Source organism: Lethenteron reissneri, chromosome 23 (assembly GCF_015708825.2).
Source record: "Lethenteron reissneri isolate LAM-NWPU_2019-01 chromosome 23, ASM1570882v1, whole genome shotgun sequence".
In the NCBI taxonomy this organism is placed as follows: Eukaryota; Metazoa; Chordata; class Hyperoartia; order Petromyzontiformes; family Petromyzontidae; genus Lethenteron; species Lethenteron reissneri.
Genome location: NC_083801.1, coordinates 21,601,204 through 21,745,382, shown reverse-complemented (window position 1 = coordinate 21,745,382; position 144,179 = coordinate 21,601,204). Strand labels below are relative to the sequence as shown.

At 52.4% G+C, this 144,179-nt stretch overlaps 1 protein-coding gene and 1 long non-coding RNA gene across 5 annotated transcripts; one reads left to right on the top strand and one right to left on the bottom strand.

Annotated features, from left to right (window-relative positions):
- Window positions 1–32,487: 32,487 nt before the first annotated feature.
- On the bottom strand, window positions 32,488–101,776 carry LOC133346187 (filaggrin-like). 4 transcript variants are annotated; one of them, XM_061557679.1, is made up of 3 exons: window positions 40,475–40,688; window positions 34,672–38,575; window positions 32,488–34,596 (listed from the first exon to the last, which is right to left on the bottom strand). In XM_061557679.1, exons 1-3 carry the CDS (start codon window positions 40,484–40,486, stop codon window positions 33,509–33,511), a joined length of 5,004 nt encoding a protein of 1,667 aa, XP_061413663.1. In that variant the 5' UTR covers window positions 40,487–40,688; the 3' UTR covers window positions 32,488–33,508. The 4 variants fall into 4 exon arrangements, with proteins under 4 accessions (XP_061413663.1, XP_061413662.1, XP_061413661.1 ...); XM_061557678.1 differs by lacking the exon at window positions 40,475–40,688 and adding an exon at window positions 101,711–101,776 and having other exon boundaries at window positions 32,488–38,575; XM_061557677.1 differs by lacking the exon at window positions 40,475–40,688 and adding an exon at window positions 95,789–95,900 and having other exon boundaries at window positions 32,488–38,575.
- An 8,600-nt stretch (window positions 101,777–110,376) lies between these two features.
- LOC133346198 (uncharacterized) lies at window positions 110,377–134,353 on the top strand. The gene is made up of 3 exons (XR_009755506.1): window positions 110,377–111,287; window positions 123,656–123,811; window positions 134,192–134,353. It is a non-coding gene; the product is annotated as an uncharacterized LOC133346198 (long non-coding RNA).
- The last annotated feature ends 9,826 nt before the right edge of the window (window positions 134,354–144,179 follow it).

Below are 144,179 nucleotides of genomic sequence, written 5' to 3'. Positions count from 1 at the left end.
AACGATAATAATAGTTTCATTTCAGTCGCCGCAGTCGAGGAGCGGGGAAGGCAGCATCAGCAACAGCCACGCGGTGGTGAGCCGGCGCTCCCAACACTTGCCCAAGCTCTGCAGTCCTCTATATATGAAGGTGCTATCGTACAATTGACGAGTGTGTATACACGTGGAAGGGAACCTGAGCACACGGAGAAAACCCACGCGTGCGAGGGGATAACGCTCTACCCCGCGCAGATGGAACAGGTGGAGTCCACACTCCGCTGTACCGCCGTCTCCTGGCAAGCGAGGGCACGGTTCGTCATCGATGTCCACGGGGGAGGGAGGTTCACGGCATCTGTGCGTGATCCACCAACCCTCGCTGCTGCCTCCAGCGCTGGACTAGAGGCAGCCGCGTGCAGCAGCGTAGCCACCACTACCGCCAACGATCACACACATCATCATTTTCGAGGGAAATGCAAATACAGTGGCAACATCTCAAACAAAGGGTCCTTTGTCGAAAAACATCTGACAGGTCACCGCCATTGATTCAAGCAGAGCCTGGCTCTGCTGATGAGACACTGCGTGTCGAAACCCTGTCCCTGCCTATACAGATCTGGGCAGTTCATCAGCATTGATCTATTTAAGCAAGCTTGACTCTGCTGATGAGACACTGCGTGTTGAAACCCACCCAGCCAGACAGTTGCTTGTAGCGAACAAATTCTCCTGAAATTGTGCACTCCCAGAAGGCCGTGCGTGCGGTATACGCGAAGGGCACAGCAAAGACAAAGATCCCCCGTGTAGCCTTGACAGAGTGTTGGGGCAAGTTCTGTTCGCGAGTAGCACCTATGGACACGTGGAGAGACACATGCGAGGGAGATCAATCGCGTCTGCTTATTTTTAACGTGGACACCGTGTCTGCTGATGTATCGTTTGCTTTGTGATGTTTGTCCACAACATTCCCAACATGTTACGTCGTTGCGTCTCATTTGAATTGCGTTGTTCGCTTTGTATTGTGCATCTCGTGTGATCCGTCTCTTGTCTGGACTCTCCGGTTCATGTTGTCTGTATCGCTAATCGTGTCGTGTTGCTCGATACGATAACTTGCATGGAACATCATCATCACATTCGCATGCGAACTGCGGTGGGAGTAACGAATGAATAATCACGCCGACGATTGGACGCTTGCAGTATGAGCCGAAGGTTTGAATTTAACCGATGAAATGACGCAATAACCGTGTGGGTGTTATTTCGTGTGAACGTCACGTTCACGCAACACCACCACGACACCGTTGTACCCTGTCGTGGAGAAGGGCGCGGGTGTTAGCGATGACCTATTAAAGCCAGAAGGAGCTCAGCGAGCCAGCCGTGTGCACAATCACCACGCTCGGCCGACTTCTCCTCCCCATCTCTAGTGTCGATCACAAAGGGCATTGGGGGAATTATTGAAGACTGAGTCCACCTTGGGGTTCTGGCAAGGCCGTAATTATAATATATATTGGGGAGACACATCCCCCCAATAGTCAAATATGCTCAAAATGTCCCCCCCAATATATTGCTATAAAATAGATTTCTGTTTATATGCTTGTGGTTATGGTTGTACTTTATGAATCCATAATCTTTGCCATTACATACAATGAAACAACAGAGCAATGTAATACAATACACTATTAGACATTGTAAAAAAGAAAAATCCATCCCGTGTTAGTGCATTTTTTTTATATTTTAGGCAGGAAATTCGTTTTCAAATTTATTTATTTTCTGGGGGGGGGGGGGACCCCCAGATTCCCTGGAAGATTTGGTCCCCCCCCCCCAATTTTGACTCTATGGCTACGGCCTTGGGTTTAGGTACAACTTGCTACTGATGTTCGCCGTGGCCCGACATCGAACCCATCTGACTGAGTTGATAGGAAGTGAACGCGCAAATCAAGGACAAAGCCAAAGAACCCGTGTAGCCTTTAGCAGAATGTTGGGGCAAGTGCTGTTAGGAGCGATTAGCAGTACCCTACGAAAGCCGGCACTGTGACACATGAGGGGGTGGGTGGCCAGCACCACACCCGGCTGCCAGTGATGATGTTTTAAATACTGCACCAGGTGCTCATTTTAAGCTGAGTCGCCCTAGGGGATGCCCAATACCGGTTCAGATAATTGTCATTGGTGTTGGTCGAGAGCGGGAATCGAACCCTGGTTGCCTGGGGTTCGTAATGCAGTGAGCTAACCACTGCACCACCGCTCCCCGGGTGTGTGTGTATATATACACACACTCACGTTTGCGTAACAAATGAATGAATTCGAATGCATTTATTTAAATCATCAATAATGTAAATAATTAACTCGTGATATTGAGCGTCGGATTCGCATATATTTTGAACTTCATTCGCACCGTACGTAGCCGACCGCGCTAATCGGAGGTGCGAGGGAAGGACAACAGACTGAACACAAAAAGCAGTTCGAATTAAATGAGTTTTCCATCTAGAGGATTTAAAAGTGCGAAACTTCGGTGGCTGAGAGCGCTCAAGAGGGCCGTCGAGGCGCGCCTACCAGTGCGTGATGCGGTGGCGACGATGACCGGAGTGTCGCGTGATTGGTGGTTTCTGCTCCTTGACGGAGATTAGCGAGGTATTTCCGTTTGTTTTATGGCAAATAATAATAATGATAATTGCTTAAATGTTCAGGAAAGCCACGCTGAGTCATGACTCTTTTTCACGAGGGTCCTGCCAATTAATGATGAGCGTGACAAATATTGACAACACAGCCGAAAGACATCATCATGATCACCATCATCATCATCGTCGTCATCATCATCACCGCCGCCACCTCGGTCGAATCGCCCCATTCATTGGTGGCGATGACAGAGACACGGAGAGGTCGTTTTCGCCCGACAATTGAACCTCATGGCGGGACCTCGGGGTCCCATAAGCCCCCGGCTCTCGCATCAACTGCGTTGCCACGTCGTTTTATGTCTGTTGAAGGCAAACGGTACGGCGATCTGTCCCTCTCGACGAGCTCTACACGATGCGCTAATCAAAGTTTTGTTTCTTCTGCGCATTCGTCCTCGCTGCTGCGCTTGGACACGACACGACAACAGAACGATCCGCGCCAGGCGGGTCGCGGCGTTCATGTGCGCGGTGGGACGGAGTCGACAAAAATACATTAATTACGATTTTGACTTCCGTATATTCGGGACCCCGGGGTCCCGCCATCAGGTTCAAATCTGGGCGAGATTAATGAACGGTGACGAATATTCACCACCGACAGCCGCATCCATCGTCCACTCAAAACTCAACCAAACTCTTTTAGTATTGTGCCAGGTAAAAGCCCTACTGAACTCTATCGCTCTTTTTCAGAAGCGACCTCGCAATCACAAATGATAACTCAACGAAGTGGCTTATCGCCTGAAAATGTACAGCAGCCAAATATTCCAAACACGTGATTTTAAATCTAAATGTGGAGGGGAAAATCGGGAGAAAAATCCACGCGACCACAGGAAGAGAGACACGCAAACTCTAAATGGACAGCAGGCGTCAGAGTGGGGATCCAACCGACGATCTCCTGTATAGCATTTTTGTTCATGTAAAAGAAAATTAACTAAAGACGAACAAGTTTAATGACACAACTGAACCAAGAACCCCGAATGAAGAGGCAACACACAACTGATGAGACAATCGAGATAACGCACAATTTATATGACAATAGAGAGAACACAATTCATGAATGTTCAAAGTTTAATCTTTAAAAAAAATATGACGTCTTAAATTAATTCACACGTCCTGCATCAACGTTAATATAAGTCAGTTTGAACATGCGGTAAAATAAATAAAATCACCCGTTGTGATTTGTAGAACAAAATTACAATCACCCTACGTGCCCTGACTTTTGGGCGACCTTACATCGATGCAAGAGAGACAAAGGCGGCTGGGAGTAGGGCTGACCACATCAGCTGGCCCCCACCAACCCACGTGCACCGCGATCGCCTTAATAGTGTGTTGGAAGTGGAGTGGGGGCGCGTACTCTGTAATTGTGTGTTCAGTATATACACGGCGATCCACTTATAGATACCCCACTGTTCCAAACACCCTCTTACTGGACCCGCACCGGCCGCGTTGGCTGTTTGTAAAGGCGACGGCTCCGTTGTCTGACAGCCAAGAGCGTGAACGCGTCTCTTAACGCGTCTGTTGATATCGCTGGGAGACGCGTAGAGGGTTTAAGAATAAAATGTTGTTCTCTCTATAATCCCAACCGGGTATCATAGTGGGGTATCTATAAACGGATCACGTTTTGTGTGCGTGTGTATATACACATACACATACCACACGTATGGAGCGGTGGCGCAGCGGTTAGCGTTTCGCTGCGCTACGAACCCGACGAGCCGAGTTTGATTCCCGCTCACGGCCCACACCGGTGACGACTATCTTAACCGGTCCTGGGCCTCCCCTAGGTCGGCTCAGTCTCTAATGAGTACCTGGTGCGGTGTGTAGTAAACATCGCCACTGGGGAGACAGTCGGCCGGGCGTGGTGCTGGCCACCCACCCCCTCGTGTGCCGTGGCGGCCTTCACGATCGGTGCTACTCGCTCACAGCACTTGCCCCAACAGTCCGTTCTGACCACAGGGGTATTTTTGCCTTTACACACACGTGGTTTATTTTTTTGGTAAACCATGCCATGAGCGCTAAGGAAACCGGTAACCTAAGTTCGATTCCCCAGGCACGGCTGTCATCAGTGACGAATGGACATATGGAAACTAATCTGGGCACACCCAGCAACGACCAGCCGGGGTGAAGTATGGTCAAACAAGCAAGGGGTGAGAGTCCAGGTTCGAGTCTGGGTCGGGAGTTGAGTTTGTCTTGAGCTGAGCATCGTGTGAGCCTTTAGCGGTAGGGAGAACGAGGAGTTGTTACGGTGACAATTAGGCTTGCCATGTAAGTTGGTGCTCGAGTTTATAGTTCTGGCTATAGCAGTGAGGTAGGGTTAGGGGTAACACAGGTAAGCAGGCAATGTTATATATATATGTAATCGGTATTTTCCCTATTCGCGTGAAAGTGATATCTTGCTGTCAAATCCACTCACGTGCCCTGCAAGGTATTCCTCATATTTTAAACTCAACTATTTTGTTTATTTCACCAGGTAATGCCCCCTAAGCTACACAACTCTTCTTCACCAACGACATGGCTATCACAAACGAAGGCTCTGTGAGCATCACCGCACGGGATGAAATTAATTTCACCGTGATTAGCAACCCACCGTCACCATCACCGTCGTCGTCGTCGTCGTCACTGTAAGGGTCAATTGCTGACCCGCACCTACTGGACATCTGCGATAAAGAGCTTCATAGCTCATCCGATTCCTCCCCCCTCCGGTCTAATTACAGATGCTGATTGTGATGCTTCCACTCCCTCCTTCCCAGCCGCATCTCGTTCATCGTCCACGGCGCGGGGGTACGAACATATCTCTCGGCTCGCTTGCTCGCTTGCCCTCCCTCCCTCGATGATTCCTTTTCCAGGATCCAGCTCGTCCCTTCTGACTCCGTGCTCCGACTGGACATCTGTGACAAAGAGCTTGAAAGCTCATCGGATTCCTGAGTGTATTTACATCTTCTGATTGTAAACGTCCTGTGCGGCATACTCCGCATCTCCCCTCCTTACACTCGCCAATCGTCTCCGCTCCTCCGATCCGTTACCTCTTCCTTTCGTCTCTGTGGCATTAGACAATACACAACAACAACAACAATCACAACAACAGTAACAACATGATTCACAGAAACCTTATCAGGTCACTGCTGGATGATAGCCTCCTTTACGCGGTTTGTTTTTTGACCATACTTCACCACAAATTGCATTCTCAAGACATTTGTGCAACTGACCAGACCATCGCGTGAACGTGATACTCGCGTGATGTGATGTAAAATACGTGCCAGGGTACGTGTGGATTTGACTCTCGCCTCTTGAACGGTTTGTCTGTCACCCAATAGCTACTGCTCTTCTTACTATTCACGTGCCAATGTAAATAAAAAACTGGTAATGGAAGAACATCTTTTAGATGTCCTTCTCAGCGGAGCCCTCTCCTCATGTTGTAACCAAGTGCAGTCTCCAACTCTTACAATCCACACCTCTCTCTTTCTCTCTTTGTTGATGTTGCTCTCAAGTACGGCCATTTCCCAATGTGTCACCTACATATATTTTTTACTTTTTTCCCAAAAGTATTTTGCTACCAAAACGATTCAGGTACACACCACATAGGATATTAAACGGGGTTAACACCGGCACAACCTGCACTTTTCAATCAACTGTTTGAATAAACTGTTTCAATAAACTGATACCCCTGTCGGAAAATATGCTTCCTTGTAAATGAAGACATTAATATTGAGTGTGTTTAATTTATTTTGTGGTGTGGCTGCTACTGTACTGTGGGATAGTTTTAGGGGTATTTTTTGTACAAACCGATTGAAGAAATAAATCTTCGTTTGAGTGGAGCCCCTGCAAGAGATGACAACTGCATGACGCAATCGATATCTCATCGATAACAACCTCACTCGCTCTACGTAAGGTCATTTCTTGATTTTATTTTCAAATGCGTGACTCACCAAATATAATACATCAGGTGGGGGTCACTACTTTGCCAGTGGTAGCACAAGGACAAACAACAACAACAACCGCATCAGCACACAATGCTCGGAAGGGTCATTGCCCGAAACGTCGCCTATTAAATAGAATGCCAAGGCTAACTGGTTATTGACGATTTCGTTGAATCGTGTAGGTGTTTTCTGTCTCTCTCTCTCTCTCTCTCGTGCGATGTAAGTGGGTTTGTAAACTCTGGCTAACACGACTGGGTTCACGCTAACTTCAAGCCCAACAAAGGACGTGCACTCAAAGACGTGGCACATCCTTGATGAACTCCACGCGAGCCTCATGCGCACACCATTCACGCGCCTCCCTTCCCCCCCGCGCCTGCGATCGCCACGGCTGGCTACGTACGCCGCGAAAGAAGTTCAACGTGCACAACGTGAGCGTCCTTTGTTTGGGAATGATCTACGGACGCACGTGGTTCACGTGAAACAAAGCACGTGGACGCCGTGCGTAAACGACGGACGTGCACGCGTGAAATGCTGCGCACGATGTACGCGTGAACGTCGCGTGCGATGACGATAGGACGTGCACGCGTACACGTCGACTGCGTGAATGAAAGGATCACATTGCGTGCGTACCCCGTGCGAATTGCATAAATACATCAATAATGCTCACGCGTGAACTCGGTGTGCCAGACGAACGTGTTCACGCGACGAGTTCACGCTCGAACGAGCCGTGCGGTGCCTGGGTCAGTGGCGGAAATTCCACGTTCACATGTGCGAGGAGTCAATAAGCCAAAGTGTAGCACGCCACGATATGGAAACGTGCGTTGGATATTTAAAACGCACGTGTTGTACACTTACACTGAGGTACACACAAACAGACTTGGTGCGCAGTATATAATCATCTTTGTATAAGTATCCTAGTGTAAGGGTGATTGTAGCTATATATTCTACGTATTTTTCCATTCAATTTAACATGCACGCTGTCTATACGTACGTTGTGTGTAACCTTTGTGAGTTCCTGTCCAAGTTATTCGGCACTTTGGAAGTATACGAAGACAAAGATCCCGCGTGTAACCTGTAACACACTGTTGGAGGCAAACGCTGATAGAGAGTAGCACTCTATGAAGGCCAGAACGGCACACGAGGGGGTGGGTGGCCATCACCACGCCCGACCGCCTTTGTCTCCCAAATACTGCTTTTGTTTTTATACACCACCACGCCGGGTAGTCATTTAATGCTGAGCCGACCTAAATGACACACACACATATTGAAAAAATGGTCAACTGCACAGCAACGAATTACCATTAGGGACACTCAAGGGTTCGTAGTTGTGTACTTTACAAATGTTTTGTGGTTAACATATTTAGACATCTAATTGCTGTCTCTTATATATAATTGTGTGTGTGTAGCTGTTGTAATTTAGTTTCCGTGGATTAAACCCCACGCATGCATAAACCTTTTTGAACATTCGTCAATAGCACTTTGTTTGGCGTTAAAGAGGAAAAACACATGTAATAGCCGACGTTTCGGCTGATGGGCAATCTTCAGAGCAGATAGATGGAGAGGCTGGAGAGATATTGAGTGGATACTTGGAGTTGGAGGCTGGACTTATTTTACATCTCATTAACGATTCGTGGTGACCAGCAATTAAAGATGTACATACATAGTTGCACTAATAGTCGTCATTGAATAACAGACAAACCATTAAATAATAAAAATGGATTACTAAATAATACTTTTAGATTTTTGAAGGGTTTACATATATACATACATACGTACTCACCCACCAGGAAACACAAACATTTCACATTTATCCGTGTAGATTACTAAAACGAGTGATGTTATGGGAAACCTATGAACACTACATACATACATAAGTACGTACTGTGCGTATGTACGTACATACACACAGTATGCATATGCACACAATTAATACCAGTGTGCAAGTAAGATCACAAATTTTTATCTTTGCCATCAGCACGACCCTGATAACAAACTAAATAGTGAGGCGACGTTTCGGGCAACGGCCCTCCTTTAGAGGAGGAAAAGAATACGCAATCTGTGCTTTCCTGAAAAAGGGCAATTGTCTGAAGCGTTAGCCAACTGCATATGTGTATACCCAATCTGTGCGTCCCTGAAAAAGGGCACTTGCCTGAAACGTTAGCCAACTGCATATACGTGTGTCTGACAAGATCGCAGTGTTAATAATGGAGGTGAATGTTCTTGAAGATCGTTTAATGTCAAATGTTTGTCTGAATCGACCCCCATCACGAACCCGCAATGACCAGGGTGGTGAAGTATGACCAGGGTGGTGAAGTATAGCCAAACAATGGCCATCACCAGTACGGACGGCTTGGTGGTGGGGGCCCTCATCCAGCAGTAGATCTGCAGCCCGGTCGGCTACGTATGGTGCGAAAGAAGTCCATCGCACATAAATGCATTATGAGTATGTCTCCATGATCGTAAACACAATCAAACAATATAAAGCAACAGACAATTGTTTTTTTTCAATCAGTGTTGTATATTTATTGTATGTATATACACACACGCACACACTTAACCGCTATACTACCACGTGTAAGGAAACACGGAACATCAACAGGGCCATGTGGTTGGAACGGAACCTGGGGAGGCGCGCGCATGTGGAGGCGCGAGGGGACGAGGGGTCTGGGGGGCCACCTCGTGCCGCGCGCGAGTCGCGAAGTGCTCGCGGTCGAGGCCGAGGACGGAGTGGCAGCTAAAGGCGGGGAAACACGGGCCGGGCGGTGCGAGGAGATGGAGCGGACGAGTTCATCTCGCGCGCAGGGGCCGCGTTTATATCGCCCGTGGATCCGGCAGTGGATTGATCATGGCTGTTGATGAACGGTGGTGGTGGTGGTGGTCGTGATGTGTATCTATATATATAGCTATCTGTATGCGTGTAATTGAGCAGCTGACACAGGAAGACACGGGGGTCGGATTCAAAGGTGGCTGATGAATTTGCTGAACACATTCACGCCGTCGTCATGATTCACACCCGTGGTGGTGGTGGTTGTGGCGGGTGGTGGTTGTTGTGGCGGGTGGTGGTTGTTGTGGCGGGTGGTGGTTGTGGTGGCGGGTGGTGGTTGTGGTGGTGGTGATGGTGCGATTTCAAACGGAAAGGAAGATAATTGGACAGCAAAGCGCGAATTCGATCCACCCGTGTTTACATTAATTTGCCCTTTGAATAAAGCACGCGGCTTCGAATTGTATCGAAACGTGCGCAAATGAGACATTCGTCTACAATAATATTATACCATAATTTAAAGACACAAGCCACCGTGTCGTGCGACTGTGGCCACGCAACCCAAACAATGGAGCCGTAATAGTGACACCAGCGTCGTCTGCGCTCCTTCCACGGAGGAGGAAGAGCCAAACGACGCGAAATATCTCTCTCTCTCTGCTGAAGCCCTCTCCTTTCGTGGCCAGCAGCAGCTGCAGACCTCGACAACGGCATCGAGTGGCGGCATACGTAAGAACAGAATCGCGTGCCGCCTGTTGATTCAAGCTGCTCTGGCCGCGGTCGCCATTGATACAAACGTCGCGTCTGCGCTCGTCAACGTGGCCCGACTCCAAAACTAAACTCACCGACTCATCTCACCCCCCCGTGCAACGATTTGGTTTGCAATCCGTTTGTGGTCAATGCCCGCGTCTCTGGCCCGTGAAGGGCACGGCGGGTAAATTGTGTGAGAGATGTAGATCGGAAATAGTCGGTGCGATGCCGCGTCGCTTCGGTCCGTGTGTTCACGTTACGTATATACGTGCACACTCGGGAAGACTGCAGCGGCATGACGAGGCCTTCGTCCAGCAGTGGATCGACCGTGGCTGATGATCACGATGATTGATTACTGCTGCACTACGAACCCGGCGACCCGATTACTGCTGCACTACGAACACGGCGACCCGACTTTGATCGCCTCTCACAGCCACCACCCAGCGGTGACGATTATCTGAACCGGTCCAGGGCCTCCACCAGGTCGACTCAGCCTCAAATCAGTGCCTGGTGCGGTGTAGTAAACATCGTCACTGGAGAGACAAAGGCGTCCGGGCGTGGTACTGGCCACCCACCCGCTCGTGTGCCGTGCCGGCCTTCATAGGTGCTACTCGTTAATATCACTTGCCCTAACAGTCTGTGAAGGCTATATGGGGGATCTTTGTCTTTATACATTTGCCCTCTAATTTATGCCCCCCCCCCCCCGCCTCATAATTCCCGTTGGGAGTATTTTTGTGCAAAAAAATTTGAAATAATTCTTGTTGATGTGATAAACACGTGTACCTCAGCATTAGTAGCGATGATAAATCCATTGCTTGATGAATAATACCGAAGGCCTACGCAAGCCATTGTTATATATATATACATAGTACATGTATTCTATATTGTACGTAAATATGTACTATATATTCCACGTATATACATATGTGCGTCATGTATATGTACTCTTCTCCACGTCGTGCCGTGCGCGAGCGAGTTAGTGGCGAGAGAAGAGGGCGCAGTCCGATCCAAACGCCTTCGGTCCACGGAACGGGCCCCCTCCCCCAACTCAACAATCGCACTGGCGATGATTCCCACGATCTAAACCAGAGAAAAAGAGAGAGACAGACATCGACAACGCCCGCCCCCCCCCCCCCCCAAAAGTAAAATCCGATGGTAGGGTGTGTATCTTTTTTTTTGCCTCTTTTTTCCCTTCCAGCAAAAACGATGGGAAACATTCGGGCGCGCCAAACGTCGCTCCGTTTTGTTTGTTGGCGATTCCGCGTGATTGCTGCCAAGTTGAAGCGACATTCGCCTTCAACCACAACCCGCGAGTCGCGCGCCAAGCAGCAACCTGTTTACGCCGCAATTATCGAGTGTGGATTTCTACTTTGGAAGGGCTCCCGGCTCCATTGTCCGGGAGGGTTGTACGCATTGTTAGAATGATCTGTTACGGAGATCCATCGAGAAAGATACGTATATATATAAACCTACCAGAGCACCCCGCGTGCGCAACGCGATCGTGCATCAACCGCACGACGGCCACACCAGGAGCACAGCGACCCGCACGCTGTCGGAGATGGCACACAACAGCGGACACACCAACACCACCACCACAACAACAGCGGACACACCAACACCACCACAACAACAGCGGACACACCACCACCACCACAACAACAGCGGACACAGCACCACCACCACAACAACAGCGGATACACCACCACACGACGCCAGCCACGCGACGTGGACAGAGAACCCAGCGGCGCGACACGCGCGCTCCGCGAGCCCGGCTCGACCTCGACTCGTTCTGCGCGCACAGAGCCGGGGCTGCTGCTGCTGCCTCATCCTCAACGCGTTACACAACCCACCCTGGTCCGCGCACAATGTGTGTACGCACACGCGCACACGCGGCAACCCGCTACACAAAGTTGACAGGCGCCGATCCGAAGCGAGGTTTGCGTCTCGATAACCACAATGTTTGCGTCGCCATTTTGAGCGCAACCCCACGCTTTATCGCAACGTTAGCGCACACGCACACGGGCACCACACGCGCGCACGCGTTGCGCCGTGTACACGAGAAGAACACAATCACAGCTGTGTAGCAACAGCAGCGAGCGCGCACAAGGCTGTCGTGCGCTGTGCGCAGCGGCGGTGTTTGTGCACGGAGAGCCACGCAGCGCGCGCCTGTGCTCGGCTCATTCCATCTCCTCCTCCTCCCTCTCCTCCTCTTCCTCCCCTCGCGAATCTCTCTCCCAGTTTCCCCTCCCCCACCCACGTTCACCCCCCACCCCTCGCTCTGTACCCCTCCCCCACCCCCTTCCACCCCCCCCCCCCATGCGACCCACCCCCTTCCACCCCCCACCCCGCGAGCGATCCGAGACGAGAGTCCGGCTTAAGCGAAAATGGCTGCTCGCTCTCCCCTCCCTCTCCCCTCCCTCTCTCTTTCTCTCTCCCTGCCTCTCTCTTTCTCTCGAAATCCTCCCACCAATTCCTCCCCTCTTCCTCCTCCCTCCTTCGCATTTCTCCTCCCCCCTCCTCCTCCACCCCCCTGCTCCTCCTACCCCCCATCTCTACCCAGCCACACACACGCGCACGCATCCAAAGACAAAGATTCCCCATATAGCCTTGACAGACTGTTGGGGCAAGTGCTGTCAGCGAGCACCTATGAAGGATGGCACGGGCACACGGTGGGTGGGTGGCCAGCGCCACGCCCGGCCGCCTTTGTCTCCCCAGTACAATGTCTACACACCGCATTAGGTACTCATTTTGGGCTGAGTCGACATAGGGGAGGCCCAGGACCGGTGTATATAACCGTCACTGCTTTTAACCGTGAGTGGGAAGCGAACCCGGGTCGTAGCGCAGCTGCACATACCCACAGTAAGACACACACACATCTATAGCTACTCACACCCACACGCATTAACTTTGAATCAATCATTTATCATCGTTTCAGCTCTTGACACATCAACAACAGCACGTTCTATAACTTCCGTTACCAAAAATAATCATTATAATCATCATCCCTCGGTCAATGTCCACTCGTAAGATGATGGAAGCTATCCCCCATGCCGTGGTGTTTCACGGGGGGTTGTTTGACCATACTTCACCGCGTGGGTCGGTGCGAGTTGACGAAGGGAGCCACTGACAACGGGCGAGGCCGTGAAAACGACACTCACGAATGGAATACTTGGACCATCAGCGACATCTTTGCAACGGTTTCTTAAACATATATGTATATGTGTTTTTATATTTGTATTGTTTTTTTTTTCAAAACACCACGATACAGAGGGGGGTCCTCTTGCCAATAACAACAGATCACCCCCGTAGTCGGTTACATTTTAATTTTTAAAAAGCCTTACAGCTACCGATGAGACCCAGAATGTGGGAAACGGGGCGACGCTTTGCTTTGTTTAAACAAAACACCGCTGGATGCGGCCGATGTTCGGGACCGATCGGCCGGCAATTTATTTATTATTTTCTATATATGGGGCTTCATGTATCCCCGTGCAATGTCACGCTGCAGTGTGCGTGTATGCATGTGTATGTGTGTATGCATGTGTGTGTATGTGTGTGTATGTATAGACATTGGTACTCGAACTTGCCCCAAAAAAGTATCTTAAAGGCCATATGCGGGATCTTTGTCTTTGCTGTATAAACAATATGGGGAGCGGTGGAGCAGTGGTTGGCGCACTGCGGATACGCGACTCGAGTTCCATTCCCGCTCCCGGCCAACATCGGTGGTAAATATCTAAACCGGTCCTGAGCCTCATTTAGGTTGACTCAGCCCTTAAATGAGTACCTGATGCGGCGTGTAAACACCCAGCACTGGGGAGACAAAGGCGGCCGTGCTTGGTGTTGGCCACCCACTCCCTCGTGTGCCGTGTCGGCCTTCGTGTGTGCTGGCTAAGGGCACTTGCCCCGACAATCTGCTGAAGGCTATACGCGGGAGCTTTGTACAGGGAATGCACTTAGCCTGGCACAAGCACGGCAGAGACGAGACCGCGGCTCGGTGACGAATGGCGGCTCCTGTCGTGTGCAGCGTGATGATCCGCTCACCAAGGGTCCGACTCCCAGTCCGCCAGCAACCAAACACAGCGGGGCCGGCACGCTGCCCTAACCTGCGCTGTGCCTCCGCTAGGGCGACTCGGCCCGCACACGAGCACCTCGTGCCCACGTGGGCAGAGCCGTGGGGGGACAAAAGGTGAGCAGGCGTGGCTGCTGGGCTCGCTGCCGTCGTTCGACCTTAATAGGTGCTCGCTAACAGCACTTGCCACTTGGGTCTGTGCGGGTCATACACAGGAATCGCTGCTGCTGCACACGCACGGACACCCACAGGCCTACTACGGTGGGCGAACGAAACGCAGAGAGCCACGTCCGCTCCCTTTGCTGCCGCGAAGCGTTACACTCGTGTGCAACGCGGCTGCCGACGTTTCGAGCGAGGGCCCCTGCTTCAGCTGCCTCGTGGGGCAGTTCATGTGTGTGTGTGTCTGTGTGAACCACGGTTCAGTCCCGCTGCACTATGATGATTCCAGCCCTCCAGTCCGAGGTCGATTCCCGACCACGGATAATCACGAACAGACATCAGCGGCTCGCGTCGTTCGTTTATTTTATATCCCAAACGGTACCGGGGCAACTTCTCTCTCTCTCCCTCTCTCCCTGTCTCCACTTCTGGCAGGAGGTGGAGGCCTTCATCCAGCGGTGGATCATGTAAATAGCTTGTAGATAAACACGTTGTGTTTTTATTTGAAGGAGAGAGAGAGACACACAGAGAAGGGGCTTTGCGTTGTTTATGATGTGACAGCTCGCTCGAGTCACGGCGCCCTATCGGCCACGAACGCGTAACGCGAAGAACGCATCGGACTTCGCATTTCCCCTCGTCAATTAATCAATTAACGAGCGCGATCATCGCTCGCACGCTAATTATTACCGTTCGTTAATTGGCAATGCTTCACACCCATCCGCCTCGCTGTGGACGCGAATCAACAACTGTGGAGTTAAAACGCGAGGCGCACGTGGGAGCTGTGATGCTGATGCTGCTGCTGCTTGCGGTGTCGTATACGGGCAGCCGGCCCTGATCGCAAAGCGTGAAGCAATGCTCTGTACAGCAGTATGCACTGTAGACTTTAGTGTGTGTGTTGTGTGTGTGTGGTGTGTGTTGGGTGTGTGTTGGGAGCAGGGGAGGTGTGCTGATTGACACGCGGCGCGGTGTGCGTTGCAGGGCGACTATTAGAGTCGATATTCCACGAGATATTCGCGTTTGACTTGAGCTCAACTTTCAACAACGTTCCCTTTTCAATCTATCGACGGTTTACATCGATGCTGTATTTAGCATCGTTCAGGCCCCTCCTACGAAACTGTGTACACTCGCTCGAGTGTGTGTATGAGTGGGGAGCGGCGGTGCAACGGTTAGCGCGCTGCGCTACGGACCCCGTCAGACGAGCTGACAGCCACCACGAAATGAGTCCCCGGTGCGGTGGTGTGGAGTAAACATCGCCACTAGGGAGACAAAGGCGGCCGGGCGTGGTGCTGGCCACCCACCCCCTCGTGTGCCGTGCCGGCCTTCATAGGTGCTCGCTAACAGCACTCGCCCCAACATCCTGTTAAGGCTTTAGGTGTGAATGTAAGAGTAAGTGTCTTTGAATGTATTGTACGTCTGTTTAACTTCTTTCGCACCGTACGTAGCCAACCGTGCTAATCGGAGGTGCGTATATGAGTAGCTGTGTGTATCTGAGTAGTAAATACAAGACGACGTGGATGCACATCGCCTCCAAATACCCCTTTCATCTCAAGACTGCGTACCAATAACACCTCCGATTAGCACGGATGGCTACGTGCGGTGCGAAAGAAGTCCAACATGCATACGTCACTGTCATCCATCCTCGTCATCATCCCACGGTGGTCCGTCATCGGCAGAAGACGACGACCAGGAGGAGCCTGGGATTGAACAGGGAGTCGCCAGCACGGATGGAGGACGCATGGACTGTGTGTGTGTGAAATGAGTGTACGTGTGCATGTGAGAATACGTTGGTATAGGAGTGTGTGTGTGTGTGAAATGAGTGTACGTGTGCATGTGAGATTAAGTTGGTATAGGAGTGTGTGTGTGTGTGTGAAATGAGTGTACGTGTGCATGTGAGAATACGTTGGTATAGGTGTGTGTGTGTGAAATGAGTGTACGTGTACGTGTGAGATTAAGTTGGTATAGGAGTGTGTGTGTGTGTGAAATTAGTGTACGTGTGAGAATACGTTGGTATAGGAGTGTGTGTGTGAAATGAGTGTACGTGTGCATGTGAGATTAAGTTGGTATAGGAGAGTGTGTGTGCGTGTGCATTAGTATATGCGTGCACGCTGCCTTGTATACCTATGCGAGTACTATATATGTGTATGAGTTTCAGTAAATGGGTGCGTATGATTACTGCTTTTGTGTATGCGTGTCTGTGTAAATGCGTGTACGTGGACATATGAGTAGACGTTAATGTCCAGCATATGTACATTGGAGTATTCTATACGTGTGTGTGTGTGCATTTATTTTAACACAGTCGCTGACTAAAGAGCCCAATGGCCCAACGACGTCGATCGGCCAGCAACAATCAGCACTATTATGAAATGTTGTAATACAGAATACAGTAGTATAGATCAGTCTGGATCAGTAGGGTCGTCCATGGCGAAAATATGACATATGATGACACCGTGACTTCGAAGCGTGCCATCCCCCACCCCCTACAGCGCGGGGCCCGGGGCAGTCGTCCCGATGATTCGCAGTGTACCCGAGGGACGGCTCGACAAGAGCTTGGGGAGGGACAAGAGCCGATGATTTCGATGGGATGAGGGAATCACAAAGTGGAGCGGTAGCGAGGCAATAGGCGGAAAGATAAGTGGTGTGACCCCGCGGTGTGGTGAGTGAGCGAGTTGGTGAGTTGTTGTGACCTGCGTTGTGGTGAGTGGGTGAGTTGTTGTGACCTGCAGTGTGGTGAGTGGGTGGGTGAGTTATTGTGACCTGCAGTGTGGTGAGTGAGTGGGTGAGTTGTTGTGACCTGCAAGTGTGGTGAGTGAGTGGGTGAGTTGTTGTGACCTGCAGTGTGGTGAGTGGGTGAGTGTTGTTGTTGTGACCTGCAGTGTGGTGAGTGAGTGGGTGAGTTGTTGTGACCTGCAGTGTGGTGAGTGGGTGAGTGTTGTTGTTGTGACCTGCAGTGTGGTGAGTGAGTGTGTTGATGTGACCTGCAGTGTGGTGAGTGGGTGGGTGAGTTGTTGTGACCTGCAGTGTGGTGAGTGAGTAGGTGAGTTGTGACCTGCGGTGTGGTGAGTGAGTGGGTGGTTTAACGCAGTATGGATGATGAGATGGAACGGCCGGTGTGGTGATGATTGGGTTGTTGTTGGTGATGGTGGTGGTGATGAGGCTGTTGTGATGGTGATGGGGTTGTTGTGGTGGTGGTGATGAGGCTGTTGTGTTGGTGATGGTGATGGGGTTGTTGTGGTGGTGGTGATGAGGCTGTTGTGTTGGTGATGGTGATGGGGTTGTTGTGGTGGTGGTGATGAGGCTGTTGTGTTGGTGATGGTGATGGGGTTGTTGTGGTGGTGGTGATGGTTGAACGCAGTTTGGATGCGACGCCACAGCCAGTGAAGCTCATAGGAACAACACATTTTGTATCTTTGACGCACGAGTTCACTCACTGCCTCGCCCACGGGGGGATCCACACTCAGTGCTCTGTGCACTCACGTTGCGCACACGCACGTGCGAGACGTGAACACACGTGCACGTGGGATGTTGTGGGTATCCAGTCGACATACACGCGCCACGTACACCATTACATTTGCACGCACACCACATATATAAGCATGCACAATTGTGGTCTTGCATCAGTACGTTTGACGTTCGGTTGTGTATATACGCAAAGTATAATTGCGAGTGGACTACACTTCGTAATTGCACGTAATTAAAAGGTGAGTCCACAAGTTAAAAAGTAATTCAGACGATCAGTTATCTCCAGGTTCATCGAAGCTCAGCGCGCCAACCGCAGCGCCACCGCTCCACCCCCCCCCCTCCCCCCCCCCCCCAGTCTGCAGTTACGAGGAATGATTTTGAAATATGATTTTACAACAACAACAACAAAAAGTTTTGAGATCCAATCGAGTTTTTCCTCCGGTGGATCGAGAAGGCTTTGGCAATGTTGTTCTCACCATAAGGTGTATTCGTATTGTATTAAGATTCAGATTACTGACAAAATGTTTTGGCTTGTACATTTCAAATTTAACTCAACTGTTTTATTATTTTACCAGGTGAAGCCCACTGAGCTTTGAGCTATTTTTTCAGAGGCGACCCGCTCATCGAAGTCGCATATATAATCATCATCATCATCACACGTGGCAATGTATAGTTGCAGCATGTCGTCTAAATGCGCGTGGCTTGTGAATGTGGAGGGCAACACTGAGCGACCCAGAGAAATATCCGCGCGACCACCACGAGGAGAGAGAGAGAGAACACGTGGACTCCAAGTATACAACCACAGGCATGGCCAGGGTCTGAGATCAAACCCACGGCCCATAGCTCAGCTCTATCTGCTGTGTAGTATACATCGGGCAACGTGTCAAGAATAACACTGCCCTTAAAAGGAAAACAATGACATATCTAATCGATATTTCAAACACGGGCAGAATGGTTTTGTGGCGCTACTGCTGCTGCGTTGGCAGTGGTGCACAAACAACAACACAAACTGAATATATAATAGGCGACGTTTAGGGCAATGGCCATATTTATATATAGAGCACACGAAGTAGTGCCAAATAGACCAAAAGCTTAGAGATCGTTTGAAAGGGAATCTCTCTTTGGCCATGAAGATGGACCATTGCCCGAACCATCGCCTGTTATAGATTTAGTCATCTTCGGGAAGTTGTTTTTGTGTGTGGACAAATATGTTGAGTATCTGTGGTTGTTGTTGTTGTTGTGCACATGTGTGTTGAACTTCTTTCGCACCGCACGTAGCCAACCGTGCTAATCGGAGGTGCCAACGCAGCAGCGGCGTCGCGACATCCCCTTGGGCCGTGAGCTCCGCCTCCAGTCGGAGCGAGTGGCAATCGGCGACTCAATCCGTGCGGGGCAGCAATCTTCCCCGCAGTGGCAGCTATTGTTGTGTACGTACATGGCACACACAGCATGCACACACAGCACACACAGCATGCACACGCAGCATGCACACACAGCATACACAGCATGTACACACAGCATACAGCACTCAGCACACACAGCATGCACACACAGCACACACAGCATGTACACACAGCACACACAGCATGCACACACAGCACACACAGCATGCACACGCAGCATGCACACACAGCACACACAGCATGTACACACAGCATACACACGCAGCACACACAGCATGCACACACAGCATGTACACACAGCACACACAGCATGCACACACAGCACACACAGCATGCACACACAGCACACACAGCATGCACACGCAGCACACACAGCATGTATACACAGCACGCGCACACAGCATGTGCACACAACACACACAACACACACAGCACACACAGCATGCACACACAGCACACACAGCATGCACACACAGCATGCACACACAGCACACACAGCATGCACACACAGCATACATTACAGTACAGATAGCGTGTACACACCGTATGTGCACACACAGCACACACACCGCGTGCACACACATCACACACAGCACATACAGCATGCACACACAGCATGCACACACAGCATGCACACAGCACACACAGCACACACACAGCATGTACACACCGCGTGCACACACAGCACACTCAGCACACACAGCATGTACACACCGCGTGCACATACAGCACACACACACAGCATGTACACACAGCATGTACACACAGCACACACACAGCATGTACACACATCATGTACACACAGCATGTACACACAGCATGTACACACATCATGTACACACAGCATGCACACAGCACACACAGCACACACACAGCATGTACACACCGCGTGCACACACAGCATGTACACACCGCGTGCACACACAGCACACTGCTTTTCTCAGGCAGGGTCATGCTATGGACGTCTCTGTTCTTCTGTGCGGTGGACGGGTTTCTGTGCACGGGCTCTTGCTCGGCTGTGTTCGCCGTGTCATGCTACAATATGTAGCATAGCTGACCTAATTGCTTCATCTAGCTGTGGTTAGTGCTGTATATGGCGTGTTTATCGATGGGAATGTTGTGTACAGTTGTGGTTATGCTGCATATAGTTGTGGTTGAGCTGGTTATTGTTGTAGGTGTGCTGTATGTGGTTGTGGCTATGATATTTATTCCCATGATTATTCTATATACGCTTGTGGTTAAGCTGTAGATGGTTGTGATGTTGCAGTCTATGGCTGTGGTTAAGCTGTATATGGTTGTGATTCTGCAGTCTGTTGCTGTGGTTATGCTATAGATGACTGTGATGCTGCTCTCTATTCCTGTGGTTAAGCTATATTGTTTTGTATTTGGTGCAATTGTGAACAACAGCCATACCAGACATTAGTACATCTAATAGGCGGTCTGGAATCGCTGCCTATAATCGAGTTTTACGCTTTTCATGACGGTAGCTATGCTGCATGCACTGCATATGTTGCGCTGTGGATAGCTGCGTTTATGTTGTACGTACCGGGGTTGTGCTGTGCATTGCGGTCTGTGTGCTGTGCATCGTTGTGAGCAAGGTGTGTGCTGCATGTACCTGGGTCATGCTGTCTGCATCTGCGCTGTGTGTACTGCACTGCGGATGTTCTGTATCGCTCCACGTAAGTCGCGCATCTCGATTGCTTTGCTGCATGCTGAAACTCTTTCGCGCCGTACGTAGCCAACCGTGCGAGTTAGAGGTGCAGGAGGGGAAGGACGGCAAATAAAACGCAGACAGCAGTTCTAAAGAAATCCGTTGGTCAATCTAGTAGATTTAAAAGTGCGTGGCTCCGGTGGCTTCCTAATATCGGAGGGAAGAGCGTTCCAGACGGCTCAGAAAGCGTGGCGCGATGATGATGATGCGGTGACCGCCGCCTTCGTTTGCGTGATGGGTCATGCTCCTTGACGAGTTCAGCGAACGCGTTGCGGTTCATGTGTGGCGACAATGTGTGTGTAACGCGTGCGACCTCATAACAAAGTGTTCGTGCGGCAACCCGCAAGCCAACGCAGCTCGGTGTGCCCTGGACGCCGATGCCGTGTAGGCACAGGCGGACAGCATCGCCGTGGCTCCACTGTGGCTATGCTGTCTCGCCACGCAATTACTGTAGCCGGCACGTCGCCACGTGTCTAGATCGAGGTGATTAGGTCACGAGGTCTCGCTCTCTCTCTCTCTCTCTTCGGCTCTATGCAGTTCTCTCTCGCACTTTCTCTCCGATCTCTCGTTCTGTCTACGGAGGCCGCAGACAGACAAAGATCCCCCGTGTAGCCTGAACAGACTGTTGGGGCAAGTGCTGTCAGCGAGTAGCACCTATGAAGGCTGGCACGGCACACGAGGGGGTGGGTGGCAAGCACCACGTCCAGCCGCCTTTATCTCCCCAATGGCGATGTTTGCACACAGCACCAGCTATTCATTAGAGGCTGAGTCAACCTAGGGGAGGCCTAGGACCGGTTCAGAAATACGTCACTGGTGCTGGCCATGAGCGGGAATCTAACTCTGGTCACCGGGTTCGTAGCGCAGTGCGCGCTATGCCACCGCTCCCCACATCGCGCCAACATGTACACACACACTCTCACGGATGAATACGTACACACACACAAAGACATCTCGTATAACCCGTATACATATACCGAGGCGGTTCGGGCAAGAACTCGTGAGCCACCATATCGAGGCGAGAACGGCACACGAGGGAGCTTGTGTAGCGAGCTCCAGGCTCGGCTGACTTCGCCTTCGTCGCGTGCACAAGGCACGAGGGAGACTGAGAGAGTCGTCGAGGTACAGGATGTCTCTTGCAGCTGCCGTGAACCGACGTGGCCAGGTTCGGAGGGCAGTGCGTGAACCACTACGCACACACGTTCACACACACACGCGTGCACACATACACATACACGCATTCACGCACACACGTTCACACACACACACACACGCGTGCACACATACACACATTCACGCACACACGTTCACCCACGTTCACACACGTACACACATTAACACGTACACGTGTACACACACATTCACGCACGCACACACGTTCACACACATTCACACACACTTTCACGCACACACTGGCACATACGCACGGGTAAATTAAACCTCGAAACGCACTTTCCACGTCTGCTACAGCAGCCCAACAACAATAATAATACACGCAGCGCGCGCAGACACACAGCAGACTGACAATTCCTGCGCAGACACAGCGAGCAAACAGACACGTCGAGCACAGACAGACAGAGCGGGCGCGGACACAGCGAGCTTCAGACAGCCGGATCCCAATTACGTGTGCATCTCTTCCATGCCTCGCTGATCTGAGGACGGCAGCTCAGCTCCGCGACGAGAGCCGGGAGACATCGCGACACCGCGGTGTGCGCGCGCGCGCGCGCGTGCGCGTGCGTTCATTTGCGCGCGTGCGCGTGCGTTCATTTGCGCGCGTGCGTTCACGTGCGTTGTGTTTCCGTGTGTGCGTGGTCCTGGCTACCCAACCCCCTCGTGTGTGCCGTGCCGGACTTCATCATCATGGGTGCTTGCTCGCTAACAGCACTTGCCCCGACAGTCTGTGAAAGGCTATACGGGGGCGGGGTCTTTGTGATTGTGAGGAGCGGTGGCGCAGTGATTAGCGAGCTGCGCTACCACCCCGGCGACGCGAAATCCATGCCCACTCACAGCCAACACCAGTGACAATTATCTGAATCAGTCGTGGGCTTCCCCTAGGTCGATTCAGCCTCGAATGAGTACTTGGTGCGGTGTGTGAACATCGCCCACTGGGGAGTCAACAGCGGCCGTGTGTGGTGCTGGCTACCCACCTCCTCATGTGCCGTGCCGGCCCTCATCATCATAGGTGCTCGCTAACAGCACTTGCCCCAACAGTCTGTGAAAAGCCTATAAGGGGGATCTTTGATTGTGTCGAGCGTGTGTTTGTGGTGTGTGTGGAGTTTGTATGTGTGGTAGTGTGTGGAGTGTGTGTGTGGGGTGTATGTGTGGAGTGTGTATGTGTGGAGTGTGTGTGTGGAGTGTGTATGTGTGGAGTGTGTGTGTGGTGTGTATGTGTGGTGTATGTGTGGTGTATGTGTGGTGTGTGTGTGGTGTTTGTATGTGTGGAGTGCGTGTGGTGTGTATGTATGGTGTATGTGTGGTGTGTATGTGTGATGTGTGTGTGTGGTGTGTATGTGTGGTGTATGTGTGGTGTGTGTATGTGTGGAGTGTGTGTGTGGTGTGTATGTGTGGTGTGTATGTGTGGTGTGTATGTGTGTGTGGTGTGTATGTGTGGAGTGTGTAAGTGTGGAGTGTGTATGTGTGGAGTGTGTGTGGTGTGTATGTGTGGAGTGTGTGTGGTGTGTATATGTGGAGTGTGTGTGTGGTGTGTGGTGTGTGTGTGTGGTGTGTATGTGTGGAGTGTGTAAGCGTGGTGTGTGTATGTGTGGAGTGTGTGTGTGGGGTGTGTGTGTGGTGTGTATGTGTGGTGTATGTGTGGAGTGTGTGTGTGGTGTGTATGTGTGGTGTGTGTGTGGGGTGTATGTGTGGTGTGTATGTGTGGTATGTATGTGTGGAGTGTGTGTGGTGTGTGGTGTGTGTATGTGTGGTGTGTATGTGTGGTGTGTGTATGTGTGGTGTGTGTATGTGTGGTGTGTGTATGTGTGGTGTGTATGTGTGGTGTATATGTGGAGTATGTGTGGAGTGTGTATGCGTGGAGTGTGTGTCGTGTGTATGTGTGGTGTGTGTGTGGTGTGTATGTGTGGTGTGTGTGTGGTGTGTATGTGTGGTGTGTGTGTGTGGAGTGTATGTGTGGTGTGTATGTGTGGTATGTATGTGTGGAGTGTGTGTGGTGTGTGTATGGTATGTGTGGTGTGTGTGTGGTGTGTGGTGTGTGTGTGTGGTGTGTATGTGTGGTGTGTGTGTGGTGTGTATGTGTGGTGTGTGTATGGTGTGTATGTGTGGTGTGTGTATGGTGTGTATGCAGTGTGTATGTGTGTGTGTGTGTGGTGTGTGTGTGGTGTGTATGTGTGTGGTGTGTGTGTGGTGTGTATGTGGTGTGAGTGCATGTGTGGTATGTATGTGTGGTGTGTGTGTGGTGTGTATGTGTGGTGTGTGTGTGGTGTGTATGTGTGGTGTGTGTATGGTGTGTGTGTGGTGTGTATGTGTGGTGTGTGTATGGTGTGTGTGTGGTGTGTATGTGTGGTGTGTGTGTGGTGTGTATGTGTGGTGTGTGTATGGTGTGTGTGGTGTGTATGTGTGGTGTGTGTGTGTGGTGTGTATGTGTGGTGTGTATGTGTGGTGTGTGTGTGGTGTGTATGTGTGGTGTGTGTATGGTGTGTATGTGGTGTGTGTGTGTGGTGTGTGTGTGTGGTGTGTGTGTGTGTGGTGTGTGTGTGGTGTGTGTGTGTGGTGTGTATGTGGTGTGTATGTGTGGTATGTATGTGTGGTGTGTATGTGTGGTGTGTGTGTGTGGTGTGTATGTGTGGTGTGTATGTGTGGTGTGTGTGTGGTGTGTATGTGTGGTGTGTGTATGGTGTGTATGTGGTGTGTGTGGTGTGTGTGTGTGTGGTGTGTGTGTGTGTGTGTGGTGTGTGTGTGGTGTGTGTGTGTGGTGTGTATGTGGTGTGTATGTGTGGTATGTATGTGTGGTGTGTATGTGTGGTGTGTATGTGTGGTGTGTATGTGTGGTGTGTGTGTGGTGTGTATGTGTGGTGTGTATGTGTGGTGTGTGTGTGTGGTGTGTATGTGTGGTGTGTGTATGGTGTGTATGTGGTGTGTGTGTGTGGTGTGTGTGTGTGGTGTGTGTGTGTGGTGTGTGTGTGGTGTGTGTGTGTGGTGTGTATGTGGTGTGTATGTGTGGTATGTATGTGTGGTGTGTATGTGTGGTGTGTGTGTGTGGTGTGTGTGTGGTGTGTATGTGTGGTGTGTATGTGTGGTGTGTGTATGGTGTATATGTGGTGTGTGTGTGTGGTGTGTGTGTGTGTGGTGTGTGTGTGTGTGGTGTGTGTGTGGTGTGTGTGTGTGGTGTGTATGTGGTGTGTATGTGTGGTATGTATGTGTGGTGTGTATGTGTGGTGTGTGTGTGTGGTGTGTGTGTGGTGTGTATGTGTGGTGTGTGTGTGTGGTGTGTGTGTGGTGTGTATGTGATGCACAACGTGAGTGGCACTTTCAATTGAAGGCGGGTTCTGCTTGGGATGCGTGGTCCAATTACTTGAGTGAATTACGCACAACTCAAGCTTAACGTTGTCATAAGCTAATTAAAAATACACCGCGGGTTTACCATAGACAAAGATCCCCCGTATCGCCTTCATACACTGCTGGGGCAATTACCGTGAGCAAGCATCGACGAAATGCAGAACGGTAAGACGCGGGGGGGGGGGGGTGGCCAGCACCACACCCGACCGCCTTTGTCTCTCCAGTGGGCGATGTTTACTACACAGCCCCACGAGGCACTCGTTTGAGGCTGAGTCGACCTAGGTGGGGGGGGGGGGGTGGCCCAGCACCTTGGATTCAGATAATCGTCACTGATGTTGGTGGCCGTGAGCGGGCATCGAAGTCGGGTGGCAGAGGTTCGTAGCGCAGCGCCGCGCTCACCACGGACTCCAACCACACTCCCACACCCCCCCCCCCGTGACCCCAACCCCTAACCCCGAGGATGCCCTGCCCCGTACCCCCTTGCGTAGAGCGGCACGCATTGTCACATCGCAATCGGAATCATCCATCACCGCTTTTTTATCAGTAATCAACCACGGCCTTTCAAACGAGTCACGATTTGTCACGACGGCTGTCACGGAGCCGCGGGTGCGTAAGCCGTCACGGCGTCGAGTACCGGGGTCGGATAGGGTTCGAGTCGGGGTCAGGTCTCGCCTCCCTCCCCCACGTGCTTATAGCGCCACGTGCATCGTTGTTGTTTGAGTGTGTCCATTTATGTTATTGTTTCTCCTGTTGATGCCCTCTGTGCGATCGGCGGCACGTGGATTGTTTCTTTTTCTTTCTCTCCGCGTCCTCCTGGTTTTATTCCCCCCCCCCCCCTCCACATTTAGAAACACGCGGTCTGTATTCGTTTAGATTACTTTGCTGCTATATATTTTCACGTGGTGATGATGATGATGATAATAAGCCACTTCGGTGAGCTGTCAATTGTGGCCAGGTTGCTTCTGAAAGAGAGCTACTTAGCTCAGTGGGTCTTACCTGGTAAAATAAAGAAAATAGTTTAGTTTTATTTGTATATATATATTATTTACCTTTCCTATACTTTTCAGTGCTATTGTTTTTTTTGTAATGTTTGTTGTTGTAACGTTCTGACCTGTCTCTACTGGACACCTGTGAAAAAGAGCTTCATAGCTCATCGGATTCCTCCAGTATAAATAAAGATTCAGATTCTGACGAAGCACATGTGGTGGTGATGATGCTACTACATTGTGTGGTCTGAATAGAAAAACAAATATTAAAGGTGAAGATTCAGAAATGGTCCTTCTTGACAGCAGATTGATCTCTTCGTGTTAGGGGACAGCCCACTGAAGTGGATATCGAGGAGCTACCTGTGAGACCCTTTCAAGTGACATCTGGCCTACGCAGTACAGGGCAGGACTTTCACACCCGTTCTGCATCGGAGAATAACGTTCGTTTCATGAGCACGTTTGGCTACGTACGGTGCGAAAGAAGCTCAACACCCGTACGAAATGTTCTTCTGAGAGCTGGAATTTCAGCCACATTAATCGCCAAACCAAATGTAACGTGATGGTCGTTCGTGTGCGCAGTGATCATTGACAGGGCCGAGACCATCAGCTCGCCGTACCCGAGTACCCGGGCCTCAGCACGGGCAGCAGCGGCTCCAGCTGGATTGGAACCTCGAGGGCGCTGAGGCGAGCGAGGGAGATTGTGGCCGACTGCTCCCACCCTGGTCACTCTCTGTTCCAGCTACTCCTCTCCGGCAGAAGGCTGCGGGACCATCAGGATCAAAACCTCACGCCACAAACACAGTTTCTTCCCATCCGCTGCTGGCCTCTTCAACATGGCCAAGGGCTCATATTGACTTTAACACTCTGTCTGCACAATGACACCTTGCCATATTTGCAATATGTTACGCTATTTGTATTTTTGTATTTTTATATTGTATATTATAGCTATTTTATTTTTTATTTTATACAAGATTTTGACATACATTGGCCCCTTAGTATTAGTTAGATTTTGTACCTGTAGTATAGTTAGACTTGTACACCACTTATTTAAGATTTATAATTGCTATATGTTGCATGTATGCACCTTCCTGCCAAAGTAAATTCCTTGTCTGTGCGAACTTTCATGGCGAATAAAATCCTTTCTGATTCTGATTCTGAACCCGGACGCCGCAGCGTCTGTGACCTCTGCCACGTCCGCCGTTGTCATTTACAGCCTAGGGCCCCGACAGCCTCGACGTCGCCTATAGCACACGGTGTCCGTGTGTGCTTCTAGGTAGACTCAGCCTTTAAACGCGTTACCCGGTGCGGTGTGTAAACATCAGCAGTACCGGGGATACGAAGGCGATCGAGCGTGGTTCTGGCCACGCCGGAGGTCCACTCAGCCTTAAAGGAGCACCTGGTGCGGTGTGTAAACATCGGCTCAAGGCACTCGCGACTACAACTTGCCCAGGCGTACTTCGTACCCCACGTGTGTAGCAATGCGTGTAAGCACGTGTATGATATTAACATCGATTGCAGGCCGATCAGCGAACCACGTGGTAAATCAAACGCGTAATAATGATATGTTTATAGTTCTGCTAAGTTTTATTTTTACATGACTTCCTTTCTTGAGACGCGAGAGCTGTGTTTAGATGTGTGTATATATATAAGTCGATAATCACGTACAATAATGTGCATCCGTTTGTCTCTATAATGCACAGGGCTGTATCTGTGCCGTTCTTCTATGATATTGTAATAGGGTGCATGCGTGATGGTGCTTGTGATGGTGATGATTGGTGTTGGTTTGTCTTTTTAAACACAGTTGTTGAGCACAGAGGGCCGAACGTGTAAAACTGCAAGCAGCCAGCAACAAACAGCACCTTTATCAACGTTGCAACGTAAGTGCGAGTGTAACACGTGTAACACGTGCAACACGTGCGGTGAACTGATAAGAGCTTGGCATGAGAAACGATGATGGGATGTGGGAAGTCCAACGTGGAGCAGGCGACTGGATGAGTGAGTCAGTGGGTGGGTTAGTGAGTGGGTGAGTGAGTGGGTGGGTGAGTGAGTGAGTGGGTGAGTGAGTGGGTGGATTAGTGAGTGGGTGAGTGAGTGGGTGAGTGGATGGGTTAGTGAGTGGGTAGGTGGGTGAGTGAGTGAGTGGGTGGTTGAGTGAGTGGGTGAATGAGTGGGTAGGTGGGTGAGTGAGTGAGTGGGTGAGTGGGTGGGTAAGTGGGTGAGTGGGTGAGTGATTAGGTGAGTGAGTGAGTGGGTGAGTGAGTGGGTGATTTGGTGAGTCAGTGAGTGAGTGGGCGAGCGAGTGAGTCGGTGAGCGAGTGACTTGTTGTGACCTGCATTGTCATGAGTGCATGAGTGAGTGAGTTGTTGTGACCTGCAGTGTGGTGAGTGAGTTGCTGTGTTGTGAGTACTTAGTACATGTGATGTTTTTACAGGGCGCCTGGTTTATCCGCTGCTGAATGAAGACCTCCCCACGCTGTCAGCTGCTGCTGCCATCCATCTCACTCCTGGACATGAGCTGATCTGGTCGCTCCATCTCCGCGGCCATCGCCCTCTCAGGGCGGGTAGTGGGGGGTGGATTCTCTCCTTTGACTGCCATTCCATCTGCAAGTCTCGTCCACCTTCTGTCGAGCGAGGCGTCCATGCCCTCGGGCACCTCATTTTCCTCTTCTTCAAAATGACATCCCTGATTTGTGTGAGTTCCCTGGCCCACAGAGTCCATGTGCACACACGTGTGCATGGATATAGCTGATGCGTGCGTAGATGTTGTGGGATACTCACCAGGGCACGACAGCGCGTGTACACGCGTGTGTGTGAACTTAGAGATTCGTTTTTCGCACCGTACGTAGCCAACCGTGCTAATCGGAGGAGTGCATTGTGTTTGAGTGTAGTGGGGAGCGGTGGCACAGTGGTTAGCACGCTGCGCTTGGAACCCGGCGACATGAAATCCATTCCCACTCACGGTCACCAACATCAGTGACGATGATCTCAAACCTGTCCCGGGCCTCCCCTAGGTCGACTCCAATGAGTACCGAGTTGCGATGTGTTCACATCGCCACTAGGGAGACAAAGGCGGTCGGGCGTGGTGCTGTCCACCCAACCTCTCACGTGCCGTGACGACCTTTATAACAGCACTTACCCCTGCAGTCTGTTAAGGCTATACGGGGGGCCTTTGTCTTTGTGTGCTGACTACAACTGAGACGCTGCAGAGGCGGTTCGCGTTCCTGACGGTGGCACGTGCGCATTCAACGCGTGCCGCGATTATGGCCCGTGGACCGAAACGTCGTCTTCATGTTCTGTCGCTTTGAATTGGGAACTACTCTCGTCGTATTTTGTTTGTTTGTTTGAACCCCTGACCCGGTACGACTGGTGCAGTGCTTGGCGGCACTTCGCCGGCGTGAACCCCTCGTCCAGAGTCGGTGTCCTGGCCACGGCTGCCATCAGTGGCGATGTGGCATCGCCAAGTCGTCTCGGCTCTCCGTACCCTCTTCGTCACCAGTGCGGTGAAGTATGGTCAAACAACACCCCACTCCATACGCCCCCACAGCAGGCTGAACGTGATTTAATATGTAATGTTATGTTACCTGTTGGATAACGTGACTTGGAACCTGCACAATGCACACGATCTCTCGCGATGCACAATCGTTGATGCAATGGGATAGAGGTTGGTGTGTGTGTGTGTGTTGGACTTCCTTCGCACCGTACGTAGCCAACCGTGCTAATTGGAGGTGTCTGGGGGGGGGACAACAAACTGAACACAACAACAACAAGCAGTTCTAAAGTAAATTATTAAAAAGTACATCGAGTCGTGGGATCATTCAAATTGCCCCCGTTGAATAGTAATAATAGTAGTAGTAATACGGTCGTCGTTGTAATTGGGCGACCTCCGATGACAATGAGACCCCACGCCGCAGCAAGACACTCGACTCGTTTAAGGCTGAGTCGACCTAGAGGGGAGGCCCACGAACTCGGGGGGGGGGGGCGGGGGGGGTTGTCCTGGTTCCCAGTGCGCCGCCGCGCACCACAATCAACAAAGACAAAGATCCCCCGTGCAGCCTCAACACAGTGTTGGGGCAAGTGCTGTTAGCGAGTAGCACCGATGACGCTCGACACGGCGCGCGACCGCCTTTGTCATCGCAGTCGCGACGTCTGTACGCCGCACCAGGTGCTCTTTTTAAGGCTGAGTCGACCTAGGGGTGGCACACACACACAAGCACGCAGACGCGCGTTACTAATTTTTTTTCCAACTGCTTTTCGTGTTTAGTTTGTTGCCCTTCCCCCCGCACCGCCGATAGGCACGGTGAACTACGTACGGTGCGGAAGAAGTTCAACACACACACACGCGCGCGCGCGTCCATGGCACAACGGCGCTGTGCCGTAGGATGCAGACGACGACCTCGACGTCAACCAGGCGCGAGCACGTGGACGCGTTGCACGTACTCGACGCGTGGACGCGTTGCACGTACCCGACGCGTGGACGCGTTGCACGTACTCAATGTGTGGACGCGCTCGTGTGTTGCATCACAACGTCCGCCTTTGATCGGCGCGCAAACAGTGCGTGGATCTCTCTCTCTCGTGGATCTCTCTCTCCACCGCAGGGACCGCGCGGTGCGTGCGGCGGCCTCCGGCGGGCCTCCGTCGAGCAGTGGATAGATTGTGCCCCATTGATGACTCACGATGTCCGTGCGTGTCTGTGTGCTCGCCGGTGTGATGCTGTGTTCGCTTCACGCGCGCCCACAGCAACACGCAGGCAGATCGAGCTCGGATGACAGACGTGCACCAACACACGCCTTCACAGGCTGCTGCTGGGGCAAGTGCTGTTAGCGAGCAGCGAAGGTCTGCATGGAATACGAGAGGGGGGCAGCTCCACGCCCGGCCGCCTTTGTCTCCCCAGTGTTGATGTTTTACACACACACACCGTCACCGATGCTGTTGGCCGCGTGCGGGAATTGAACTCGGGTCACCCGATTTGTAGCGCATTGCGCTAACCACTACACCACCGCTCCCCCGACACACGCTAACTCACACCCCCAGATAAACACACACACACAACTCACTCGCTCACGCAAACACACACGCGCACACACTCTCATTCACACGCACTATCACACACACTCAGGCACACGCATACATACACACACTCGCACACACACAGGAAAAACACAAAGACACACACTGACACACGCTGACACACGCTGACACACACACACACTGGCACACACACTGGCACACACTGACACACACACACACTGGCACACACGCTGACACACGCTGACACACACTGACACACACACACACACTGGCACACACACCCTCGCTCACCGTTCGGGCCTCGATAGGCGCTCGTTGTGGTCACTTGTGCGTAACTCAAGCGTCGCTTACGCGTGACCATAACGTCGAGTTAAGTTCCAGGACAGGAGCGCGATCATGTTTCCCGTAAGTCAAAAGTCGTCGAGTGGCGGTGAGATTATTAGGGTTAGTGCGAGTGAGCTTTAAAGTATGTTAGTAAGAGTGTTGGTGAGTGTAAGAGTGCGGTTAGCACTACGCTGCGCTACGAACCCGGCGATCCGAGTTCGATTTCCGCTCACGGCCAACACCGGTGACGATTATCTGAAATGCTCCTGGGCCTCTCCTAGGTCGGCTCAGCATCAAATGAGTACCTGGTACGCTGTGTAAACATCGCCACTGGAGAGACAAAGGCGGCCGGGCGCGGTGCTGGCCACCCACCTCCTCGTGTGCTGTGCCGGCCTTCATAGGTGCTCGCTAACAGTACTTTCCGCAACAGCCTGTTAAGGCTATACGGGGTATCTTTGTCTTTGCCTTTGGCAGTTAGCGTGTGTTCGTACAAATGTTAGTGGGAACGTTCGTATGACTGTATGAGTGCGAGTGCTAATGTGGCGAGTGTTGGGTCTGTGAGTGTCTCATGAGTGTGTTAGTGACCGTGTCAGTATTAAATAGACTGTCATGTTTTAGTTGTTCGGCCTCATGTTAGTGCGGGCGTTAGTGAATATGTTAGCAAGAGTGTGAATTATTGTATTCGTGGAAGTGTCAGTGAGAGTGTGAGAGAGTGTGTCAATGGACGTGCCAGTGAAAGTGACTGAATGTGCCAGTGAGAGTGTGGATCCCAAATCAACCGACATCCGCGTCATAAAAAATAACCCATTCTCTTTAATTCAAATTTCTCGCGCAGAGAGGGGGGAAAAACAAACAAATAAACAAAACATAGTCAAGAATTGTAGCTTCTATCAAAACACCGAAATGAAACAATAACAACAAATAAATAACAAGGAGATCAATTGAATCGCTTTTAAAGTGTAAAAAAAAATTCAATATCGCAAGCACACCAAACACAATTGTCATTGGCATTAATAAATTACGTACAAAAAAATCATCATCATGATTATTACCATGATAATAATTATTATTACAATAAGAAAAAATCAAGCACGCTGTTCTCGATTCGACAAACACCAGTGACCCGAGTCTGCCCGAAAGCGTCGCGGCTCCGACGGGCCCACGTGGGGCATCGGACAGACCCAGTCGAGGCATCAATTGTAATGACGTAGGCACCGTGGATCAGTAGTTCATAGGTCAACCCTGATTTACACCGCAGTATGAAAACCCAAAAGGAAAGAAAACAGTCTCTGTGTTGCACTGTCATAACCACCACCACCACCACCTTCATCACCATCATCATCTTCACCATCACTATCATCATCACCATCATCATCTTCACCATCATCATCATCATCGACGGTCCTCTAGCCCTGGTGCTATTCAAATAGTCACACGACGTAGAAGAAGAGAAAGTGTCTTCCTGTTCAAGCGTTGGTGACCCAGAGGTCAGCAGTAAAGTGGAAATTCCACATTCGCATGGCGGGCGGCCAGTCTCTCCCACTCTCCCCGACCCTGCAGGGATGATTGGCCAAGCGACGCGAACCTCCCCCCCCACCCCCCACTCGCTCGCCGAGATGATTCACGTCAACAAACTCGCAACCTTCGCGATTGAGAGTCGAGCACCCAGACCACCGTGCAAATAATTACGCGCGGAGCCATTAATTAGTTCGTGTCGCACATACGTCCACACACACACACATATATAAACAAAGCACCACGGACGTAGAGATGCGCGCGGTTCTGGGGAGTCGCCGACGGCCACGGCGCCCCCCTCACGAGTCGAAGCGCCTGAATCTGTGGCTGGGGGGCAAAGGCAGCACAGCCCCCCCCAGGCGCCACCTCCACACGGGGTGGCCGCTGTGACCCTGAGAGCAGCTCACGGAGTAGGCGGGGCACAGGTCCCCGTCGGAGCCCACCACCAACGACGCCGGGGACGCGAAATTCCCCATCAAGTCGAAGGCCCTCTTGCCCAGCGCCGCCGCACTGGCCACCGCCGCGGTCGCCACGTCCGCCGCTGCCGCCGTCGCTTTGCGCTTCCTCGGCCCGGAGGAGCGCGCCGCTGGCGAAGAGGTCGCGGTGCACGGATCGGCCGCGTTCCCTGAGACGAGGCCGGCAGGGCCCGCCCTGTGCCTCGATGATCGCGTCTGCACCCGGTCTCCTCCTCTTCCTCTACTCCTCTCCACTCCATTCTTCTCTCCTTCACTACTCTCCCATCCACTCCTCTCTCCTCTACTCCTCTCCACTCCATTCTTCTCTCCTTCACTACTCTCCCATCCACTCCTCTCTCCTCTACTCCTCTCCACTCCATTCTTCTCTCCTTCACTACTCTCCCATCCACTCCTCTCTGCTTCAATTCTCTCCGCTTTAATCATCTCTCCTCCACTCCGCTCTGCTCCACTCCGCTTTGCTCCACTCTTCTCCGCTCCACTCCTGACTTTGTGAGTGTTGTCTTCTCCAGCCCCGTCTTGGTGGTTCCTGTGCTCACGGTTCCGATCTCCCCGAGTCCTCTCTTTATCACGAACCGCTTCACGAGCGCCGCCTTCACGAGCCCCGTCTCCTCGCCTCGCGTCTCGTGGACTCGAATCTTCGCGATGCCCGTCCACGTCTGCCCGAACATTTGTTTCGCTGTTGCTCTGTTTATGGGCCTTGTCTGTAGTGGCCCTTTGGCCGTGAGGTATGCATTCGTGAGCCCTCTCTGCCACCTCCCGGTCCTCACGGCTCCCGTCTTGACGAGACATCTCTTCCTGGGGTCGTGGTTCACGGGCCCCGGCTTTACCGGCCCTGCCTTCACGAGGCCGATAATCAATAGTCCTACGCTTAAGGTCCCGACCTGTGTTATCCCTGCCATCACTAACCCTACCTTCACTAACTCTACCTTCACTACCATTACCATCACTAACTCTACTCTCACTAACCCGGCCTTCACTAACCCTACCTTCACTACCATTACCATCACTAACTCTACTCTCACTAACCCGGCCTTCACTAACCCTACCTTCACTACCATTACCATCACTAACTCTACTCTCACTAACCCGACCTTCACTAACTCTACTCTCACCACCCCTGCCCCCACTACCCTTGCCCCCACTACCCTTGCCCCCACTACCCTTGCCCCCACTACCCATGCCTTCACTCACCTTACCTTCGCCAGCCCTGCCAACACGAGCTCTATCTCCCCGCGTCTGCCCTTTGCAACACGTGCCCGCTGGTTGCGCCCCCTTGCACGAGGTGTGTGCGCTTAAAGTGCGTTCAGGTCGCGTGCTCGCTTGCTTTGAGGTAGTCGAGGTGGCGGCATTACCGTGGCGAACACTACTACTGCTACGACAACAACAACAACTGTTGCTGTTACAACATCTACTGAGGCTGTTGCTAGCCTTGCTGCTGCTGCTGCTGATTTCGGGCATCTCTGGGCTGGAGCCCCGAGCGAGCGTCTCGCCTCTGGTCGAGGTTTCCAGGGTCTTTGACCCTTTCCTCCTCCTCGGAGGTCGAGGTTGCGCTGCTCTCACGCACAGCTGACGTTCAACTTTAGAATCGGCGGCGGCAGCAGCAGCAGCTACAGCAGGAGCAGAGGGCACAGCGACAGCAGTGACAGCAGCGGTGGCAGCAGCAGCGGTGACGAGATTAGCAGCAGCACGGGCGACAGAGCCAGCCGTAGCGGCGACAGCGACATCGTCGCCATCGTCGTCAGAAACGACGACAGCGGCAGCTCTCCGCCTTTTCCGAGCAGCGCGTAGGGCAGCGTGGCCATCAACAACCCCTGCCGCCGCCGTCGTCTTAATCAACAACAACGACGACGATGATGACAGTGACGATGTCCATGATGATGATGCTAACGTCGTTGATGATGACGTCAATGATGATGATGTTGTTGTTGATGATGATGGCACTGATGATGATGATGCTGTTGTTGATGATGATGGCACTGATGATGATGATGCTTTTGTTGATGATGACGTCAATGATGATGATGTTGTTGTTGTTGCTGATGATGGCACTGATGATGATGATGCTTTTGTTGATGATGACGTCAATGATGATGATGTTGTTGTTGATGATGATGGCACTGATGATGATGATGTTGTTGATGATGATGGCACTGATGATGATGCTTTTGTTGATGATGATGGCACTGATGATGATGCTTTTGTTGATGATGATGATACTGATGATGATGCTGTTGTTGATGATGATGGCACTGATGATAATGATGCTGTTGTTGATGACGATGGCACTGATGATGGGAACAACGAGGAAGACCGCTGGAACACTCCGGCGTCTCTTCTGCTGCCGGACGGCCGCGACCTCCCGCGCGCGTTCCGCTGCTGCTCGACTCGCGTCCGACGCGGCGCGGATTTGACGGCAACCGCGATTCGCGCCCCTCCGCGCTCATCAGCAGCGCTCCGAGACATCTTCCGTAACTTCCGCTCATTAACTTTCTCTTCCTCCTCCTCCTCGTCATGCTCATCACCACCACCAACACCGTTACCGTTCTTACGATCTTCATAATCGCCACCATTCTTCCGCTCACCACCACCGTAATCCTTCTTGGTTACGTGACCACCGCCACCACCACCACCGTTGTAATCCTTCTTCCGTTCGTCGGCAACGCCGTCGAGACCAGCCCGCTCGCCACCGCGGAGCGAGCGAGCCGGCAAGCCGCGGCGCGGGCGTCCAGCGGCGGGGGCGACGTGGAGGAGGGAGGGGGCCGTGGGCCGCGCTTCGCCCCGCAGGAGGAGGGCGTGGAAACTCGGAGCGGCGGCGGCGCTGCGCTCCCCCCACACGCTTCCCCTGGGCCCCGCGGGGGACACAGCGAGACCCCCAAACAAGGGCTGCTGCTGCTGCTGCTGCTGTTGCTGCTGTTGCTGCTGTTGTTGTTGCTGCTGGAACGCGCCCCCGCCGTAAGCGTTCCCAGCGCCGAGCGCCGCGGGGCCCGGGTGCCGGAATCGGATGCTCTGCATCGAGGCCCGACTCGAGGCCGAGTCGGAAGAGGCGGCGTCCATGTCGTTCTCATCGTCGTCATCCTCGTCGTCATCCTCGTCGTCGTCACTCGCCGATGTCGCCTCCGAGGTGGAGCAGAACGTGGAGTCATCCTCATCACCATCATCGTCATCATCATCGTCCTCTTCATCGCCGTCGGCTTCGTGGTAATCGTAGTGGTAAACACGAGCATCGCCGCCACTGCCGCCGCCTTTTCGTTTGGCCGGTCTCACCCTCCTGCACCCCCCTCCTGCCGTCTCGCCTGGCTCGTTGTAATCGTAAACACGGTCGCTGTCTAAACTTTCTTCCGCCGCCGCAGCCTCCTCGTCATCATCATCGTCACAGTAATCATCGTCATCATCATCATCGGAGTCGGAGTCCGTCCCTGCGACGCTGCACGCGTTGCGCGCGACTCGCGCCTCCTCCTCCTCCCGCGCTGCGCCCCACGCCGCCTGCCGCTGCTGCTGCTGCCGCTGCTGATGCCGCTGCTGATGATGCTGCTGATGCTGCTGCTGATGCTGCTGCTGCCCGCCGCCGTGACCCCTCGCCGCCGGGGCGCAGGCGAGCGGCTGCCCTCTCTGCCGCGTTAATCCGGGAACAAAGGTTGCCACCTTGTCCACCTCCTCCGCGCGGTGGCGCTTCTTCCTCTTCTGCTGCTGCCGCCGCCGGAGCTGCTGCTGCTGACTGGGCGCAACTTTTCCCGCTGGCGGATGCGCGAACGAGGAGGACGTCTCCACGAGCACCTCGCCCGGCGCCGCCGCCGTCCTGCGCGAGGAACCCGTCAGGCAGTAGCCGAGCGGCGCGCCAGCGGACGCCGCCGTGATCGTGCTGTCGCTCGGCATCATCATCATCATCGTCGTCGTCGTCGTCAGCGACGCAGATGCCGACACCTGCACGACGGAGCGGTTCACGACGGCCACGGTGCCTCGCGCCGGTGACGACGCCGCCGCCGCGGCCGCGGCCGCCACCGCCGCGAAGGAGGAGGAACTTGGAGGCGCGGAGCCGAGGAGTAGAGGCCGCCAGTCGAAGCCGCCGCCGCCGCCTCCCGGCCACGCCGCGTCCACCGTCGGGGAAACGCGCCGCGCGGAAAGCTTCGGGGGAGCGCGGTGGTGGTGGTGGTTGTGCTGCTGCTGCGGGTGGTGGTGGTGGTGGTTGTGTTGCGGGTGGTGGTGCTGCTGATGGTGGTGGACGAGCAAGACGCTCCCTGCATCCTCACCGAGACGGTTTTCCTTCGCCGAGGAGTTTGAGTTGCAGTCGCTGAATGAGGTCGCGTCTTCGGCGGGGAGAGTTCGTGACCACCGCTGCTGCTGCAGCTGCAGCTCTTGCTGCTGCTGTTGCTGCTGCTGCTGCTGCTTTTGCTGCTGCTTCTTCTGCTGCTGCTGCTGCTTCTGTTGGACTCTGCGCCTCTTAGTCCTGAGCACTCGCTCGGAGCGACACGAGCGGTAGAGAGCTTCAACGTCCCTGCGCGAGATAAGCGTGCACTTGGCGGCGTGGAAGGCGATGGAGCGCATCTCCTTGAGCTCGCGCAGGCCCTGCAGGTCGCAGTAGTGCTTCGTCACGTTCAGGTGGTCCATGCGCTTGTGCACCGTGGTGCGCGGGATGTTCTTGAGCAGGTCGGTGAACACCTGCGACAGGGCGAACATCTGTGCGCCGCCGACCAGCAGGTAGCCGAGGCTCACTCCGTCCACGGACGCGAAGCCCGAACGAGGCAGACCCGTGGTGCCGTTGGGCCAGTGGAGGCCACCACCACCTCCTCCACCTCCTCCGTGTGGCCTCTTTATCGCGGCCGAGTAGAGAGGTGGCTTTGAAGCGCCCAGAGGAGAGGCGCTCAATATCGTAGTGTTCGCCATGCAGCGCTTCTGCAACGAAATATGCGCAGGTGAGTGAGTGTGTGTGTGAGTACATGGTGCTGTGTGCAAATGTCGCCACTGGGGAGACGAAGGCGGCCGGGCGAGGTGCTGGCCACCCACCCGCTCGTGCGTGGTGCCGGCCGTCGTAGGTGCTACTCGCTAACAGCACTTGCCCCAACAATCTGTTAAAGGCTATACGGGGGATCTTTGTATTTTCAGTGAGAACGTGTGTGTGTGCGTGTGAGAACGTGTCTGTGTGAACGTGTGTGAGAACGTGTGTGTGAGAACGTGTGTGTGCACGTGCGATGAAGCACACACCTGTACGCAAATGCGGGCAATTGTAAATACAGTCGTGCAGGTACTGTACGCGCGTGCAATCGTAACCTCGAACAATCACACACACGAAGATGTCATGCCAGACACATTGTCGGGCGTGGAGCACAATCGCCACGTTCATTATACACGAGGGTCTACAATCGTAGACACGCTGCCATACAAAGATCCCCCGGAAAGCCTGCACAGACTTTTGGGGCAAGTGCTTGTCACGTGCACGCGGACACGTGCGAAAATATAACAATCAAATACCGGCTCTTGTAATCACACACACACACACTCGCTCATGCAATCAGACCCCACTCTCTCATACAATCACATACACACATATACACACACACTCCCATACAAGACAAAAGAGAAGATTCACCGGATAGCCTTAACAGGCTGTTGGGGCAAGTGCTGTTAGCGAGCACCGATGCCGACCGCCTTTGTCTCCCTAGTGGCTATGTTTACACACCGCACCAGGTACTCATTTGAGACCGAGTCGACCTAAGGGAGAGCCAGGACCGGTTCAGCTAATCCTCAATGGTGTTAGTAGCCGTGAGCGGGAATCGAACTCGGGTCGCCGGGTTCGTAGCGCAGCGCGCTAAGCGCTACACCGCCGCTCCCTATACAACCACAACCACATATACTCTCTCTCACACACACTCCCATACAATCCCTCACATACATACATACACATACATACACCCCCATACAATCACACACACACACCGTTAACAATCACACGCACGCTCTCACCACAGTGGCATACACACGCACAGACACGCACGCGGAATCGACGCGGACACATCAAACGCCGACTACACACTCGCCTCCTTTGTGTTATTTAAACCATCGTAACGGCAACTGAAACATACGATTACAATTAATCCGCACTACCGTCATTGTTTTAATATCGCTGCTGCTTGCAAGCACAGCGATACCCCTTCCCGCATTCACTTAAATCGCTCCAGCGCCCACGCCCGCTCTCCCCTTTGTCCATCTACCGCTGGATGGATGGATGCCTCTCCACGCCGCCGCCGTGCGTCGTGGACACGTAGGAGTCGTTTGACCATACTTCACCGCGCCGGTCACTCGGTGAGAGTTGTGCCGGCGACACGCCGCTTCACTCGCCGCTGGCGTGTCGAGCCGTGACCGGCTGGGGGGGCTGGGTAGGGAGGGGTGGTCGGTCCGAGGTGCAGGCGGGTGTCGTCATCACGCAAAATCAGGCGAAACAGAAATATATAGAGAGAGACACAGACAGAGAGAGAGAGACAGACAGACAGACAGAGAGAGACACAGACAGAGACACAGAGAGAGAGACAGACAGAGAAAAACACACAGACAGAGAAACACAGACAGAGAGAGAGAGACAGACAGAGAGACAGACAGAGAGACAGAGAGAGAGAGACACACACAGAGAGACACAGAGAGAGACACACAGACAACCGAGAGAGACAGACAGAGAAAGAGACAGACAGGGAGAGAGAGACAGACAGAGTGAGCGAGACAGACAGAGAGACAGACAGAGTGAGCGAGACAGACAGAGAGCGCGAGACACAGACAGAGTGAGCCCCTTCACCCACATACCTCCACACTCATCCGAATCTGAGCAGCGGCAGACGCCGAGTCGCTTGCGACTGCAAGCGACGTTGCTCCCGGTTGACGCAACCGAGTCGCCCGCGCATGGGTGAAACTTGTAGTTGCTGCTGCTGCCACTGGCGATGAGTCGCGTGGATGATGCGGTGGTGGCGGCCTCGGCCGGCGCCACTCGCTGTGCGGCCGGCAAGAGGCGTGCAGGCGCGCAGACTGAGGCCGCTCCTCGCCAACCACCTTCGGCAATTAATTTCATCGAGACGCGCTCCGATTGGACGGCGCAGACAGGTCACGGAGAGGAACCCCCACCACAAACCCCCCCTCCCTCCCTCCCCCTCGTCGTCGTCTCCCCCCCCACCACCATCGCTCTCTCCCTCTTCCACCCTCCCCCCTCCTCCTCCACCGTCCGCCCCTAGCCCCCCTATTCCATTCCCCCATCGTTCTTCCAGCCACCCAGGCATCGTCCCTCTGCGCCCCCCCCCCCTTCTCTCGCTCGCACACGCGACTCGAGCATCACAATGCCCACCTCTCTTCATCCAACACGACGATCCCACGGTAGAGCCTTTAACAGACTGTTGGGACGAGTGTTGTTCGTGAGCACCTATGAAGGCCAGCACACACACGCACACATGCGTGTGCGTGTGTGTGCTGGCCACCCACCCCCTCGTATGCCGTGCCGGCCTTCATTGATGCTGCTATTCGCGAACAGCACTTGCCCCAACACTCTGTTAAAGGCTATAAGGGGGGTCTTTGTCTTTGTGTACACACGCACACACGCACACCCCCGCACCGCTTTCCTCCTCCTCCGCCTTCTCCCCGCTCCCTACCCCCCACGAGCACCCCCCCCCCCACACACAGAGAGAGATTTGCATGACGCCGCAGTTCGCCTTATCTCGAGGAAAGTCAATCAACGTGCAGAGACAGTCGGCGGCAATTGAAGTAACGAGTCGAAGGTTGTGCGGGTGTGGACGTGGTCCGTGTTGGGGACGCCGGCCAGGAGCCGCCAACCCGGCAGAGACCCCAGTTCGATTCCCGTTCACGGCCACCAACACCGGGGGGGGGGGGGGGCGACAATTATTCTGTACCGGGTCCTGGGTCTCGCCGAGGTCGACTCAGTCTCAAAATGAGTGCCTGGTGGGATGCGTGATTGACGCGTAAACGTCGTCACTGGCGAGACAAAGGCGGCCGGGCTCATGCTACCCCGGGGGGAGGCATATTTGTCTGTATGGGGAATAACAGCGCAGAAGGCGTCGCCTCCTGCTGCATGCGATCTCGACCGAGCAATGCTCGTCGCGATTTCATCACAATCTTTTTTCACGGCGGCGTGAGCACCGCCAAAGCGAGAGATTCCCAGCAGTCGCTTGATTCAGTTGACGTGGGAGTTCGCAGACGGAGATCGTGACGCGTCCCAGAGACACAGAGACAGAGGAGAGAGAGAGAAGAGAGAAATACAGGGAAGAGAGAGATACAGAGGAGAGAGAGAAAGACAGAGGCGAGAGAGAGACAGGGGAGAGACAGAGGGAGATCCCTTCCGCGTGGAGATGGAGCGAGCGACATTTCGCCTCGGTCGTGCGTTGCTCCTGGGTGTCATCGAGTCGCGAGATCGCGAGAGACGGCGACGGCCTTGTGGAGGCGTTCTTCCTCCAGAAGTGGATCGAGCACGATGGTTGCTTGGTGTGAGCGAATCGATGATGTGTGCTTGTGCGTGTGGCGACAGGGTGGCCCAAAAATCCGGACACAGGTTTATTTCATTTATTTTAACACCGGTTTAACAAAAAAAAAACATTTTCAAGTTAATATTTTATCGATGATAATGATCGATCGTTTGCGTTCGTTTTCGTGTGAGGTTTCTAAATGGAAAGACGAGTCGCTAAAGAGGAGCGAGTTCAATTCGTGTTTAATATACGCTGAAGAAGGCAGCTGTAATCTTAAAAAAGGGTGTCTTCAATTAATTTAAATGAATTTCCAATGTTATTGATCATCAGTTTGAGCGTGTGTTCAAATAAAATAAATAACCCGATGCGATTTGTTAAAATAAATATAACCCTGTGTCTTTACTTTTGGGCCGCCCTGTATGTGTACACATTATATATACAAAGACAAAGATCCCCGTAAAGCCTTAATAGACTGTTGGGGCAAGTGCTGTTAGCGAGCACCTATGAAGGGCAGAACGGTACACGTGGGGCGGTGTAGCCAGCAACCACGCCCGGCCGCCTTTGTCTCCCGAGTGGCGATGTTTACGCACCGCACCAGGTACTCATTTGAGGCCGAGACGATCTAGGGGAGGCCCAAGACCGGTTCAGATAATCGTCAGCGGTGTTCGCTGTGAGCGGGAATCGAACTCGGGTCGCCGGTTTCGTAGTGCAGCGTAGCGCTAACCGCTACACTACCGCTCCCCATTACATATATACGTACACACACACATATATATAGGATTGTGTACGAGTATATACCTCGTATGCGTTCGTGTACACGGACAGATTTGATTACCAACAAGGGAGAGCGCCCTCTGAACCTGTTCTGGCCACACGCTCCCTTAACCAAGCCGACAATGACCCACGTGGTGAAGTATGGTCAAACACCCCCCCCCCCTTCACCAACTCCACCACCCCATGACCGGCACGGCGTTAGTGGAGGCATTTATTCATTGGCATTGACAAAGGCGGGCTGTACATTATTTATTCACACAAAACAGCAGCGGTCACACTCCGTGTATGCGAGGTGTTACTGTGTGCGGCGTGTGTGGATGTGAAACATTGGCTCCGTTGGTTTTCAGTGTTCCATAAATATATATTGTTTTAAAACAACGAAACACGGAAGGTTTCGCAGAACGAGCACCGGTGGAGTCCGTCGCCGATGCCTGGAACTGCGTCGCGAGCAGTTCCACCGCGATAGACACCCACGGCCACGCAGCAGGCACGGGGACGAACACACAGACAACAACACAGACAACAACATAGACAACAGACAACAACACAGGCAATAACACAGACAACAACACAGACAACATAGACAACAACACAGGCAACATAGACAACAACACAGACAACAACACAGACAACACAGACAACAACACAGGACAACATAGACAACAACACAGACAATAACACAGACAACAACACAGACAACATAGACAACAACACAGACAACACATACAACATAGACAACAACACAAACAACACAGACAATTACACAGACAACAACACAGACAACACAGACAACATAGACAACAACACAGACAACATAGACAACATAGACAACAACACAGACAACAACACAGACAACACAGACAACATAGACAACAACACAGACAACACAGACAACACAGACAACATAGACAACAACACAGACAACATAGACAACACAGACAACAACACAGACAACATAGACAACAAGATAGACAACAACACAGACAATAACACAGACAACAACACAGACAGCACAGACAACAACACAGACAACAACACAGACAACATAGACAACAACACAGACAACATATACAACATAGACAACAACACAGACAACACAGACAATAACACAGACAACACATACAACATAGACAACAACACAGACAACACAGACAATAACACAGACAACAACACAGACAACAACACAGACAACAACACAGACAACATAGACAACAACACAGACAACATAGACAACAACACAGACAACACAGACAACAACACAGACAACACAGACAACATAGACAACAACACAGACAACATAGACGCCTGTCCCCCACACAGTCTCCAAGGTTAAAAACCAATCCCACCGAGGTCCATCAGCCCGCCCGCCTTGCGGCTTTTATTATTTTTATTATTAAAAACATTTCCAGGCCGCATTTTGTTTTGAAGCAAGCGGTTGCACGGGTTTCAACTCCCCCCCCCCCCCCACAATCTCATCAGCAGGGCTGCTGCCCGGTAAATACGTTGCGGCCCGCTCGATGCTGCTGATGTTATAGGCAAGAGCACCCCACCACCATCACCACCACTTACACCGTGCCCCCCCTGCCACCGCACGCATTCGTTGTCGCTAAAAGAGCAGAGGAGGAGGAAACGCGACGCGCATCTTGGCACAGACCCCCGACGTCGAAGGCGTTCAAACGCGCGTCCCCTTCCGTTCGGCATGGCACAGCGAGCGAGTGTGTGTGTGTGTACGGGGAGAGGGGGAGGCGAGTGTGTGTGTGTGTACGGGGGGAGGCGAGTGTGTGTGTGTGTACGGGGGGAAGGGGAGGCAAGTGCTGTTAGCGAGCACACATTAAAACCGGTACGGCGCAGTGGGGGGTGGTGGTGGTGGAACCACAACGTGGTATAAGACCCGACCGCCGGTCTTTGTCTCAGAATGCAGTTTGTGATGTGTATTCATATCCCGGCACCACCACCAGCCAGCAACCACCACCACCACCACAGCCATCATCGCACTCAGTGATATTCATGTGTGGGCGAGTCGGTCTGCGAGAGAGAGGCACAACAAAGCGGCGTTGTTTGTACTTGGAGACCCCCCCCCCCCCATCTCTCTCTCTCTCTCTCGCCACCCCCACGCGACCAGGAGTCGAACTCAGGTCGGCCGGGGGGTCGCAGCGACGCAGGAGACGCAACTCGCTGGGCAACAGCCGACTCGTACACAAGAGCGCACGCTCGGGTTAGTTGTTGTTAAGTAGAGGGTGATGAATGCTTACACAAACAACAACAACACAAACAACAACAACAAATCCGATAGAGGGACCAAGCACGCGCACTGCAGCGAGGGGAGATGCCCACGCGATTCCACAGTTTGTGTTTGTGTTGTTTGTGGTGTTCGTGATGATAAATCGTCGATTCATTTATTTCCCGTTCTGACGATAGCGGGCATCACTTCGGCGCGAACAAGGATCGATGATTTTGGTTGTTGTTGTTGTTGTTGTTTGTTGTTGCATGCGATGTTTTACGTCAATCCACTATGAAGACAACAACAACAACGACGATAATGATACTACTAGAACATCTGGAGTGGAAACAGTGGGAACGGTAGCGATGACGATGATGATGATAATAATCGAATCGTGATAATTAATCGAAACCGCTGCATTGGGATAATGTATGAAGGGAAGGGTGATTCGTTAAATGAGAGGCCGATATACTTGGTGACCCCCGTCATCTAGCAGCGGATTGACATGTTAGCGTACGTGTCTTCGTCACGTATGTGGGGAGCAGTGGCGCAGTGGTTAGCGCGCTGCGCTGCGAGCCCGGCTCCCGAGTTATATTCCCGCCACTGGGGAGACAAAGGCGGCCTTCACAGACGCTGCCCGCCCACCACAGCACTTGCCCCCACGGTCTGTCAAGGCTACACGGGCCATTTCCGCATCCCTCGTGGCGATGTTTACACGTCGCACCAGGTACTAAATCGAGGCCGAGTTGACCTAGGGGAGACTCAGAACCGGTTCAGATAATTGCCACTGGTGTTGGTTGGCCGTGTGCGAGAATCGAACTCGGGTTCCTCCAGCCCACGTCGCTTTCGTAGCCGCGCTAACCGCTGCGCCACCGCTCCCACGTCCACATCCCTACGACGAGCACCGCGTGAACGGCCCAACTGTGACCCACGGCGACTTGCCCGGCCGCCTTTGTCTTTTGCTAAACGAGGGCCGCTCACGTGTGCAGACATCAAAGTCGTCTGCTGGCGACGCACACGAGGTAGACGGGCAGGAGGCAGGAGGCCGCTCGAGGTGCCATCTCTGCGGCCAGCGCCGGGCAATGGACGCGCAGAGACCCTCCGGTGCGGCCACAAAGGGCGCGCGCGGGACGCGCTTTGTTGCAGAATGGAACGCAGAGGCGATGTGGTGTGCCGGGTCGCCCCTTCGTCCTCACGAGGCAACGTGCGTGTGTGTGTGTCCATTGCGTGTGTGTGTGTGTGTCTGCTGCTGCCTATACGTGCGCGTGTGTCCACTGCGTGTGTGTCTGTGGACATCCATGCACCCTCTCGTGTGCCGTGCTGGGCCTTCATGGGTGATTGCTGACAGCGCTTGCTTGCCCCAACAGTCTGTTAAGGCTATACGGGGGATCTTTGCCTATCGTGTGTATTGAGTTAATCTGTCTGTGTGCCGATGCATGAGTCTGGCTATGATGTGTGTGTGTCTATGCATCTGTGTCTGTATCTGACGTATGTGTCTGTGTATGTGTGAGTGTGTCTATGCTGTGTCTATGGTATGTATCTATGCATGAATCTGTCTCTAGTGTGTGTGTGTGTCTAAGCATGCGTGTCTATGCGAGTGATTGTCTATGATATGTGTGTATGCATGCGTGAGTCTATGATGTGTGTGTAGCTATAGATGAGTACATCTGTTCATGTCTGTGTGTGTATATGTGTGTGAGTTTGCTGTGCCGGCCTTCATAGGTACTCACTAACAGCACTTGCCCAAACAGTTTGTTCGGGCTATACGGGGGATCTTTGTATTTGTGACAACATGAGGTGTGTGCCTGTGTGCGAGAGTATCTTTGTGTGTGGTGAGTGTCTGCGTGTGTGCGTGTGTGTATAGTGTGCGTGTGTGTGTATATAGTGTGCGTGTGTGTGTATAGAGTGCGTGTGTGTATATCGTCTGTCTATGTATGTGCGAGTGTACGAGGTGGATATGTGCGTGTGCTTGTGACGCCCAATTGGTATCGGTGGGTATCTATGTATGTGTGTTTGAGTACACAAGAGAGACAAAGGCGGCCGGGAGTAGTACCGGTCACCAACCCACCTCGTGTGCCACAGTGCCGGCCTTCATAGTCGCTCGCTAACAGCAGTTGCCCCTACAGTCTGTTACGGCTATACGGGGGATCTTTGTGTGTATAACACGTGTGTCTCTATGTGTGTGTGTACAACACGTGTGTGTACAACACGTGTGTGTGTGTGTACAACACGTGTGTGTCTGTCTGTGTGTGTGTACAACACGTGTGTCTATGTGTGTGTACAACACGTGTGTCTGTGTGTGTGTGTGTACAACACGTGTGTCTGTGTGTGTGTACAACACGTGTGTCTATGTGTGTGTGTACAACACGTGTGTCTGTGTGTGTGTGTACAACACGTGTGTCTGTGTGTGTGTGTACAACACGTGTGTCTATGTGTGTGTGTACAACACGTGTGTCTGTGTGTGTGTACAACACGTGTGTCTGTGTGTGTGTGTGTGTACAACACGTGTGTCTGTGTGTGTGTACAACACGTGTGTCTATGTGTGTGTGTGTACAACACGTGTGTCTGTGTGTTTGTGTGTGTACAACACGTGTCTGTGTGTGTGTGTACAACACGTGTGTCTGTGTTTGTGTGTACAACACGTGTGTCTGTGTGTGTGTGTGTGTACAACACGTGTGTCTGTGTGTCTGTGTGTGTACAACACGTGTGTCTGTGTGTGTGTGTACAACACGTGTGTCTGTGTTTGTGTGTGTACAACACGTGTGTCTGTGTGTCTGTGTGTGTGTACAACACGTGTGTCTGTGTGTGTGTGTGTACAACACGTGTGTCTGGGTGTGTGTGTGTACAACACGTGTGTGTGTGTGTACACACGTGTGTGTGTGTGTACAACACGTGTGTCTATGTGTGTGTGTGTACAACACGTGTGTGTGTACAACACGTGTGTGTGTGTACAACACGTGTGTCTATGTGTGTGTGTACAACACGCGTGTGTGTGTGTGTACAACACGTGTGTCTATGTGTGTGTGTGTGTACAACACGTGTGTCTATGTGTGTGTGTGTGGACAACACGTGTATCTGTCTGTGTGTGTGTGTACAACACGTGTGTGTATGTGTGTGTGTGTACAACACGTGTGTGTCTGTGTGTACAACACGTGTGTCTGTGTGTGTACAACACGTGTGTCTATGTGTGTGTGTACAACACGTGTGTCTGTGTGTGTACAACACGTGTGTCTGTGTGTGTACAACACGTGTGTCTATGTGTGTGTGTACAACACGTGTGTGTGTGTGTACAACACGTGTGTCTGTGTGTCTATGTGTGTGTACAACACGTGTGTGTGTACAACACGTGTGTGTCTGTGTGTGTGTACAACACGTGTGTGTGTGTGTACAACACGTGTGTCTGTGTGTGTACAACACGTGTGTCTGTGTGTGTGTACAACACGTGTGTCTGTGTGTGTGTACAACACGTGTGTCTGTGTGTGTGTGTGTACAACACGTGTGTCTGTGTGTGTGTGTGTGTGTACAACACGTGTGTCTGTGTGTGTACAACACGTGTGTCTGTGTGTCTGTGTGTGTGTACAACACGTGTGTCTGTGTGTCTGTGTGTGTACAACACGTGTGTGTTTGTACAACACGTGTGTCTGTGTGTGTGTGTGTACAACACGTGTGTCTCTGTGTCTATGTGTGTGTGTACAACACGTGTGTGTACAACACGTGTGTCTGTGTGTCTATGTGTGTGTGTACAACACGTGTGTCTCTATGTGTGTGTTCGCAAATATTGCGTGTATTGTTCTTCTGTCGAATGCTTCCGCGCATTTCCAAGGGTGGGGTAAATCTACGTGTGTTCGGATTTACAATTATGTATATATGTACGTATTGTGAATGGGCGCGTGTACAATTATGTTCGGCATGCGTGCGTTAGTATATATATATATACCACGTGTGTATAATAGTTTATATTTGTGTGCACGTGTATGCGTGAGTGTGTGTGTATATATAATTATGCATTATACACTATGTGTTGGCAAATGTGTGTGGGTGAGGAGCCTTTGCACGGCTGCCGCGTCGGTCTTCATTGCTGCTCGCTGGCAGCACTTGCCCCGACGGTCCGTTGCGTCTATACGGGGGATCTTTGTCTTTGGTGTGCACGTCCGCGCGCGTGTACTTACAAGTGCCGATGATTGCTGTGTACGTGCGGTCACAGTCACTCTGTGTACGTGCGGTCACGTGGAACTGCAGCGCGTTGACAACAGCGCCGATGCATCGTCAATGTGCCTCCGTGTTTACGATTGTGCGTTGCGCCTTGACAATTGCGCGGTTCGCAATTGCATAGCAGTGATAGATACGCGTCACGCGTGTTTGCGATGTTGTTGTTGTTGTGTGCGCGCGTGGGTCTGTGCCTCTCCTATAAGCACGTACGCGTGCCCGTGCTGTGCGCGTGCACAATTGTGGGGAGCGGTGACCCAGCGATTTGCGCGCTTTCGCTACGAACCACCCCCACCACCACCCCCGCTCGCGACCAAATGATACGGGGGATATATCCGAACAAGTCCTGGGGGTCTCCCCTAGGTCGGCTCAGCCTTAAACGAGCACCCGGTGCCGTGTGTAAGACGACATCGCCACTGGGCAGAGAGAGAGACAAATGCGGCGCCGCCTCTGCCCGTGCGTGCCGTGCGGGGCTTCAGCGGTGCTCGCTTACAGCACTCACTCCAACAGCCTGCTCGAGGCTACACGGGGGGCTTTGTGAGTACGAGTGGGGGGGGGGGAGACGCACTTATGCATTACATGGTGTAGGTATGGCACACACGAGGCAGAGTAATCGTAAACCCGTCAACTGCTAGCCGGTTCGGTGTGGCTGCCGTGTCTGTGTGCACTCGTAAAGGACGAGAGTGGTCCATGCGTATGCGCGCGTGCGTGTGTGTGTCTGTGTCTGTGTCGTTACGTGGGGCTGCCGTGTCACACACGTAAGCGTGTGATGCATTGTGCTGCGGTGTGTGTGTCGGGACATCTTAAGCATAGCGTGCGTTGCGTGTGTGTGTGCGTGTGTGCGTGCGTTGCGTGTTTATGTGCGTGTGTGTGTGCGTACGTTGCGTGCGTGCGTTGCGTGTGTGTGTGCGTGCGTGCGTGTGTGCGTGCATGCGTGTGTGCGTTGCGTGTGTGCGTTGCGTGTGTGCGTTGCGTGTGTGTGCGTGCGTGTGTACGGTATTGTTTCGGCTTCCGTGGTGCATACGTGTGTGTGCGTTCATATGTGACAGTGGCGAATATTTGAACCGGTTCTGGGCCCTCACCTAGGTCGACTCAGACTTAAATTAGTACCTGGTGCGGTGTATGAACAGCAGCACTGGGAAGACGAAGGCGGGCGGGCGTGGGGTTGACCACTCGCCTCCCTCGAGTGCCGGGCCGGCCTTCATCGATGCTTGCTAACAGCACTTGCCCCGACAGCCGGTTTACTCGTGTCGGAGATTGTGTGTGGGGCAGTCCGTTTATATAAACAACGTGTGCGTACAATTGCGTGTATTGTGTTGTCCTGTGCATTGCGTATCCGAACAATGATTGTTTTATATTTAGTGTTTTGGTGAATATTAGTTTTTGCATTTATCTCGGCCCTGCTGTGCGAGAGCTCACGCAAAAACAATCAAATGCCCTTGTCAAATTCTACAAAGCAGATGCACGTGGACATTCCATATTAACTTCAAATCTAGCATTCTATATTAACTTAACAGCCAATTAAACCCTCAATATGTGTTGTCGTCAATAGCCCTCCACCACCCGACGACGTTTAAAATATATATATATATACACACACACATACCATTAACTGCGCGTGCCGCAGCGATGCACGCATCGATTCTCGAACCGAGGATTCTCCTCCTGCACCCTCGTCAGCTCTCGATACCGCGCACGGCCGAGACCAACATCGTCGACGCACTCCGCGAAGCTTCGCTCCGACTTGGGGTGCCGCTCACGGCCCTCGTGAGCCGTCTCGAAGGAGCCTCGCTCCCATTCCCCCGTCCCCGAGCTCGCCCCCTTCACGGTGGCTATCGAAGCCCCCTGCAGTTCCCAATCGGAATCTGTTCTGTTGTTGTTTATGCTGGAGGAATGCGATGGGCTGTAAAGTTATTTTCTTTTTTCGCATATGTCCGGTTCGGGCGAAACCTCGCCGTACGTCGACGAGTCTGATTGAGTTCAGTCACGAATCGGCTTGAGCCAGGAGCTTTATTGATCAGAAATCGATCAATACATTGGCACGTATAGATAATAACCATATCTTCGAAACGCGTGACAATCGTGTCGGGGTTGGTGGCGGTTTGAATGAAGCGGTGGGCGGTAGAGAAACCTTCCCTAAAGCCGGCGGCTCGCCTTTGTTAATCCTGCGAAGCCTCATCGAGTCTCGAGACTATTTTTTATTCTTCCAGGAGGGTCCTGTTACCCTGCCATGTTTGGCCAATTCCATTAATGAGTGTTTGGTTTCGTGTCGGGGGAAATTGGAGAGCACGGAGAAAACCCGCCACGCAACGCGAGGGGATGACGCTCAAAAGCCCCGCACGGATTGAATTCATCTGTACGCGTACGTGGGCTAGCGTACACACGCGAGCGTGATAACTTAACACACAGTACGCGTATGCACGCGGGTGGAGGGTAGGGCAGACGTGGCACTCCGGGTCACGTGGTGACTCTCACAGTCACGTGGTGTGTGGCACTACACGTCACGTGGTGTGACGCATCACCCTGACAATCATCACGCGCAGGCAATACGCGTCATCGTTCGGGCTGCTGTCGGTTATGAATGTTCCCACAGAGCATGTTGTTATGGACAGACGACATGCAAGGGACGTCTCTCATCTTATTGTTTCATTGCAATTCCGTGAGCGCGAGTTGGCCCATACTATGCGACGGTACGTAGAAAGTAGCAAAGCTCTAAATGTGTATAGGTGTACGTGTGACGCACATGCTGTATATTTACGTGTGCGGTATATAAGTATGCTCACGCATGATATGCGTGTAAGAGGGGGAGCGGTGGCGCAGTGATTGGCGCAATGCGCTATGAACTCGACCGTCTGATTTCGATTCCAGGCCACGACGAGCATCAGTGGCGAGGAGATAAATTGTGACCCACCAACACCACCACCACCAACACCACCACCAACACCACCACCACCAACAAAACCACCACCAACACCACCACCAACACCACCAACACCACCACCACCACCAACACCACCACCACCAACACCACCACCAACACCACCAACACCACCAACACCACCACCAACACCACCACCAACACCACCAATACCACCACCAATACCACCACCAACACCACCACCACCATCACCAACACTACCAACACCACCAACACCACCACCAACACCACCACCAACACCACCAATACCACCACCAACACCACCACCAACACCACCACCAACACCACCAATACCACCACCAACACCACCACCAACACCACCAATACCACCACCACCAGCACCAACACCACCAACCCAAACTGAACAGCTTAGCGAACGAGGTCGGGCGTGCAGGGGCTGGGGGTAAAGTGTGGGTGCAAGATTTGCACCTTTACCTTACAACAAACAGAGAAGCGATGGGAAATATATATATACCACGCGGTAACTTAGGCCTCCGTGCGGTTTGTACGCTCGCGCGTGCCAATCCGTGCATTCATTGCTGCGATAATATTGGCAGTGTGGGCCTTCGTATGCAAACACCCCCACAGTAAGCAAACACACACACAGACACAATCGGCAGGATCACCTGCTGTTGTTAGCGAGCATCTATTAAGGTCCGACGCGGCGCACGCCCGGCCACACGCAGCTCCTGACTGAGCCGACCTCGTCAGCGAGTCCGGATACCAACTTTGCTCGGGGGCGTCATCCGTGACGTGGAATCGAACCTCGGGGAGGCGGAATTGTCGGGGCCGGTGCTATGGAGCGAGCGTCTTTGAAGCAAGGCCACCCACACTCGTCGACGCGCATGCAGTAGCTCCGTCAAAACTCGTCCTATACCGCACTCATCTCCGTAGTCGTGCCCTGAGTCTGGTACTTAATTTATCGACCCCCCCCCCCCACGAACCTTAGGCGATGATGGTGAGGGGGTTGGTTGAACTCACAGCCGACTGCTCTAATCACAGCGCCAGCCGCTGGCGCGTGCACATTCGTTGTTCCCATGCTCGGAGTCCGTAGCGGACTTCGGCTGCGACCTCTGCTGCTGTCTATCGGCTTCAGCGTCACCCTCGGCCCGGGGCGAATTACTCGGTTCACCGATGACGACGGGCATCGTCGCGTAAGCGCCGGGTGCAAACGTCAACAACCAAAAATGTGGAACTTTAAAACCTCGGGCGCGTCCTGCTTTCTTTGCGAAGGGGCGCTTCGAAAAGTCGAGTTTATTATGAGTGAGTGTCCCTTTCTCGGTGGGGATTAACATTTGAGGAATGAATGTTGCATTTAAGAGCGGCCTGGAGTACACGAGCGCGTCTGGACTCGACTATGCACGTGATGAATCGAGCGGCGTGCGACTGCTACTAAGATGCAGTCGGTCGCGATCGACTGTGCGTGTCAGCGATGCACGGTGTGCGGCCGCGTTCGAATGTGTGCACACACACACGCACACACACGCACGGACACACACACGCACACACACACACGCACGCACACACACACGCAAGCACACGCACAAACACACACACGCACGCACACACGCACGCACACACGCACGGACACGCGCACAGACACGCACGGACATACGCACACACGCACGCACGCACACACGCACGCACACACACACGCACACACACACGCACGCACACACACACACACACGCGCACAAACAAAAACCACGCGTGCGTGTTATCGTAATGCGTGCGGGAAACGTGCGAGAAGTAATGCATCGTCCGCGTCCCGGCACACCACATCAAGTAGCCCTGCACACCGCGCAAAACGGGCCCTGGGCTAACCGAGTCACGTCCGTACCCGTGCCCGAGTCGAGCGGCGCACCCGGATACATTCAGTGAGACGCAGCGTCTCAGTCTCATTGATTGACGCACTCACACACAGACACACGAAGGCAAAGATCACCCGTATAGCCTTGACAGGCCGTTTGGGGGCAAGTGCTGTTTGCGAGTAGCAACCCCGTGAAGGCCGGCACTGTGGCACACGAGGGGGTGGGTGGCCAATACTTCCCCCGTCCGCCTTTGTCTCCCCAGTGGCGATGTTTTTTTAGGGAAAGGCGCTAACTGCTACACTACCGCTCCCCACACATGCATACAAAGACAAAGACAAAGATCCCCCGTATAGCCTGAACAGACTGTAGGGGCAAGTGCTGTTAGCGAGCACCTATGAAGGCCGGAACGGTACACGAGGGGGTGGGTGGCCAGCACCACGCCCGACCGCCTTTGTCTCCCTAGTGGCGATGTTTACACACCGCACCGGATACTCATTTGAGGCTGAGTCGACCTAGGGGAGGCCCAGGACCGGTTCAGATAATCGTCACTGGTGTTAGCCGTGAGCGGGAATCGAACCCGGGTCGCCAGGTTCATAGCGCAGCGCGCTAAGCGCTACTACACTACCGCTCCCCTAACACACGTGATTCACACTCACAGACTCATACTCACCAGGCGCACACTCACCAGACGCACACTCACAGACTCACACTCACCAGACGCACACTCACAGACACACACTCACAGACGACTCACACTCACAGACACACACTCACAGACACACACTCACACAGACACACCCTCACAGACACACTCACAGGCTCACAGACACACACTCACAGACTCACACTCACAGACACACAGACACACACTCACAGACTCACACTCACAGACTCACATTCACCAGGCGCACACTCACAGACTCACACTCACCAGACGCACACTCACAGACACACACTCACAGACACTCACTCACAGACTCACACTCACAGACACACACTCACATACTCACACTCACAGACTCACACAGACACACACTCACAGACGCACACTCACCAGACTCACAGACACACACTCACAGACGCACACTCACAGACACACACTTACACAGACACACACTCACACAGACTCACACTCACACAAACGCACACTCACAGACGCACACTCACAGACACACAGTCACAGGCACACACTCACAGACTCATACTCACCAGACGCATACTCACCAGACGCACACTCACACACGCACACTGACACACACTCAGACTCACACTCACAGAGGCACACTCACAGACACACTCACAGACGCACACAGACACACACTCACACACACTCACAGACACACTCACACACTCACACAGACACACACTCACACAAACACTCACAGACACACACTCACAGACTCACACTCAGACACACACTCACACAGACACTCACAGACACACACTCACACAGACACTCACAGACACACACTCACAGACACACACTCACAGACACACACTCACACTGACACTCACAGACACACACTCACAGACACACACTCACACAGACACTCACAGACACTCACAGACACACACTCACACAGACACTCACACTGACACTCACGGACACACACTTACACAGACACTCACACTGACACTCACGGACACACACTCACAGACACTCACAGACACACACTCACAGACACACACTCACACAGACACTCACAGACACACACTCACACAGACACTCACACTGACACTCACGGACACACACTCACACAGACACTCACAGACACACACTCACAGACACACACTCACAGACACTCACAGACACACACTCACACTGACACACACAGACACACGCTCACACTGACACTCACAGACACACACTCACACAGACACTCACAGACACACACTCACACAGACACTCACAGACACACACTCACAGACACACACTCACACAGACACTCACTCACAGACACACACTCACACAGACACTCACAGACACACACTCACACAGACACTCACAGACACACACTCACAGACACACACTCACACAGACACTCACAGACACACACTCACAGACACACACTCACACAGACACTCACAGACACACACTCACACTGACACTCACAGACACACACTCACACAGACACTCACACTGACACTCACGGACACACACTCACACAGACACTCACAGACGCACACTCACGGACACACACTCACACAGACACTCACAGACACACACTCACAGACACTCACAGACACACACTCACACAGACACTCACACTGACACACACACACAGACACTCACAGACACACACTCACACTGACACTCACAGACACACACAGACACTCACAGACACACACTTACAGACACACACTCACAGACACACACAGACACACACTCACACAGACACTCACAGACACACACTCACACTGACACTCACACAGACACACACTCACACAGACACTCACAGACACACACTCACACTGACACTCACAGACACACACTCACACAGACACTCACAGACACACACGGCACAACAACATAACTATGGAGGGCAACACGGGACAGGTCTCACGTCCACACGCCACGTGTTGCTCTGTCGCCGAGTCGGGGTCACACTCGAAGCTTTGCATGGGTCGAACCATCACAGAGAGGAACGCGCAATCTCGACGTTTCGGTCGACTGGCCTTATGCAGGCGAAACACACACACAGTATATACAGCATAACAGTACTGTATATGTGTATATGCGCACAACATTGGTTGCGTGATGTCAACACATGCGGCAGTGCAATGCGTACACGCACGCACTTTGCGTGTAAGAGCATCAACATGCAGCGTATATCTGAACCGGTTCTTGGCTTCGCCTAGGTCGACTCGGCCTCAAAAGTAGTGCCTCCTCATCGTTCGCCGTGACAGCCTCCACTGCCCCAGCAGTGTTCGTAGCCGACGCGGGGGGTCTTTGTCTTTGTCGTAGCACGCGTAGGCAAGTCGGCCACAGTGGCAAGCTTCATTTAAAATAAACCTTCCGTGTACAAACCCCGCGTTGTTGTTGTTGTTGTTATATACTGCAGGTGGAGCGGTGGTGCAGCGGTTAGCGCTACGCTGCACTACGAACCCGGCGACCCGAGTTCGATTCCCGCGCTCACGGCCAACACCGGTGACCATTCTCTGAACCGGTCCTGGGCCTCGCCTAGGTCGACTCAGCCTCAAATGAGTACCTGGTGCGGTGTGTAAACATCGCCACTGGGGAGACAAAGGCGGTCGGGCGTGGTGCTGGCCACCCACGCGCTCGTGTGCCGTGCCGGCCTTCAAAGGTGCTCGCAAACAGCACTTGCCCCAACAGTCTGTTCAGGCTATACGGGGGACCTTTGTCTTCGTGAGTATTTGGCCTACTCTTCCACAGCTGCCCCGACGTGTTGCGACAAGCGGGCGTGTGCCCACGCTTTGCCGCACCCGCTGGGAGCGAGCGTTTGAGAAGCGCGCACGATTGTGATCGACCTGTCGTGCCGCGGGATGGAGTTGAACCCGCGGGTCTCGGCATGGCAAGTCCGGTGCGCTGACCACTCACACCGGCCGTCTTTGTTACACCGCGCCCTTTGCATTGAAGTGGTCATCATTATAATAATAATGTACCAGGCCCTTTGTCCGGCCCACTTGCTGGAGGAAGGCCTCTCCGCTCCGCCAACACGGAGGTGGTCGGACTGGCGGCCCATCAGCACCTGATGCCACTCGTCACGGAGGTTTGCCCTGAGCGAGAATCGACCTCAGGTTGGCGAGTTCATAGCGCAGTGCGCTAACCACTGCGCCACCCCCCCCCGTACACACGAATTAATGAGTTGCTGTGTGCGTCTGATCACATTGCTTTGAGTGGGGAAAGACACTGGGGAGACAAAGGTGGTCGGGATTGGTGCTGGCCACCCCGCGACCTCGTGTGTCGTGCCACGGCCTTCATAGGTGCTCGCTAACAGCACTTGCCCCTACAGTCTGCTACAGACTATATAGGGAGGAGGACCGTTGTCTTTGTATGTGTACTTTGTCGACGCATGAATGTACAGGGGCATGTGTGTACGAGTGCGTGGCCTGTGTGTGCGAGCGTGTGTGCATTTGCAGAATCTGCGTTGCATACGGCGACTGAGCATTCAATTGAGTGCCTGGTGCGGTGTGTAAAGATAAATACTGGGGAGACAAAGGCGGCCCGGCGTGGTGTTGTCCACAGTCCCCTAGCGTGCCGTGAAGGCTTTCATAGGTGCTCACGAACAGCACTTGCCCCATCAGCATGTTAAAGGCTATACGGGGGATCTTTGTATTGTTTTGTCTTTTGAATATGAATGAGTGTGCGTTGAATGTGTGTATGTGTGTATGTGTAAGCAAGCGTTGAATGTGTGTGTCTGTGTGCATACATCGAATGTGTGTGTGTCTGTGTGTCTGTGGACGTTGTCCAAACGCCAGTATGGTGTCTGCAGCGAATGTGTGGGTATCAGTCCGTCCGACGAACGCGATTGAGTCATTTTTTTTTCGAAGCTGCAATCCTTCCTAGAACTATAACATGTCAGGAGTACACTGAAGAATATATACAACCACACATCTTCAACTCAATATGTACAATATTTATTTTTTGTGAAGACAGATTTTATTTAAATAATAACACGTGTTTTTTTTTTTGCTGTAACTTGGAACAAATGTTATGTTCCTGAATAAAGAGTAACGGTGGAAAACACGTTTACCTTTGTGAGTGTTGTGTGTGTATATATATATACTTACACACACGCACGATGGTGTGTAAGTGTGTATATACATACACGCGATCGTGGGGAGCGGTGGCGCAGTGGTTAACGCACTGCGCTGTGAACCCAGTCACGTGAGCTCGATTCCCGACCACGGCTCGCATCAGTAGCGGGTGACCTCTGAACCCGTCTTGTCCCCCCCCCTCCCCACCAACCAGCACTAAACCGGCGTGGTGAAATATGGTCAAACAACCCCCATTATGGGGGTTGTCATGCAGGGGAGACCTCGCTCCAGCACTGAATTGACCAAGTACGAAGCAAGCATTTGTATTTAACGGTGCAGTATATACACAGTACAGTATATATCTGCACACATACTGTCACGTGCACGCGTACACAACGCACAGGTTGTACGTTCTGTGCTGTGCGTGCGCTGTGTCATTGCGAACAGCACCCCCCACTCCCTTTCCCTTCCCAACAGTCCACACGGGACACCTTTGTCTTTGTATCGTATGTGCGTGATTGACGCACACGCACACACACGCGCACGCGCGTACACGCACAACGGGGAGCGGTGGTGCAGCGGTGAGAACGCACGGCGCCACGACACCCGGCCACCCGAGTTCAGCCATTGCCGCTCGTGACCGGTAAGAGTGACGAATATCTGAACCAGTCCGGGGCCTCCCCTAGGTCGACTCAGCCTTGCAACATGAGTACCTGGTGCGGTGCGTATAACAAACATCGGCACCGGGAAGACAAAGGGGGGCGGGGCGGGCGCGGCGCTGGCCACCCGCCGACCGCTCCGTGCGCCGAGGCGGCCTTCACACGCACCTACTCGCACAACAGCACGTGCCTCCGAGCAGTCAGCTAAAGGCTATACGGGGGAGCTTTGTCTTTGTATTTTGATTGACACGCACAACAACGCGCACACGCACGCGCACAGAGACAAAACACAGGCAGCCGTCACACACCCTCAACGCAGGCGCCGATATCGCAGTTCAACTCCGGGTCCGCATTTACATCCACGTAGCCGTCAGCGCCAGCCCCCTCCGCGCTCCGCGGGGGGTGTTTTAATTGCGTTGTGGGGGGGGGGGGAAGGCATCGGGGGGGGCAAAGGGGGTGGGGGTTGAAGTACATAGCCCAAGGCTGCGCGTGCGTGTGTACGTGTGGGTGTATCGTGTAACATCACATCCATGGAGTGTAATATAACTGCAGTTGTATACGTGGTGGAGTTGGAGCCGGTTTTCGGAGAGCGAACGGCGGGTGCGGGCAGACCGCGTCGCGCTATAAAATCGGCCAGCCGAGTTGCCAGTCCAGGCCGCGGGGATGGGAGGGCGTTGGGTTTGGGGGGCACTCGCTCCTCCACCCTTTCACCGACCCGTACTGACCAGCGTGGTGAAGTATGGACATTCGCCACTGGACTTACAGAGAGCTGTCAAGTATAGTTGCGTGTACTTGTTCTATATGTGTATGCAGAGTTGCATAGTTGTACAAGGTGCGTAGTAAGGAGCGTATCGCGTGTGTGCGACCTCGGGGATAGATATTCTCATTGGAATGAATAAACCGCACGTTTACAGCAGCAGCAGAATCACAATCTGTATTTACACTGGAGGAATCCGATGAGCCATAAAGCGCTTTTTCACAGATGTCCAGTCGGGGTCGGGTCAGAGCGTTACAACAACAACAACAATACAACAACAACAACAATACAACAACAACAACACGACGTGAGTGCAAAGTATAGGCAAAGTAAACAAATCACTTTAAAACATTTTATATAATCCATACACAGATGTGACCAGGATACTGGGCATAACACTTCACTTATACACATAGCATACATTGTGTGTGTGAATTGGAACGTTCATGTACATGCGTGTACGCGTGAGTGAGCGTGGGTTTTAGGTGACCATGCGTGTATTCGACAATATATTTTTTCGCGCTCACGGTCAGCACCAGTGGCGATTGTCTGAGCGTACACGCGCGCATGGTTAAAGCTACGCGAGAGAAATACGTTTTATTTTAGCAGGGAAGATCCACACTGACCTATGCAGCTCTTTTTCAGAAGTGAGCTGGCCATACGTGATGGGCTCGATGAACTGGCGTATCACGTGGGAATGCATAACAGCCAAATGCAGCACTCTAAACGCACGTTGATTCATAAATGTGCGGGGAAAACCCGCAGGACCCGGAGAACAATCCACGCGAACACGGCGAGAGAGAGCAACACCGAAAACTCCCAATATACCGCAGGCGTCAGGGTCGGGATCGAACCCACGGCCTCCTGTACACCAGGCGAGGTAGTTAACATCTCCTAGCCACTGTGATGATGATGAGAGAGAGAGACACGCAAACTCCAAAATATACAGCAGGCGTCGGGGTCGGGATCGAACCCACGGCCTCCTGTACACCCGGCGAGGTAGTTAACATCTCCTAGCCACTGTGATGATGATGAGAGAGAGACACCGCAAACTCCAAAATATACCGCAGGCGTCAGGGTCGGGATGGAACCCACGGCCTCCTGTACACCAGGCGAGGTAGTCAACATCTCCTAGCCACTGTGATGATGATGAGAGAGACACGCAAACTCCAAAATATACAGCAGGCGTCGGGGTCGGGATCGAACCCACGGCCTCCTGTACACCAAGCGAGGTAGTCAACATATCCTAGCCACGGTGATGATGATGAGAGAGAGACACCGGAAACTCCAAATATACAGCAGCAGGCATCAGGGTCGGGATCGAACCCACGGCCTCCTGTACACCAGGCGAGGTAGTCAACATCTCCTAGCCACCGTGTCACCGCACGATCAACCCAGCCAAGCAACCTGACCACCACGGCGGAGACTTGCATCCAGCAGTGGATTGACGCCGGGATGGACATTATCTTCTACATCAGGGTTAGAGAAGGCTCGAGAGAAGGGAGTGGTGTTACGGTTCAGGAACGTTATACGCTCGGGTGAGGTTAGGGTAGGGCTCGGCGAGGGTTATGTTCGGGTCAGCCCAGGGTTAGAGGTAATGTTGGAGCGGGGTCCGGGGCTAGTTTAGAGAAAGGGTGCACGAGGCATGGCAGGGCTTGGGTGACGGTACGAGTTCGAGTTGGTTACGGCGAGGGCTGCTACGCTGGGGAGAGGGTCATGACAACGTTCGCGATCGTGGTTGGTGTGAGAGTTGGAACAAGGTTAGGATTCGAGTAGCTTCAGGAGGGACTCATAGGGGACCGTTATGTCAGGCTCGCTGTGGGGGATTGTATGTCCGGGTTCGGGTATGGCTAGGGCTAGAGGTTGCTTAGGGTATGGGCATGTCTAGGGCTCGGGGCATGTCTAGAACTAGGGGTATGGGCATGTCTCAAGATAGGGGTATGGGCATGTCTGGAGCTAGAGGTATGGGCATGTCTAGGGCTCGGGGCATGTCTAGAACTAGGGGTATGGGCATGTCTCAAGATAGGGGTATGGGCATGTCTGGAGCTAGAGGTATGGGCATGTCTAGGGCGAGAGGTAGGGGCTTGTCTAGAACTAGAGGTATGGGCATGTCTAGGGCTAGAGGTATGGGCATGTCTAGGGCTAGAGGTAGGGGCATGTCTGGAACTAGGGGTATGGGCATGTCTGGAACTAGGGGTATGGGCATGTCTGGAGCTAGAGGTAGGGGCATGTCTAGAACTAGGGGTATGGGCATGTCTCGAGATAGGGGTATGGGCATGTCTGGAGCTCGGGTTTAGGGGGTGAGGGGTGGGCTCGCTCTAAGAGGCGCGACAACTCAAGCAGCTGATCGCGCTGCTCGGGGCCATTTCCTCACTTCCTGCGCGGCGTCTCTCCACCCGGGGCCCCCATCCCCTTGCTGCTGCTGCTGCTGCTGCAGTGCGCCAACAGAGGCCGCGAGGGCGCGCCGCTCCGTTCCAACTCCCTAAGCCCCAGCGCCTTGAAGCGCCGGGGTTTCAAGCGCGGAGGGGTTAATCCTTAGAAATGTTTAGGATACCGAAAGGATTGTATGCATGCGCGCGCGTGTGTGTGTGTGGGGAGCGGTGGTGTAGCGGTTAGCGCGCTACGCTATAAACCCGGCGACCAGGGTTCGATTCCCGCTCACGGCCAACACCAGTGACGATTATTATCTGAACCGGTCCTGAGCCTCCCCTAAATCGACTCAGCCTCAAAATTAGTACCTGGTGCAGTGTGTGAACATCGCCACTGGGGAGACAAAGGCGATCGGGCGTGGTGCTGGCCACCTACCCCCTCGTGTACCGTTCCGGCCTTCATAGGTGCTCGCTTACAGAACTTGCCCCTACAGTATGTTAAGGCTACACGGGGGATCTTTGTCTTTGTGTGGTTAGCGCGCGGCGCGAACTAACCCGGCCCTCGGCCAATATCTGACACGGCCTTCTCACCCCTCCCCCCCCCCCCAGGTCTACTCAGCCTTAAAAATGAGCACTTGTGTGAACATAAGCACTGGGGAGACAAAGGCGGCCGGGCATGGCGTTGGCTTCACCACCCTCTCGTCTGCCGTTTCGGCCTGCATAGGTTCTCGCGAACAGAACTTGCCCCAACAGTCCCGTTAGAGGCGACACGGGGGATCACTTCACCTTTGTTTATTCTGCGTGTGTTTGTCGTGGTCTGACCAGTGTGTGTGTGCGTCTTGTGTCCACGTTTGTGTGTGTCAATGTGTATGTATTTGTCTTTGTGTCTGCGTGTGGGTGGCTATGTGTATGTGTGTATATTTGCCTGCACGCACGCACATCGCTATGCATAGTTACATATAGGTATACATATATATTGATACACACATCGGCCACTGCAGGATGAAGGCCTTACCAAAGACCATACACTCTACAATCTGCACCCCGGTAGTCTGCGAAGGCTGCAACGCGTCGTCTTTGCGTACGAGGCCGGGCAGTGTGACGGGTGGCGTGCAGGTGAACACAGAGGCGCACACACACACGAAGACACGCATTGAGACAGGCACGCGGTCGCCTGATGAAGCTAGTTGTAATTACTGGCGAAAACGTTGTGCTCGGATTGTGAATGTTGTGGATTTGCTCTCCAACACAGCGGTTAGTGTTGTACTAGTGACGACTTGTCACGTTCTGCTTACGTGGCAAACCTTACTCGATGGCTGCGTCGGGTGGTGGCGGTTTTAGCGACACACATTTATATATTTACGCGATCTAAACAAAACTAAAACCCGCCTGTATTATGGACACATGCAGTATTTGCAGTCGGGAAAGGGGAAACACGCAGCTAACACGCAGACGCGCATCATCAAAGCAACGCCTTCACGAGGGATCCGTGCACGACTTAACACGCACATACACGCGCATTTATGCATACGTATATAGATAATGTTCTCACATTTGACCCATGTGAATTGCACTAAACACACGTACACGCGCATTCGTATTCCACACACAAACGCGCACACACACATGTATTACAAAGAAAAAGATCCCCCGTCGAGTCTTCACGGACTGTTGGGGCAAGTGCTGTTGGCGTGTAGCATCTGTGAAGGAGGCCGGCACCGCACACGGTCGGCGTGGTTGGCCATCGCCACGCCCGACCGCCTTTGTCTCCCCAGTGCCAATGTGAACGCACCACAACCCGGAACGCAATCGATGCTGAGTCGACCGAGGGGAGGCCCAGGACCGGTCCACTATGATCGTCACCGTTGTTTGGACGTGAGCGGGAATCGAACTCGGTTCGCCGGGTTCGTAGCCGCGGGCACACTGCTACTCCCCACAGAAGCACAACAACAACCGCCACACGCCACCAAGTGGCGGTGACGTCCCACGGCGCCTGTGCCAGGCTAGGTGCACGTTGAGGCCAAGTGAAGTGTCGAACGCCCGGTGGCAGGAGGTCACGGGACAGACTCAGTGGTGCCACGGGTCGCCTGACTGAGATGAGTGGCCGATGCACCTCCTGTGCCCCCGACTGTGCCAACTCGCTGTGCTTTAGCCATCAGGCGCTCCGCTCGTTGTTGTACGTATACACACACACAGGGTAGAACACTGCACTCGTTCTCACATTGCTGATTCGCTAACCGTAATATATGTACATTTTAAAAGTGTTAAAATAACAACAAATCAACTGTTACTGACAATATAGGTCGTCGACGTTTCGGTCGACTGGCCATTTTCAGGAAGGAGAGGTTTTACACAAAGTGTATTAAATAGTTTTGGCGAGTGAGGTTTTGGTGGTGAGTGATGTGGGTTGATGAACTCACTCGGACGCCATGAGTCACAGATGGACGTGTGAACATTTTTGATGTACACAAAGACAAAGATCCCCCGTATAGCCTGTAACAGACTGTTGGGGCAAGTGCTGAAGGCCGGCAGGGCCCCACGAGTAAGTGGGTTGGTGGCCAGCACCACGCCCGGCCGCCTTTGTCTCCCTAGTGGCGATGTTTACTACACACCGCACCAGCTACTCATTTGAGGATGAGTCGACACACACACACACACGCGTGCACACGACCGCAGTGTGTCCGTATGAATGCACGGAGTGTACTACAGAACTAGTCGTGAGGGCACGGATGAGTAATTAATATAATTGACCAAACATCCCAATCACGCAGGACCCTGTTGAAACTCACACAGTATATGTGTAATACATTATACAATATCATACAATATTCAATGCAATACGCATTCGCATGTATATTCACACAACTTCATGTGTGACGAAAGAGTATATGTATATATGTAAAACCCACTATATATATAAACGCACACACTCAAACAAGAGGACAAAGATCCCTCGTACAGGATGCAGGAGCTGTTGGAGCAAGTGCTGTTAGCGAGCACTTATTTCGCCCTTCACGCAGGACGAGGGCGACGGGTGTGCCCACCAGTGCCACGCCCGGCCGCCTTTGTCTCCCCCATTGCCGAGGGGAGGCCGAGGGCGCGTTCCCAAAGCACTCGCCCTCCGTACATCGCGTGGTCGGGACTCAGACGAGAGTGCGCGTGCCCACTGCGCCACCGCTCCCCAGTCTCGTGTCCTCTGCTCGCACCTCCGATTAGCAACGGTTGGCGACAAACACACAAAGACAAAGGTCCCCCGTGTAGTCTGTAACAGACCGTCGGGGCAAGTGCTGTTAGCGAGCAGCACCTGTGAAGGACGGCACGGCACACGAGGGGGGTTGGGGTGGCCAGCACCACGCTCGGGCCCTCTCTGTCTCCCACGTGACGATGTTGACTACCACACCGCATCAAGTACTCATTTGAGGTTGAGTCGACCTAGCAGAGGCCCAGGACCGGTTCAGATAACAGTCACCGGTGAATCGACCTCGCGTCGCCGGGTTCGTATCGCAAGCACGCTAATCAATCGACTGCCTTTCCCCCCACACGTAAACATGTACAGCGTGTGCGAGTGTGTGTGTTGTTTATACACACGCATATATACGTGCGCGCACACACTCAAAACACACGTGGTGCGAGGCAGATGAGACAGAGCGGAGCCGCATTAAACGCGACCTCAGTTCTGTGCTCGAACGGGAAATCCGAGAGGGGAAATTCGCGTGAAAATGGCCAGGCCCGCGTGTGTGTACGCGTACACACACACACGCGCAAAGACAAAGATCCCCCGTATAGCCTCAACAGAAATTGGTGGCAAGTGTCGTGAGCGAGTAGCACCCTAAGAAGGCCGACACGGGCACACGCACGAAGCAGAGACGAAACTGCTGCGGAGAAACAGTCGCCCGACAATATAAATATGTTCGGTGTTATTTTACGTACGTCGGATATACAAGCAGACATTGCAACGCCTCCTCCTCCTCCTTCACGTGTGACTCTCCACAGACAACAATATATACCAGCAAAAGTGTCATCCAGCAGTGGATTGACAATGGCTGCTGATGATGATGATGGACGATGATGATGACATCAACATCGACACACGTCCACATATCGATATCAACAGTAATACCTCGGTTTACGTCGGGGATGCGTTCCTGAAAGGTGCGACGACGAATATCGAAACGACGTAACTTCAAGCCAACGTAAGGGTAGTAGGTGGGGGCGTAGTAGGTAGTAGGTGGGGGTGTAGTAGGTAGTAGGTGGGGGCGTAGTAGGTAGTAGGTGGGGTGCGTAGTAGGTAGTAGGTGGGGCGTAGTAGGTAGTAGGTGGGGGTGTAGTAGGTAGTAGGTGGGGTGCGTAGTAGGTAGTAGGTGGGGGCGTGGTAGGTAGTAGGTGGGGGTGTAGTAGGTAGTAGGTGGGGCGTAGTAGGTAGTAGGTGGGGCGTAGTAGGTAGTAGGTGGGGGTGTAGTAGGTAGTAGGTGGGGGTGTAGTAGGTAGTAGGTGGGGGTGTAGTAGGTAGTAGGTGGGGCGTAGTAGGTAGTAGGTGGGGCGTAGTAGGTAGTAGGTGGGGGTGTAGTAGGTAGTAGGTGGGGGGGTAGTGGGTAGTAGGTGGGGGCGTAGTAGGTAGTAGGTGGGGTGCGTAGTAGGTAGTAGGTGGGGGTGTAGTAGGTAGTAGGTGGGGATGTAGTAGGTAGTAGGTGGGGGTGTAGTAGGTAGTAGGTGGGGTGCGTAGTAGGTAGTAGGTGGGCGTAGTAGGTAGTAGGTGGGGCGTAGTAGGTAGTAGGTGGGGGTGTAGTAGGTAGTAGGTGGGGGTGTAGTAGGTAGTAGGTGGGGGCGTAGTAGGTAGTAGGTGGGGGGTAGTAGGTAGTAGGTGGGGGCGTAGTAGGTAGTAGGTGGGGCGTAGTAGGTAGTAGGTGGGGCGTAGTAGGTAGTAGGTGGGGGTGTAGTAGGTAGTAGGTGGGGGTGTAGTAGGTAGTAGGTGGGGCTTAGTAGGTGGTAGGTGGGGTGTAGTAGGTAGTAGGTGGGGGTGTAGTAGGTAGTAGGTGGGGCGTAGTAGGTAGTAGTTGGGGGTGTAGTAGGTAGTAGGTGGGGCGTAGTAGGTGGTAGGTGGGGTGTAGTAGGTTGTAGGTGGGGGTGTAGTAGGTAGTAGGTGGGGCGTAGTAGGTAGTAGGTGGGGCGTAGTAGGTGGTTAGGTGGGGTGTAGTAGGTAGTAGGTGGGGGTGTAGTAGGTAGTAGGTGGGGCGTAGTAGGTAGTAGGTGGGGCGTAGTAGGTGGTAGGTGGGGGCGTAGTGGGTAGTAGGTGGGGGTGTAGTAGGTAGTAGGTGGGGCGTAGTAGGTGGTAGGTGGGGCGTAGTAGGTAGTAGGTGGGGGCGTAGTAGGTAGTAGGTGGGGGCGTAGTGGGTAGTAGGTGGGGGCGTAGTAGGTAGTAGGTGGGGGCGTAGTGGGTAGTAGGTGGGGGCGTAGTAGGTGGGGGCGTAGTAGGTAGTAGGTGGGGGCGTAGTAGGTAGTAGGTGGGGGCGTAGTGGGTAGTAGGTGGGGGCGTAGTAGGTGGGGGACGTAGTAGGTAGTAGGTGGGGGGCGTAGTGGGTAGTACGTGGCGGCGTGGTAGGTAGTAGGTGGGGGCGTAGTAGGTAGTAGGTGGGGGCGTAGTAGGTAGTAGGTGGGGGCGTGGTAGGTAGTAGGTGGGGGCGTAGTAGGTAGTAGGTGGGGGCGTGGTAGGTAGTAGGTGGGGGCGAGGGCTCAGAGGCGACGTATAACAAGAGGGCGGGCGATGCTGTCAACAACGTAAGTGCGGGGCTGAGGTGACTCAAATCAGGTAGCGTTCGTAATAAAGTGACGACGTATTTGCGAAACGACGTAAGCTGCGGGGGGGGGGGGGGGGGGAGGGCGTTAATGTACTGTATGTTGAACTTCTTTCGCACCGTACGCAGTCGACTGTGCTAATCGAAGGTGTGGGAAATCGGGGCAAAGAGGGCGAGGGTTCTGTCTGCGCCATTGCTCTGTCGACCGAGTCTACAGGCGCTTTGATTGGCGGCCCTGACGGTGACGCGACTCGCCACCGACTGTGACGTCACCCCACGAGGTCCCTCGTTTCGTCATCGAATCGTCGCTTCGGGCGCCGGGGCTGGCGACGTTTTAGCGGACGATCGATTTGCGTCTCGGACCAAGTCGCGAGTAAGAATCGCCGCGCCTTGATATCGCCCGAGTCACACGCAGGATGTGAGAAGAAACATCCGACCTCCCGCGTACTCTCTCAATACCTATTTTTTTCTCTCGCTCAGGTTTTGGTTTCTTTCCGGAACGCTGCTTAGGGGCCAGCGGTTTGGCGTATAGGGGATTATTGGCGTACGGCACTACCACTAAGATCAATGCTTATGAGTAATAGTCATGCATTATCGTATCGTACATGAACATTATAATCATGCGTTTGACAAAATCAGTCTCACGAGGACATCATTTAGGAGAGACGGGTGTGGTTGGATGCAAAAATAATTCCCGGAACGGCATTCCTGGAATATCACGGCTCGAATTAAGCACCACGCACTGAACATATATACACACACACACATACACACATACACACCCACCACTTAATATATACACACACATACACACACCCACCACTTAATTTAGCCGGAGCTGTAAGGGGCGGAATTCCGGAAACGATATCTCCGCCGCTATGGGAAACCCGGACTTATATTCCTTGAGAAATTAATCCGTGAATGGGTGCACTGTATATATGTACACGTACTGTATGCTCGTGTGGGGAGCGGTGGTGCAGAGGTTAGCGCGCCAAGCTACGAACCCGGCGACCCGAATTACGGACACCAACGCCAATGACGAATATCTAAACAGGTCCTGGGCCTCCCCTAGGTTGACTCATCCTCAAATGAGTCCCTGGCGCGATGTGTAAACATCGCCAACAGGGACATTGTGCTCGCCTCGCCACCCGCTCGTGTGCCACGTGTCAGCCTTCGTCGTTTTTTGATTTATTTTTATTTGGAACTGCTTGTTGTTGTTGTGTTGATTGTTGTTGTTGTGTTGAGTGTTGTTGTGTTGAGTGTCGTTGTTGTTGTGTTGAGTGTCGTTGTTGTTGTGCTGTGTGTTGTTGTTGTGTTGAGTGTTGTTGTGTTGAGTGTCGTTGTTGTTGTGTTGAGTGTCGTTGTTGTTGTGTTGAGTGTTGTTGTTGTTGTGCTGTGTGTTGTTGTTGTGTTGAGTGTTGTTGTGTTGATTGTCGTTGTTGTTGTGTTGAGTGTTGTTGTTGTGTTGATTGTCGTTGTCCTTCCTCCGCACCTCCGATGAGGTTGGCTACGCACGATACACAAAGACGTTCGACATACGTACACAGAGTACGTACGTAGGTGCTCGCTAAACAGCACTTGCGCCCATAGTGTGTTAAGGCTATACGGGGATCTTTGTCATTATGTGGGTGTGTGTGGATGTGGGGATGTGTGTGTGTAGTGTGCGTAGTGTGTGTATGTGGGGAGCGGTAGTGTAGCGGTTAGCGCGTCCGAATTCGATTCCCGCTCACGGCCAACATCAGTGACGATTATCTGAACCGGTCCTGGGGCTCCCCTAGGTCGACTCAGCCTCAAATTAGTAGCTGGTGTGGTGCGTAAAAACATCGCCACTGCGGAGACAAAAGCTGCCGGGCGTGGTGCCGGCCACCCACCCCCTCGTGTGCCGTTCCGGCCTTCGTAAGTGCTCGCTAACAGCACTTGCCCCAACAGTCTGTTAAGGCTATACGGGGGGATCTTTGTCTTTTGTATATGAAGGCTCCACCCACAACACAAATTGCGCTTGTGGGATGATGCGATACGCGCGCGCCGCGCACGCCGAGATTCGCCGCAATCGAGAAAACGCATTCCTTGAAATCGTAAGTTGTCCGCAATGAAAGGGGGACCGCTAACGCCGAACGGGAAACGTCAACAAACACGGGGAGGCTGCGGCCCAGATGCGGTCGCCTCGACTCTACCAAAGACAAAGACCCCCACCCGCCCCAGTGTTGGGGCAAGTGCTGTTAACGAGCACCTATCAACAATGTCCCGCACGGCAAACGAGGGGGTGGGGTGGCCATCGCCACGCCCGGCCGCCTTTGTCTCCCCAGCACCGCAGCAGGTTCCTCATTTGAGGCTGTGACGACCGAGGGCAGGGCCCACGACCGGTTCAGATCATCGTTGGCCGTGAAGGGGAATCGAACTCGGGGTCGTAGCGCAGTGCGCTAATTGGGGCAATACCGCTCCCCACGCACCACCACCAACACGCACCACCAACACGCACCACCACCACCACCACCACGCACCACCAACAACACACACCACCAACAACACGCACCACCAACAACACGCACCACCAACAACACGCACCACCAACAACACTACGCCCCACCACTACGCACCACCACCACCAACAACAACACGGTGGATCACGCAACCCGCTCGCTTCATTCAGCGCCGTGCGCTCCTCCTTCTCGTCAATTACAATTGTCGATTATGGACGTGATCCGCTCACCAAACCTGGAATTCCCATCACCACCCCCTACCCACCCATCACCCCCTCCCCTACCCACCCATCACCCCCTCCCCTACCCACCCATCACCCCCCACCCATCACCCCCCCCTACCCACCCATCACCCCCCTCCCTACCCACCCATCACCCCCTCCCCTACCCACCCCCCCCCCCCGCATCACCCGTCCCCTACTCCCCCCAAACCGCACCGCCACGTCCCCAAGTGCCCTCTTTGTGTTCCAAGTGGCCTTTTTAGGGTCTTCCATCATACACACACACACGTACACATACGTGCACACACATACAAAGATCCCCCGTATAGCCTTAACACACTGTAGGGGCAAGTGCTGTTAGCGAGCACCTATAAAGGCCGGCACGGCACACGAGGGGGTGGGTGACCAACACCGCGCCCGGCCGCCTTTGTCTCCCCAGTGGCGATGTTTACACATCGCACCAGGTACTCATTTGAGGCTGAGTCGACCTAGGGGAGGCCCAGGACCGGTTCCGACAATCGTCACCGGTGTTGGCCGTGAGCAGGAATCGAACTCGGGTCGCCAGGTTCGTAGCGCAGCGCGCTAACCACTACACTGCCACTCCCCACATACGTACACACGCATACACACATAGATACGTACACGCATACGTACACACACGTACACACGTACATATACATACACATACACACATACACATATACACATACGTACACATATACACACGTACATATACACAAACATACGTACACCTACAAAGACAAATAACTCCCTATCGCCTGAACGGACTTTGAGGCGTACACGTGCTGTTCGTCAGCACCTGCTGAAGGCCGGGGGGCGGATTGCCAGAACCACATCCGGCGATGTTTAGTACACCCCCAACAGGTACTCATTTGAGGCTGAGTAAACCTAAGAGAGGCCCAGGACCGCTTCAAGATAATCGTCACTGGTGTTGGCCGCGTGCGGCAATCAAACCCCGACAGAGCCAGGCATTGCGCCAAACGCTCCCCACGCGTGCACACACACACACGTGCACACACACACACGTGCACACACGCACACGTGCACACACGCACACACACACACGTGCACACACACACACGTGCACACACGCACACACCCACGCACACATACACGTGCACACACACACGCGTGCACACACGCGTGCACACACGCGTGCACACACACACGTGCACACACACACACACGCACACACACACACACACGCGTGCACACACACACACACGCGTGCACACACACACACACGCGTGTGTGCATTACACGTGGGCATGTCTGTATACGGGCGTGACTTGCCATTGACTTACAATTATGAGTGGAAGAAATCAGCTCCCCCACTTATCGTGACTGCACTTGCGGCGCATAACAAATTCTTCTCACTCAACTCGCTGTGCATTGGTGAGAGAGAGAGAGCGCGAAGCTACGACAGGCACATTTGTCTGGTTGGAGCGGTGGCGGCACGGCTAAAACTCTTGTTTAGCAGACTTCCAGTCCCGGTCGTGGTTAACCTCGGCCAGTGGCGCGTGAGTAACCTTTGAACCGGTGCTTTGGACCAGTCACCCCCACACCGGTCACCCACGCGAGTCGGTGCCAAACCCATAAAATGTTTTTTCTTTTACCAGGTAAGGCCCACTGAGCTATATCACACATTATAGCTCAACAAAGTGGTTTAGCACTTGGACATGTATAGCAGCCGAATACTCGAAACGCGTGATGTTGATTCTAAATGTGGAAGGAAAAACCGGATGTCCCGGAGAAAAATCCGCGTGACCACGGGGTGAGAGAGAGACACCGCAAACTCCAAATATACAACAGCAGCAGGCGTCGGGTCGGGTACGAACTCACGACCTCCTGTACACCAGGGGAGGTAGTTAACAGCTCTTAGCCCCACCGTGGCGCCCACTGCACTGACAGCTTGGGTGAAGTATGGTCAAACCAACCCGCATAACCCACGCGGCGTGGTGAGTCAGGCCTTCTTCATTTATCCATGGATAATTATCGAAGGGATATATATAAGTAATATTTATTTTAAAGATTTTTTTTAGCGGGGATAAATTTGGGGTTTTAAAGGATGTACGGTTTTTTTTATTGTGTTTCTCTTTACTCGAATACGTGTGATTTGTTTATTTCGACGAGCAATGAAAGATAATTGAAAACCCCGTGTGTGTGTGTGCGGAGTGTGTGTGCAGTGTTTGTGTGTGGTGTGTGCGGGGTATGTGTGTGTGTGTGGTGTGTGTGGGATATGTGTGTGTGGTGTGAGGGTGTGTGTGTGCAGAGTGTGTGTGTGTGCAGAGTGTGTGTGTGCAGTGTTTGTGTGTGGTGTGTGCGGGGTATGTGTGCGTGCAGTGTTTGTGTGTGTGGTGTGTGCGGGGTATGTGTGCGTGCAGTGTTTGTGTGTGTGGTGTGTGTGGGATATGTGTGTGTATGTGGTGTGAGGGTGTGTGTGTGCAGAGTGTGTGTGTGTGCAGAGTGTGTGTGTGCAGTGTTTGTGTGTGGTGTGTGCGGGGTATGTGTGCGTGCAGTGTTTGTGTGTGTGGTGTGTGCGGGGTATGTGTGCGTGCAGTGTTTGTGTGTGTGGTGTGTGTGGGATATGTGTGTGTATGTGGTGTGAGGGTGTGTGTGTGCAGTGTGTGTGTGTGCAGAGTGTGTGTGTGCGGTGTGTGTGGTGTCTGTGTGTGGTGCGTGTGTGTGTGGGGGGTGTGTGTGCGGGGTATGTGTGTGTGTGGGGTGTGTGGTGTGTGTGTGGTGTGTGTGTGGTGTCTGTGTGTGGTGTATGTGTGTGGAGTGTGTGTGGTGTATGTGGTGTGTGTGTGGTGTCTGTGTGTGATGTATGTGTGTGGTGTATGTGTGTGTGTGGTGTATGTGTGTGTGATGTCTGTGTGGTGTGTGTGGGGTGTGTGTGTGTGATGTGTGTGTGGGGTGTGTGTGTGGGGTGTGTGTGGTTTGTGAATGTATGTCTGTACTGTATATATTTCTATGTGGTTGCGGGGAGCGTTAGTGTAGTGGTTAGCGCGCTGCGCTGCAAACCCGGTGGTGACCCGAATTCCATTCTGAATCGGTGTTTGGGCCTCCCATAGGTCGACTCAGCTTTTTAAAAAAAAGTGGCTGATCCAGCCGCCGTACACAATAAACGTCAGCCCCAGGGAGACAAAGGTGGCCGGGCGTGCCGTGCTTTGTGTGACGTGCCGGCTCTAATAGGTGCTCGCACAGAGGCCGCGACACGCCACTGTTTCCTGCTGCCGCTGCTGCTGCGGCTGCTTTTGTTGCAACCGCAGCTGCTTCTGCTTTTTCTGCAGCTGCTGTTACTGCTGCTGCGTATGTTGTTGCTGCTACTGATGATGATGATGTTTCTGTTGTTGCTACTGCTGCTGCTGTGATTGTGGCTACTGTTGGTGCCGCTGCTGCTGCTACTGCTGCTACTACTGCTGCTACTACTGCTGTTACTACTACTGCTGCTGCTACTACTGTTGTTGCTACTGCTGCTGCTATTACTGCTGTTACTACTGCTGCTGCTACTGCTGTTACTACTGCTGCTGCTACTGCTGACGATGTTTATGTTGTTGCTACTCCTGCTGCTGTGACTGTGGCTACTGTTGGTGCCGCTGCTGCTACTTCCGTTATTGCTGCTACTACTGCTGCTGCTGTTGTTACTGCTGCTGCTTATGTTGTGGCTACTGTTGTGCTGTTGATCTTAATGCGATCTGCGCTTGGCTTAGTGAACATAGTTAGAGCTGTGTCACTCGCCGAACTCTCTCTCTCTCTCGCTGTACATCTTACGTCTCTCTCTCGCTGTACATCTTACCTCTCTCTCTCTCTCTGCTCCCTAAGTCGCACACTCGCACAGAGACAAAGGTCCCCGCGTGTCGCCTTTAACAGACTGTAGGGGCAAGTGCTGATAGCGAGTAGCGCCTATGAAGGCCGGCACGGCACGCGAGGGGGTGGGTGGCCAGAACCACGCCCGGCCGCCTTTGTCTCTCCAGTGGCGATGTTTACACACCGCCCCAGGTCCTCATTTGAGGCTGAGTCGACCCAGGACCGATTCAAATAAACGTCACTTGGTGTTGGCCAAATCGAACTCGGGTCGCCGGGTTCGTAGCGCAGCGAAGCGCTAACCGCTACACTCCCCCCCACCACACACACACAGTTCTACACACACACATCTTGACACACACACAGTTCTACACACACACATCTTGACACACACACACACTCTCTCAATCCACGTCGCCTCCCCACCACACACACACAGTTCTACACACACACATCTTGACACACACACAGTTCTACACACACACATCTTGACACATACACACACACTCTCAATCCACGTCGCCTCCCCACCACACACACAGTTCTACACACACACATCTTGACACACACACACAGTTCTACACACACACATCTTGACACACACACACAGTTCTACACACACACATCTTGACACACACACACACACAGTTCTACACACACACATCTTGACACACACACACACACAGTTCTACACACACACATCTTGACACACACACACACTCTCAATCCACGTCGCCTCCCCCACTCCCCCATCCCCTGCACACGCCGATCGTGTTTGCATCTGGCAGAGAAATGTTCCGAATGAGTGCGTTGGCCACGTGGAGGAAGAGCCGCCGTTACATTTGAGTTTAGTGTTGATGGTTTTATTTTATTTTGTAACCTGCCGGTTGTCACAGACTATTGCCGCTACCCCGGCATCATCATCATCGGCAGCAGCATCATCATCATGAAGTTCGCGACACGTGCAGTCATATGTTTGAGAGAGAGAGAATAATCCCGACTGACTCAACAATGACGTTTAGAATCAATACAACACAAACTCCACACATTCATCATCGATAACAGAGGTGCTCCGAAGAAGGGCCGTTGTCCGGAACGTCGCCGATTATTATTGTAAGACCGCAGTTGTATTATTGACGACAGTGGTTTTTGTTTGTTGTTGATGTTGTTGTTAATTGTGCGCCGCTGCCAACGCAGCAGCAGCAGCTGCAGCAACATTCACGGGGCAATCAGTTTACAATAAATAGGTCTTCAGTCATCGTCACTCGCCATCGTTATCAGCCATGATCAAACCACTGCTGGATGTAGACCTCCTTCCCCAAGGGCTGTAATCGTTAATGTATTTTGCCTTAACGTAAATGCCCCCCCCCCCCTTTATAAAGCCTCGCGATTAATTAAAAGCCCCTGATACAGAAGAACGTGGAGTTAGATGTTTGAAGAGCGAATGTATTACGAAGAGCATTTTAGTTAAAATCCTCGCGACTTCAGTGCGTCTCGGGCATCATTGCAAACAAAAACTAAACGATTTTTATTTTACCAAGTAAGGCCCACTGAACTATAGAGTTCAACGAAGTGGCTCATCGTATGGACATTTATGGCAGCTAAATACTCCGAACGCGTGTTTATAAATGTGTAGGAAAAATAAGTAATATTTTAAAACACTTTTTTTTAAACACGCTTTAATGAAATGTACCCTACTAGTAATGGGAGAACTCCACGACTCCAGGAAGTGGCCCCGAAGCTTGCCATAACTTAAGGGGCCGTGGCCCATTACAGCCAACGTGAGTTGAGCGTGGACAATTAGACCCAAGGCGAAAACATATAAAAAATAACGTTTTTAAATATATGTTTTAATTTTTTTATGATAGAATATAGTATTGTCGTCAGTATGACATACGTATACCAAGTTTGCAGTCGATACCACATTGGGTTAAAATTGAGTTACAAGAGTTGAGGATACCACAACAACAGAGTGAGTTAAATAAAAGCGTGTAAAAGCGGAGGACCAGGAGAAAAGTCCACGCGACCGCGGGGAGAACATGTACATTCCAAATATATAGGCGCCAGGGTCGGGATCGAACCCACGACCTTCTATACACCAGGCGAGGTAGTTAACATCTCGCCACCGTGGCATCATGAGGTTAGGGTGTATATGGACGAGACAGCGTGCGTGAGTTTGCATGTTATCTGTCAGTCATCTCAATCAATAGCCCCGTGTCACTTGGGTCTATCCCGTGACCTCCAACCAACAGCAAGCCTTCCACACTTGACGTGGCCTCAAAACGCACCTAGCTTGGCACAAGCGCTGTGATGACGTCACCGCCACTTCACGTGGAGAATGGCGTCTCTTCTTGCTGTCGATCTGTGTGATTGTGCGTGAGCCTAATGTAGTATTGTACTGTCCACCTTTTGGCGTCCTCTGATCTAACACCGTTTGAGACTAGGCTCAAAAGAAAACTATCTGTGGTGTGGACCAATCAGTTTCAAAGACAATGCATATACTATCAGAGTATGTTTTTTGTTTGCATTCTGACCACAAGTATTGTGGTTAATGCAGACATGATTCCTTGTACAAGGTTTCAGTTTGGTGTTTTAACATCTGAACACCTGTTTTGTTGCCAAAAAAAGGGGAAAACCCATTCTCATATGTAGTATTTTGTACGAGTGTGTGTGTGCGTGTGAGCGGTAGTGCAGAGGGTGGGGAGCGGTTAGCACGCTGCGTTATGAACCCGGCGACCCGGGTTCGATTCCCGCTCATGGTCAACAGCAGTGACGATTATTTGAACCGGTCCTGGGCCTCCCCAAGAGGGTCCTGCATGATTGGGATGTTTGGTCAATTATATTAATTACTCATCCGTGCACTCACCAGTAGTGCGGTCGTACACTCGTGAATTCGTACGGACACACTGCGGTCGCGTGTGAGCGTGTGTCGACTCATCCTCAAATGAGTACCTAGCAAGGCCGTAATTATAATATACATTGGGGGGGGACACATCCTCCCCCCCAAATATATTACTATTAAATATGTTTATATGATTGTGGTTATAGTTATACTCTATTAATCCCTAACGTCTGCCATGATATAAAATAAAATAAAAACAGAGCAATGTAATACAATACACTATTAGACATTATTGTAAAAAAAAGTCCATCCTATGTGTTAGTGAATTTTTTTTTAGGCAAGAAATGGCAGAAAATTCGTTTTCAAATTTAGATTATTATTTTTTTCTGGGGGGGGACCCCCAGACCCCATGGAATATTTGGTCCCCCCCCAATGTTGACTCCATGGCTACGGCCTTGGTACCCCGTGTGGTGCGTAAACATCGTCACTGGGGAGACAAAGACGGCCGGGCGTGGTGCTGGCCACCCACGCCCTCGTGTGCCGTGCCGGCCTTCATAGGTGTTCGTAAACAGCACGTCCCCTAATAGTCTGTTAACAGGCTATGCGGGTCATCTTAGCATTTGTATTCACGCTATGTCTGTGTGTATGTGTGTATGTATGTATGGGTGTCTGTAAGTGTGGTTACTCCATGTGTCGGAGTTTTATTTCGTATACTGTATGTGCATACGTGTGAGTATATGTCTGCGTGTGTGTATGACGTCTGTGCATGGTTTGTTTACACAATATTTGCCATTGAGCTAAACGGGGGATCAAACTTGTCAGTGGAAGTGCGTGTCAGGCTCGGGTGCCTGCGAGTCATGTCGACTAAAAAACTGAAGTCGGGGGTCTTCCCTCTAGGACACTAAACTAAACAGTTTTTTTTTATTAATGTTATTTTAGCAGGTAAGGCCCACTGAGCTATGTAGCTCTTTTTCAGAAGCGACCTGGCGACCACAAATGATAGCTCAACGAAGTGATTCTAAATGTGGAGGGGAAACCCGAAGGACCCGGAGAGAAATCCACAAGACCACGGGGAGACTATGCAAACTCTAGATATACAGGCGTCTGGGTTGGGGTCGAACCAACGACTTCCTTGCATATCAGGCGAGGTAGTTAACATCTCCTAGCCACCGTGGCGGTAGTAGTAGTCGATGTAGTAGTAGTAGATGCGTTCCAAAAAACATTGCACGAGGAGACAGATGCCTGCCTAATAGCACACACAGTACACACACAGCCCATGTAGTACACAGACAGTACACACAGTCAAGAATGTTGTCCCACGTCCGACCGCATAGCCGCATGTTGAGTGAATTCACTCCGCATAATACAGCGAAATCTGGGTAGAAATAGCATAGCCACACTTAGGCGAAATCGCACAAACGGAACCCGCATAAAGCGAGGGAAACCTGTAGTACCCATTCATATACATGGAGTGAATTATTTAATAACCTCACTAATTTTGAATGGTGATCATGTAACTCTCTGGTATTATAATGGTGTTATTTATCCAGGAAAGCCACACTGAGTTATAGGACTTTTTTTTTTAGAGAGAGAGAGGGTCCTGCATTGGGTTTCTATTTTAAGCTTGGCCATATTCTTGCAATACGTTCAGAGCTCGATGCTGCCAATGTCGAGGCCCTGCTGATTGCTCGTCACGACGAGAGGGCTTCAGCAGAGAGCGAGAGTTCGTGTCGTGTCCCTGATCCTCCTCCATTGCAGGACCGCAGACCACATTGGTTTGCGAATGTGTGTGGTCCACAGTTTGCGTTTCATGGCCACAATCGCACTGTGGCTTATGCTTAATGTAGCTCATTGTACCCTCTATGAGTCGATAAGCATCCCCGCGTGGCTCTATGTATCTCTGGAGTCACTTTGTGCCTCTGAGTCTCTGTGTGTCGATGTATCTCTGTGCGTCTCTGTGTTTCTGAGTATATGTGTTTTTGCATCTCTATAAGTCTATATTGTGTCTCCATGGGTTGACGATATGGTCTGTAGTTTGGGTTGCATTATAACAATTGCACTCCTGTAGCTTGTCCTTAAATGTATATTGATGTATCTCTACGGGTATCTGCGGACCTCTGTGTATCTCTACGTATCTCTATGAGCCTCTATTTTATGTCTCTGAGAGTTCACTGAGTGGTCCATGGCCACAATCGCGGCGCTACTGTGGTTTGTGTCTGTAACCGTCACATTATGAGCGAGATTTAGAACACATCGCCATATGCAAGCACAGAATTGGCCAGATAAAGGAATTGTCACCACTGGTCTGGGATTGCGGGACTGTCGGCAGTGGCGGTTTGTGTTTCTAAGTTTAAGATTTTTTTTTCAGATTTCGGTTGTTTAATGAGAACTTCACGACACGCTGATGTCTCGGTGACCACGTGATGCCCCTTTTCAGTAGAAGTGCGGGTCGCAGACGTGACGTCGCTTCCGGTGACGTCACGTCTCCGGGATCAATCCGGGGATATATATTTTTTTAAATACATGTCTGACAATGTGGCATCGAACATTATTCTGATTTATTTTAATGATATTATCTTATATATTATGTATCTTTTTATCAATACGTGCAATTGTATTGTTGTCTTGGTGTATGGGACTGTTTGTTGTTGTTGTTTTTATGTCTTGCCTATGTTTGCATTCAGTGTTTAAAAAAAAAACATCAGGAATGTGCTTGCATAGTTTGTACTTATAGACTTTATTTAGTCGTATTTATTTAACTCTCGCAAGCTGCTTACCCTTTCTCTATTCAACACACCGATCGTGTTTTGTATTGTGTGCTTTGTAACTTGCTGACCCGTCCCGACTGGACATCAGTAAAAAAAAGAAGCTTCATAGCTCATTGGATTCCTCCTGCAGTCTAAATATTCAGATTTCTGATTCACTCTAAAAGCGAGAAGACACAGGGCGCTACTCCAGGTTGAGAAGCCAGCATAGTCCACCCCAGGGTTTCCAGGTGGACTAATTAGATAATTGGAACACAAGAGGCAGGCAACGTGCGGTGATTATGATGAAGATGCCACCAAGTGCTGGGCTCCAACCAAACCCGTTCTCCCGAGAAGAGACGCTGCGGGGCCAAACATCCCAATTCCGCAGGATCCTCCTGAAAGGAGTCTCGCGGCTACTTGAGACTCTCTTTGGTTTAATGGATAATTCGAATTAACGAAGTCCGTTTCTTCCAGATGACGGTATTAGTTCACGTTTAAGGTAACACGGAGCAGGTGGGCAGCGAGAATGGGGCTACCGTCTAGCACCCAACCGCATCAGAACGTCGAGAGGCCGAAGCGCTCATCTCCTTCATGAAAGCAAAATTCAAGACGCAAAGCCACAGGAGTGCGACTGTGGCCACGTAACCCCAAACTGAGAGCCGCATTGTGAACCGCTGTAGCCTGCGCTCCTTCAGCGGAGGAGGAGGAAGAAGAGCAAAACTTACACGAACTCTACCGAAGCCGGACATTCTCGCAGCAGCCGCGGCGACTTTTGGCTCAGCCATCGAACAAATACGGTGGTCACCGCATCGCGCGGCGCTTTCAGGTGACGCGCTTCTGCGGCCGTCTGGAACGCTCTTCCGACATTTGGAAGCCACTGGACGCTGTCTTTCCGACAGCTCTGTTCTTCACATGAGGACGGCTGCTTGTGTTGTGGCCGAAACGTCGTGAGAATTGTATTATGTTTTATTTTCGTTATTTTATTATTTCCCTTCTACGTGACTTTACCGAAAGATCCAATAATATGAATCCCTGCAGTCACGACAGCTTTAATCGTAAATTTGGAACTACACACTTTCAAATCGTCATCTAGATTGAAAACTCATTCATTTAGAACTGCTTTTTGTGTTTAGTTGATTGTCCTCCGATCAGTGATGTTGGCTACGTACAGTGTGAGAGGTTCAACAAGCGTAAGAATAAGCCCTCTCGTCGTGGCTATCTGGTATTTCGCTCCTTAACACATTGTCATCATGGGCAAGATACAATACATGGAAAGGAATACTGTATATCTGGAAAGAATCACTGACCCACATATATCCAGCCACGTGGTTCGTGGGTAGAGCGAGTGGCTCACGAGTGGCAGTGTGCGAGTTCAAACCATGGTTGGCTACCACCTTGTGGCAGATGTCAACAGTAGTTGCTATGTGTTCGGACTCGCCCCCGTCATGGGAATGTGGAGTTTCCACCACTGGCTCTGCAAGGGCTGTAAACGGGAGATGCACCCCAATTCCTCGATGCTGCTCATTTGAGCCGGAAATCGGTTTGACTTTTTCTTAGTTCATATAAATGACTAAAATCAGCGCCCCATACGGACCAGCGCTCGAATCCACCTCTCAGCCCAGGCAAGATATAAAGCTTTTCTTAAACCATGGTCGTGTTCTCTCATTTAAACGGTTCACAACATTTTTTAGGTTAATACATAATTATACCCGCTATGAACTAAGATGTATCATTCGATACGGGACCAAAACATTCCCAAATCCTTCATTTATATATTCAAATAAGTTAATACAGAACCTGGAGTGAATGATGATGATGATGATTATTTAGCGGGCATCTAATTTTTTTTAGTCACTTCTCATGAACAATTCACTGACAATACCGATACACAAAATCGTCAAATGATTTGAAAAATATCGATGGCGGAATGTTTTTTGTTAGCCAGATTGAGTGACACAGAGTGGCCCAAAATGGTTAATCTACCGGGGATGAAGTCAGCGTCACGTATCATTTCATTCCACAGGACTGGCAGTTGTTCTGATCGCAGGAACGTGGGTTAAGGCGCAGCCCTGCAAAGCCTTGCTCACACCACTGCCCCTCGAGCTACACGGGGGGGCGGGGTGGGTATTTTGGCCTCCTGTGCTGCGAAGACGTCTCAGAAGAGTGATTTTTTTGTGAATCGTTACATATACGGTATGTGATAATGCATACGCTATATACTTATGTATATATATGGTATGTAATTATACATACGATATATAATTATAAATACGTTATGTAATTGTATATTTACATGGTATTTCATTTGAACAAAATGGACAAGGGAGCCACAGTGGCTCGGGGAGATGTTAACTTCCTCGCCTGGGATACAGGAGGGCATGGGCTCGATCCCGACCCTGATGCCTGTTGTATATTTGGAATTTGCGGTGTGTCTCTCCCTCTCCCCGTCGTGGCGAGGATTTTTCTCTGAGTCCTCCCCATTTAGAAACAACACCACGCGTTTAGAATATTTGGCTACAAACATTTCCAGACGATGAGCCACTTTGTTGAGCTACCATTTATGTGGCCAGGTCACTTCTGAGAAAGGGCTGCATGTAGCCCAGTGGGCCTGACGTGGCAAAATAAAAATGTGTTTAGTTTCAACTTGTACGAACAAGGCTTTCCGATCTTTCACAACAAACACTGCAAATTTTACTCTTTGGTTCTTTCGGTAAAGTCACGTGGGCAGAAGAAATAATAATAGATCACGACGTTTCGATTGCAACAACGAGTGGCGGTCTGATCTTTTTGCCAAATTCGTGTCAAGTGCGACCGAGGCAAAATAACGAGGACTGCTTCTTGCTTGCTTGCTTGAAGCCAACTTTTAATCTCCTGCACGCCAAGAGACGTCGGGCGGTGAGGCGAGAGCTGCAAAGAGGGGCACGTTCGTCGCGGAGACGGAGCGGCGAGACGGAACGGAGAGCGGCACAGCACCCCGAGGGGTGGCGACGGCGTGTCGAGGCCTCATCCAGCAGCGGATAGACAATGGCTGACGACGACGATGACGACGACGGTGATGATGGAGTCACGTAGACAGAGACAGAATGTTAAGACAGGGAGAGAGGCGGAGAGAGATCGATGAGTGAGCTTCGGGGTAGATGCACAAAGTAGGCGACACGTCACGAGGGGGCGCGACCCCCGTGTCCCCGTGCCCCCCCCCCCCCCATTCTCCCCTCCCCCCTCTGTCCCCCCACCCCATCCTGGCCCCATGCCCACCCCTCCCCCCACTGCCCCCCTCTGTCCCTCCTGCAGAGCAAGAAGCGGACAGATCAGCAGCAGTCGCCTCTGACCTACATGCACACGTACACACAAGAGACAAAAGACAAAGGTCCCCCGTATAGCCTGGACAGACTGTTGGGGCAAGTGCCGTGAGCGAGCACCTACGAAGGCCGGCACGGCGCACTAGCCGGGCGGGGTGGTCAACTACCACTCCCCCGACCGCCTTTGTCTCCCCCAGTACTCATGTTTAACACACCGCACCAGGTACTCATTCGAGGCCGAGTCTACCTAGAGGAGGCCCAGTCGACCTAGGGGAGGCCGAGAACCGGCTCAGATGATCGTCACTGGTGATCGGCGCGCAGCACGTCAACTCTCCGCTGCTGGATGAGTGCCTCTCTCCAGGCCGCGCGTGTGGTGGTGGTGGTGATGCGCCGTGAATTCGTTTTCATTTTCTATTCTAAGCTCGGAAGCTAAGCAGCGTTTGAGCCTGGACAGATGCTCGGATGGGCACACCACGTGATGCACGAGAGGTGCGCTCGGGCTCGCGTGCAGCAGAGGGCAGCGCAGCAAAATCTCAGCGCTGTGCTGCGACCTCCCCTCCCCCCGCACCCATCTCAGCGGGCACTGACCAGCGTGGTGAAGTATGGTCCAATGTCCCATAACCCCCCGCAAGGTGTTGGGATGTCCAGCAGTGGAGTGATACACTGGCATGTACAAGGCGCAGCACGGTGTGGGCATTCTGATACGTGTGTACGTGTATGTAACGCGTGTAGGCCTGTGAACACGAATCTACGAATGTTTACATCCTAAACATCGCCCCCTCCTCCTCCTCCCAACGCACCCAGGACCCCTTCCCCCACCTCACTCAACCGGCCTCGCTTACCCCTCCCCTCCTCCCCATGCACCCCACTCCTGCCCATGCACATCCACTCGTCCTACCTATGCACACCCACCTCTTCCTCCGCCTGCCCATGCACACCCATGCACAGGTACTCCCCATGCACACCCACTGCTCCTCCTCATGCACCCCTCCTCCTGCCCATGCACCCCTCCTCCTGCCCATGCACCCCTCCTCCTCCTGCCCGTGCACACAATGCGCGTGCCCTTTGCCCTGCGCCGTAAGAAGCGTGGATTAATCCCAACAGAAGAATAATCGCGCTCGGCAAGAAAAAAAACACCAACCCCGTGAGATGCACGAGATGTTAGGGCACTTCGTAAAAACAAACAATTCACCGTTAATATTATTGATTCGTCGGAAGGCGATGGGTTGTCATCACGCTCAGAACACGAGAGGCAATGTACGGCGAGCAGCGGGCGATGCGTCAAACAGAACGCAGCCCGAGATGGGTGGAGGAGCGACGTCCCTCTCCACATCTTGCGAAAGTCGTCGTCTTCGTTTTGAAACGGTGTGACCCGAGCTCGGGAAACGGACTACCACGACTACTACTACCACGACTACTACTACTGACACTACTACTACTACTGACACTACTACTACTACCACGACTACTACTACTACCACGACTACTACTACTACCACGACTACTACTACTGACACTACTACTACTACCACGACTACTACTACTGACACTACTACTACTACAACACTACTACTACTACCACGACTACTACTACTACCACGACTACTACTACTACCACGACTACTACCCCTACTACCACCACCACGACTACTACTACCACCACGACGACTACTACTACTACTACCACCACGAAGACGACTACTACCACGACGACTACTACTACCACGACGACTACTACCACTACCACGACTACTACTACTACTACCACGACGACGACTACTACTACTACTAACTCGTGGTTGAATGCAGTGGATTGGCTGGCGAGGGATCACTCCCTCGAGCGAGAGACACCTGTTAAAGGATGGGAGAATCACGAGATATATTTTTTAAAAAACGCATATTCCAAATGTTGATGTTATTCAATTGTGTTTGTTATCATCATTATCATCACCACCAACATCATCACCACCACCAACATCATCACCACCAACATTATCATCATCACAATTATCGTCGTCCTACAGATTTGTTGAAAGATGTCCAGTTAACATTCTCGTTGCCATTCTGTGTATAAACTCGCGATGAGCGATATTTGTATATTACAAATAAAAAAGCACTCCCAATGAATGTTCTTTTCCAAAAGGCATCCTTCGCTTTGTTTTCAGAGAGCGTGACCCGAACCAAAGAGTCGTCAACAGCGTTTAAAGCGGCGTGGACAGTTGATTCTGATGGCTCGCCATCGGCACCTGTACACGTGTTTGTGTGCGTGCACGTACGTGTGTGTGTGTATACGTGCGTGCACGTGTTTTTTGTGTATAAGTGTGCGCACGTGTTAGTACGTATACGTGAATTTGAAACAGATACATGAAAAGGGGTTTAGTCTCCCCTAGGTCGACTCAGCCGTAAAAACGAGTACCCGGGCGCTGTGTAAAAATCGACACGAGGGAGACAAAGGCGGCCGGGCGTGGTGCTGGCCACCCACCCCCTCCTGTACCGTGCCAGCCTTCATAGGTGCTCGCTAACAGCACTTGGTCAAAAAGTCTATTAAGGCTATATCGCTGATCTTTGTCTTTGTCTTATATAAACATAAGTGTAGGTGAGTTCGTCTCTGTAAGTCTGTGCGTTTATAATATTATCAAACAGGGTTCGTTCGAGCAAACAAAGCTGTGGACCGGTCTAGCAAGCCGACTAGAGATCTGTGAAAAAGAGTTTTAGAACTCCTCCAGGATAAAAAAAAATCTATCAATATTTTTATTCTGAAGACTGACTGCTGATGAGATCCAGAAAGTCTAATTCGTGCTTGTGGTAACAATGTGTACGCATGCAGTGGAGTGTGTGTATATATATATGAGTATGCGTACATGTGTGTGTGTTACAAAAGGTGCGTAAGTATGTGTATTGTACTTTATATGCATTGCTTAATTTCAGCGGGAAAATGTGCCCGCTACCCGGCACGCCACATCCAGTATACCACGCAGGAGACTTCCGCGACCAATATCATTAATAATCAAGGTTTTTGGGATAGATCGTGTAGGTATAAATGTGTCGTAACCCTCCACCACCCGACACAGCCGATTGTTAAGGGATTTGGCACGTAAACAAAACGCCAAATAGTTACTACAATTAGTAACTACTTGAAGTACTTGATGTAGTTACTACTTGACGTTTTGTTAACGTAAGAAATCCCTTACTAATTGGCTGTGTCGGGTGGTGGAGGGTTACGAAACATTTAAACTTACGCGATCTCACCCAAAAACCTCGATTATGGATACGCCACATCCAGTATAGCTCCTCGCGATGACTGTGACTCCCCCAAAGGCCCGTGACCTATTACGAGTCGAGCAGCGACACGGAGAGAATAATCAGCGAGATATGAAGCCCTGGGTGGTGCACGTGTGTGAATGAAGCGCGTGTGTGTGTGTACTGTGTATATATATGTGTGAATGTGTGTATGTGTGTGTATATGTGTGTGTGTATGTGTATATATGTGTGTGTATGTGTGTGTGTGCGCGCGTGTGTGTGTGCGCGCGTGTGTTTAGTGTGGCACAGTTGCAGAGCCGGTAGTTATAAAAGAGTCGTATTTGTGTAAACGCCACCGCCCAGTTATACAACACGAGCCAATGTGTATGTATATATATATACAACTGCAAAGATCCCCCGTATAGCCTTAACAGTATGTTGGAGCAAGTGCCGTTTGCGAGCGCCTATGAAGGCCGGCACGGCACACGAGGGAGTGGGTGGCCAACACCAACGCTGGGCCGTCACACTTAACGCAAACGTGCACACACACGTGTACACACAGACACACGTACACACGTGCACACACACAGACACACGTACACACGTACAGACGTGCACACACACAGACACACGTACACACGTACACACGTGTACACACACGTACACACGTGCACACACAGACACACGTACACACGTACACACGTGTACACACACAGACACACGTACACACGCTCACACACAGACACACGTACACACAGAAACGGGGTCAAATTCTGTTCAGCGTGAACCTGCATAGCCCTCTCTGTACGAGTGAAACGGCTTTCGAGCGTGTACCGGCATCTTCCACTGCTACACACCAACCACAACATTTCACGAGGAGTATAAAACCTGTGTTGCGACGGCGTGGGAGCCGTGGCGCAGCGGTTAGCGCCGCAAGACGCCGATGTACCGGGTACCCAGGATTCGATTCCCGGCCAGGGCTAACAATCGGTGACGAGTGGCTTAGCCCTCGGCTTGTTCCGGGGTATTGTTCGGCACGGAACGTCGGACTCCGCGAATAACAACACGCGCGGTACGACCCAGAGCGGCAGCAGCAGCAGCACAGACATCCTTCACCAAGGCCCCTCTGACCAGCGCGGCGAAGTATGGTGAAACAATCCACCCCGAGGAGTGACAGGGCGTGAGAAGGCTTTCATCCAGCGGCAAGGGTGATTGACAAATGGGACGTCAACAATAAAATAAAACCCTGTACTAGAACCATACAGTATATAGATACAGTCTATATAGGGTGAGGGTGCAGAATCACAATCTCTGCTAAATGGACGGGAGGGCATCTCTCGCTGAGACACCAACATGTGCCTGCCTGCCTGTTGCAATGACTCGCTGGTTAATGTTGCCTGCCTGCCTGTTGCAATGACTCGCTGGTTAATGTTGCCTGCCTGTTGCAGTGACTCGCTGGTTAATGTAGCCTGCCTGCCTGTTGCAATGACTCGCTGGTTAATGTAGCCTGCCTGCCTGCCTGTTGCAATGACTCGCTGGTTAATGTTGCCTGCCTGCCTGTTGCAATGCCTCGCTGGTTAATGTTGCCTGCCTGTCTGCCTGTTGCAATGACTCACTGGTTAATGTTGCCTGCCTGCCTGTTGCAATGACTCACTGGTTAATGTAGCCTGCCTGCCTGTTGCAATGACTCGCTGGATAATGTTGCCTGCCTGCCTGTTGCAATGACTCGCTGGATAATGTTGCCTGCCTGCCTGTTGCAATGACTCACTGGTTAATGTTGCCTGCCTGCCTGTTGCAATGACTCACTGGTTAATGTTGCCTGCCTGCCTGTTGCAATGACTCGCTGGTTAATGTAGCCTGCCTGCCTGTTGCAATGACTCGCGGTTAATGTAGCTGCCTGCTGCCTGTTGCAATGACTACTGGTTAATGTTGCCGCCTGCTGCCTGTTGCAATGACTCACTGGTTAATGTTGCCTGCCTGCCTGACTGTTGCAAGGACTCACTGGTTAATGTTGCCCTGCCTGCCTGTTGCAATGACTCACTGGTTAATGTTGCCTGCCTGCCTGCCTGTTGCAAGACTCACTGGTTAATGTAGCCTGCCCTGCCTGTTGCCAATGACTCGCTGGTTAATGTTAGGCCTGCCTGCCTGTTGCAAGACTCGCTGGTTAATGTAGCCTGCCTGCCTGCCTGTTGCAATGACTCGCTGGTTAATGTAGCCTTGCCTGCCTGTTGCAATGACTCACTGGTTACTTGTGCCTGCCTGCCTGCCTGTTGCACTGACTCACTGGTTAATGTTGCTGCCTGCCTGTTGCAATGACTCCCTGGTTAATGTAGCCTGCCTGCCTGTTGCAATGACTCAGCTGGTTAATGTAGCTGCCGCCTGTGCAATGACTCGCTGGTTAATGTAGGCCTGCCTGCCTGTTGCAATGAACTCGCTGGTAATGTAGCCTGCCTGCCTGTTTGCAAGTGAACTCACTGGTTATGTGCCTGCCTGCCTGTTGCAATGACTCACTGGTTAATGTTGCCTGCCTGCCTGTTGCAATGACTCGCTGTATAATGTTGCCTGCCTGCCTGTTGCAATGACTCACTGGTTAATGTTGCCTGCCTGCCTGTTGCAATGACTCACTGGTTAATGTTGCCTGCCTGCCTGTTGCAATGACTCACTGGTTAATGTTGCCTGCCTGCCTGTTGCAATGACTCACTGGTTAATGTTGCCTGCCTGCCTGTTGCAATGACTCACTGGTTAATGTAGCCTGCCTGCCTGCCTGCGTCAAGACATCGACGCTGCCGGATTCGCGTTGGCCTGCGGAGTCCAGGACGGGGTGGGTGTGGGAAGAGGCCGACTACGAATTGGCAGTGCGACTCACGCGCACGTGTCTGGGCGGCTTTTGCCCTCGTTGCCCACGAAGGCAAATCGCTCGTCGCTGGGGGCTCGAGAAGGTCCCGGGACCTTGAAACGCGCACCCACGTGTAGACATGTAAACACATGTTCACATGTACACACATGTAAACATGTGAACATGTGTACACTGGCCGTCGGTTGTGGACGTCTACCCTGTGCGGGCTTCTCTGTTCGTCTCCTTGCTGTCCATGCACGGCGGTGCTCTCGTGTTGGGATCTCCGGATGAGATGTTCATGTGTGTGATGAGTATTATTCCTCCTATCGTATGTTCCAGTTGTCGTAGCTGCTGGTGGTGACGGGAATCCGACTCGGTCACGTTCTTAGCGAAGTGACGAGGCGACGACCTCCAACATCGTCAACCTCCAACATCGTCGACCTCCAACATCGTCAACCTCCAACATCGTCGACCTCCAACACCGTCGACCTCCAACACCGTCGACCTCCAACACCGTCAACCTCCAACATCGCCAACCTCCAACATCGCCAACCTCCAACATCGTCAACCTCAACATCGCCAACCTCCAACATCGCCAACCTCCAACATCGTCAACCTCAACATCGCCAACCTCCAACATCGTCAACCTCCAACATCGCCAACCTCCAACATCGCCAACCTCCAACATCGTCAACCTCAACACCGTCAACCTCCAACATCGTCGACCTCCAACATCGTCGACCTCCAACACCGTCAACCTCCAACATCGTCGACCTCCAACATCGTCAACCGCATCGCGACGACGGGGACACGCCGCTCGTCCCGAAATGGCCGTCTCGTTGTTGTGGCGCCCGCTTGCTGTTCGCCGGTTGTTGTCGCCGTCCCATTGTTGTTGTGGTGGTGGGTGGTGGTGGTGGCTGGTGGGCTGTTGACGTGGCTGACTGTTGCGATGGATGATTGTTGTTTTAGTGGATGGTCGTTTTGGTGCCTAGTTGTTGTAGTGACCAGCTGGTTGTTGTAGTGACTAGCTGATTGATGTAGTGGTTAGTTGTTGTAGTGACCAGCTGATTGATGTAGTGGTTAGTTGCTGTGGTGACCAGCTGATTGATGTAGTGGTTAGTTGTTGTAGTGACCAGCTGATTGATGTAGTGGTTAGTTGCTGTGGTGGGTAGTTGTTGCTGTAGCTAGTTGTTGTAGTGACCAGCTGGTTGTTGTAGTGACTAGCTGATTGATGTAGTGGTTAGTTGTTGTAGTGACCAGCTGATTGATGCAGTGGTCAGTTGTTGTAGTGACCAGCTGATTGATGTAGTGGTTAGTTGCTGTGGTGGGTAGTTGTTGCTGTAGCTAGTTGTTGTAGTGACCAGCTAGTTGTTGTAGTAACTAGCTGATTGTGGTGGCTGTGTGTTGTCCAATAATAAAACGGTGAGCAATGTGAATGTATTCGTGTTCGCCTCGTTGCTGTTACTTTATTTAATGTGTTTGGCTTTTACCATCGCGTTGACCCCCGCAGGGGTCACGCTTGCGAGCGACACTCCGCCCCGCTCTCCTTTGAGGCCTCCTCGACTGGTTACAAACAAATTAACACTTTGGACGATTTCACAATGGAATGCACTGCCCGAATTCGTGTTCGTGAAAGTCGACACGCGTACGTCCTTAAAAAAAAAGCATGTGTGTGTGCGCGTGCCATTGAAGAGTAGAGAAACTCTCTGTGCGTGCGTATTGTTTAGTCGAATGTTTGTAAGGTGGACCTGGGGCACGGCTGGAGGCGTGCGGGATGAAGACGGAGTGAAGAGAGACCGTCCATCCAGCAGAGGATCGTCCATGGCCGATGATGATGATGAAATGCATTTAGAATGAGGTGAATACTGGAATGTCAAATGTGTGTAAGTGGATTATTACAAGCTTCAGCGGATAGCCGGCCATATAAGTGTTATCATTATCACGTGTTAGAATTCACGTATTTAAGAACATTAAATGTCACGTGGTGCTCAACACAAAGTGTGTGTGTATACACACACTGGCTGTGCGTGTGTGGGTGTGTAGTATGTAGTGTGTGCGTACGTGTGCATTTGTGCGTATGGCTTGTGTTGCATCATGTTCGTGGTGTACGTGTTCTCACCTTGTATGTGTTGTGTACGTGTGGTTCCAGTGTTGTGTGTGGTGCATGTTGTATGTGGTGTGTTGTGAGCGGTACATTCGGGGGGGGGGTGTGTGTGTGTATACGTGGATGTGTGTGTATACGTGGATGTGGCCGCGCGTGGTGCTGGCCACCCACCCTCTCGTGTGCCACAGCCCCGGCCTTCATAGGTGCTCGCTCACAGCACTTTCCCCAACACTCTGTTAAGGCTACACGGGGGATCTTTGTCTTCGGTGTGCCGAGGGGGAGCGGTAGTACAAAGGGTAGCACGCTGCGCTACGAACCCGGTCACCCGAGTTACGCTCATGCTCCTGGGCATCCTCTAGGTCAACTCAGCCTCAAATGAGTAGCTAGTACGATGTTTAAACATCGCACACGAGGAAGACCAAGATGGCAAGGCGTGTTGCTGGTCACCCACCCCCTCGTGCACCGTGCCGACGACCTCCACAGGTGCTCGTTGTCTTCGCGCGGTGTGTGCCTCCCGTAAACACCACGCCGACCAAACATCACTCTCGCCAATTGCAAACTCTCAACCGCCCTTCTTTGCCAAGCCCCCTAACCCCTGCCGCAACCATGTTTTCCTCCTATCTCATCTTCCCTCCACCCCATCGCCCCTCACCCCCCCAGCTCGTACCCAAATCTCTCCCCCACATCTCACATCCTACAACCGCCACCAACAAACCAACTCCCACCCCCCCCCCCACGTCTTTCCATATCAACAGGGACGGATTAAGGCTAATGGGCGGGATGAGAAGGAGGCGGGGGGGGGCTGTTATAGTTTGGGGGGGCATCCCCTGCCCCCTACTATTTGTAAATTAGATTCCTACCCCTTGACTGGTTCACCACCACACTCTGTCACAGCTCTTCACCTCGGCTAGAGCCCTTTGTTGAGATATTCATGAAATGTTCACTCGGAATCGTGAAGTTTAAATGCGTGCTGTTGTTGTTTTTTCCCTTTCATGTAAACAAACAAAACTCGTTTTAATTTCGGCAAGTAACCGGGAGCGAGCGGTCCACGTAGCGACGTTAACTGCAACAATCACGGCGACACATGCGTTGAGATGACTTTGATGATTTCAGTTTCTGTAAATGTCCCAAATGACGGGGACAATTTGTCGAGCTATCATTTGTGGTGGGCAGGTCGCTCCTGAAAAATAAGTTGATAACCTCAGTGAGCTTTTCCTGGTAAGATGTGGGTGGTTTAGTTGTATTAGTATGTGTTTGGGTGGATGTGTTTACATTTCCTGTATTTCGCGCTACTGTCGTGTTTGTGTAACTGTTGTTGTAACGTTCTTACCCCGTTCCCCAACTGGACATCTGTGAAAAAGAGCTTTGTAGCTCATCGGATTCCTCCTGCGCAGTATAAACAAATATTCTGATTCTCTTAATTGGTGTAATTGGCGGCGCTGCTGCTGTTGCTGCTGCTGCACACGCAGCGTCAACCTCCACGAATTCTAACACAATCGTGCGCAGCGCGGCCTTCAGAGGATGCACATGGAAATAATAGGCGACGTTTCGAACAATGCCGCTTCCGAATGGCCGCGTGCTGTGTAGGAGGGGGCATTGTTCGAAACGTCGCATATTATATGCGCATCGCATGCACCACTCCGATGAGCACGCATGGCTACGTGCGGTGCTAAACAAGTTAAACGCGCGTACTTATCACGATAAAGTATTGTGTTTGAACCATTATATAGCAATGTAGAGTATGTATATATATATATTAAAATAAATTGTGGGCCCTCTAGATTCCAGAGGCCTGCAGTCCGACTGTGCGTGGGCAGTCCATGCGGTCCCCGTGTGCGAGTCGCGGTGCCTGGTGGACGTGTTGTGATCGCGATTGCCGCTGCCCACAGCCACCCCCACAGAGCGGCCCCAATAGGTGCTCGCTAACACCATTTTCCCCAACAGCCTGCGACAGCGTACACGGGAGTTGTGCCTGTGTGTGTGTAAAGTGTGTAAAGTGTGTAAAGTGTGTAAAGTGTGGAGGGGAGCGCGCTCGGCTACCAATCCAGCGAGCGGGTGTGTGGGAAACGGCGACCCGAGTTCGATTCCCGCTCACGACCAACTTCGGTAACGCTGATGCGAACCAGTCCTGCCCCCCCCCCCTAGGTCGACTCAACCTCAAATGAGTACACGGTGCGGCGTGTAGTAAACATCGGCGCCAGGGAGACAAAGGCGACCGGGCGTGTTATTGGCTACCCACCATCTCTCGTGTGTCATGCGGGCCATCATGTGTGATCGCGAACAGCACTTGCCCCACGGGGGAGCTTTGTTAGAACGTATTTATTTTCTCGAACAGTAAACACGGGGAGGAGGGATTCACTCCTTTGGCCGCGTGAAGAAGCCTCGCCGAGTCGCACGACTCTGCGTGTCGAGAAGATCGTGGCCCCGACCGATACAATTCCTGCGTGGAAAGAAACCCTGGAGACCCCCCCCCCCATTCCCCACCACAACACGCACCGTGTGCTCAGCACAGATGGTTGTATTCAATAATCCACCCGCCGTACTGACGTGCACCGGCCATAGCCTGCGGTATTCCCAGGACTGTCTACGATCCGAGTGCAGTACTCACCAAGCTCCGAGCCTGCTTAGCTTCCGGTAGCTAGGAGATGTTAACTACCTCGTCTGGTGCACAGAAGCTCGTGGGTTCGATCCCGACTGTATATTCGGAGTGTGCATGTACTCCCCCCGTGGTAGCGTGGATTTGTCTCTGGGTATTCCGGTTTTTCCCTTCACATTTAAAATGAACGTCACTCGTTTAGAGTATTCGGCTGATATGCATTTCCACGTGATAAGCCACACTTAGCTGAGCTATTATTTGTGGCCAGGTCGCTTCTGAAAACAAGAGCAACATAGCTCAGTGGGGCCTTTGGCTGGTAAAATAAAATAAGTTTAGTTGAGTGCAAGGACAGCAGTAATTACAAACCGGACCCTCCATCACTGCAGGTGAGCCTCGGCACCTCGAGGCGGCAAGCACAACAGACAACCATTCCCCGCCTAAGCCGGACAAGCTCCAGCCCATGTGTGTGGGGGGGTTAAACGTGCCCCCGTTAGAGAGCACATGCTAAGGCCGGCAACGACACACGGAGGAGCAGTGTGGCCAGGACCGCCTTTGTCTTCCCAATGCTGTGACGTTCGGGGGGAAGGGGGGGGTAACTGTGTCGACCTCGGCGGAGGGAGGAGGCCCCAGAACTTGGGCAGTGCAGCAGCCGCGTCCACGGCAGCGGCGTCGGCCACGAAAGGCGAAACACGAAGCCGAGAATCTCGCCGCCACTGCGACAACTGCCGAGGGGTGGTCTCGCCTCGTGGGGCCGAGCGCCAGAGAGGGCCTCGCGTGCCGAGAAAACACGACGACGACGACAACAATCCGCACGTACAGCCACGCGCGGCAGAGGCAAAGATCCACCACCACCACCACGCTCCGTAACGCCCTGAACGGCGGAAAAATAAAAACTCAGACCGGCACGAACGAGAGAGCGAGCGAGCGGGTGGGTTGGTCAGAAGCGACGGCCGGCCGCCTTTGTCTCCCCCCCACCCCCCACCCCCCACCACCACCTGATGTTCACACACGGCACCGGGTCTAATTTATTACAGGCTGAATCTACCTAGGGGATGCCCAGGACCGGTTCAAATATCCGCAAGTGTTGTTGGTCGCGAGCGGAAACTCGAACTCGGACCGCCGGTTTCGCAGCGACAACCCCACGGCGCCACCGCTCCGCACAGTCGGCGCAGCACACGGGAGACATCGACACGCAGCGCCGCCGAACTACTCACCCGCAACATCGCCAACTCCACTGCTGGATGAGGGCCCTCCTCCACGCCCGTCAATTGGCCATACTTCACCGCGCGGGTCAGTGCTCCACGCAAAGACCGCGCGAGGCGGGTGGAGTGGCGAACGCGCGCGTGCGTGCGTGCGCGTGCTCGTGTGTTTGGGGGTGTCGCCAGCCGACTGAGTGATTCACGCTGCCGCACAACGACATCGGAGGGCGGATGGGTTCGATTCCTGGCCACGAGAAGCGTTCACCGCCAGCGGGGGGGGGTGCTGTAATTGTAATGTGAAAAAATAAACTTGGCCTGGGCCTCCTCTGGGTCGACTCAGCCTAAAATCATCGCAGCGTTTGGCGATGCCATGAATATTATTGCAAGGCATTTCCAACTCCGAACAAGTATTATGTTGTGCAGGCTACGTGTGTGTTCGAGCATCCACAGTACAATTGCTCCGTGCTAATGCTTATAGAAGACAGCCGGTCAAAATGTTTTTGAGAACGTAAAATAGTATATACAGCAGTGTGGGGTGGAGCGGTGGCGCAGTGGTTAGCGCACCGCACTGTCAATCTAAGCACGAGTCCCATCCACCGGTCATGCACAAGCCCCCCCCCCCCCAACGCATTAACCAAAGTGGTGAAGTATGGTCGAACAAGTCGCTCGCCCGATATATGCACAGCCATGCTTCGTCCATCCAACAGTGCCTTGGCAAAGGGCTGTGGATGATGATTCGTGACGTATCACAACACACACACACATTTGAATACAACATCTCGCATCAATATCAAAATCATCAGCAGTCGTCATCATCATCGCCGGCGTCGTCGTAACAATAACTGCATGTCGCGTTATCATCAACTGCGTGTGGCTTTTGCAATGCACGACATCCACTCGCCGTACGTTCACGACTCACGGAGAGCCCTGGAGGGGAAAACCTCAGCATATTCGTCACTAACACTGTGGCCTTCAAACTAATTAAAACGCATGCAATAGGCGACGTTTCGAGCAATAACCCTTCTCTACAGCGCGCAGAGAAGCCAAAGAGAGGGTGGCAATCGTCGTGGAAGATTAGCGATGACACGTGCAGCGGGGGTTTTCTTTCATCAGAAAATCGCTTCCCACGTGTGTGTATATATATACACACACGTGGGGAGTGAACATTCATGTACACAGACATGTGTAGGGGAGCGGCAGTGTCGTGGTTAGCGCGCTGCACTACGGACCCGGCTACCCGAGTTCGATTCCCGCTCACCAGTGACTGTCCTAGGCCTCCCCTAGGTTGACTCGGCCTCAAACGAGTACCTGCTGCGGTGTGTAAATATCGCCACTGGGGAGACAAAGGCGGAAGGGCGTGGTGCCGGCTGCTTCGTGTGCCGTACCGGCCTTCACTGGTGCCCGTTAACAGCACTCGCTCCAAGCAGTCTGCTAAGGCTATACGGGGCTTCTTTGTCTTTATACCACTGCACGTCTCGCAGCACGCCAAGTCGAGCGATTCAAGCTGCGGAGAGACCCCCGCCGATCGTTTAAAACCATTTCGGTGCCACGAAGGCGGAGAGGGCAGCGAATTCGGTGCCACCAAACGGTGGTTAGTGGTGGGTGGTAGTGGTGGTGGGTGGTGATGGGTAGTGGTGGGTGGTAGTGGGTAGTGGTGGGTGGTAGTGGTGGTGGGTAGTGGGTGGTGGTGGGTGGTAGTGGTGGTGGTTAGTGGTGGGTGGTAGTGGTGGTGGTGAGTGGTGGGTGGTGGTGGGTAGTGGTGGTGAGTGGTGGTGAGTGGTAGTGAGTGGTGGTTGGTGGTGTGTGGGTGGTGTGTGGGTGGTGGGTAGTGGGTAGTGGGTGGTGGGTAGTGGGTGGTTGGTGGTGTGTGGGTGGCTACACAAAAACAACCACAATCGGCTGAGGCTACGCGACTGGGACCCCGACAAACGCGTGACGAGGTGGGGGGGGGGCGGTGTGGAAGCCCCCCCGGGGTTCAGGGGAACCGTTCCGTGCAACCGAATCGCTCTCACGTCGGGCGACTGCTCGCATGCAACCGGTTGCGCGAGCGACCGCGCCACCGGTTTGCTTCGTGCGACGGTCGCGGCGACTTCGCGCGATTCGCGAAGCTGTCTTTGTATTCGTATCACCGATGACTCGGACGGTGGAAGTCCCCGTGAAACGCGCGCTCGGTGCGCAATTGCCCGCTCAGACGCGTGGGCACAGCGGTTGCAGGCGATGATTTAAAACCGGTTTTTGATTTTTTTTTGTTGCTCCGAGAGAAATTTCATTTTTGCACAGCTGATCGCTCGCGATGCGGGCACAGCGCGGCTTTAGTTGAAATGCACCCAGAGGAGGCGGCGATCCGAGGCGGGTTGGTTTAAGTTCGACACGAACTGTGTTTGTTCCCAGTGGGACTTTAATTTTGTTCACGTAACATGTGTTTTTTTTTGTCGTCACATCAATGGGGATAAGTCGACGTTTGGATGAAACGTTATTATGGCAGAAGCGGCTGTCGCTTGAACACATGCAGTCAAGAGTTTACATCGGCAGGGTCTGCACGTAGACATATGCAGTATATACATACACTCACGTGTAGAATATAGATAGTATGTGTGTACAGCATACATATAGCGTAGGTGCAATTTATATAACGTGTGTTCGAACTGACATGGAAATGAATTGTTGAGTAGGTGCTGTGATTACATGTTGAGTATGTCAGTAGTGAATGTGTGTGCTGTGAGTACACAGTGTGTGTGTGCTGTGAGTACACTATGTGTGTGTGTGCTGTGTGTACACAATGTGTGTGTGCTGTGAGTACACTGTGTGTGTGCTGTGTGTACACAATGTGTGTGTGTGCTGTGTGTACACAATGTGTGTGTGCTGTGTGTATATAATGTGTGTGTGTTGTGAGTGCACTGTGTGTGCTGTGTGTGTGTTGTGAGTGCACTATGTGTGTGTGCTGTGAGTACACAGTGTGTGTGTGCTGTGAGTACACTATGTGTGTGTACTGTGTGTACACAATGTGTGTGTGTGTGCTGTGAGTACACTGTGTGTGTGTGCTGTGTACACAATATGTGTGTGCTGTGTGTACACAATGTGTGTGTGCTGTGTATATATAATGTGTGTGTGTTGTGAGTACACTATGTGTGTGCGTGTTGTGAGTACACTATGTGTGTGTACTGTGAGTACACTATGTGTGTGTACTGTGAGTACACTATGTGTGTGTACTGTGAGTACACAATGTGTGTGTGTGTGTTGTGAGTACACTGTGTGTGTGTGTTGTGAGTACACTATGTGTGTGTGTGCTGTGTGTACACAATGTGTGTGTGCCGGGAGTACACTATGTGTGTGTGCTGTGTGTACACAATGTGTGTGTGCTGTGTGTATATAATGTGTGTGTGTTGTGAGTACACAATGTGTGTGTGCTGTGTACCCTCTACCACCCGCCACGGCCCGGTAAATAACGCGGTCTCCTCGACAATTGAACGGATTCATGGGCACGTAGACTTTGTAAGCGTTCCATCTCTTTCTCTCTCGTCTGTGAGAGCAACTTCGAGGTGGAGCGAGGAGGAGTTACAGACGAGCGGGAAGACGACAGCAGCAAGCCACCGTCTCTGAACATGCACTAACAACAATTGCCCAAGTTCTGCGGTCCTCGATATATTGTAAGATGTCTTAGGCCAATACACGTGTGTGCGTGCGTGTTGCTGCGAATACAGGTATGTCCGTGCAGTGGATGTGTTATGCGTGGCTGTGTCGTGTTACGCGTGTGTGCGGTGTGCGGTGTGTGTGCGGTGTGTGTGTGGTGTGAGCGGTGTGTGTGTGGTGTGAGCGGTGTGTGTGGTGTGAGCGGTGTGTGTGCGGTGTGTGTGGTGTGAGCGGTGTGAGCGGTGTGTGTGGTGTGAGCGGTGTGTGTGTGGTGTGAGCGGTGTGTGTGTGTGCGGTGTGTGTGTGCGGTGTGTGTGTGTGTGCGGTGTGTGTGCGGTGTGTGTGCGGTGTGTGCGGTGTGTGTGGTGTGAGCGGTGTGTGTGCGGTGTGTGTGGTGTGAGCGGTGTGTGTGTGGTGTGAGCGGTGTGTGTGTGGTGTGAGCGGTGTGTGTGTGTGCGGTGTGTGTGTGTGCGGTGTGTGTGCGTGCGGTGTGTATGTGTGCGGTGTGTGTGCGTTCGGTGTGTGTGTGTGGTGTGTGTGTGCGCGGTGTGTGTGTGTGTCCAGCAAGAGTGTGAGAGTGTAGTAGTCAGCGCACTGCTCTACGAACCCGACGATCCAAATTCGATTCCCGCTCACGGCGATGAATATCCGCACAGATCCCTCTCCCCTAGGTAGACTCAGCCTTAAATGAGTACCTGGTGCGATGTGTAAAACATCGCCACTTCGGGAGACAAAGGCGGTCGGGCGTGATGTTCGCACACGCTCGTGTGTGCAGAACTGACCTTAATAGTTGTTCGCTAACAGCACTTGCCCCAACAGTCTGTCAAAGACTATATGGGTGATTGTTGTCCCCGTATGTGTGTGGCTTTGTGTTGTATGTGGTTTATATGTATTGTGTGTTGATTGTGTGTTGAGGACATGTTCTGAGTGTGTGTGTGTGTGTTAGTTGCGTTATGAACACGCTACATTATTTAGGCCGTGTTGTTATGTCTGGTGTACGCGTTAAGTTGTGCGTGTGTTAAGCACGCATTCGTACGTTGCATAATGTGCGTGTTGTATTGTGTGTGTGTGTACATGGTGTGTATGTGTGCAATGGTGTGTCCCGATTAACTGCGTTGTACATACTTGTGTTTTGTGTGCGTGTGTATATATGTTACGGTGTGTGTACATGTCTTTGTGGAGATGTTCTTTCATGTGTGTAACTGTGTTGTGAGTACATGCACGTGTCATTGTGTCTATGTGATGCGTGTGTGTGTTAACTGTGAGTACTTGTCTTTGTATCGTTCTGTATGTTTCTGCATTGTGTCCATGGTATAGTGTGTGTTAACTGTGTTGTGTGTACACGTGTCTGTATTGTGTACATGGTATAGTGTGTGTTAACGGTGTACATACACGTGTCTGTATTGTGCACATGTGTGTGTGTTGTTGTGTACACGTGTCTGTATTGTGTACATGTGTGTGTGTGTAACTGCGTTGTGTGTACACGTGTCTGTATTGTGTACATGTTATAGTGTGTTAACTGCGTTGTGTGTACACGTGTCTTATTGTGTCCATGGTATAGTGTGTGTGTTAACTGTGTACATACACGTGTCTGTATTGTGCACATGTGTGTGTGTGTTGTGTGTACACGTGTCTGTATTGTGTACATGTGTGTGTGTAACTGCGCTGTGTGTACACGTGTCTGTATTGTGTACATGTTATAGTGTGTTAACTGCGTTGTGTGTACACGTGTCTGTATTGTCTACATGGCATAGTGTGTGTGTGTGTAACTGCGTTGTGTGTCCACGTGTCTGTATTGTGTACATGGCATAGTGTGTGTGTAACTGTGTTGTGTGTACACGTGTCTGTATTGTGTACATGGCATAGTGTGTGTGTAACTGCGTTGTGTGTACACGTGTCTGTATTGTGTACATGGTGTAGTGTGTGTGTGTAACTGTGTTATGTGTACACGTGTCTGCATTGTGTACATGGCATAGTGTGTGTGTGTGTAACTGCGTTGTGTGTACACGTGTCTGTATTGTGTACGTGTGTAACTGCGTTGTGTGTGCACGTGTCTGTATTGTGTACGTGTGTGTGTAACCGTGTTGTGTGTACACGTGTCTGTATTGTGTACATGGCCTGCTATTTGTGCGTTAAATCTCAAATTCACTCCTGAGTAGAATTACCCCGTAAGAAGACGAACAACCCGTGGTAGTTGTTATTATTATGAATATTACATATATATCTTGACAATGTCTTTCAAGAAATGCATTATCCGCAAGGTGAAAATTACGAAAGTTAAAAATGAATGAATGAAGAAGCTCTTACCGAGGTCTATTAAAACCGCGACGGTCGGCAGCACATATTCCATGCGACTGTCGTCCACAACCCAGATCTCCGCCTTGCTCTCTACCCCCCTCTCTCCCTCCTCTCCCCCCTCTCTCTCCCTCCTCTCCCTCCCCCTCTCTCTCTCTCTCCCTCCCCCCTCTCCTCCCTGTCTCCCTCCCCCTGTCTCCCTCCCCTCTCTCTCTCCCTCCCCCTCTCTCTCTCCCTCCCCCTCCACCCCCCTCTCTCTCCCTCCCCCTCTCCCCCTGCCCCCACTCTCTCTCCTGTCTCCCCCTCCCCCCTCTCTCCACCCACCACCTCTCTCTCTCCCCCCTCTTTCCCTTCTCGCCCCCCCCCCCCTCTCGTCTCTCCCTCCCTCTGTGCATGAATTCTAAAGCCGCAGGGAACCGCGAGTTTCTACACGTGGGGGAGGGGAGAGACGGGGTGTAGGGTGTGTGTGTGGGGGGGAGATGGGTGTAGGGTGTATGTGTGTGTGGGGAGAGATGGGTGTAGGGTGTATATGTGTGTGTGGAGAGATGGGGTGTAGGGTGTATGTGTGTGTGGGGAGATGGGGGTATGTGTGTGTGGGGAGATGGGTGTATGTGTGTGTGTGGGGAGATGGGTGTGTGTGTGTGTGGGGAGATGGGGTGTAGGGTGTGTGTGTGTGTGTGTGGGGAGATGGGGGTAGGGTGTGTGTGTGGGGGGAGATGGGTGTGTGTGTGTGTGTGTGGGGAGATGGGGGTAGGGTGTGTGTGTGTGTGGGGAGATTGGGGTATGTGTGTGTGGGGAGATGGGTGTATGTGTGTGTGTGGGGAGATGGGTGTGTGTGTGTGTGGGGAGATGGGGTGTAGGGTGTGTGTGTGTGGGGAGATGGGGGTAGGGTGTGTGTGTGGGGGGAGATGGGTGTGTGTGTGTGTGTGTGGGGAGATGGGGGTAGGGTGTGTGTGTGTGGGGGGAGATGGGGTGTAGGGTGTGTGTGTGTGGGGGGAGATGGGTGTATGTGTGTGTGGGGAGATGGGGTGTAGGGTGTGTGTGTGTGTGGGGAGATGGGTGTATGTGTGTGTGGGGAGATGGGGGTAGGGTGTGTGTGGGGAGATGGGGTGTAGGGTGTGTGTGTGTGGGGGGAGATGGGGGTAGGGTGTATGTGTGTGTGGGGAGATGGGTGTATGTGTGTGTGGGGAGATGGGGGGTAGGGTGTGTGTGTGTGGGGGGGGATGGGGGTAGGGTGTATGTGTGTGTGGGGAGATGGGGGTAGGGTGTGTGTGTGTGGGGAGATGGGGGTAGGGTGTGTGTGTGTGGGGGGAGATGGGGGTAGGGTGTGTGTGTGTGTGGGGAGATGGGGGTAGGGTGTGTGTGTGTGTGGGGGGAGATGGGGGTAGGGTGTATGTGTGTGTGGGGAGATGGGGGTAGGGTGTGTGTGTGTGGGGGGAGATGGGTGTAGGGTGTATATGTGTGTGTGGAAAGATGGGGTGTAGGGTGTATGTGTGTGTGGGGACATGGGGGTAGGGTGTATGTGTGTGTGGGGAGATGGGGGTAGGGTGTGTGTGTGTGGGGGGAGATGGGTGTAGGGTGTATATGTGTGTGTGGAAAGATGGAGTGTAGGGTGTATGTGTGTGTGGGGACATGGGGGTAGGGTGTATGTGTGTGGAGAGATGAGGGGTAGGGTGTGTGTGTGGAGACGGGGGTAGGGTGTGTGTATGTGTGGAGATGGGGTGTAGGGTGTATGTGTGTGTGGGGAGAGATGGGGGTAGGATGTGTGTGTGTGAGGGAGATGGGTGTAGGGTGTATGTGTGTGTGGGGAGACGGGGTGTAGGGTGTATGTGTGTGTGGGGAGAGATGGGGGTAGGGTGTGTGTGTGTGTGTCTGTGGAGAGATGGGGGAGAGTGTGTGTGTGTGGAGAGACGGGGTGTAGGATGTGTTTGTGTGTGTGGGGGGAGATGGGGGTAGGGTGTGTGTGTGTGTGTAGAGAGAGATTGGTGTAGGGTGTATGTGTGTGGAGAGATGGGGGTAGGGTGTGTGTGTGTGGAGAGATGGGGGTAGGGTGTGTGTGTGTGTGGAGAGATGGGGGTAGGGTGTATGTGTGTGTGTGTGTGGAGATGGGTGTAGGGTGTGTGTGTGTGTGTGGAGATGGGGGGAGGGTGTGTGTGTGGGGGGGGAGATGGGGGGAGATGGGTGTAGGGTGTGTGTGTGTGAAGAGACGGGGTGTAGGGTGTGTGTGTGTGGAGAGAGATGGGGGTAGGGTGTGTGTGTTGGGGGGGAGATGGGGGTAGGATGTGTGTGTGTGTGGGGGGAGATGGGGGGATGGTGTGTGTGTGGGGGGAGATGGGGGGATGGTGTGTGTGTGTAGAGAGATGGGGGAGAGGGTGTGTGTGTGTGGAGAGATGGAGGTAGGGCGTGTGTGTGTAGAAAGATGGGGGTAGGGTGTGTGTGTGTGGAGAGATGGGGGGTAGGGTGTGTGTGTATGTGGAGAGATGGAGGTAGGGCGTGTGTGTGTAGAGAGATGGGGGTAGGGTGTGTGTGTGTGGAGAGATGGGGATAGGGTGTATGTGTGTGTGTGTGGGGAGATGGGTGTAGTGTGTGTGTGGAGAGAGATGGGGATAGGGTGTGTGTGTAGAGAGAGACGGGGTGTAGGGTGTGTATGTGTGTGTAGAGAGATGGGGGGTAGGGTGTGTGAGTGTGTAGAGAGATGGGGTGTAGGGTGTGTGTGTGTGTGTGGAGAGACGGGGTGTAGGGTGTATGTGTGTGTGTGGAGAGATGGAGGTAGGGTGTGTGTGTGTGTGTGTGGAGCGATTGGTGTAGGGTGTGTGTGTGTGTGGAGATGGGGGTAGGGTGTGTGTGTGTGGAGATGGGTGGGAGGGTGTGTGTGTGTGGGGGGAGATGGGGGTGTAGGGTGTGTGTGTGTAGAGAGGCGGGGTGTAGGGTGTATGTGTGTGTGTGGAGATGGGGGTATGGTGTGTGTGTGTGGATAGGGTCTATGTGTGCTTGGGGAGCAGTGGCGCTGTGGTTAGCGCACGGCGTTACAACCCCGGCGAGCCGAGTTCATTTCCAGCTAACCTCGGGCCTCCCCTACGTCGACTCAGCCTGAAATGAGTTCCTGGTGCGGTGCCTAAACATGAGTGGAGACAAAGGCGGCCGGGCGTGGTGCTGGCCACGAGCCCCGACCTCAACAGGAGCTCGCTAACACTCTGTGTGAGGCTGCCCTGCGATCTTCATGTTTGTTCTGTAGGCGATTGGGATTTGGGGTTGTGGAGAGAGGGGGGTGTGAGTGGGGGGTGGGGTGCTGGGGGCATATTAAGGGATTGTGTGTGTGGGGGTGGGGCGCAGGGCTTGGATAGCGAATGATTGTCCAGTTTCACAAAACCCACAGACTACACCCTGCACCCACTACACCCTGCACCCACTACACCCTGCACCCATTACACCCTGCACCCACTACACCCTGCACACACTACACCCTGCACACACTACACCCTGCACACACTACACCCTGCACCCATTACACCCTGCACCCACTACACCCTGCACACACTACACCCTGCTCAGACTACACCCTGCACCCACTACACCCTGCACACACTACACCCTGCACCCAATACACCCTGCACCCACTACATCCTGCACCCACTACACACTGCACCCACTACACCCTGCACCCACTACACCCTGCACACACTACACCCTGCACCCATTACACCCTGCACCCACTACACCCTGCACACACTACACCCTGCTCAGACTACACCCTGCACCCACTACACCCTGCACACACTACACCCTGCACCCAATACACCCTGCACCCACTACACCCTGCACCCACTACACCCTGCACCCACTACACCCTGCACACACTACACCCTGCTCAGACTACACCCTGCACCCACTACACCCTGCACACACTACACCCTGCACCCAATACACCCTGCACACACTACACCCTGCACCCACTAAACCCTGCACCCACTACACCCTGCACACACGACACCCTGCACCCACTACACCCTGCACACACGACACCCTGCACCCACTACACCCTGCTCACACTACACCCTGCACCCACTACACCCTGCACTCACTACACCCTGCACCCACTACACCCTGCACCCACTACACCCCGCACAGACTACACTCCGCACAGCATACACCCTGCACACACTACACCCTGCTCAGACTACACCCTGCACACACTACACACTGCACCCACTACACCCTGCACACACTACACCCTGCACACTACACCCTGCACACTACACCCTGCACACTACACCCTGCACACTACACCCTGCACACACTACACCCTGTCTAGACTACAACCCACGGGTCTCCTGCTCGATCTCCCTGCACGGCAGAAGCAACTGGGGGCCGAGTTTGTGTGCTCACCTGCCCCCACGTCCTCCCCCCCCCCCACTCCCACCCTGTGGAGCGGTGGCGACACGCGGGGGCCTCTCCACCTCTCCCACGCTGTCTGATCGGCGTGGAAGAGTAGGCCAAAGACCCTCGAGACGGGGCTCGGCTCTCCAGAGCTCCTTCGAGCTCAGCCTCGCGAGCGGGGGGTCACAGCTCGCTCGGAGTACGGTTCAGGGCGATCCATTTGTAGATACCCCACGCATTTCGAATGGCCCTCTCGCTCGCTCCTCGGCAGCTGATCGATTGACGCCAGCGAATGCAACGGGGCGGCTCCGTGTCTTGCAGAGTGCTCGGCCAGAGATGCAACGGGTGCAACTGGGATTGGCGGGGGACGTGCAATCGATCGTCTGCCCTTGTTATATAAATTTTAGTGGGGTATCTATAAATGGATCGCGCTGTGTGTTTCACCGTTTCGCCACTTCTGGGCGGTCGGGTGGAGCGGTGGCGCAGCGGTTGTCGCAGCGAATTGCCGCGCTGTGAACTCGGCCACGGACGAGTTCGACTCCCAGCCAGGCGATCGTGATCAATCAATCCCCGTGACCCAGAGGCGTGCGGAAGACTTCATCCAGCAGTGGAGAGACAACGGGATGCATGCACCGTGTTTACTAGATCACGGTGTGTGCATGCTGATCGATCAATATCGATTATTAATCTTAGGATGCACACCCAGGCGGGGTGTTGCTCCTCCCGGCGGCTCCATCTCCACGAATGTGGTCCCGTGGGTCGCCTTTGACTCCCGTTCCGTCACCGGTCTTGCCCATCGCTGATCGTCCCCTTCCTGCCCAGGCCTCCTTCTTGCAGCCAATTCTCAACACGGTCGATACCAGCACCGTATGTGGCCTTCAGGGAGAACACTGTATAATCGGCGACGTTTCGGGAAATGGCCCTTCTTCATAGCACACAAAGCACAGATGGGGGCTTTTCTTCTTTCAATCAAAACATTGAAAATTCGTTCGATTTAAAGCAATTTTTTTAGATCGTTTTAAACTAATTTCTTTCGAACTGCTTTTCGTGTTTAGTTTTCTGTCCTTCACCCGCAACTCCGATCAGCACGGTTGGCTACGTACGGCGAGAAAGAAGGTCAACATACATACAGAGGCCGGAGAGAAACATCGCATGTTACATTTTAGACATTTAAAGCGAATGTGTTGGTGGTGGGGGTTCTTCTTCTGTTTAATTGTGCTTGTGCAACCTCTGCCAACGTAGCAGCAGCAGCATCAGGAAATGAATGAAAACTACACGCGAGACGACCTGTTTCTGTTTTACCAGCTAAGTAGCCCGGGGATGCGGACTGATGAGTCGCTGTGTGGATGCACCGTGCTCTCAGGGATGGGTCACCTCTCCCGGCATCTCCTGGAGCTGTCCATCAGCCGCTCGTCCCCAACCTCGGCCACTGTCAACGTCTCTGCTTCATTGTCGTCTGGAAACACGCAATTATTTTAGATCGTTTTAGATTATGTATTTTTTTTCCGCGGCTGTAAATTTCCCCGTGAGAAGCCACTTTGTTGAACTATCATTTGTGGCGAGGTTGCTTCTGGAAAAATAAATCTCAATACCTCGGTGGGGGTTTACCTGATAAGATGAGTAAAACATAGTTTTGTTTCTTCTTCTTGGTTCTTTCGGTAAAGTCACGTAGAAGGGAAGTAATAAAATAATAAAAATAAAACATAAAACAATTCTCACGACGTTTCGGCCACAACGCAAGCAGCCGTCCTCAAGCATCGCATATTACATATTAGACAGAGGACGGCTGCTTGCGTTGTGGCCGAAACGTCGTGAGAATTGTTTTATTATGTTTTATTTTTATTATTGTATTACTTCCCTTCTACGTGACTTTACCGAAAGAACCAAGAAGATGAATCCCTGCAGTCACGAAAGTTTTAAATCGAAATAGTTTTGTTTGTATATATGTTAATGTTATTTGTTTACCTTTACTCTACTCTGCACTCCTATCGCATTTTTGTTGCGTTTGTTGTTAAACATGTTTTTTTTTTATCTACGTGACTTTACCGAAAGAACCAAAGGATATCATTTGTTGTTGTTGTTGTAACATTCTGACCGCGTGCCCCCTACTGGACATCTGTGAAGAAGAGCTTTTTTGCTCATCGGATTCCTCCGGAATAAATAAATACTGATTCTGAATGCCAATCAATAACTCTACCCACACACAGCCTGATGGAGCAAAGCTACAGTCCGACTCGACTTTTGTCTGTGCGTGGAGACGAATGCAGGAGCTCTGCCAAGCCACCATCGGCACGCCCGTCAGCACACGCCGGCTGGAAACGCCACTTCCGGCCTCTTATTGTTGAGTTCACGACCTGAACATCTGCGTGTGGCATTGGCGAGTGTTACAGTGATGTGTTGTTGTTGATGGTGTGTTGTTGTTGGTGTGTTGGTGTTGATGTGGGGGCAGGGGGGTGCCTTGCCCATCCCCCCTCCCCCCACTGATGGCCAAAGCTACGAGTTGGGGCCCCCCTTGACAACCAACACGAGATTTGTTTTCAACAACAACAATAACAACTACAGTGTCAGAACAACAAACACTGATTTTAAACGCAGCGCCCCTACAGCCTTAAATGTTCGAGACCGTGAGCGTGACGACGCTGTGATGAGCAGGGCAAGAAAAGCCGCGATAGCGAACCGCCTCTGTGTGCGACCTCGCGAGACAAATCGAATATTGGGGCACCCCCCAACCCACCGATTGCCGATGACGATGTCGTCACGACCCCCACCGCTCCACCGAGTTACCCTCAAACTCAACCCATGAGTGCAACGCATCCCGGGATGGAATGGGCGTCCTTGCTTCGAAAGCAGATTCTGATCAGCAATCTTCGACGATTGGGCATGCACCTCCCGAACGCGATGCCACGTGCAAGGGGAGAATGAAGGGCTGTCAGTGTGTGGGAGGGGGGGGGGTGGGAGAGGGCTCTCGTTCCACGGCCCCCGAATGCGCCAGAGATCTCGACAGATCTCGCGAGCTAAGCGGGTCTCGGCCTGCTTTGGTGACCGGTTGGGTTGCGTTGGGTGCCGTCCGCGCCCTCGCCCAGGTGCCGGTCAGCTGCTGCGTGGGTGAGATGCTGGCACGTGGAGGGCATCGCAGCGGAAAATCCATTGCTGTAGTTCACTTGAGCCCGGGCACTCGGCAGCCAGCATTGTGTGGGGAGGCATCGCAGTGCGGGGGAGGGAGAATGCGTAGGAGAAAGTGTGTGTGTCGGGAGAATGTGTGGGGAGAGTGTGTGTGTGTGGAGAATGTGTGTGTGTGTGTGTGGGGAGTGTGTGTGTGTATATGGGCAGAGGTAGTACCTATTGAAAGTGTGTGTGGGGAAAGAGTGTGTAGTGAAAGTTTGTGTGTGGAGAGTGTGTGTGTGTGTGTCGGGAAAGTGTGTGTGTGGGGGGGAGTGTGATAGAGTGTGTGTGTGGGGAGTGTGTGTGTGTGTGGGGAGTGTGTGTGTGTGTGTGGGGGGAGTGTGTGTGTGTGTGTGGGGAGTGTGTGTGTGTGTGTGGGAAGTGTGTGTGTTAGGCGTGTGTGTGTGGGGAGTGTGTGTGTGTGTGGGGGGGGGGGTGTGTGTGTGAGTGTGGGGAGTGTGTGTGTGTGGAGTGTGTGTGTATGTGTGGGGAGTGTGTGTGTGGGGAGTTTGTATGGGGAATGTGTGTGTATATGGGTAGAGGTAGTACCTATTGAAAGTGTGTGTGGGGAGAGAGTGTGTAGTGATAGTGTGTGTGTGGGAAGATATTTGTAGGGACAGTGTGTGTGTGTGTGTGGAGAGAGTGTGTGGGGAGAGAGTAGTGATAGTGTGTGTGTGGGGAGTGTGCGTAGGGGAGTGTGTGTGGGCAGAGAGAGTGTGTAAGGGAGAGAGTGTGGGTGTAGGGGAGAGTGTTGTGTGGAGTGTATGTATGAGAGTGTGTGTGTGTATGTGTGGGGAGTGTGTGTATGAGAGTGTGTGGGCACAGAGAGTGTAGGGGAGAGTGTGTGTGTGGGCACAGAGTGTGTGTGTAGGGGAGAGTGTGTGTGTGGAGTGTGTGTATGGGAGTGTGTGTGTGTGGGCACAGAGATTGTTGGGGAGAGTGTGTGTGTGGAGTGTGTGTATGGGAGTGTGTGTGTGTGGGCACAGAGAGTGTGTGTGTATGGGGAGAGAATGTGCGGGGGGAGCGAGAGAGACAGCGGGGGTGGGGTGTGGGTGGTGGTGGTGGGAAGGAGGAGGGGGCGAGTTGAGAGAGAGAGTGTGTAGGGCAGAGAGTGTAGGGCAGAGTATGTGGGAGAGGAGAGAGAGAAGGGAGAGGAGAGTGAGTGTAGTCTCCCACGGCCTCGCGAGGTGCAGACGACACCACAGGCGCTGTCACGTTTTGGCGGGAGACACAGAGAGACAGAGAGTGACAGAGATACACCAGTAAATACAGAGAGACACAGAGTGACAGAGAGACACCAGGAGACACAGAGAGACACCGGCAGATACAGAGAGACACCGGCAGACACAGAGAGACACATAGAGACACAGAGAGACAGAGATACACTGGGAGACAGAGAGAGAGAGACAGAGAGACACCGAAAGACAGAGAGAAACAGATAGACAGAGACACCGGGAGACACTGGGAGACACAGGGAGACACAGGGAGACAGAGACACAGGGAGACACAGGGAGACACAGAGAGACACAGAGAGACCGGGAGACACAGAGACACACAGAGAGACACACAGAGACACCGGGAGACACAGAGAGACACAGAGACAGAGAGAGACAGATAGACAGAGACACCGGCAGACACAGAGAGACAGAGAGAGAGACAGAGAGACACAGAGACACAGAGAGAGACAGACAGACACAGAGAGACACCGGGAGACAGAGGGAGACACAGACAACATAGAGACACAGAGGGAGACACAGACACACACAGAGAGACAGAGAGAGACATCCGCACCATGAGTGCGCGATGCTTTTCTCAACGTCCCCAGGTGAGGAGGAGGAGGAGGCGGCGAGCGTCGCCTTTGGAGTTGAGGGACCAGAGTCGGCATCGCCTCGAGCCCCTCACCACTGAGCCCCCCACCACTGAGCCCCCCACCACTGAGCCCCCCACCACTTGACGGGGCCGCCGCTTCTGCCAAAGTGATTGTGGCCACGTCGACGATCGAGATGAAGACGATGAAGACGACGAGGAGGCGGAGTGGAGGACTAAAACCGTAAGACGTGTTGTCTGTGTGTGTGTCTGTGTGTCTTGTGTCTGTGTGTGTGTCTGTGTGTGTGTGTCTGTGTGTGTGTCTGTGAGTGTGTCTGTGTGTGTGTCTGTGAGTGTGTCTGTGTGTGAGTGTGCCTGTGTGTGTGTCTGTGAGTGTGTGTGTCTGTGTGTGTCTGTGTGTGTGTGTCTGTGTATCTGTGTGTGTGTCTGTGTGTGTGTCTGTGAGTGTGTCTGTGTGTGTGTGTCTGTGTGTCTGTGAGTGTGTCTGTGAGTGTGTCTGTGTGTGTGTCTGTGTGTGTATGTGTATGTGTGTGTCTGTGTTGTGTGAGTCTGTGTGTATGTGTGTGTCTGTGTGTGTCTGTGTGTATGTGTCTGTGTGCATGTGTCTATATGAGTGTGTGTCTGTGTGAGTCTGTGTGTGTGAGTGTCTGTGTGTGTATGTTAGTGTGTGTCTGTGTGTGTCTATTTGAGTGTGTCTGTGTGAGTCTGTGTGTCCGAGTGTTGTCTGTGTGTGTGTCTGTGTTGTGTGAGTCTGTGTGTATGTGTCTGTGTGTGTCTATGTGAGTCTGTGTGTGTCTGTGTGTGTCTGCAAGTGTTGTCTGTGTGTGTGTAAGTGTGTGTGTGAGTCTGTGTGTGTATGTCTGTGTGAGTCTGTATGTTTGTCTGTGTGTCTGTGTCTGTGTGTCTGTGTGAGTCTATGTGTGTGTGTGAGTGTTGTCTGTGTGAGTCTGTGTGTCTGTGTTTGTCTGTGTAAGTCTGTGTGTTTGTCTGTGTGTGTATCTGTGTGAGTCTGTGTGTGTGTTTGTGTGTGTGTTATCTGTGTGAGTCTGTGTGTGTCTGTGTGAGTCTGTGTGTGTCTGTGTGTGAGTCTGTGTCCGTGTTAGTCTTGTGTATGTATCTGTGTGTGTGTCTGTGTGAGTCTTGTGTATGTGTCTTGTGTGTATCTGTGTGTGTGTCTGTGAGTGCGTGTCTGTGTGAGTCTTGTGTATGTGTAAGTCTGTGTGTGTGTCTGTGTGAGTGTGTGTCTGTGTGAGTCTGTGTGTATGTGTCTGTGTGTGAGTCTGTGTGTGTGAGTGTTGTCTGTTTGAGTTTGTGTGTGTGAGTCTGTCTGTGTATGTCTGTCTGTCTGTGTGTGTGAGTGTTTCTGTGTGAGTTTGTGTGTGTGTCTGTGTGAGTCTGTCTGTGTATGTCTGTGTGTATGTCTGTCTGTGTGTGTGTGTGTATGTCTGTGTGTGTATGTCTGTGTGTTTGCGTGCGTGTGTCAGTCGACTCGGCCTCAAATGAGTACCTGGTGCGGATGCGATGGACATCGCCACTGGGGAGACAAAGACGGTCGAGCTTGGTGCTGGTCACCCAGCCCCTCGTGTGCCGTGCCGGCCTTCATAGGTGCTTCTCGCTAACAGCACTTGCCTCAACAGTTTGTTAAGGCTATACGGGGTAATCTTTGGTTTTGTGATTGTGTGTCAGTGGGGAGCGGTGGTGCAGCGGTTAGCGCGCCGCACTACGAACCTGGCGACCCGAGTTCGATTCTCGCTCACGGCTAACACCACCGGTGACGATTATCTGGACCGGTCCTGAGCCTCCCCTAGGTCGACTCAGTCTCAAATGAGTACCTGGTGCGGTGTATAGACATCACCACTGTGGAGACAAAGGCGACCGGGTGTGGTGCTGGTCACCCAGCTTTCGTAGGTGTTAGCTAACATCACTTGCCCCAAAACTAAGCTATACGGAGGATCTTCGTCCTGTTCAGCTGTGTGTGGCTGTGTGTATTATATGTCCATCTTTGTGTGTGTGTGTTGTTTCTCTGTGTCGGTCTTGCAATGTGCGTGGTGCTGGCCACCCATCCCATCGTGTGCCGTGCGGAACCTTCATAGGTGCTACTCACGAACAGCACTTGCCCCAACAGTCTGCTAAGGCTATACGGGGGATCTTTGTCTTTGTGTTCGTAGCACAGTGTTTGCTGTTCGTGCGTTTGTGGGTCTTGATTTTAGTGGGTCTTGATTTGGAGCCGACGTACCAAACAAAAAACCACTGCCCGAAGCCGAACCATAACCAGCGAGGTGTGAAGTGAAGGTTCGACTTGAGGTCAGGGCTGATGTCTGTGTGCTCGTGCATTTAAACATGCGACAGCACACACACACACTAGAGTACACACACACACTAGAGTACACACACACACTAGAGTACACACACACTAGAGCACACACACACACACACTAGAGTACACACACACACACTAGACTACACACACACACTAGAGTACACACACACACACTAGAGTACACACACACTAGAGTACACACACACTAGAGTACACACAGAGAGAGAGAGAGAACGAAAATCAATGCCTGGCCTGACACTTGTGATGAGACAAGGCAGTGAAGAAGGCTGCCTCTGGTGTAGGCCAATCAGTTTCAAATACAACGCTCTATATATTATTATTGTCAGAACGTACTCGTTGGTTCTTTCGGTAAAGTCACGTAGGTACATGTTTTGCCACGGGTATGTGTAATTAATGCAGACTTGATGCATTATTTGGTGTTAGAGCATCTCAACACCTCCCTGTGTCATTGCCAGAAGGGGTAAAACACGTCATCTTATTTTATTTACACCTCGAATCAATCGAGTTCCACGTTGATTTCGTCTCACCAGATGAGAACGCCACCAGAGGACACAAGATAGAGGAGTCTAGTTCGCCAGAGTGACGGGTGTCACCGACATTACGGAATCAAGAGCGTAAACAACAACAACGACGATGAATTGAATTTAATTTAAATCGGAGCGGAAACAACTTCCGCGTGGCACTGTGGAGCATTGTGGGTACTTGAATGAACGCAGACGGCCCCAGTGTCTCCGCGTGCGAATCGGACGTTCTTCTATTGAACTTCACATCGATGGCCCATGACCTGTCAACCTCTCATCAGTGCCCGACCTTGTTACAGACAAATTCACACCGTATTGGTCAAACCCGTGCCCCCTTGTAAATATCAACGTTCATCCTATACACTACACTATACACTACTTTACACTACACTATACACTACACTATACATTACTTTACACTACACTATACACGACTATACACTACACTATACACTACTTTACACTACACTATACACGACTATACACTACACTATACACTACTTTACACTACACTATACACGACTATACACTACTATACACTACTTTACACTACACTATACACCAGAGGTGGGACAAAGTCATTGTTATGCAAGTCCAAGTCGAGTCTGAAGTCATCAAATTCATGACTCGAGTCTGACTCGAGTCCAAGTCACATGACTCGAGTCCACACCTCAGAGGTGGGACAAAGTCATTGTTATGCAAGTCCAAGTCGAGTCTGAAGTCATCAAATTCATGACTCGAGTCTGACTCGAGTCCAAGTCACATGACTCGAGTCCACACCTCAGAGGTGGGACAAAGTCATTGTTATGCAAGTCCAAGTCGAGTCTGAAGTCATCAAATTCATGACTCGAGTCTGACTCGAGTCCAAGTCACATGACTCGAGTCCACACCTCTGCTATACACTACTATACACTACACTATACACTACTTTACACTACACTATACACGACTATACACTACACTATACACCACTATACACTACTATATACTACACTATACACTACACTATACACTACTTTACACTATACACTACTATACACTGCACTATACACGACTATACACTATTATACACTATACACTACGTTACACTATACACTACTACACTGCACTATACACAACTATACACCACTATACACTACTAAACACTACACTATACACTACTTTACACTACTTTACACTATACACTACTATACACTACACTATACACTACTATACACTACACTATACATTACTTTACACTACACTATACACTACTTTACACTGCACTATACACGACTCTACCCTACATACAGTACACGACTATACGCTACTTTACACTACACTACTATACACTGCACTATATACTACACTATACACTGCACTATACACGACTACACACCATTATACACTGCACTATACGCTACACTGTACACTACTACATACCTGTCAACCCCTTATCAGTGCCCTACCTTATTACAGGCCAATCCACACCGTATTGGTCACCCCCGTGCCCCCTTGTGAATCTCAACGTCCATCCTACAAAGTCACCATCACAAGGGAGAGAAGCACAAATCGACAAACAAAATGTTGCCCCGTGCCGAAACGGCTGCACGTCGTATGGAGCCGACAACTCACTTTCCCTGGGCAAGAACACGTGGGTCACACCGCGTGGATCGACACGGCGTGGGTGCCTCACCACAGCTTCCCCGCACCAACATTGCCATGCATCAGCATCAGCAGCATCAGCAGCATCAGCAGCAGCATCAGCATCAGCAGCAGCATCAGCGTCATCAGCAGCATCAGCAGCATCAGCAGCAGCAGCATCAGCAGCATCAGCAGCAGCAGCATCAGCGGGCAGCATCAGCAGCAGCATCAGCAGCAGCAGCAGCATCAGCAGCAGCAGCATCAGCAGCAGCATCAGCAGCAGCAGCATCAGCAGCAGCAGCATCAGCAGCAGCATCAGCAGCAGCATCAGCAGCATTTGTGCCGCTTAGACAGGCAAAGCAAAGCGCCGGCCTCCACCTTGTTGGGTCTCATCGGCGGACTGGGGCTCGTGAGACAAACGCCGCAGTGGTTGTTATGATTGGCTCCTTCCCCACCCACCCCCCCTCCTAGGTCGACTCGGCCTCAAATGAGTAGGGCGCACGATGTTGTTGGCACAGCGCTCGGCTTCTGAAGCCAAGAGAGCGGTGGGGGTGGGGGGGGGATCTTTACGCGTGGCGGGTTTGGCTGTGAATGAGTGCGCTGTGGATGTGTCGGGGCTGTTGCTCTTAGCGAGGGGATATCGAGGGATATGGGGTTTATTGGCGGGCTGAGAGGGAGAGAGAGGGGGGGGGGGCTATGGGATGGAGGAGGAAGAGAGGTGGTGGGGGGGGGGCAGTTATCGCTGTTTACGCCGCTAATTGGGTTCGCGCTGCCGTGATTTATAATGGAGCGAATTTGCCGCCGAGGAGAGGGGAGGGAGGAGGAGGAGGCGGAGGAGGAGGAGGTCGCGAATCGGGATGAGAGACGCTCCGAGCGGCGAACATTAGCGTGTCGGTGGGGGTAGAAAGTGGGGGGGGGGGGGTGTTTGTGTGTTAATGCGTGTGAGTGTATTAGTGTGTGTGTGTATTAATGTGCTGGTCGTGGTGTGTGTGTGTTTGTCTACGGGGATCGGTGGTGCAGCGGTTAGCGCTGCGATTTCGAAGCCGGCGACCCCGAATTCGATTCCCACTCACGGCCAACACCGCCAGTGTACCGGTTCCGGTCCTCCCCTAGGTCGACTCAGCCTCAAATTGAGTACCTGGTGCGATGTGTAAACATCGCCACTGGGGAGACAAAGGCGGCCGGGCGTGGTGCTGACCACCCACCCCCTCGTGTGCCGTGCCGGCCTTCATAGGTGCTCGCTAACAGCACTTGCCCCTACAGCCTACTAAGGCTATACGGGGGATCTTTGTATTGTCACTTGACGTGTGTGTCTATACCTGCCTTATTATAGTGTGTGTATTAATGTTTACGTATATATGGTGTACTTATACGTATAAACACATGTGTGTGTACAATAAAATGTGCTAGAGACTATATATATTGTTATGTGTATATTTAATGCATAGTTACGTACATTAAATACAATTGTGTGTGTGTTATTGCGTCTGTACTCATAGCCCCAGTAATTGTCTGACGATGTTTTATCATGTAGCTATTTATTGGTTGTGGATTGATCAAAGTGTGTCATTTACGTATGTGCGTGTGAATTCAGGTTCGTGTGTCAGCGCAATAATAATATTGTGCCTCTGTGTTTGTAATTGTGTAGTCGTGTATGTGTATATATATACATGTATGTACATATATACACGTGGAGTTTTGCTGTTTGCTAAAAAAAAATCATGTTAATTTGCGTGGGGAGCGGTGGGACAGCGGTTAGCACGCTGCGTCGCGACCCCCGGTTTCACTTCGGGGTGCACGGCTCACGTCAGTGGCGCCGCCGCCCTATTACAGAAAACATTCACTGATCAGCGAGGTGAAGTATGGACAAACGATCCCCATGACCGACACAGCGTGGAGGTGGATTGACAAAAGCTCTCAATCATTATTATTATTGTGCATGTGCGCTTTATTTTACGTGGGTTATCTGATTAAAGTGCAGTAATGTACCTAGTCATATCCGATTAATATTGTATGCGCATGTGCGATATGAATATAAACTGGTGTGCTGTTTGTATGCACTGCACTGCATGCACTGCATGCACGGGTAACTGGTATTGCAATTGCTACTCACGGCGAACATCAGTGGCGAGTGATATCTGGAACCGGTCCTAGGCCCCCTATTGCGCCTGGGAAGACAAAGGCGGCCGGGCGTGATGTTACCAACCAGCCTGCTTGTGTGCCGTGCCGGCCTTAATAGATGCTCGCTCACAGCATTCACCCCGACAGTCTAGAATTCTATAGGGCCGATGTATCTCCGTGTCTCCGTGTGAGTGTGTGTGTGTTTAAGATGTGTATATAGGTGCCGATGTTAACGCATCCATGCCTGTTTCTGTAAATGTCTGTCTATGTGTATATCATACTGTAAGTGTGTCTATATTTGTTATTATGCAGAGTGTGTTTAGTCGTGTAAATGTGTGTCCTTATGTATTTGTGTGTTTTTCCAGGCGCGTGTGTTATGTGGGGAGCGGTGGTGCAGTGGTTAGCACACTGCGCTGCGAACCCGCCTACCCGAATTCGATTCGCGCTCACGGCCGATAAAAGTGACGATTATCTAAACCGGTCCTGGGCATCGCCTTGGTCTACTCAGCCTTAAATGCGTACCTGGCGCGGTGTGTAAATATCGGCACAAGGGGAGACAAAGGCGGCCGAGCTTGGTGCTGGCCACCTAGCCCCTCGTGTGCCGTGCCGGCCTTCATAGGTGCTACTCGCTAACAGCACTTGCCCCAACAGTCTGCTAAGACTATACGGGGTATCTTTGTCTTGTGTGTTTACGTATTTTGTTGATGTGTGTTGCTCATCGTGTAGCGTGAAGACATCAAGAAGGTGCCTGATGTCCATTCGTGAGTACACGTGTAATCACGCGTACATGTGTATCTATGTGTGCGTGGTTCACGTGTTGGTTTACTCCACGCGTTATGCGTGTGCCTTGAGCGTGTACCCGTGGCTGTTAGTGAACAGGGGGGGGGGGGCTTGCATCTGCCAGCAGTGAGTAATTGCGGATGCTGCGCCTTAACCTTGAAGCTAAACGCTGCAGCTCGTTTGGAGAGTTCGGAAGGGGGGAATTTGATTCGATCACGACTTCGAGACGAGATGCGCTACACCGGCTACCTATTGAGGGCGCCACGGTGGCTAGGAGATGTTAACTACCTCGCCTGGTACACAGGAAGTCGTGGGTTCGATCCCGACCCTGACGCCTGCTGCTGCTGCTGTGTGTTTGGAGTTTGCGGTGTTTCTCTCGCCGTGGTCGCGTGGATTTTTCTCCGGGTCTTCCGGTTTTTCCTACCGCGTTCAGAATCAACATCGCGCGTTCAGAGCATTTGGCTGCTCCGCATTTCCACGTGAGAAGCCGCTTGGCTGAGCTCTCGTTTGTGGTAGCCAGGTGGTCGCTTCTGGAAACAGCTATATAGCTCAGTGGGCCTTACCTTACCGGGTAAAATAAAAATAAATGTTTATATTCATTAAACATAGCATTGCTTACGCATGTAAGTGCGATGATCTTCTTTCACACCCGTACGTAGCCAACCGTACTGCACGTCTACAAGAATCGTACTGCACATCTACAAGAATCGTACTGCACGTCTACAAGAACCGTACTGCACGTCTACAAGAATCGTACTGCACGTCTACAAGAATCGTACTGCACGTCTACAAGAATCGTACTGCACATCTACAAGAACCGTACTGCACATCTACAAGAACCGTACTGCACATCTACAAGAACCGTACTGCACATCTACAAGAATCGTACTGCACGTCTACAAGAATCGTACTGCACATCTACAAGAATCGTACTGCACGTCTACAAGAATCGTACTGCACATCTACAAGAATCGTACTGCACATCTACAAGAATCGTAATGCACATCTACAAGAATCGTACTGCACATCTACAAGAATCGTACTGCACGTCTACAAGAATCGTACTGCACGTCTACAAGAACCGTACTGCACGTCTACAAGAATCGTACTGCACGTCTACAAGAATCGTACTGCACGTCTACAAGAATCGTACTGCACGTCTACAAGAATCGTACTGCACATCTACAAGAATCGTACTGCACATCTACAAGAATCGTACTGCACATCTACAAGAATCGTACTGCACATCTACAAGAATCGTACTGCACGTCTACAAGATTTGTACTGCACGTCTACAAGAATCGTACTGCACATCTACAAGAATCGTACTGCACGTCTACAAGAATCGTACTGCACATCTACAAGAATCGTCCTGCACATCTACAAGAATCGTACTGCACATCTACAAGAATCGTACTGCACATCTACAAGAATCGTACTGCACGTCTACAAGAATCGTACTGCACGTCTACAAGAACCGTACTGCACGTCTACAAGAATCGTACTGCACGTCTACAAGAATCGTACTGCACGTCTACAAGAATCGTACTGCACGTCTACAAGAATCGTACTGCACGTCTACAAGAACCGTACTGCACGTCTACAAGAACCGTACTGCACGTCTACAAGAACCGTACTGCACGTCTACAAGAATCGTACTGCACGTCTACAAGAATCTGCACAATTCCTCTGCATCACACCTTGCCGATGGGCACGTGCACCGGTCTCAACAGACCCAGATCGACACCGTCTACGATCCGCAGCCCCACGGCGACCTGCTGCTGTCACCGCCGCGTGGACGCCTCGTGCGATCGGTTCGGCGCAGTCTCGGGGTCTCCGGCTCCGAAGACCCGGAGCGCGTTACCGGCTCGCGTTCGGGGATCCATCGCTGAGCCCTGAGTCAGTTTTGCAAGAGACTTTAAAACGGTGTCGTTCCAAAGAGATCACCGCGCGTGATTAGTGCGCATTCGCGATTGACCGGAGCCCGTAAGACTGTGCGCTAGGAAATGAGTTGCTTTGAAGTTCCAACGGGAAGAAACACAAGGCGATGTTAGCAAACCAACGCGATCCACTGCTAAATAGCGGTAGTCATCGTTCAACAACCGTCATCGGATCATGCACCACCACCGTACACCCGTAACCGTTATTTCAATCGGTTATCAGTGTTGTCGTTTAACAGCCCTTGTAAGAAGAAGGGTGCTAATTGTGTCCTTGCGCGCGTGATGCCATCAGCCGCAGTAGCGGCGTGAGTCGGTGGCCAGATCCTCAGTGTGGAGGTCTCCTGATGGCCACGATGAGAGGGCTTCAGCAGAGAGAGGGAGGAAGGGAGGGAGAGATCCGTCTCGGTGCTGCTGTGAGATCGAGTAAATATACGAATGTGTCGTTAAACCCGCCACCACCTGACACAGCCATTTAGTCATCTGGCTGTCGCCTGATGAAGCTAGTTGTAATTACTGGCGAAACGTCGTACTCGGATTGTAAATGTTGTGGCTTGGCTCTCCAACACAGCGGTTAGTGCTGTACTAGTACACTACACTATACACTACACTATACACTACTATACACTACACTACTATACACTACACTACTATACACTACACTATACACTACACTACACACTACACTACTATACACTACAATAGACTATACATTACACTATACACTAGTGCTGTACTAGTGACGAATTGGCCACGTTCTGTTTACGTGACAACCCTTACTAGTTGGCTGTGTCGGGTGGTGGCGGGTTTCACGACACATTCACATATTTACGCGATCTAACCCCATCAAAAAACTGTGTTATGATGTCTTTACTACTATTATTATTATTTTGGACGTTCGCGTCGCCCCACTCTGTCCGCGCGGCAGCGTCCTTCGAGGTCAGGGAAGAGATTCTGGGATGGTGACAGCGGCGGCCGCGGAACCCAGAAGGGGAGATCGGCACTTGAGCTGGCGGCGATGATGGCTCCCTGCTGAGGTCTCGGTGGCTGATGGTGGCCGTGCATGGCCATGATAGAGGAGGAGGTTTGGGTTAGATCGCGTAAATGTATAAATGTGTGTCGTTAAACCCACCACCACCCGACACAGCCAACTAGTAAGGGTTGTCACGTAAACAGAACGTGGCCAATTCGTCACTAGTACAGCACTAGTGTGTAGTGTATAGTGTAGTGTATAGTAGTGTATAGTTGTGTAGTGTATAGTAGTGTATAGTGTAGTGTATAATGTAGTGTATAGTTGTGTAGTGTACAATCTTCAATATTCACTGGAGTGACTTCGTCGCCAACACTGAAGTCCTCAAGTCAGCGAAGGTCATCAGCATCGAGGTCATGGTCCTCAAGATACAGCTTCGTTGGGCAGGGCACATCGCCAGGATGGAGAACCACCGCTTACCTAAGATCGTGCTGTGTGGGGAACTGTCCTCTGGCCATCGCGACACAGGGGCACCACGAAAGCGATACAAAGACTCCCTGAAGAAGTCCCTCACTGCTTGCTGCATCGATCACCGTCAGTGGGCAACACAAGCAGCTGATCGCAACTCCTGGCGGCACACAGTCCACCAGGCCACCTCCTTCTTCGAAGATACCCGCAGGGCCCGAATGGAGGACAAAAGGAGAAGGAGGAAGAACCATGATCCCTCAGCACCCATCCCAGATGAGACCTATACTTGCAGCCGTTGTGGCAGGACCTGCTTGTCCCGCATAGGCCTCGTCAGCCACCAGCGTGCCTGCAGAAGACGGGGATGTCCTTCTTAGATCTTCGTTCGCGAAGCCAAGCCATGATAGTGTAGTGTATAGTGTAGTGTATTGTGTAGTGTATTGTATAGTATAGTGTATAGTTGTGTAGTGTATAGTGTAGTGTATAGTGTAGTGTATAGTGTCGTGTATAGTGTAGTGTACTAGTACAGCACACCGGTGGTTTGTTGGAGAGCCAAGCCACAACATTTGCAATCTGGGTTACAACGTTTCGCCAGTAATTACAACCAGCATCATTAGTCATCTAACCCCAAAAACTTCGATTATGGATAATATTGGTAGCGAAGGCCTCTTCCTACGTGTTCAACTTTGCGCGGATGTCTCTGCTGATATTTCGGTGACAGAATGTTCGCTAGAACAGCGAGCCAATGTAATTGGCGTGCTAACGTACACTCATGATGCGTATGATTGTATCCGTGTGTGCACGTGTGTGCACGTGTGTTCACGTGTGTTCACCAATATCGGTGAAAATCGCGCGTGTGCATCTCATGCGGATTATCCCATAGCCGGCCAGCGGCGGTGGCCAAGTTTGTTTGTATGTATGAACGTTGAACTTCTTTCGCACCGTACGTACGTATCCAACCGCGCGATTCCTCGGTGCGTCTTCGCACGTGCCCGCCTCCCTGATCTCGAGCCCATCAGAGACCGCTGCCGCGGAGGCTCTGAACGTCTTCAGTCATTTTTATTTCCCCTAAAGGAAATTCCACCAATATTTAACCTCGTAATCGAGCCGTCAACGGTGGGCTTTTCACTCCGCATGGAAACATCCACGAGCACTCGTTCAGGTGGCAGCAGCGGCAGTGGCAGCAGTGGCAGCAGAGCCCTTACACGGCGTGACAGCCTCGCCGCCACGGCGATGCGAGGCCACACACGGGGCCCCAGAACGTCGCAGACGCCACGGAACCATTCACGAGGATTGAGCGCCGCCCCCATCCACCCCACGGCGTGGATGGGGGCGGCGCCTGCAGCTGATGATGATGATGTAGCTGCTGCTGCTGATGATGTTGATCATGACAATATTGCTGCTGCTGATGATGATGATGTTGATCATGATATTACTGGTGTTCTAGCTGCAGCTTATGATGATAATATTGATCATAATGATATTGCTGCTGTAATTGCTGTTGATGATGTAACTGCTGCTGCTGATGATGATGCTAATCGTGATATTACTGCTGCTCTAGCTGTTGCTGATAGTGATGACGATCCTGCTGCTCCTGATGATGTTGATGATAACATGTCATGCTGCTGGTGATATTAATGATGGCATTGCTGCTAGTGATACGGATACTACAGATACTGCTGATGTTGATGATGCTGCTGATGATCATATCGACATCACAAGGCCGCTTGCTCTTGATGATGAACGCAATGACGTTGCCGGCGATGGCGACAGCAGCAATGGTGACGGTCGTTCTGCTCGTGACGTCCCTCCTGTTGCTGATTATGCGTTCAGGAATATTGGCGCTCATCAGCACCGGCAGCCTGGATAGCGTCATGCCGATGAGAACATGAAGATGGGAAGGGAACCATCCGGACTGCCCCCCCCCCCCTCCCATTCACCTGCAACCTCAGCTGCCACGGTGGCCGTGAAGACTCCCACGTGACGCAGGTGAGTGGCGCAGATCTACAGACTCACTTCGTGCCGCGGTGGCTAGGAGATGTTAACTACCTCGCCTGGTATGCAGGAGGTCGTGGGTTCGATCCCGACCCTGATGACGTCTGATGCTGTGTATTTGAAGTTTGCGGTGTGTCTCTCTCTCCCCGTGGTCGTGTGGATTTTTCTCCGGGTCCTCCGGTGTTTCTCTCCACATTTAGAATCAACACGACGCGTTTTAGAGTATTTGGCTGCTGTGTATTTCCACGTGATGATAAGCCACTTCGTTGAGCTGTCGTCTGCGGTAGCCACGTCGCTTCTGAAACAGAACTACGTATCTCAGTGGGCCTTACCTGGTTACATTTATAAACAAAGTTTGAACGGAAATTATTACAATCGGAACCAGGAGTTGATTTCCCGCTGAGTAAAGCCCTCTGAGCTATGAGTGAATCTCTTTAACACGGGCGACTCGGCCGGGAGACGTCAACAGAAAGCCCTAACAAGTGGAGGGTTAACAAATAAACAAACCCACAGACTTTGTTCTGCTTGCATGGGGCTGTTGAAACCAAAGCGCTCGGTGTGGCTTGGAGGACGGAGTGAGCGGATCGCCCTCGCCACTGATGTTAAAGCCGTGGCGTGGAATCGATCCAGGTATTTTTTCGCCTGTGATTAAACCCGGGTTCTCTAGCATAGCGAGATCACGATAGACTCACATAGAGACCCATAGACTCACATAGAAACTCATAGACGCACATAGAAATGCCTAGACTCACATAGAGGCTCGTAGACTCACGTAGAGACCCATAGACTCGCATGTATACTCATAGACTCACATATTCACATATAGGATCACGTAGAGATATATAAACTCACATAGAGACCCGTAGACTACACATAGAGACCCATAGGATCACATAGAGACAAGTAGACTCACATACAAATCCACAGATACAGACAAAGATCACCCGAATAGCATGAGCAGACTTTTGGGGCAAGTGCTGTTAGCGAGCACCTATGAAGGCCGGCACGTCGCACACAAATGTGGTGGGTGGTCAGCACCACGCCCGGCTGCCTTTGTCTCCCCAGTGCTGATGTTTACACACCGCAGCAGGCACTCATTTGAGGCCGAGTCAACCTACGGGTGACCCAGGACCGGTTCAGATAATCATCAACGGCGTTGGCCGTGAGCGGGAATGCAACTCGGCTCGCCGGCTTCGTGTTGCAGCGTAGCGCAGACCCCTACACCACCGCTCCCCACGTGGAACAACCGCACGTTCACATCGAGACCAATACACTCACAGAGGCTGAGCCGTGATGAAAGCGGGTTGTCGCGTGGAGCGACTCGATGATGATCGCCAACGACTGCACAACAACAACAACAGCAGCAGCAGCGACTCGGAGTGCGATATGGGAGGTTTTAATTTGGCGATATTCCAGCTGCGAGGCCGAGCGGTGTGTCTTCAGGAGCAGTTCTGTGAGGTCGTCTTCCGGGGGCCGCTTCTGCGACGCAGGGTGGTGCACTGCTCGCTGCGGAGCTCCGAACTCGGAGGGGGGGGGGGACACGCCTTTGTCCCGTGACGATGCTGATAGCGCGACATCACAAACCTCATAAAATATGCATCGTTCTCTCATTCAAAGGGGCTCATTGATCCATCCCTTAGCTCCCCCGCATCCACCCCCCCTCCAAAATATCCACCCCCCCCCTCGACCCCCCCCCTGCACCCCCCCCCCGTGACCTCTTCTCTAACGCCCCCCCCCCCCACTCGGCCCTACTGTGGCTCCTCACTCCTCGTTGCTCTGGGCACCCCCAACCCCCTCCTCGTGGTGATGGAGCGTTGCCCCCCCCCCATTCCTCATTGTTGCCGTGCAGTGACCCATGTCGCATAGGGTGAGTGGGTGACTGTGGGTGACCGTGGGTGACTACGGGTGAGTGGGTGACTGTGGGTGACTGTGGGTGAGTGGGGAGACCGTGGGTGACTGTGGGTGAGCGGGTGAGTGAGTGAGTGAGTGGGTGAGTGAGTGGATGAGTGAGTGAGTGAGTGGGTGCGTGATTGAGTGAGTGGGTGAGTGAGTGAGTGGGTGGGTGGGTGGGTGGGTGAGTGAGTGAGTGGGTGGGTGGGTGAGTGATTGAGTGAGTGAGTGAGTGGGTGAGTGAGTGAGTGGGTGGGTGAGTGAGTGAGTGAGCGAGTGGGTGGGTGGGTGGGTGAGTGAGTGAGTGAGTGAGTGATTGAGTGAGTGGGTGAGTGAGTGGGTGGGTGAGTGAGTGATTGATTGAGTGGGTGAGTGGGTGAGTGAGTGAGTGAGTGGGTGGGTGAGTGAGTGAGTGAGTGGGTGAGTGAGTGTGTGGGTGTGTGAGTGGGTGAGTGGGTGGGTGAGTGGGTGAGTGATTGAGTGAGTGAGTGAGTGGGTGAGTGAGTGAGTGGGTGGGTGAGTGAGTGAGCGAGTGGGTGGGTGGGTGGGTGAGTGAGTGAGTGGGTGAGTGAGTGAGTGAGTGGGTGGGTGAGTGAGTGAGTCATTGATTGAGTGAGTGAGTGAGTGAGTGGGTGAGTGAGTGAGTGGGTGGGTGAGTAAGTGAGTGAGTGGGTGAGTGAGTGAGTGGGTGGGTGGGTGAATGGGTGAGTGGGTGGGTGAGTGGGTGAGTGATTGAGTGAGTGAGTGAGTGGGTGAGTGAGTGGGTGAGTGAGTGAGTGAGTGAGCGAGTGGGTGGGTGGGTGGGTGGGTGAGTGAGTGAGTGAGTGGGTGGGTGAGTGATTGAGTGAGTGGGTGAGTGAGTGGGTGAGTGAGTGAGTGGGTGGGTGGATGAGTGAGTGGGTGATTGAGTGGGTGGGTGGGTGAGTGGGTGAGTGGGTGGGTGAGTGGGTGAGTGGGTGAGTGAGTGAGTGGGTGAGTGAGTGAGTGAGTGGGTGGGTGAGTGAGTGAGTGAGCGAGTGGGTGGGTGGGTGGGTGAGTGAGTGGGTGAGTGGGTGGGTGAGTGGGTGAGTGATTGATTGAGTGAGTGAGTGGGTGAGTGAGTGAGTGAGTGGGTGAGTGAGTGAGTGAGTGGGTGAGTGGGTGGGTGAGTGATTGAGTGAGTGGGTGAGTGAGTGGGTGAGTGAGTGGGTGGGTGGGTGGGTGAGTAAGTGAGTGAGTGGGTGAGTGAGTGGGTGGGTGGGTGAGTGGGTGGCTGGGTGAGTGGGTGGGTGGGTGAGTGAGTGAGTGAGTGGGTGGGTGAGTGAGTGAGTGAGTGGGTGAGTGAGTGGGTGAGTGAGTGAGTGGGTGGGTGGGTGAGTGAGCGAGGATTCGGTGAGGGGCTGATGGTTGTATCCGATGAGTGGCTGCGTAGTGTAGCAGTTAGCACTACGCTGCATTACGAACTTGGCGACTCGGGTTCGATTCTCACTCATGGCCAACAGCAGTGACGAATATCTGAACCAGTCCTGGGCCTCCCCTAGGTCGACTCAGCCTCAAATGAGCACCTGGTGCAGTGTGTGAACATCGCCACTGGGGAGACAAAGGCGGCCGGGCGTGGTGCTGGCCACCCACCCCCTTCGTGCGCCGTGCCGGCCTTCATAGGTGCTCGCTAACAGCACTTGCCCCTATAGTCTGTGAAGGCTATACGGGGGATCCTTGTCTTTCTGTGTTTGGTGAGTCGGTGAGCGTGGGTACATTTGAGAAGGTGTGTGGGTGAGTAGACATTGGTGAGCGAGCGTGTGAGCGGCTGAGCGTGGATTGGAGTGAGTCTGTGTTTTTGTGTGTTGTGTTTTTGCTGAGTCGGTGAGGGTTGGGGTGAGCGTGGGTTCAGTTGGGGTGAGTGTTTTGAGTGTGAGTTGCGATGAATGGTTCAGTGTGGGTTACGATAGATGAGTGAGTGTGTAAGCGGGTGAGTGTGTAAGTGGTGAGTGTGTAAGTGGTGAGTGTGTTAGCGGGTAAGCGGGTGAGTGTGTAAGTGGTGAGTGAGTGAGTTTAGCTTCGGGTGAGTCGAGGAGCGGATGTGCATTCTGGCGAGTGAGTGAGAGAGCACGTGCTCCGGTGAGTGTGTGAGTTTGGGGTCAGGTGAGTGTGGGTTCGGATCAGTGAGTGGCTGAGTGAGTGGCTCCTCCGGGTGAGTGAGTGGCTCCTCCGGGTGAGTGAGTGAGTGAGTGTCTCTGGGTGAGTGAGTGAGTGAGTGTCTCTGGGTGAGTGAGTGTCTCTGGGTGAGTGAGTGAGTGAGTGTATCTGGGTGAGTGAGTGAGTGTCTCTAGGTGAGTGAGTGAGTGTCTCTGGGTGAGTGAGTGTCTCTGGGTGAGTGTGTGTTTCTGGGTGAGTGTGTGAGTGTGTGAGTTTCTCTGGGTGAGTGTGTGAGTGATTCTGGTTGAGTGAGTGTGTGAGTTTCTCTGGTGAGTGTGTGAGTGTTTCTGGGTGAGTGTGTGAGTGTGTGAGTGAGTGTTTCTGGGTGAGTGAGTGAGTGTCTCTGGGTGAGTGAGTGAGTGAGTGTATCTGGGTGAGTGAGTGAGTGTCTCTAGGTGAGTGAGTGAGTGAGTGTCTCTGGGTGAGTGAGTGTCTCTGGGTGAGTGTGTGAGTGTTTCTGGGTGAGTGTGTGATTGAGTGTTTCTGGGTGAGTGTGTGAGTGTGTGAGTGAGTGTGTGAGTGAGTGTTTCTGGGTGAGTGTGTGAGTGTCTCTGGGTGAGTGAGTGTGTGTGTGAGTTTATCTGGGTGAGTGTGTGAGTGTTTCTGGGTGAGTGTGTGATTGAGTGTTTCTGATTGAGTGTGTGTGTGCCTCTGGGTAAGTGTGTGAGTGAGTGTTTCTGGGTGAGTGTGTGAGTGAGTGTGTGAGTGAGTGTTTCTGGGTGAGTGTGTGAGTGAGTGAGTGTGTCAGTGAGTGTCTCTGGGGCTTGAACCGGCAGGACACTGCGATGCTGTTCTGTTTGCCACTCCGAGTGTCGTCTAAGCAGCAGGGGTCACACATGGAGAGAGGGTTCCGTGAGGGGTGGGGGTGTGGGGGATGTATAAGGGGGTGAGTGGCAGCAAGGGGGTAGGGGAGAGAGCAAGAGAGAGAGAGAGAGCTGTGTGGATAAAGGGAGGGGGATTTAGAGAGCGGAGACCGTGTTGTATACACGGTGAATGTGAAGGCTCTGTGAATAGGCGTGTGTATCATTTCTCTGGGGACGTTTGCAACCACGAACCGCACATCCAGAGTTCGACTCCCCGGCCACATCTGTACCGTATCCCGTACATTGACTCCGCCTTCAGGGAGCAAACGCCCCCAGTGTGGTGTCTAAACATCAGCACTGGGGAGACAAAGGCGGACGGGTGTAGGGGTCATGCACGCGGTCACACGCATGCTCGCTGACAGCACGTGTCACAGCCGACAGCAGCGTTGTATGGAAGATCTGCGCCCTCTGCGTTCAATGCCATTTGCCTTATACAATCAATATTAGCAAGGTCTGTGACGCGGCGAGTCAATGGAGTTGCCACCTGTCCTGGTTGGCCCCGGACAGTCCCGGGACTTGGCGCCTGTGATGGGGTGCGAGGGAGTTGACCCGTGCCGAGACCTGGTCACCCGGTCGGTGTTGTGTCGGACTTTGTTGCAGAGCACCGCGCAGTTGGCCCCACAGTGGACCAGGTGATCCCACATCATCATCATCATATATTTTAATTTGCAGAGCCCGAATTCATCCACGTTTAAGCAGAAGCCCGAGTGTAATATCACAGGCGTCGTTGTGGCCAGACCGACACCACCAACTTGAGACGTTCACTCGAGAACCCAGTGCCATCGGCTTGGGGACTCGGATTCGAACTCAGCTCCTGACAGCGTCGGTGGCCTAGGGTCCCCGACAGGGCCGCCACGAGGCCCCCCCCCCGCGTGAACGCGATCTGAGCGCAGCTGCGGGAGCCACGCATGGACCTGGGGACCAACTCAAAACTCGGGTGGGACGATCTGGGATTGCAGCTGCTCAAGCGGTATGGGGAGAGAGTGGGAGACCAGGGGAGAGAGTGGGAGACCAGGGGATAGAGGGGAGACCAGGGGAGAGAGGGGAAGACGAGGGGAGAGTGGGGGGATCAGGGGTGAGAGATCTCAGGGAGGAGAAAGAGAGAGAGATGGAGACCAGGAGACAGAGGGGGAGATCAGGGGGAAAGAGAGTGGTGCGGGGGAGTTATGGAAGAGAGGGGGGAGACCAGTGTGCAAGGAGAGAGAGAGATGGAGGTGGCAGAGAGAAGGGCGGCCTCGGTCTGAGGGCCGTGGTGCTTGTGCGCTTTGTCGCCATGTGAGCATGCCCTCTGACCTCACTCCGCCCAAAACCTGCAGCCAATCAGCTGAGTTAAGGGGCAGAGGTTTCCAAGGATGACCCCTGACCCCCTAGAGCTCCCTGCATTCCTGGCCTCTCCTCCCTCTCCTCCTCCTCTCGCCCCTCTCCCATCCTCCCAGCTCTGAGTGAATACTTGTCAATGCCCCCCCCCCGAGCGAGGGATGGGGGGAGGGGTGTCGAGGGGGGGGGGCTCATGATTCACTGCCCCTCTGGTGAATGGATAAATTGTCACGATTTCAGGGACCGACATTTTTGATTCATGAATCGATTTATTTCCTTGGCCTCGTCTTGTTTATATTGAGGGGCGGGGGGCGGGGGGCAGGGGGCGGGGGGCGGGTTGTAATTGCTCAGCCTCATTTGTAGACATGTGTTGGCCTAATTAGCCTAATCGTTAAACCGCGATCTCATTTGCATATAATTTGCACACTGCGTAACCAAAGTCAACAACATCGCACCAACAATCGTCATGGATCTGGCAATGGTGCTGGTGGTTAGTGTGGTGGTGGTGTTCCAGCGGTGGTAGTGTGGGGAGCGGTGGTGTAGCGGTTTGCTCGTTGTGCTAAGAACCCGGCAACCCGAGTTAGATTCCCGCTCACGGCCAAGAACAGTGACGGTACTGGGCCGCCTCTATGTCGACCCAGTCTCAAATGAGTACCTGGTGTAGTGTGTAAACATCGCCACTGGGGAGACAAAGGCGGCCGGGCGTGGTGCTGGCCACCCACCGCCTCGTGTGCCGGGCCGGCCTTCATAGGTGCTCGCTAACAGCACTTGCCCCTACAGTCTGTTAAGGCTATACGGGGGATCTTTGTCTTTGTGTAGGTCGATCTTGACACCGCTGGTACCAGCTGATGACTCGTCACAGCGGTGTCAAGATCGGCCTCTGTGGAGGAGGCTCGTGAAGGACGCTACTGGGCAGTTGGAGGCAGTCGCCATCCAGCAACAACGGAGGGCGGAGGAGCGACGCTCACAACAACGAGCGGAGCACCTGGCGGCTAAAACACAGCAAGTTGGCAGAGTAGGGGGGCACAGCTGATGCATCAGCCAGTCATCTCAGTCAGTCAACCCGTGGCACCTGCAGGGTCTGCCCCGTGACCTGCCAGCGAGCATGTCACGTGGCAATCAAAATGCACCTTGCCTGGCACAAGCGCAGTGGTAAACGGCGGTTGTTGTTATACAGTATCCGGTGGTGAGTGCGGTGGTGCTGGTGGTGTGGCTGTGAGTGTGTGTGGTGAGATGGCCAGAGTAGTGTGAGTGACTCGAGGTGGTGGTGATATGCCCGTCAATGATGAATGCGGTGTGGTTGCTGTGTTTATCGGAGAGTTGGTTGAAGGGGGGATGGAGGGTGGGGGGATGAAGGGGGAGGGGGGATGAAGGGGAGGGGTAACCGGATTAGGAACCATCTGTCCCACTCACATGGGCCCCTCCCCCCCTCACCCCCCCCCCCCCCCTTCTTTCCGCCTCAGCACTCGACGACTTTCCATCGAACTCTTCCTCCACCACTTCCACACTCCCAGGGCAGAGACGAGAATTCACCACTGAAGCCACCACCACCATCACCACCATCAGCAGCAGCAGTCAGCAGTCACCACCAAAAGCGCCCCCGGCCGTGTCGTCTTAACAGACCTTTGGGGCAAGTGCCGTTCGCGAGAGTGGATGTCCAGGCCGTTCACGAGCCAGCCTAGGAAGGGGTTGGGTGGCCACCCTCACGCCCACCCTCCAGTGGCGATGTTTACACACAGCACCAGGTACTGATTTGAGGCTGAGTCGACCTAAGAGAGGCCCAGGACCGGTTCAGATAATCGTCGTTGGTGTTGGCCGTGATCAGGAATCGAACTCGGGTCGCCGGGTTCGTAGGATAACGGGCGAATCGCTACACTGCACACAGCAACAACAATACCACCAGCATCAGTGCCGCCACCACTACAACAACTACCAGCACCACCACCATCGTCTCCACCATTTGCACCAGCACCACCACCACCTTTGATGTTCTTGTTCCACCATGCCCGTCCTGTCGCGTGCTTTATTGACTCACGAGATGTAAAGTCGAGCGATAAATAATAATTCCATGGCATCCCAACGGGACCGTACATTTGGGTTGTCACTTATAACTTGGCAACATTCCAGCGCTGAGAATGTGGCGTCCATCGTGGCTGTGATTGCGGGCACGGGAAATGTTTCTCGTGTGGATCATCATCAGCATCATCAGCATTATCAGCAGCATCAGCAGCATCAGCATGGTCAATCCACTGCCAAGCCACCACCACCAACTCTTACAATCCAGCGATGTAAAATAAACAATTTTTTAAGATTATTTTACCAGGTAAGGCTCACTGAGCTGACATGTCGCTCAGAAGCAACCTGGCTATCGCAAATGATAGGTCAGCGAAGTGGCTTATCACGTGGAAGTTTATAGCAGACAAATGTATAGCAACCAAACACTCTAAACCGTGATGTTGATTCTAAGTGTGGAGGGGGAAGCCGGAGGACCCGGAGACAATTCCACGGGACCACGGGGTGAGAGACACCGCAAACTCCAAATATACAGCAGCAGCAGCAGGCGTCAGGGTCGGGATCGAACCCACGACCTCCTGTATAACCAGGCGAGGTAGTTAACATCTCCTAGCCACGTAACAATGTAATGACTCACGCTTGTATTAGCAACACGCCTCCTTCACGTTTCTGCCTGTCCACCACCACCACCACCATCATCGTCGTCGTCATCGAGACGCAGGGCCATGGCGTGGTGGTGCTGCTGGACGGCAGCCTCTCCACAACAATAACAACAACAATAATGATACACAAATATATACCGTGTATATGTGTGTGCGTACTGCACGTGCATTTCTCGCACAACCTATTGGCCCCAGCAGCCTTCTGGGAGTGCATGCTTTCAGCAGAATTTATTATGCACGAGCAAGTGAGAGGAGAGGCGAGAGGGTGAGTAGGAGGCATCTGAGAGCGTAGGAGAAAGGGCAGGTGGGAGGCAAGATGAGATGGCAGGTGAGAAGAAAGGTGAGAGGGCAGGTGAGAGGGCAGGTGAGAGGGCAGGTTAGGGGGCAGGTGAGAGGGTGGATGAGAGCGCAGGTGAGAGGGCACGCTAGCGGACAGGTGATATGGCAGGTGAGAGGGTAGATGAAGGGGTAGATGAAAGGGAATGCTAGTGGACAGGTGAGAGGGCAGGTGAGAGGGTAATTGAAAGGGTAGATGAGAGGGCACGCTAGCGGACGGGTGATATGGCAGGTGAGATGGCAGGTGAGAGGGCAGGTGAGATGGCAGGTGAGAGGGCAGGTGAGAGGGCAGGTGAGAGGGTAGATAAAAGGGTAGATGAGAGGGCACGCTAGTGGACAGGTGAGAGGGTAGGTGAGTGGACAGGTGAGAGGGTAGGTGAGTGGACAGGTGAGAGGGTAGGTGAGTGGACAGGTGAGAGGGCAGGTGAGTGGACAGGTGAGAGGGTAGGTGAGTGGACAGGTGAGAGGGCAGGTACCATTGTCTCCTGGGATTCACAGAGCGGTGCCATCGGTGTCCAGGTCTCCCCCCGCCCCCACAGCTCTTCCCCCCTCCACCTTCCCCCCCCCGCGTCCCCCCCTCCACCCCACGTGTCGTCGCTGTGGTCCCAGGGGCGGAGTGCGGGAGACAAAGACGACTCAGAGCGCAGGGGGAGTGCGGGGGGGGTGAATTTGGTGCGGGGAGGGGAGGAAGGGGGCAGGGGGTGGAGGTGGGGGAGGGATGAGGCGGGGAGGAAGTGACGATGGTGCTGATGATGATGATGACGATGGTGCTGATGATGATGACAATGGTCCTGATGACGATGGTGCTGATGATGACGATGGTGCTGATGATGATGATGATGACGATGGTGCTGATGCTGATGATGCTGATGACGATGGTGCTGATGATGACGATGGTGCTGATGATGACGATGGTGCTGATGCTGATGACGATGGTGCTGATGATGATGACGATGGTGCTGATGATGATGACGATGGTGCTGATGCTGATGACGATGATGCTGATGACGATGGTGCTGATGATGATGATGACGATGGTGCTGATGCTGATGACGATGTTGTTGCTGATGCGTAATATGATTATGATGATAATAAATATGCTTATGATGTTGCTGCAGATGCTGCTACTGCTGATGATTAATAAGTGGATGATGCTGAGGACGAGGAGGAGAACGAGGAGGAGGACGAGGGGGCCGGGAGTGGGGGGCTGGAAGGTCGAGGGGACTCGGTCCCGCTCCGCTGCTCGCGTTGCCGTGGTGACGAGGAGAGCGAGGAGTTTGGGTGGACGAGGAGGAGGAGGAGGAGAGGGTGAAGGGGGGTGGGGTGAGGGGTGAGGGGCGAGGGGGGGAGGGGGCGAGGGGGATGGGAGCAGCTGTTTGGCTGCACGGCGGGTGGCGATGATGGACGGGAGAGGTTAATTTGTGAATAAACTTTTTGTCCATTTTCATTTTGCAATGGGTAATGCAATGACCACGTGTGTGTGTGTGCCAGTGGGTCAGTGTGTGTGTGTCAGTGGGGAGCGGTATTGTAGTGGTTAAGCGCGCTGCGCTCTGAAACCGACGACCCAAGTTGGATTTCCGCTCACGGCCAACACCAGTGGCGATTATATCAACCGTTTCTGGGTCTCCCCTAGGTCGACTCAGCCTGAAACCAGTACCTGGTGCGGTGTGTAAACATCGCCACTGGAGAGACAAAGGCGGCCGAGCGTGGTGCTGGCCACTCACCCCCGTGTGTGCCATGCCGGCCTCCATAGGTTCTACTGGCTAATAGCACTTGCCCCACCAGTCTGTAGAGACTATACGGGGGATCTTTGTGTGTGTTTCCACTTTATGTGGGCGAGCGGTGGTACAGTGGTTAGCGCACTGCACTAAAACCCCGGCGACCGCTCATGACATCTAAACCTGTTCTGGGCTTCCCTTTGGTCAACTCATCCTTAAAAGAGTACAGTGTGGTTGAGAAGGCCTTCATCCAGCGGTGCAATGACCAGTCCCTCCAGAAAAACGCGATTATGCGATCGCAAGATTCCACGCAAAATCAGCCAAAGTCCGCATATTTATGCGGGGGGCGCGTTTTTTCAAATACGCCGCACTTTCGCCGCATAAATTGCAGATTTCCACGCGCAAAATATGCGGGCTTGCATGATTTCATAATCCCCGCATTTTCGTTGCAAAAAGTCACATATATCTTAGCAGAAAGTTGAAAAATGTTGCGTTTACTTCACACAAGCGCAGCCATTTCCCCTGTTGCCATGGGAACGTTATGAAGTGTTAGAGGCTACGTAGTTAGTTTTATTCAGGAGTTTATGCAACTTTACAGTTGTAAGATTGCACTTTTTTGTTAGTAGTATGTAAATTTACATTACTGTAAGACTGTACTGTTACTGTATTGCTTACGTTACTGTGCACTGAAAACACTTATTTTAACAGAAGATGTCTGTTTTTGTATAGCTACCTCTGTAAAACAGGAAGCACACATTTTATTTTTTAATATTTTATTTATTCATTTTTACAGAAGTTGTAGCATATTCATTTTGTAAAGCTACAGAACTTGTTCGACTCAATGTTTTGTAAATTTGAGCCATCTGTTTGTTAAGGTCTGAAATAAAACAAGATGAGAACTTAAATATTCCCAGCACTTTCTGTGATGTAGTATGCTTGCTTATCATAGGAAGTAATAAGAAATGACTCTTTACATTAAAGTAGTAGCCTAGTGAATAGGGTGTTGGGGGAATCACTTTTTTTTCTCTTTTTCATCAAACCGCAGTTTTTGCACGTTCCCGCAATTTAATCGCAAAAAATTGCATAAATATCCCGCATATTCCATCGCATTTTTTAAGAAAACGTGCCGCATAATCAACGATTTTTGCCCGCAACAATTACCAAAAATCTCCGCGTTTTTCTGGAGGGACTGAATGACAATCGTGGCTCTGCGTCAACGCATCCATCATCGTGATCATCAGCCAAGTTGAATCCACTGCTGGATGAATGCCCTTCCCCCAGAGTGCGCCGTCACGTCTCACGACCCTGCGATGTAACAATCCACCCCGGCACCTCGTGCACGCGAAGAGATCTGCATCGCTCCATCTCCACGCGCGGACGTGCCTCTCGGAACGCGTTCCTCGTCTCGTTCACGGAGTGCTGCTGCAGAGCGAGGAGGAGGTTTTGTTGACGTCATCGGAGTCAGTCACGTGGCGCTGGGACGGGGGTTTCCCGCATTCGGCAGGCCGGGGATGTCGGTCGGTGTGGCTGCAACTTTTGAACGGGAGCAAGCAATCGACCACAAATTAAAAAGAAGTCGATTTTAACGTCAAAATTACATTACTATATTATATTTTTTTTATTTACCAACTAAGACCCCATTGAGCTGTACAACTCTTTTTTCAGAAGCGACCTGGCTAACACAAACGACAGCTCAACGAAGTGGCTCATCGTGATGTGGACATTTATTGCAGCCAAATACTCTAAACGCGTGACGATGATTCTAAATCTGGAGGGGAAAACCCGAAGGGCCCGGAGAAAACTCCACGCGACCCCGGCGAGAGAGGCACTCAAACTCCAGTTTCACACGTAGGCTTGTAATTAGTGCCGAAACGTCGAACTCGAATTGTAAATGTTGTGGGTCTACTCCCCAACACACCGGTGTTGCTGTACTCGTAACGAATTGCCATGTTTTGTTTAGGTGACAAACCTTACTAACTCGCCTTTTGCCCGTCCAAGGACGGGTGTTTTGCAGTAAATCTGAAACTTGCAAGCGAAAAGCAGACCGCGACGTGATATATTCATTGCATCAATTCGTGTGCAATTTGTACGGGCGCGGTGACACAGACTTACTTCATTTTAAGATTATAATCCCTTGTTCATCATCATTACGTCCATACAGTTACGGAGATCGCGTGACGTGAGGGTTCTGCCTTTGTAGTGAGGGTTGTAAGTTGACGCCGAGGAGGGGGGAGGAGGCGCCTCGCCCCCCCATGTGGAGTGACGTAAGCCGCTAATTATTATGAATGGCGGGGGGTGTCCATTTGGAGGACGTCACCTGCTCATGATTATTGATGAGGGGGGCTGTTCGATGTGGAGTGACGTCACGAGCGTTGCACACAGACAATCTTGGCTCATTCTAGTAGGTAATAATAATGGAGGGGGGGTGTCCATGTGGAGGACGTCACCTACTCATGAATATTAATGAGGGGGGCTGGTCGATGTGCAGTGACGTCACGAGCGTTAAGGACAGACATTGCTGGGTGATCATAGTAGTTATTTGCTGTGTCGGGTGGTGGCGGGTTTAACGACACATATATTTACGCGATCTAACCCAAGAACACCTCTATTATGGACGCAAACTCCAAATGTGTAACAGGCATCAGGGTCAGGATGGAACCCACGAATCTCCCTGTATACCAGGCGAGGTTGTTAACGATTAATACGTCGATGAATTATAATTATTATATTATTATAATTAATCGACTCATCGTTGTCCCAGTTCGAGCCAGCGTGCCCAGCCCTCCTGGTGACCGCCCCCTCCATCCCCGCACCCCTCGCTACTTCTCCCTCTTATCTGATCGCGAGGCCACAGATGCCTTCATTTATTAAAGGAGCCTCCCCCCCTCCTCCTCCCCTCGGCCCCCACCGCCACCCGCACCGAACAAGGGCCTCGTGGTCCCAGGCCGCCCCCCTCTGTGGAGGGCCGCCCAGGCCACTCGGCCCCCACCCCCATCCCCCACAACCCCTCCCCCTGCAATTTGTGGAGCGGGTTTCCATTGCGCCGTGTCGCACTGCCGCGCGTGTTCTGTCCGGCTGAATGTCCGACGTTTCGAGGCATGCAGCACGACCGCCGAAAACCTACGTACGTCGAGTTAGTGTCCTCATCCTGCGCGTGATCGCTGGTTTATTCTCATCATCATCAGCAGCAGCATCATCAGCAGCACCAGCATCAGCAGCAGCAGCATCATCAGCAGCAGCAGCCATGGCCAATCCACTGCTGGATGAAGGGCTCCTTCCCAGGAAGAAGACGCTGCCGTCTCTCGCGATCCTGGGATGAACCGATCCACGCGAACTGAATTCACGTGCCCCCTCGGCCGCCATCTGAAACGACTGAGTGCAATCAGAGCCTCTCCACGTCTCCCCAACAATCTCGATTCGACTCCGTGATCACTTCTACCGCATCCTCTCATCTCTACGACCTGCAGCCCATCGCAAGCAGTAAACATGCCAAGCCGGGCGTGTGGTCGTGGAAACGTTGCCTACCAACGTTAAACCAACGTCGGTGCGACGTTGGCGAGTGGTTGCTCTGGGTGTTTTCACTCTATCACCTGTTGAGTAGGAAAAAAACAATCAAAAGTTATTTGCCGTTCAAGTAGGTGCCGAGGCCGTGGAAATTTCACGTTTCTATGGCGGGGAAGAGTAAGACGAGTTTATCCCAACGTAAAACCACTGACGACTTTCCTACAAAGTGTTACCTCTTTTATCGACCCGGAGCGATGATGGGCTAAGTCAATACCCCCTCCCCCCCCATTCCCCATCCCACCCTGCCCACCCCGCCCACCCAGCCCACCCCGCCCACCCCGCCCACCCCACCCGTTGCTCTGGAGGTGTCGCCGTGGCGAGTCGTGGAGGCGACTCGAGGCTGTGGGTGTTGCAGTTGGGACAGGCGGCCGGGGGGTCGAGGGGCCACGATGCGAGCGATCGAGCCGCCAGCTCGTGACCCCCCCCCGCTGCCCCCCCCCCTGCTGCCCCCCTCCCCCACTGCCCCTCCCCTCGACACCGCCGCAACGTCGCGCCCGCTGCGCCGGTGACGCTGCCCATGCCGAGGGCAGCGTCACCGGCGGGTAGAGGGTGAGCGGTGCACTGGGCAGAGTTGGGGTGGCAGAGGGAGGTGGATTGGTGTCGTCGTCCCCCCCCCCCCCCCCCCCGAGTCGCCCCGAAGTCGCCCCGCGTCGCCGTAGGATCCTCCGCTGCCGTGGTTAAGAGCCCCAATTAAGGCGGCTGCCGCATAAGGAACTCATTGACCCCTGCCTCCCCGTGACCTCTTGACCTGGGACCGAGTTTAGGGGCTGTGGAGCCTCGCTCCGGGGTCAGGGAAGCGACGGACGGGGGCAGCCCCCCCCTCCCCCCATCACGCTCCGTGCTGTTTCAGATTCTTTTTAATCGCTTTATATTTTAATTGCTTTATATTTCGACCGTGTTGCTTGGGGGGGGCGGTGGCACAGTGGTTAGCGCACTGCAACTACAAACCCGTGGCAGAGGTGTTCAGTGCATCATGGAGTTCTCCATGACAATGCGGCTGTGTGTGGAGGGGTGTGCTGTGTAGAGTGGTGTGTAGACTGGTGTAGAGTAGTGTGTAGAGTGGTGTGTAGACTGGTGTAGAGTAGTGTGTAGAGTGGTGTGTAGACTGGTGTAGAGTAGTGTGTAGAGTGGTGTGTAGACTGGTGTAGAGTGGTGTGTAGACTGGTGTAGAGTAGTGTGTAGAGTGGTGTGTAGAGGGGTGTGTAGACTGGTGTAGAGTAGTGTGTAGAGTGGTGTATAGACTGGTGTAGAGTAGTGTGTAGAGTGGTGTGTAGAGTTGTGTGTAGAGTGGTGTGTAGAATAGTGTGTAGAGTGGTGTGTAGAGTGGTGTGTAGAGTGGTGTGTAGAGTGGTGTTAGTGTGCATCTGGAGCGCGGTGTGCTGCTCCTGCTGCTGGCCACGTTAATGAACACACTGCGAGTGGCTCCGTCACGCCACCACCACCACCACCGCCTCCTCCTCCACCTCCTCCTCCACCTCCACCCCACCGCCACCTGCCCCGCGTCCCGAGCGATGGGAACTCGCCCCGTGCGTGCCACGAGGCCGCCCCTCGATGACTCCCAACGCGGAGACCCCCGGGAGGGTTCCGTCACTCCGCCCGCAGGTGGCCGCGACAACGCGAAATCCGTCTGCTCACCCACCCGTCCCACCACGCTCACCCCCTCGCCAACTCACCCACCCTTTCACTCACCCCCTCGCCTACTCACCCACCCTTTCACTCACCCCCTCGCCTACTCACCCACCCTCTCGCCTACTCACCCACCCACCCACCCTCTCACTCACCTACTCACCTTCTCACTCACCCCCTCGCCTACTCACCCACCCACCCACTCACTCACCTACTCACCCACCCACTCACCTACTCACCCACCCACCCTCTCACTCGCCCCCTCGCCTGCTCACCCACGCACCCTCTCACTCACCCACTCGCTCACCCAACCTCCGGTTCACGGAACGCCGTTGACGGCACTGCGCTCGGTAAAATTGACATCACGGTAGTGACACAAAACCTAACCGAGACGACCTCGCACAGACGGTGACGGGATGGCAGCCAAAGGAGGGATCCGTGCGCCCGAGGAGTACGACCGCCGCGGAGATGGAGTCCACGAGATCGACCTCGCGAACCATCGCGGGACCGTGTCAGTCGGGCGCTGTGCGGGGGGGAGGCTTTAATCCAGCAGCGGATAGAACCCGGCTGATGAGTTCAATGATCATGACGATGATAGTTGTGGATGTGATCCCTGATCGATCGGCCTGGCTGGAATCTCGGTGATGAACAAGAACGAGAGAGAGAGTGGGGCCAGCACCACTCCCGACCGCCTTTGTCTCCCCAGTGGCGACCTCTACACACCCGCAGCGGGTGCTCGCTTTGAGGCTGAGTCGACCTAGCAGAGACAGTGCGTCGTGGTGCGACCCTGGTCTCAGCTGCGCTGCGAAGCGCTTCAACGTGTTCCGACTTGAGCCATTACGCCATTGCCACAGAGCCTCGTTACAAACAACAACAATAACAACAAGAGTAACAACAACAATAACAACAACAACAATAACAACAACAATAACAACAACAATGAAAACAACAACAGCAGCAGCAGGTCACCCCCGAAGTCAGCAAGAGTGCACAGCTGGGAGAGCCGACTATTTAAGGACTGTGTGTGTGTGTGTGTTGATTATGTAAGTACTGGGTGTGTTGATTATGTAAGTACTGTGTGTGTGTGTGTTGAACTTCTATCGCGCCGTACGTCGTCAACCGCGCTGATTGGAACGACATCGAACTGAACAGAAACGGAAGTTCGAACGAGCGCCGTGCAGCGGTGTTCGTCGTTTGATTTGTAATGTTTAATTGTAATGTATCGACAATATATTTACATATAGCCATTAAGACAAATATGCTTCATTATTGGTAATATATTATATAGCGGCAACGCAATGAGCGTATACGTTTAATTATTGACGATATATTACAGAATAAGAAATAATAAATAAATATATATTTAGATTATCGACAAATATCGTGCCTAAGGCATGACATTTTTTGTATATAGTATGTCTTATATTCGAGAATATATACTGTAATAAACTTACATAATACTGTATATCGCCTACATATTAAATAACTGATATAATGTACCCTCAATTATCGATGAGACATGCAATCATAAAATCAAGAGGTGTTAAAGATGCTCAACGATCAAACACAGAGGTAAATATGTTCTCCGGCTCTCGCCGATTGAATGGACAACGCGTACACCAAAACCTCTCCCATCGCGGCCTCTCCCATCGCGGCCTCACCCATCGCGGCCTCTCTCATCGCGGCCTCTCCCCCCGCTGCCTCTCTCATCGCGGCCTCGCCAATCGCGGCCTCTCCCATCGCGGCCTCTCTCATCGCGGCCTCGCCCATCGCGGCCTCTCCCATCGCGGCCTCACCCATCGCGGCCTCTCCCATCGCGGCCTCACCCATCGCGGCCTCTCCCATCGCGGCCAAATCCGCCGAGTCGCCGATCCCGCCCCGCGTGGCGCCTCGACCAATCGCGGTTGACCGCGAGACTCCTGCACGGCGCGCATGGTCAACGAGAAGCCGCACGGGGCCTTCGAACTGCACTGCTCGCGACGACGATGATGGTGATGATGGTGGTGATGGTGATGATGATGGTGATGATGGTGGTGATGATGATGGTGATGATGGTGATGCCGCTGCTGCTGCTACGGAAGAGCAACACGCGCGGCGCGCCGCCTTTGTCTCCCTCTCGTCTCCCACGTGGCACATCGCGCTCGTCCCGTGTCACGTGGTGTTGCTCCCAGACTCCAGTGAGGCCGAGGTTTTTATTTCTCTGTCTCTTTCCGTGCGAGACATTTTTAATTCCACGCTTTTTATTCGCTCACTCTGTCTGTTGTCGTTGTTTTATCCTCAAATCTTGCAACTCAATTTTTACCCACTTCCCAATGTGGTATCGACTGCAAACTTGGTATATATATGTTATACTGATGACAATACTATATTCTATCATGAAAAAAACATATACTTTAAAACATTATTTTGTATATGTTATGTTTCGGCTTGGGTCTAATTGTCCACGCTCAACTGACGTTGGCTGTAATTGGCCACGGCCCCTTACGTCGTGGCAAGCTTCGGGGCCACTTCCTGGAGTCGTGGAGTTCTGCCATTACTAGTACGGTACATTTCATTAAAGCGTGTTTTAAAAAAAAAGTTTTTTAAAATATTACTTATCAACTGTACGCGTTATCTATTTAATGCCGTCGAAAAGATGAATCATAGTTTACGTTAAAACAATACTTCCCGTTCCATGTTTGTGTTAACGTTTGAGTTTGGGGCCGTCCATAAATGACGTCACGCGATTTTGGACGATTTTTGCCCCCCCCCCCCCCTTCGTCACACGACGTCACAAAAAGTCAGACCCCCCCTCAAATATGACGTCACAAAGCTCTGCCCCCCCCCCCTCAAATAAAACATGCTTCAAATCTCTTTAATCTATTGTCATTGTAGTGCGTATTTAATGTGGCGCTGCACTCTGATGTTGTAGGAGAAAACATGTATTAAAAAGTCTATTTAATTAAGTAGAACGTGTTGTCTATATTTATTTAAAGTTGCGCATTTTGATGTGACGTCAAATTTCTCCCCCCCCCCCTCGTCACACATCGTCACAAATGTCTGACCCCCCCCCCCCCCCTAGGTGCGTGACGTCACGCACCTAGGGGGGGGGGGGGGATCGCGGATTTGCCGACTGCGGTTTATTTTCAAGAACGTGACTTCTCCGCGATGTGCAAGGGTCCGATGTACAATATTTAACATTAGCCGTTATAATTAATCCACGTTCACTTGTGGTTCGAAAGCGCGTGCCATCGATTGCTCCGGTCTGGCGGGCACAGACCGCGTGCAAGCTGTGCCAAGCTTCTCGCTGCTGTGTTTGATTAGCAATCTAGATATATATGTAATATATATTTGGTCTCAAATCATCGACATTGTTTCTAAAGTTTAATTTACATTGCCCCGACATTTGAGGATGTACCGTGCTGAATGCGTGTATTAAAACATGCATTGTCAAAAACCCCAGTGGTGATTCCTTGGCATAACTTTTGTTGAGCAACACAGGTGTACGAACAAAGCGTGCTCCGTCACAAACACGGAACGAGATGTCTTTGAACGCGGCATGCTTTGCATGGCAAGATGAAATGCCCGATGGAAATGCAAAGCATCTCTCGAAAAGTCATTTTCTGTCGGAACAAAATGTACGAACACCCTTCATTCGGAACCGTACGCGTTTTACGATGCTGATCATGACGACGACGATGATGACGACGATGATGATGACGACGATGATGATACTGTGTGCAGGGGCGTGCCAGGGCGCTTCACATCTGGCATCGCATCTCAATGCATTGAAAAGGGTACTCCCAGTGGCAGCTCTCCCTGTGTGACACCGAGGCGACTCAATTTTGGAATGTAACAAATTGTGACCCTGGTGGCCGGCGCACGATACATCCTGCCCTTGCGAATGCCGTCACTGGATCTTGGCGCGTGTGGGATTTGCACGGTTCACACCACGCTACCGCCGCAGTATTAATCGGGGCGGCCGCTCGATTCGAACCGTGAAAGTCTGCAACAATGGACGAACGTAAGGTCACGTAGGTAAAAAATAAAATGAAATAATTGAAAACAACTAAATGAAATCACGACGTTTCGGGCGCAACACAAGCGTCCTTCTTCAGGTGGGGACAACGTAGCGACAGCACAACCGCTTAAGTGTGTCTACGAGATGGCTGTGACGAACGCCCCACCGCCAAGCCACGTCATTGCCCCATCATCACCA